The sequence below is a fragment of the Callorhinchus milii genome, unplaced genomic scaffold (genome assembly GCF_018977255.1).
Source record: "Callorhinchus milii isolate IMCB2004 unplaced genomic scaffold, IMCB_Cmil_1.0 Scaffold3, whole genome shotgun sequence".
Classification (NCBI taxonomy): Eukaryota; Metazoa; Chordata; class Chondrichthyes; order Chimaeriformes; family Callorhinchidae; genus Callorhinchus; species Callorhinchus milii.
The window spans coordinates 40547097-40691275 of NW_024704744.1; the positions used below are offsets into that span (position 1 = coordinate 40547097).

The 144179-nt window shown below is 40.3% G+C and overlaps 3 protein-coding genes across 6 annotated transcripts; 2 read left to right on the plus strand and 1 right to left on the minus strand.

Moving 5' to 3' along the window:
* Positions 1-4082: 4082 nt before the first annotated feature.
* On the plus strand, positions 4083-51142 carry LOC103178427 (cytochrome b5 reductase 4-like). 4 transcript variants are annotated; one of them, XM_042333197.1, is made up of 17 exons: positions 4083-4263; positions 8146-8299; positions 9292-9392; positions 10548-10632; positions 14531-14578; positions 14953-15007; positions 16327-16384; positions 18932-19025; positions 21510-21542; positions 21963-22085; positions 26565-26705; positions 27497-27646; positions 29862-30012; positions 32983-33069; positions 40877-41041; positions 47905-47965; positions 51118-51142. In XM_042333197.1, the coding sequence occupies exons 1-16, from the start codon at positions 4186-4188 to the stop codon at positions 47957-47959; spliced, it is 1578 nt and encodes a 525-aa protein (XP_042189131.1). In that variant the 5' UTR covers positions 4083-4185; the 3' UTR covers positions 47960-47965; positions 51118-51142. The 4 variants fall into 4 exon arrangements, with proteins under 4 accessions (XP_042189131.1, XP_042189132.1, XP_042189130.1 ...); XM_042333198.1 differs by lacking the exon at positions 51118-51142 and adding an exon at positions 49726-49745; XM_042333196.1 differs by lacking the exon at positions 51118-51142 and adding an exon at positions 48259-49034.
* Positions 51143-65932: 14790 nt separating this feature from the next.
* On the plus strand, positions 65933-75443 carry mrap2a (melanocortin 2 receptor accessory protein 2a). Its single transcript, XM_007908433.1, has 3 exons — positions 65933-66059; positions 72302-72401; positions 75044-75443. Exons 1-3 carry the CDS (start codon positions 65933-65935, stop codon positions 75441-75443), a joined length of 627 nt encoding a protein of 208 aa, XP_007906624.1.
* Positions 75444-80216: 4773 nt separating this feature from the next.
* Positions 80217-135673, minus strand: cep162 (centrosomal protein 162). Its single transcript, XM_042332857.1, has 29 exons — positions 135469-135673; positions 134672-134777; positions 132508-132643; positions 132076-132210; positions 128878-129027; positions 128055-128241; positions 126078-126138; positions 124874-124986; positions 124247-124277; positions 123817-123844; positions 122877-123014; positions 113647-113847; positions 112518-112599; positions 111479-111758; positions 111006-111231; positions 109237-109409; positions 107718-107957; positions 103901-104032; positions 102739-102851; positions 100767-100881; positions 98984-99110; positions 97701-97864; positions 96479-96583; positions 92850-93074; positions 86836-87494; positions 83679-83820; positions 82632-82730; positions 82016-82150; positions 80217-81395 (listed from the first exon to the last, which is right to left on the minus strand). The coding sequence occupies exons 2-29, from the start codon at positions 134729-134731 to the stop codon at positions 81177-81179; spliced, it is 4476 nt and encodes a 1491-aa protein (XP_042188791.1). The 5' UTR covers positions 134732-134777; positions 135469-135673; the 3' UTR covers positions 80217-81176.
* Positions 135674-144179: the final 8506 nt, after the last annotated feature.

Sequence of the window (144179 nt, forward strand, 5' to 3'; positions counted from 1 at the left end):
CTTTATTTATATATATATTTTTTGACTGTCAATCTTGTCTCTGAATCAGAGGGTTTTGAGTTCAAGATACATGTCAGTACTTCTGAGCCCATAGATTAAGTACATTGCACATTATAATGGGTCCATGATTCTCCAGTACAGTGCTGGGGGTGCTCTGCATTGTCAGAGGTGACGTCCTTCAGATAAAATGTTAAACCAAAGTCCCATCTGCCTGTTAAGGCGGATGTTAAAGTTCCTGTGGCACTATTTGAAAGAAAAAGTAAGTTCTCCTGGGCCCTGGCCAAAATCCCCTGGATAAAATTGGTCATTGGCTGTTTGTGGGATATCAGTATCCAAATTGGCTGCCATGCTTTGTTGACAAAATATGCAGTAATCACAAATACTGTAAAGCACCTTGGGACATGGAAAGGTTTATATCAAGTGCAAGTCATTATTATGATAGTTATCAATGGAATTGGTCAGCAGAGGTTTTGGTTGCATTTTGATATTTTTCCAAAATATAATTTTATCCTGGAAATACATCTTTGGCTATTTTCTAAATGATTGAGTGCGTTATTGAGTGTGTGGTAAAGTGTTTTTTGTCCAATGACTGTCCAATGTACCACCACACTTCCAGTAATTGCAGATCCACAGGACACCCTTGTTAAAAGTGTTACTTTTAACAAGGGTGTCTTGTGGATCTGCAGTTACCGGAAGTGTGGTGGAACATTGGACAGTCAGCTGTGACCACTCTTGCGAGTGTTTCTAGTGTGAGAGTAATTGAGCCTGACTGGTTTCTTGAGCACAGATGCAGGAAGCCAGTCAGTCTGTGCCAGAAGCTGGAAGTGAAGACAATGGTGACCTGGAAGCAGGACAGGTGGCCATTATTTTACACATACCCATTATAATGTGCCGTATTTTTGGGGGGATCAAAACATGTTGCCCTGAAGAATTTTACAGATCAGAAACAACTCAATCAGCTCATCACATCTATTTGAATTTCCCCCGCTCACTCCCCATACCCTTTAATATGGTTCTTTCTTGAGCATTTATATAATTCCCTTTTTAAAGAATTTATGGATTCTATCTCTATAAGGGTGTATATCATTATAAGCATACAACAAAAGATCTCTAATGTTAGCAATAGTTGAATGATAAACCTCATAATTCTGAAAGACTGTTAAAGATATTGAAGGTTTCAATTGGATGCATATGATGGCTAAAATTTATAGGCAGTGTATCACAGATAGCTTTTTAAGTTTGATAAACTATTGCCACACATGGAAAACATTTGTACAGCTGGATGAGAATAAAAACAAGATACAGTTAAATCTAGAGGATGATCAAACAGATGAGTGTGACTGCACAATGTAACTGGGACAATCTGTGATAATAAAAGCAACGTGAATGTTGTAACACAGTCATATAAAACAGGATTTTCAAAAACACATCTATATCGACTCTGATCCTTTGAAAATTCTGCAAACTATAAAAGATTATATTGACCTCAAATTTATCCTGGTACAAGAAAACAAATCTGAATTAAATAAAGTGACCGCTGAAGTATTTGAATTTTACATTTTCTTTTTTATTTTGGTTTGCACAAAATGTTTCAACCAAAATCGGTATTAAAAAGCTTCAAATAATAATGTACCTATTATGTTCCTTGTACATTGGGCACTTATGTAAAGATTTCTCACTCTGTACAGGGCATTTAGAAATGTTGCAACTCTTTAGTTGACCTCATTTTCATTCTTTTAGTTGGCCAAATTTAAAGTAAGACAGGATCAATATCTGGTTAGCAACAGCATTGAAGATTGATGGTTTACAGCATATAGACTGAGATGAACAAACATTCCAGGGAACATTGGTCCCTGTGCTTTGGGCAGGCCATGAACAAATAACTTTACAAAGATTGTGTTGAAGTTACTCTAAATCATGTTAAAAAAATACGTACGCCTTTTCATCATATAGCAAAAGTTCCAACATATTTCTTTCAACATATTCAACTCTTCCCTTCACAAGCTGCAGATCATCCAAAACTCTGCAGCTCGTGTACTCTCACGCACCAGGCTCCGTGACCCCATCACTCCCACTCTCACCCGACTCCACTGGCTCCCCATCCCCCAGAGGATTGAGTTCAAGATCCTTGTCCTCACCTTTAAGGCCTCCATTGCCTTGCCCCCTTCTACCTCTCTGACCTGCTGACTCCCTACCAACCCGCCCGCTCCCTTCGCCCTACCATCGGTGGCCAGGCTTTCAGCCTCTCTGCCCCCCATCCCATGGTCCCTTTGCCTCGCTTCCTCCCTTGCCTCCTTCAAGGCCGGTCTCAAGACCCTTCTCTTCGACCGTGCCTTTGGTCTCCCTCCCACCTCTCTGCCTTCCCCCACGCTCGGGCCCTGACACCTGACTGTTCAGCACTTTGGGACGTCCTCCTGACGTGGAAGGCGCTCTATAAATGTAATTTTGTTGTTGTTGTTGTATTTCCCTGATTATGGACAGCTCTTGCAGTGTCCAGATTGCCCTTAGGATTGGTTCAAGCATTTTAATTTAGACCTCAAATAGAGAGGGCAAAGGGGATTTTCCTGTATCAAGTAGTTTCATTCAGTCACAGGTGACAGCCTGTTATTTTGCCTTTGGAGCATCTTCTGCACAGTCACTGCTTTCTATTCATCTTTGGCTAATGCCTGAGTTCTCACATCAACTTGTTCCAACACTTTCAATATGGAGCAGGATATCTGACTGTGTGTTTGAGCAGTTGCAGTTTTCTTTGCAATGTGTTCCTGAAGTATATTGAGTAACTTACCCGCAAATTTAAGATGGAACTGGTTAGAGATTTGGCTAAAGAAGCAATTAACGAGTACAAGAAAGATGCCAGAGAAAGGGTAGAGAGAAGATTTACTGGGATGATACCAGGCATGAGCGGTTTGACCTGTGAACAAAAACTAGAGGAATGCAGTCTATTTTGAGAACAGAGCAGCTTGAGGGGAAACCAATGGGGTATAGGTGTTTAAAATCTTAAGGGTTGAAGTAGATGGGGAGAAATTATTTCCACTAGTCAATGAGCCGATGACTGGTGGGCATCAGTTTAAGATTTATAGGAAGAGAGGAAGGGGGGGGATTAGGAGAATCTCTTCTCGTGTTAGGTTGTGGAACACCCTCTCTGCTGGGTTGGTGGTGGTTGAGGCAGGATCCATTACAAGCTCTGAAGAATGAACGACAACAGCTTGGACCTTCGTGCAGAATAACATCTCAGAACATTGTCCTCGGGGATGGGGGCCAAGAACCGGAAAAGAGGGAGGGGAGGGGAGGGGAGGGGAGGGGCGGTGACAAAGCTGCGCTCAAAGAGGTACAACAACAACAACAACAAGATTCCATTTATTAGACTGGATACCTACAAAGGAATAAGTTGCAGGGCTGTAAGGAAAAAATTTTAAAAGGCAAATGGGACTGAATGGATTCAGGCCAACCCACTCAACCGCACGGCCAACCCACTCAACCGCACGGCCAACCCACTCAACCGCACGGCCAACCCACTCAACCGCACGGCCAACCCACTCAACCGCACGGCCAACCCACTCAACCGCCCCAATCAGGTGCAACAGGAAGAGACCAGAACTCCAACTCCCAGAAACCCAATCGCCCCCGCGCATGTGCACTAACCCAACCGGAAGCTCCAGAGGAAGAGAAGCAACAGAGTGAGATAGTGTTTACACAATAGTGACAGAGAGAGAGAGAGAGGCCATACACAGAGAGAGAGAGAGAGGCCATACAGAGAGAGAGAGGCCATACACACACAGCGAGAGAGAGAGGCCATACACACAGAGAGAGAGAGAGAGGCCATACACACAGAGAGAGAGAGAGAGAGAGGCCATACACACAGAGAGAGAGAGAGAGGCCATACACACAGAGAGAGAGAGACAGGCCATACACACAGAGAGAGAGAGAGGCCATACACAGAGAGAGAGAGAGGCCATACACACAGAGAGAGAGAGAGGCCATACACACACAGAGAGAGAGAGAGAGGCCATACACACACAGAGAGAGAGAGAGAGAGAGGCCATACACACACAGAGAGAGAGAGAGAGGCCATACACACACACACACACAGACAGACAGACAGTGGTTACCAGTACCCGGTGTCGGGAGGACCTGACCCGGTGCCTGTGATGAGCCTCCGGGGGCGCTGACAGGAAACACCCGAAGATGCTGAGGCCCCCGACACAGGCCTTCCCCGCGGCCTCCTCTCAGCAGCGGCTGTCGGGGGGCACTGACCGCAACAAGGTGAGACCCCCCCCACCCCAGCCCTGCCCCCCCCCCAGCCCTGACACTGACCCCCCCCAGCCCTGCCCCCCCCCCAGCCCTGACCCCCCCAGCCCTGCCCCCCCCCCCCAGCCCTGCCCCCCCCCAGCCCTGCCCCCCCCCGCCCTGCCCCCCCCCCCAGCCCTGCCCCCCCCCCCCAGCCCTGCCCCCCCCCCAGCCCTGCCCCCCCCAGCCCTGCCCCCCCCCCAGCCCTGCCCCCCCCCAGCCCTGCCCCCCCCCCCAGCCCTGCACCCCCCCCCAGCCCTGCCCCCCCCCAGCCCTGCCCCCCCCCAGCCCTGACACTGACCCCCCCAGCCCTGCACCTCCCCCAGCCCTGCCCCCCCCCCCAGCCCTGACCCCCCCCAGCCCTGCCCCCCCCCCCAGCCCTGACCCCCCCCCCAGCCCTGACCCCCCCCCAGCCCGGCCCCCCCCAGCCCTGACCCCCCCAGCCCTGACCCCCCCCAGCCCTGACCCCCCCCCAGCCCTGACACTGCCCCCCCCCCAGCCCTGACACTGACCCCCCCCCAGCCCTGACACTGACCCCCCCCCCCCAGCCCTGACACTGACCCCCCCCCAGCCCTGACACTGACCCCCCCCCCAGCCCTGACACTGACCCCCCCCCCCCCCAGCCCTGACACTGACCCCCCCCCCCCAGCCCTGACACTGACCCCCCCCCAGCCCTGACACTGCCCCCCCCCCCCAGCCCTGACACTGCCCCCCCCCCCAGCCCTGACACTGCCCCCCCCCCCCAGCCCTGACACTGCCCCCCCCCGCCCTGACACTGCCCCCCCCCCCAGCCCTGACACTGCCCCCCCCCCACCCTGCCCCCCCCCCCAGCCCTGACACTGACCTCCCATCCATCAGTCCTAACACTGAAATCCCAACCCTCAGCCATAACACTGACCCTCAGCCCTGACATTGCCCCTCAGCCCTGACTGACTGACCCACTGGGGCTGACACTGCAGTAATTCCATCCCTTGTCAAACTCAGATCTGAGGATGTGGACCCTCTTGAATCTGCTTGACTGTCCTGTTTGTTTACCCAGTTTTCTGAAACCTTCCTGTGACTCTGGATAAAGTGGGTGAAATGCGGCAGCCAATTGCGCACAGCAGTGTCCCACAAACAGTCGTGGTTTGAAGTGACCAATTTATTATTGTTTTATTTTCTTGAGGGATTATTATCACGTGTGTGGAGTAAGGAAACTTGCCCAGGGTTTGACCCTGCTGGGAATCAAACCCAGGTCTCCCATTTGCAAAGCGGGTGCTCTAACCACTGAACTACAGGACACCACCTATGCCTTTGGGAGAGAAAGAGAGAAAATTGACTTAAGGGGTCGATCGTAAAGCTCACACAAGTTCACTCCTGTTACTAGTTCTGCAAAATTTTTTGAGTTGTGGAAGGTAAAATGTTGAGATTTATGTTTTTCTAGAGCAAGGCTGAACTACGAAGCTGTTAGAACACATGGAGTAATGCTTGTTTTTAAGAATGAGAAGAATGCGTCAACAATAACAACTTGCATTTATCATAGCATCCTTCACATGACTAGTAACATGGAGCGTTTAACCAACGCATGACTTGATACCGAGCCGAAAAGGGAGGCTGCAGCAACCAATGACAACAAAATTATTTTGTAAACATGAATGAGTGTGTATCATGCCACGTGACTACGACTTGATGTGGCGTGGTCAAGCAACAACCCGGTTCATTTGTATCTACAGTATCTTGGTTGCCACCATTTCAGGTTTGGTAACGTGCAACTTGTGTTGTGAATGGGTTGTCTGGAAACGTTTGGAATAAAACCTGAATAGCAAAAGTCTTTATTTGAAATACAATAATTCTATTTCTATTCACATGTGTGTAAAAATGAAACATTACATGTTAAGCTATTTGTGTTTAATCATTTAGAAAACAATCAGAACTCCATATGATTCCGTGCACTGTTTATTTTTATTGGGGTGGATTTGTTATTCTGATTAACGTTGTGGTTAAGATGTTTTTTGGTATATTTGTAACAATTGTTTTGTGGTGCAATAGCTTCTTGTTGCTCAGTTCGGTCAATGAATCCACGACTGTTTGTGTTATCTTACGATGCAGTAGCTAAGAGGTCCAATCATTCTAGTTAACTGTAACACTGAATTATAAGGAAGAAGTTCTCCTGTTAAGGCAGAGGCCATAAATTCTTTAAAGGGAATTAGATTGTTGTTTGTAAAGGAGGAATATTAAATGATTATGTGAAGTGGGTAAGAGAGGAAATGGATTAGGTAATTCATGTGGCGAAAAACACTAGTGTATATTTGATGGCCGGATGTCCTGTGTCTGCGTTATAAAGTTTGATGATGTTAGTATTTGTTGAATTCTCCTTTAAATGTTGCTTGTGGCATAAATTATAGAATAAGTACTGTTTGAGTGCCATTGTACATTTTAGGAAAACGGGGCTCTATCCTATTTTAAAATTGCTGAGGGCGGATGTCACAGGCTCAAGCTTTGGACTGGGATCACATGCAGGAGTGCTGGAAGGCACAAGTTTTTCCTCATGATTTGGTTTAGAAGCTCTTTAATTCAAAATCTGTACTTGCAAAATACAACTCATTATACCCTATCACATTGACCTGGTGAGAGGAATTAGATTAATACTCGATATAATGGGAAATCCTATTATAAACACGTAATGAAAGGTTTGCTGGTATCAGCAATTGGTTGGCGATGCACTTGTGCTCTCTTTTTCCAGTAAACATTATAAGGTGGACTAAAGTCTGTTTAACCTGCAGACATGTCATTGAGGATCTGAGGAAGTAATTCACACTGGTTCTCTGTCTCTAGACTGAGCTCAGTGACCTATTGTAGTGTGGCCAGTATTAGGGAAATTTAAGTAAAATAAAGCTCTGTTGAGGAGGAGAGAAGGGAAAAGTAGGTTATTTACTGTTACATTTTATTTTTACACTTGTATTTACCATTAACTACAAAATATAGTCGCTACACTTCGTAGTAAATCCTGTGAAGCACTTTGGTCCTCCCGAAGCTGAAATCTTTCTTGATGCAATGCAGTGATCATATAAAGGTATTAATCATTGTACTCGTTGCCCCACATACCAATACATGTTTTTTAAAAAGATATTTTAATAAATAACATTCTGCCTTTACTGTCTTAAAGCGAATATATGGTATACTCGTTTATCTGAAAATCCCTGAGTGATATGAGGGATGATTTCTGCATACTTAATGATCACCTGACATCCACACATGCATTTTTCATCCAAGTTCACTGACAGTATTCAGAGTGGGAATTTTTGCCGATTCTTTTATTCTCTCCCCCCCACCCCATTTTCTACTTTAAGGGAACTGTGATGAATAAATACACTCAACTGCTGACTTGGCTGATAAAAGAATAAATTAAATGAGTGAAAACATCTCACCAATATTTTTATATGTATGTGATGTGGAGTGAGTAATCTTCAACTTGCTTGGAACATCATTACAGCAAGTTTCTTTGGAAACTGAGGACCAAAGTGCTTCACAGGATTTACTACGAAGTGTAGCGACTATATTTTGTAGTTAATGGTAAATACAAGTGTAAAAATAAATTGTAACAGTAAATAACCTACTTTTCCCTTCTCTTCTCCCCAACAGAGCTTTATTTTACTTAAATTTTCCTAATGCTGGCCACACTGCAATAGGTCACTGAGCTCAGTCTAGAGACAGAGAACCAGTGTTACAGGCAATTGTAACCCAGGATACATTACTGAAACTAACCATTTGTGCATATTTTTGATCTACTCTGTTAAATCTGATAAATAGTTATCAAGTTTTTATGTGAAAGCACTGTTTCGAGATTGCTTCATTGCTACTTCTTTTCACTACCTAAAGGTGCAATTGAAGCCTGGCCGAAGTTTAATGGACTGGATCCGGCTGACAAAGAGCGGCAAGGACCTGACGGGGCTGAAGGGAAGGCTTATTGAGGTTCCAGAAGAAGAACTTGCTAAACACAATAAGAAAGATGACTGCTGGATATGTATACGAGGTGGGACAGTTGTTTTTGTTTCTTTGTGTATTGTAGGTTCATTTTCCTGACTTATGACATTGTTTGGATGTTTTGATTTGAGGTATACTTTAGGGGATGTGGGAATCTGACTTTTGTTAGGTTGACAGATGCAAAGTAACACTCACAACATCTTATTTCAAGAATGTAATACTTTGTGAATGTTTATTTTTCAGCCTTGCTGCATAATTTTTTATTCTTGACGGAAAATTCATACTTTTTTAGTATTCATCGGCTGCATGAAAATAGGTCTTTATTGTCTGGCTTTATCTTTGTTGATTTCTTTCTTTGATTGCAGATTGTGGCATTGTCACAATTTCAAATCTGGATAGTTACATCTAACTGTAATTATAGTAGGTGTTTATGTGGAAATATCAACCTCTTGACGTTGCCTGCACTATATAAATACAAGTTGTTGTTCAGGACTTTGAGGAACTTCCTCTATTACAAAATAATTGTCACTGTTTTTCAAGTGTTTATTTAACAAAAAAACTCGCTTCAGATCAGCTGTACTTTCCAGTTGCTCTTAACAAAGCCTTATATTGAGTTTTTTTGGATTGAGTCCACACTTTTACAAGTAACTTGACAAATTAACCAAAAGTTTGAGTTGAGTGCTCTAATTATGCATGTTTTATTGATCTGTATCTGCACTCTGTTGTGGACACAAGGGGGCATGTATGATGTTCTGAACTGTAGTATGTCATACTTTTGAATTATATTTGATTCTGTAGGAATTGCTTAACACGGGCAATATTGAGAGAGTATTTACTATCTGATCATTTTATTCTCTTGTGTCTCCTAAAAACTGAATTTTGCAAAGCTACATGGGGATTGGCCAAAACACAATATCAAACTATCTTTCAATTGTTGCATTAGAAACTGTCTGTGCTCATGGATTACTAGTGTCAGATGTCCTGATGAAGTTCTCCATTTTATATGAACTTCCTAATGGTTTGTGCTGTTTGCCTTTGAAGGTATGGTTTACAATCTGACCCCTTATTTGGAATATCACCCTGGAGGAGAGGAGGAGCTCATGAGAGGAGCTGGAATTGATGGAACTGAGTTATTTGATCAGGTAAACTTAAGTGGCGCATCATTTGAATAAACTCAGTTTTTTTCTCTCTGATTGAGTTTCTCTGAAAGGTAGCCTAGTAGGTTGAGCAGCAGACTTGAAATCAGAGGTTTTTGTATTTAAATCCCCCTGAACCTTTTCCCATTTCATGGTTGAAGTGAATATCACACATAAATATAGAGTTCTTTTGGAGGTAGGTGCGGAGTGTCCCCCTTACATTGACTAGTTCTGAGTTGATGCTATTTCACCTCAGATGAAACTAACTTCTCGCTTTCCAAGGTTCACATCTGCAAACAATTACATCCTCAATGTAATCTTGCCATAAAATGCGACGTGCCACAGGAGGGAGCCACTGAACTACGATAGTTCAGTCATCAAATAGGTTTTCACATCTCTGTTAGGCACTGCAGAATTAAATAAGTAAATGTACAAAGCTTTGATTAGCTAAACGTTTTTTGTCATTCGATTTTCGATCCATGTCCCAAAATGTGTATGAAAGGTAAATTGAGTAGACAGATTAAGTAGGGGATGGTGGTAGATTGATGCAAATTGGATGTACTGATTGAAAGATGTTTTGAAAATAGTAACTGAAATTACAGTCCACTACATGCAAAGATTTCAAAATCCTCTGCCTTGCATTTCAAAACGAATTAGCCAACCTTCTGAATAATGAGGGAATAAGATGTTAGTTTGATGATGGAGCAGGATTGCAGCTAGATGTTTTTTATGAAGTCTTGTCCTGACAGAAGACTTTGGATAACGACAAATGGAGCAATTGGTTGCTTCTCATGTTACATTGCATTCCTAAACATGATTTATCCTGAGTAAGATTTCTCACAGAGGATTGAGTAATAAAGTGGGTTTCAAAGATAACTATGTTAACTGAGTCAAGTCCCTGGGTAAGAGGCTGGCCAATCCTGTAAAGTGTGCTATATGGATTACTCTAGGATGAAGTAGTTTACAGATGTTTTGTGGAAAATTGCATTTAATGCATTGTAAATAAACTGGTTGATATTGTAAAATATATCCAGTGTTATAGTGCTGTGTTAAAACAAGGTATTTTTTGAGAGGGGATGAGATATTTAAAAATCATAGGTACAAATTTCTGTCAATCTAACTGGATCGGTTGATTTGACCATCATTGCCTTCACATTTCAGATTCATCGTTGGGTCAACTATGAATCCATGTTAAAGGAGTGCCTTATAGGGAGGATGGCCTTGAAGCCTGCCTCTATCAATAAAGGTAAATCTCCCTTTTTTTTGCTTAAGAAATGGAAACATCCTCCCAGCAGAACTGTGGCAAATGAGTTGGTGGAGGGAGTGTAGAGAATGAAAACAGTAGAGGGGTTAAAAGCTATTTATTGCTAGTGTTGATGTCAGGGCCTCACTTATCTACAGTGAGAAGCTCTGTGATAGACTCTGTCTTCAATTACTTTTTTCTTTTAAAAATAAAAATGAAGACGTTTTGAATTTATCTTGAACAAATGTATATCCGTATGATCTCCATAATAATGTAATAACAACAGTGATGTATTTCTTTAAAAAATGCTTTTAATATGCACAGTCATCAATTCTACATCTCAGGCAGGTTCAGTGAAGGATAGTTTTCAGGAAAGAAGGTAAGTCACAGCTGGAAAAAGGTGGTATAGGCTAAAATGCTAGTCATGTAACAAATGCCCTAAAGCTGTATAGGTGGGTATTGTAATAATAATAATAATCCTTGCATTTGATATAGCGCTTTTCACGTCGGGAGGACGTCCCAAAGCACTTCACAGAACACACAGTAAAGTGAATTGACTGTATATCTGTGGGCGAACGCAGCAGCCAATTGCGCAAAGCAATGTCCCACAAACAGTCGTAGATTGAAAATGACCAATTTATTATTGTTTTTTGTTTTGGAGGGATTATTATTAGGCGTGTGGAGTAAGGAAACTTGCCCAAGGTTTCGCCCTGCCTGGAATTGAACTCAGTTCTCTCGCTTGCTAAGCGAGCGCTCTAACCACTGAGCTACAGGACTCCTCATGATCCAAGAGTCTTCTTTGTCTGTGATGTGTGTTTGCCAAATACTTTGCACAGTATTGTACAGGAGGTTCTGTTATCATAGCAGCTATCACTGATATAAAATGATCTGTCAAGTTCAGTTTTTCCAAACTATATCACTCAAAGTAGAAGGTGGTAATCCAATGTAAATTAAATAAAGAATTTATTTCATGTACCAAAATACTTTCCCTTTGGACAAATTGCAAAATACTGTAGACGCTGCAAATCTGAAACAAAAACATAAGTCACTGGGAACAGTGACTTCTGCTCTACTTTCCCTTTGAATTCTGGCAGTTTCAAAATTACCATTGTGTGAAGGCCAGACCAGGAATTAAACCTGCAACATTTAGTTTATAGCTTAGTATGGGTGAAAAAAAACAGGATTGTTGAGGCAAATTGCGGCCTTAGCTGAAATAAAGCAACTCAACATAGTCAGAAATCAAATCAATGACCTTTTTGTAAGTGCTTTACATGTTGGGCCATTGGGGAAGTTTACATCTGGTTTTATGATCCATTTTCTGTTCTGCCACTTCGTCAAGGGACAGTAAGATAGATCAGTATCCCTTTTATTTATAAACAGGATAGTCCTGTGATGATACAAAAACAGAAGTCGCTGGGAACACTCAGCATGTCAGACAGCATCTATGGAGAAAGGAAAGTGAATCAACGTTTTGGGTCCATGACCCTTTGTAAGAACCCAGGCATGTTGGGAGGGAGAGGCTTTTAAGGCTTTTAACAGAGAGGGCAGAGGCACAGCAAGAAAGACAAAGGAGAAACTGGGATAGGACAGGATGATAGGTTAAAGAGATATTAATGATGCAAAACAAGTGGGGATTGCAACAAAATAGGCAGATCAGCGAGAGAAATGGTGTGTCTGGGACCCAGATGATGTGGTAATGGTCACAGAAGAGGGGGAAGGTGAGCCGTTAAGTCTGAAATTGTTTAAATCAATATTGAGGCTGTAAGACCCCTAGCAGATAAATGGCATGCTGTTCCTCGTGCTGTGTCTCATTGGAACAGTGTAGGAGACCGTGGATGGAGAGGTCAGAGTGCGAGTGGGAGGGAGAGTTGAAATGGCAAGAAACCGGAAGCTCAGCATTGTGTTTGCGGACAAATCGGTCACCTAATCTGTGTTTGGTCTCCCCAATGTAGAGGAGACCACATCGTGAGCAGCGAATACAGTAAACTACATTGGTGGTAGTACACATAAATCACTGTCTCACTTGAAATCTGTGTTTGGGGCCCTGGACAGTGGTATGGGAGGAGGTGAATGGGCAGGTATTGCATCTCCTGGGCTGGCATGGGAAGGTGTCGGTGGGGAGAAGAGCAACTGTTTGTTGGTGGTAATGGAGAAATGAACCAGGGAGTCATGGAGTCCCTTTGGAATGCTGAGAGGGGAGGGAAAGATATGTTCGGTGGTTGGATCTCAGAATTATTTGTTGGATGTTGAAGCTGGTGGGGTAGAAGGTGAGGACTAAAGGGATCCTATCACGGTTCTGGGAAGAAGGAGAATGGGTGAGGACAGAGGTCCGGCAAATAAGGCAGACACGGTCAAGGGCCCTGTCTACTACAGTGGATGGGAATCCTCGTTCAAGGACAAAGGAGGACATTTCAGTTGCTCTGGTGTGAAAGGTGGCATCGTCAGGGCGGAGGCGGAGGAACTGGGTAAAGGGAATGGAGTCTCTACAGGAGGCGGGGTGGGAAGAGGTGTAGTCCAGGTAGCTGATGATGCTTTCCTAGCTGGATGAGCAAGGCTTTGTTTAGATGTCACTTATATACTGTACATGCTTGAAACACAAGAAATGTCAGCAGCGATCTGGCAACCTGAAAGTCAGCCATTTTTTACGTTTGCATTGTAGTTGAGGCCAGAGATATTGGTTCCCAGATGACTGTGTTATAACAGGTTGCCCCGCTTGTGTGTTTGCATAAAAGTGTGTGTGTGTCCATATAGTGTAATGCACTCCATAATTATAATCTTTTGTTTATTGCCTTTCCGTGAAGATTGGAAAACATTTTTGTCAAATGTAGATTTTGGGACAGTTTACACAAAAAATGAATTTAAAATGTTATACTTACCATCCAATTTGAACATTGGCAGTCTGCAATCCATTTCCACATAACGCATGCCTGGAGAAATAACTGTAAATAGGAGTCTTGTTTCCATTACTGTATGCTTATTACTGTGTAGTTCTAGTTGATTTTCTCAGGCTATCAATAATTCATTTATCTTTCTTCCCATTGGAGAGCTACAGGGTTTTTATATGCCTGGCCATGACTTAGTCCTTTTCATGATCTGATAATCATCTCTCTGTTCATGAGGTGGTGATGCAGACATATTTATGACTTTGTCATCTGTTTTTCTTACTTATCATTTCTTAATTTATTGAAGTGGTGTTTCACATTGCTGGCTATGATGCAGTCTCTGTTCCCTTATGGCATTCTTGGTTCCTGTTGTGACTATAATTTTGATAGCGAGCAATACCTTTTCTTAATCTACATTTATAGGATCTATAAATTTACCGGTATAAACCATTGTTTGCATAGTTGAAACTAGATTGCTATTTCATTGACAATTATTTTGACATTGTGACAATTGCTATGTGCAATTGGCTGCCATGTTTTGCCCACAAAATATAGTCAATTAACTTTACAGTGTAATAATAATAATCCCTCCAAAAAACCAAAAACAATAATTAAATTGGTCATTTTCAATCTACGACTGTTTGTGGGACATTGCTGTGCGCAATTGGCTGCCGCGTTCGCCCACAAATATACAGTCAATTCACTTTACAGTGTGTTCTGTGAAGCGCTTTGGGACGTCCTCCCGACGTGAAAAGCGCTATATCAAATGCAAGGATTATTATTATTATTATATTATATATTCTGTGGAGCGCTTTGAGACATCTTGAAGACATGATAGGGCACAATATCAAATGCAAGGATTGTTGTTTATGTGCATTTTTGTAGAAGTCAGAAATAGATTACTGAAAACTATAAATGGTGTCATTTTACAGAGGTAATAAACTGTGGAACATTTTTTTATTTGTTGGTCCACGTGGTCTCGCTGTGTTAATTATGACTTCTATTTTCATCCTTAACAGTTTCTGATCGATCTCGTGTCAAAATGTCAACGCGGACATTACTAAACGGTATGTCATTAAAAAATAAAATAAACCCCTTTAAAATGGATATGATTTAGCCCTAAATTAACTTCAAGAAGCTAAACCAGCTATCACCACATATTTTATTATCAGCCTTAATCCTTTGGGTGCTGCAGGCCTATGCATACTACTGTCTGGCTGCTGACTAGTTCTGGACTTGGTCACTTCATGCACTGCGAAATTGAGAAAATCCAATAAAATATTGAATTTAAAAGGTATTGGTTTAAAGAGTGCTTAAAAATTAAGCTGAATTCTAGAGGACTGTTATTTAGAGAAAGTGACTATAGGATGTTCATTTACTTCTCTTCAAAGTCTGTTTCACTTGAATGGACTACGTCATAATATTTAAATGTCTTTTATAGGTGCAAGTGTTCCAGGTGCTGGGTTTGAGAAAACATTAAGAGATGTTTCACTGAGGTAGGCATTGTATTTGTTTTCATTGTGACTCAGTCTGTGAGGATACTGTTCTCTAAAGATCTAATGTTGCAGAAGCAATTTCTGGGCTTCTGATATTATCCACAATAGAGATGAGATATTTGCAGAGCAAAGTTCAAATTATTTAAGCCTTATCTCTTGTTCCTGTATGGCAATGTGTTAGCATTCCATACAGTAATACATAAGCTTAATCCTGTGCACAGAAAATATCTTGCATCTTATAAGATATTAGGGGTTACTTTGAACCATGTAAAAATTGTGCACAGATGGTTTGCACAAAGCGCCCAATACATTTGTACAGAGGGAATTATATATGTTATTAAAAAAAATTGTATTATCCACAATAGAGAAAAATTACGTAATGAACTAAAGATTGGATGTAAATGTTCCAGCTCAGCTATCTGGCTTTTTCCATGGTTTTAAGCTGGTGGTGGGCATGTATCTGCTAGTTCTATTGAGGGTCAGTAACTAGGAAGGGTATTTATTATAATAATAATAATAATTTCATTTATTATAAAAATTTGCCTTATGGAGAAACCTTTGTAGCCCTCTTTGATGTCTCCATTAGAAACATAGTTCGGAGGTAATAACACATTTCAATATCTTTTAAATTCAATATTTATCTCTTGCTTGCTTTACTAATGCACACATATTTGTGCTACTCTTGTAGTCCTTGATCTGCAATATGAACATTAGGAATGAAGTATTAATATTATTTGTGAATCAGTTACTTTCATTTGTAAAATTTTTCCTGATATTTATTTACTATTTGGAAAAATCCTGATTCTTTCCATGCCAGGCTAATGTTGGAAAGGGCCAAAAAGGGCCTTGTTTTGTTTTGTTTTGAACTTACTTACCACACTATTCTTTAGTTCTTCTGATTCTCAGTTCATGGAAATTTTCCATTTCTGGCAAAGCTTCCCCTTCATTGACTCTTTTTGTTAGACTTTCAACAGTTGTGTTAACATGCCCCCCCCCCCCCAAAAAAAAATTGCCATCCACATGCCTCACTTAGATTAGAATATTTTGTAGGGCTATCTTGCCTTTCTTGCCATTATTTTCACCATCCCAGATTAGACAATTTTTTATACTATGATATCCTTATTTTCAAAGTTGAGTCATGCTTGTGTTTTTACTTAATTCTTATTTAACCTATGAATCTTCCACTTAAAGCCCTCCACTTCAATATTGCCTAACTTTGTACTTTTGAATCATTTGATTTTGGAAATGCAGCTTTAGGTTCAGAGTTGACAAAGAAACAAAATATTATCAATCCATCCCTATTTTTTAAATGTTACCAGGTATGAATGGTTTCAGACTGAAGATGCAGTCACAGTTGTTATATACACCAAACAAAAGGTATGTGTTTGATAATTAAACCACTTTTGATGCTTGATATGTTGTGTAATGCCGGCACACATTCTTATCGCAGAGTAGATAAAACTAGTAATCGTCAAAAAAGAGGCATTTATGTTTTGGGTGGGGAAGAAGCGAAGGAAAGAGGCTCAGACTATATTAAATATTTCTTAAGTCAAATTAAACTTGGTAAATAATGAGTGACGATTATCTTATTGAGTATAATAATAATGCATTTGCTATGCTGCCTTCTATGCAGGAGGATATCTCAAAGTGCTTCACAGAATATATTGTAAAGTATTGTGACTGTATTTTGTAGGAGAATTACTTAGCGGGTAGGATGAAAAGCGGTTGAAGTGATGGTAAACTAAGTCTTGCAAGGCACTTCAGCAAACTATTATCTGATATGTATCACAAGTGAATACGTAAGGATGGTGTACTGTTACTTTTAGAGGGCTTGTCGTGGTTGTACAGTGCTCGTCTGTGTATGAATCGCTCGAAAATCTAAATAAATTCCAAATGCTTTCTTGATAGAATGAGTGACAGAATGAATGAAATCCCTGTTACAAGAACCAAAGATGCTGTATATTTTTATTTGAGTATTTCTGCAGAATGGGCAATGAATTACAAAGGAAAATTAATGTTATGGAAATGAAAACTCACATTTCTTATTTCTCTGTGATTTAAATTATTTGCCAGCAATACACAAGGTATCCAAAATCAAGTGTTAAGGATGTAAATTGTAATCTCGTTTTATTATTAATGTTGTAAATAGGTACCGTGCTGAATATAAAAATCCTTTGTATAAAAAAGGAGACATTGCCTAGAAACTTTGCATGATTAATCAGTATTAGGCACATTTTGATTTGTGTACTGGTGAATTAAACCATTTATTTGTGAATGTCTTACATTCATATGGTGGCAATCTTAGTATCACGTATACTACATCATAGTATTTCATTCTACAAATGTCAAAAGCAGCTACTTTTACCTGGGCTTGCAGCCACCGGTTAATGGTTCTTCCAGACAGCACATCTTGTATTGACACTCAATATATGGGAATCAACAACAACAACAAGATTACATTTGTATAGCGCCTTTCACGTCGGGAGGACGTCCCAAGGCGCAGGACAGAGTACAGCATTTCAGACCCGAGCTGCGGTCAGGGGGGAGAAGGGAGGGGAACGGGGGTGGCCGATGGCATGGTCGAAGAGGAGGGTCTTGAGGCAGGACTTGAAGGAGGCTAAGGAGGGGGTGAGGCGGAGTGACTGGGGAATGGAATTCCAGAGGTTGGGAGCAGAGTGGCTGAAGGCTCTCCTGCCAATGGTGGGGCGGGTGAGTCGGGGGATGTAGAGCCGGCTGAGCGGAGGGAACGGGCGAGTTGGTAGGGAGTTAGGAGATCGCAGAGCTAGGGTGGGGCGAGGCCATGGAGGGCTTTGTATGTGAGGACCAGGATCTTGAACTGGATCCTCTGAAGGATAGGGAGCCAATGGAGTCATTGGATTAATCCCACTTTTGCAATCACTTCATAGTACATTGCATAGTTCCACAAAGGTACTGTGCCACCAAGCTGAAACATCAACACTAGAGGCCTAAAGTAGAATCTCAACTGCAGCCAAACTGAAAGGAGTACTTAATGTTCTAATTTTATGCTTAAAAATGTACATAATATCATATTTTGGGGAGAAATAGCACTAAACAATTAATGATTACCTGTTCACAAATGTCTGTTTTCCCCAGCAAAATTTTAGTCTCTAACTTCTGATGATAAAATGGGAGCAATTGTCAGCCTGGCTCAGTGGTAGCACACTCACCTCTGACTCAGAAGGTTGTGGGTTCAAATCTCACATTGGGACTTGAACTCAAAACAGTGCTGGGGGGGGACTGTTACATTGTTGGGAGTGCCGTCTGTCAGATGAGATAAAAGTAGTTTCTCCTGGCCAATTATCTCCCAAATAAAAGCGGTCATTCATTTCATGGCTGTTTATGATATTGCAGTGCGCAACTATGCTGTTGCGCTTGACTACAAGTGCACAGTCATTCCATTTCCCGGTAATTCCTTTGAAGCGTTTGAGACATCTTTCCAAAGTGATAAGGTGCTTTACTAAATGCAAAGATTATTATTATTATAGTATCAGTACTGTAGCAGTCCATTCGCTTTATTAATCCTAAACTGTATATCTAAATCCCATTTCCCTGCTTTTCCCCTAGAGCCTTTTCGATTGCTTTTTTTCGAAAGCTATTCTAATTCCCTTATATGAGAAGTACTGTACTCATTAGTTCTCAGTAACCATAAATATTTAAAGTTCTTTACATTCACCTGAACCTGTTGACCTCTCTTCCTACTTTCAGGTCCCTTCTGAAGACCTTTCTTTTCGACCGCGCCTTTGGTCACCTTCCTCCCCCTCCCCCTGGCTCGGCCCCAGGATTCGTTACTGTGAAGCGCTCTGAGACGCCATCCGGTGTGGAGGGCGCTATATAATCCAAGTTGTTGTTGTTGTTGACCTGTTAATTATGGAAGCTTTTGATTTGTGAAATCCTCTTTCACAGGATATTAATTCAGATTCCGTGATCATAGATCTAGCGGAGGGTGTGCTAAGAACAGAGGTTCGCCTCGAAGAATCTTCTTATGTCTTTCACATGAGTAAGTATTCTCTTCCTTGATACTAATGGTCAACTGGAACAGAAAGTGAGTGACAAAGCAGTCTTAACCTGGATTTATTATTTGCTATTGATTCATTCCAGTTTTTAAGAACTGTGATTGTGTATTGCCTAAAATACATTTATTAAATCAAGAGTGAAATTGTTTAGAGACATGTTTTTGTGCAGTTTATTCTTCTTTCCCTTTTTTTCCTTTTGTTCTCTCACTCCCTCTCTGCTTCTCCAAGAAATGTTCAACTTATTATTTTAAGCAGTCCATTTGTTCTCCGTCTTTCTCTCTCCCTCCTCTGTGACCCCTCTTCCAAGACACATTATTAAACCTTTTCTAATTAATCTAGCCATTTATTATTTCTATGAAATGTGATTTAAATTTGGTTAGAGTATAAACATGATTTATCCTGGGAATAATACAGCTCTTGAAATCATCTCTTAAGGTATTTTCAGGAGCAGGACTCTGAATCAGATACACACAGTACCCTTGACCAGTGATTTGTTGTATTATTCTAGGGTTGAATCAACACTAATAGTTTATTGGGGAAAGGTTATTGAGATGTGTTCAATGAAAGAGGCTTGGCACTAATTGCATTTGACTAAAGTCAAAATGTTTTTTGGTATTCATCAAAAGGAAGTGGCCTCAAATATAGCAGAAGTGAAATAATAACTGGTACATAGAAGCTCCAAGAATAGTATTTACAATTGTTCAACTGTCTTTGAATGAAAACTGAAGAACAAGGTTGCAGGACCTCTGCCCAACATAGGCAGAGGCAGCAGTTTGTTGAATAATCGAACAGCAAACTCCAAGGTTTCGGGACAACAGCTGCTGAATACAATGCAAAATTAAATTTGTAAAGCACCTTTTGTGTCGTCGGGAGGACATTCCAAGGCACTAAACAGTCAGGGAATAGCGTTACCTAGAGTCTGGGTTTGTCTCTCTGTCTCTTTGTCCTTCTTGATTTCTCTTCCGCCTTCGGCAGTGTTGGTCACTCTTCTTCTCCAGCGCCTCACCTCTACTGTCAGCTCCACCTTCACAGCTCTGTCCTTGCCTTGTTTCATTCTTACCTTTCCATCGTCTCCACTTTGTACCCACTAACAGCTTCTCCTCCAGCCCTCGCATTGTTACATGTAGCGTTCCTCAGGGCTTATCCTTGGTCCTCTCTTTAATATTTACGTACTCCCACTCATGATGTGGTCCAAAGGCATGAAGTTAACTTCCACATATGTACGGATGATACCCAACTCTATCTACCTGTCTCCATCCTCGACTCCCGATGGACTGTCCATCAGACATCAAGTCGTTGATGAGAGTTAACTTTCTACAGTTTAATGTTGATAAGATGGAGCCCTTCTGCTTGGCTCCTGTCAACATCCACACCTGTCATTTAAGCCCTACATCTGTGCCATGACTTGGTCTGCCTTCTCCCACCTCCGCAACATTGCTCACCTACGCCACTGCCTCTCCCCTCAGGATGTTGAGACCCTCATCCATGTTTTCATAACATCCAGGCTTGACAATGCTAACTCCCTGTTCGCTGGACTTCCCAATTCTTTCCTCCACAAGCTGCTGATTATTCAGAACTCTGCAGCTCGTGTCCTCTCCCACACCAAGCTCCGTGAGCCAATCATCCCATCCTCTTCACTAGCTTCCCATCCTCCAGAGGATCGAGTTTAAGATCCTCATCCTCACCTTTAAAGCCCTCCTCGGTCTTGCTCCTCCCTACCTCTGAATTATTAAAACTTTACTAATCCTGCCCTCTCCTTCCGCTCAGCATGTCCCCTGCCAAACCATCGGTGGTTAGGCCTTCAGCCTTTCTGCCCCACCCTCTGAAACTCCACCCCAGAATCCCTTCACCTCTGCCCCTGCCTTGTCTCCTTCAAGGGGTGTCTCAAGATCTTCCTATTTGATTTGGTCATCCTCCCAACCCACCTCCTTGTAATCCACCCTTCTTGATTTTAACCCACAATTTAGGTGCAAACCTTTGACTGTCCAGTGGTTTGGGACACCCTCTTGACACGAAAGGCACTATATAAATGCAATTTGATGTTGTGAACACACTCACATTTCCTTAGTATCCACCCTGATTGGAATGTCCTGGGAAACAATCCTCCATATACAATTGATCATAGCTGTTTTAGGAATATTGCTATGCACAAATTGCCTGCCATGTTTGCCTACAAAATATAGTCACTACCCTGACTGCAACTGCAAATGCTTCTAATCAATCAATTAATGAGCTGCTCTAGAAAGTTGAAAACATTTTATCGGTCCTAAAAAAGCGACTGTTTTTGTGCTCAAGGTTTAAAAAAACAGGTTCTCCCCTGACTCAGTTGTCTGTCAGTTGAAAGTGACTCACCTGAGTAAAAAGCAGAACCTTATTTTGTGTATCTTGAAAAGAAAAATCTCAAAGTTGAGACCTCTTGAATAAATATAGATCAGTCAGTGTCTTCACATCCATTTTCTTTCTTACAGAGTTGAGTCATGAAGTGCAAGAAGTGGTTTCTGGTATGTAGAATATTTAAATAGTTGCTAATAGAAATTATTTAAATTGATTATTCAGTGGCCAAGCAATTTTTATATTTGTCTCAGACTCTTCAGTGGCTCTTCTAAAATTGTTACGTGACATAAATCGATATCTGAAAGGAAATTTGCTAAAATCCTACACAATAACCTAGCGAAAATTCATCAGCTTTAAAAGACTTCTTTCTACTAATCATCTGCGATGTATTTTATTGTTGGAGGTGTTTATATTATAAAGACATAGACATTGGCTGCACTAAAAAAATGTAGAAACTGTTTGTACGTTTCACAGCATAAGTGAATTCTATAGTTTTACAATTCTTTATATGAAAAAGTGTTTTCTGAATTCACTCTTAATTGGTTCAACTTCATCATAAATGTGTTTCTTTTTTTTATTTTGGCTAGTGCATTATGCAAACACGGTTGGAAAAATAGAATTATGCATGAAAAAAGCAGACAATACAATGTGGAGTGATCTTGGACTACCTCTAGAAAATCATGACTCACGGAAAAAGAACTCAGATCGAGGTACAAATATGGATTTATTTATTTAAAAATAAATAATATTCTTTGCATTTAGTATAGCGCCTGATCACGTTTTCGAGACGTCTCAAAGCGCTTCACAGAATATACTGTAAAGTGAATTGACAATATATTTTGTGGGTGAAACACGACAGCCAGTTGCTTTTCTTCAATCTGTCATTGATTTTTACCCGTTTCAAGTCAAGTTAACTACATTGCTACCACAAAACATTCCTATGATCCATGTATGCTGTTTTGTCTCACCTTTCTAGATTTGTGTTGGAAATCCAGATTGCTGCCACTCATTTTCTATCATTCCTGCCAACGCTACATTTTTTTGCTCCCATTTCTCTCCCGAAGATGATAAGTTGGAGGACGGTTCTACAGGCACCAGCAGACTTCTAGTAACTTGATGAAATAGCACTGTTCATATGTGATCCCATACTTGAGTGTGACCCGGTTATCCATTTTGGGGTGAGATGTCTCTAACCGAGTCGTGTACCAGCTTCGCTCCTTTCTCTCTCGCCATTCCCTCTTTGAATCCCTCCAATCCGGCTTCCGCGCGGCCCACAGCACGGAAACAGCCCTGGTTAAAGTCACAAGCGATATTCTGAACACCTGTGATCAGGGCTCCCTCTGCCTCCTTGTCCTCCTCGACCTCTCTGCCACCTTCGACACTGTCGACCACTCCATCCTCATACACCGCCTCTTCGCTTTACTTAATCTTTGCGGACCTGCCCTTGCCTGGTTCGATTCCTCTCTTTCTCACCATCTCCACTTTGTTGCCTCTAACGGTTTCTCCTTCAGCCCCCGCACTGTCATGTCTGGCGTCCCCCAGGGCTCTGTCCTAGGCCCTCTCTTTAATATCTAATAATATATAATAATCCTTGCATTTCATATCAGCGCTTTTCATGTCTTCTTGACGTCTCAAAGCGCATCACAGAATAGACTTCAAGTGAATTGACCGTATATTTGTGGGCGAAACGCGGCAGCCAGTTGAGCAAAGCAGTGTCCCACAAACAGTCATGGATTGAATATGACCAATTTATTATTGTTTTGTTTTTTTGGAGGGATTCTAATTAGGCGTGTGGAGTAAGGAAACTTGCCCAAGGTTTTGCCCTGCCTGGAATTGAACCCAGGTGTCTCACTTACAAAGCAAGTGCTCTAACCACTGAGCTACAGGTGACATCACCCGCAGACATGGGGTCAACTTCCACATGTATGCGGATGAGACCCAACTCTATCTTTCTGCCTCCACCCTCAACTCCAGGACCACTGCTGTCCTGACAGACTGCCTGTCGGACATCAAGTCCTGGATGAGGGCAAATTTCCTACAGTTGAATGTGAACAAGACTGAGGCCCTCCTGATTAGCTCCCACCAGCGCCTCAGCACCTCAGGCTCTGGCAACATCAACCTCCATGGTTACTCACTACAACTCACCAGCCAGTCAGGAACCTGGGTGTCTTGTTCGAGCCTCAACTATCTTTTCTTCCCCACATCCAAGCCATGACCCGCTCTGCCTTCCCTCACCTCCATAACATCGTCCGACTCCACCACTACTTAACCCCTCAGCCACTGAAACTCTTGTTCATGCCTTCATCACCTCCAGGCTCGACTATGCAAACTCCCTGCTTGTCGGCCTTCCCAACTCCTCCCTCCACAGGCTGCAGATAATCCAGAACTCTGCAGTCCGTGTCCTCTCCCGCACCAAATTCCGTGACCCCATCTCCCCCACTCTCGCCCGACTCCATTGACTCCCTATCCTTCAATCCAAAATTCAATCCTTGAATCCAAAATCAAGGGAATTCGCTCCGCGGTCACTTCCCCTCCAACATCCACCCACCCCCCCACCCCCTCCCTCCCACACTCCGACTCCTACCCATCCTCCCCTACACACTTTCGTACCCGTTTCCCCACCCTCTGTCACCAAACTCATCCTATCCCTGAAACCCACCACCTGCTCCCTTGACCCCATCCCCACTCCACTCCTTATCTCCCAGCTCCACCTCCTTGCCCCACATATCACAGACATCGTCAACCTGTCCCTCTCCTCTGGCTCTGTTCCCATTCCCTTAAAAACTGCCACCATCACTCCCACCTTGAAAAAACCCTCCCTTGATGCGTTGCAGCTATCAAGCTACCGGCCCATCTCCAACCTCCCCTTCCTGTCCAAGGTCCTGGAACGAGTTGTCGCCTCCCAGCTGCGCTCTTTCCTCTCCACCCATTCATTATTCGAACCCCTTCAGTCGGGTTTCCGTGCTGCCCATAGCACAGAAACTGCCCTGGTCAAGGTCACCAATGACATCCTGACCATCTGTGACCAGGGCTCCCTCTGCCTCCTCGTCCTCCTCGACCTATCGGCAGCATTCGATACGGTCGACCACGCTATCCTCCTCCACCGCTTGTCCTCCCACCTCAACCTTCAAGGCCCTGTCCTTGAGTGGTTTAGGTCGTACCTCTCCCACTGTCTTCACTTTGTTTCCACGAATGGCTTTTCCTCCACCCCCCGCACTGTCTCGTGCGGTGTCCCTCAGGGCTCTGTCCTCGGTCCCCTCCTCTTCACCCTCTATATGCTCCCCCTTGGTGACATCATCCGCAGACATGGGGTTAACTTCCACATGTATGCGGATGACACCCAACTCTACCTTTCCTCCTCTACCCTCAACTCCACGACCACCGATGTCCTGACAGCTGCCTGTCCGACATCGAGTCCTGGACGAGAGACAACTTTCTTCAGCTCAACGTGCGCAAAACTGAGGCCCTCCTGATTGGCTCACGTCAGCGCCTCCGCACCTCAGGCGCTGACAGCATCAGCATCCAAGGCTGCACTCTCCACCTCTCAAAGCCAGTCAGGAACCTCGGGTTCTGTTCGACCCTGAGCTGTCCTTTCTCCCTCATATCCGCGCCACAACTGGCACCGCCTTCCATCACCTCCGGAATATCGCCAGACTACGGCACTACCTCACCCCTCACGCTGCTGAAACTCTGGTCCACGCCTTTATCACCTCAAGGCTGGACTATGGGAACTCTCTCCTCGCCGGCCTTCCCGGCACCTCCCTCCACAAGCTGCAGGTCATTCAGAACTCTGCAGCTCGTGTACTGTCCCGCACCAGGCTTCGGGACCACATCACTCCCACCCTCGCTCGCCTCCACTGGCTCCCCATCCCCCAGAGGATCGAATTCAAGATCCTCATCCTCACCTACAAGGCCATTCACGGCCTTGCTCCCTCCTACCTCTCCGACCTACTATCCCCCTACCTACCTGCCCGTACCCTCCGTTCCTCTGGCTCCGGTCTGCTCCACATCCCCCGCCCCAACCGCCCTACCATCGGTGGCCGGGCCTTCAGCCTCTCAGCCCCGAGGCTCTGGAACTCTATCCCCCAGTGCCTTCGCCGCTTCCTCCCTTTCCTCCTTCAAGGCCGGTCTCAAGACCTTTCTCTTTGACCGTGCCTTCAGCTCCCCTCTCGACTCTCTACCCCCTCCTCGCTCCCTCCCATCCCTCCCCTCACCCTGACCATTTCCCCCCTGCTCGGGTCCTGACCCAACTGTACAGCGCCTTGGGACGTCCTCCCGACGTGAAAGGCGCTATATAAATGGAATCTTGTTGTTCAGAGGATCCAGTTCAAGATCCTGGTCCTCACCTACAAAGCCCTCCATGGCCTCGCCCCAGCCTACCTCTGCGACCTCCTAACCCCCTACAAACCCGCCCGTTCCCTCTGCTCTGGCCTGCTCCCCAACCCACCTGCCCCACCATTGGCAGGAGAGCCTTCAGCCACTCTACCCCCAACCTCTGGAATTTCATACCACAGTCACTCCGCCTCGCCCCCTCCTTAGCCTCCTTCAAGTCCCGCCTCAAAACTCTCCTCTTTGACCATGCCATCGGCCACCCCACTTCTCCTCCCCCCCCCCTCCCCAACCCCAGCTCTAATCTGAAATGCTGTACTCTGTCCAGCGCCTTGGGACGTTCTCCCGATGTGAAAGGCGCTATACAAATGTAATCTTGTTGTTGTTGAAGCCTGAGCTGTACATATTGCAGCTGAGGGCAATGGATCAGAATCAAACAGGAATCAAGTATTGTTCACGTATTGAAAGAATCTGTGCTATGACTATTGTATTGCATTTGCATTTGACTATTGTAGCTTCCACACATGTTCATCTCTTGTAATTCTTGCTGTTTTAATGCAAGCTGTTTTCTCAATACATTTAAAAATAACGGCTTTGTAAAATCAAATGTGGCGGTATTATATAATGTGTTCCAAAAAAGATACTTGGCGCTATATTTTCTGAACAGTAGAACTAGTGCCACTTAATGTAATAGGTGCACATAATCTAGAAAAAAAGTGTGTACTCTGTAAAAACAATGACAGTTTGGTTAAAAGCCTTTGCAGGCTGGGGAGGAGGTTGAAAAATAAAAGATGGGATATTTCAATTTTCTATTGAATGTTTATATTAAAATGGTGACTTTTCTCTCCTCTCCTGCAAAGGTCTTTTTTACCGGAAATGCAAGCTACTTTCAAAGACAGATGTCACGCACGACACCAGACTGCTTTGTTTTCAGCTACCTCTTGGATGTCATCTAACAGTACCTATTGGACAACACATTTACCTCAAAAATAGTATTCATGGTAAGTTAAAAGCACAAAAATCATGTAAATATACAACACTATTTTAATTTAGAATTAAGTAGATAGGGATAGCTATTAGTCAAGATAGTTTCTCATGCTGATTAGGTCAATATCGTTTGACTCTTTTGGCTGTCTACATCCCCATGCCTTTCATTAAAGTGGCACTTTCTTCACCCAGAGAGGTTTTGTTTGTTCATAAACGCATCATGCAATGGTGTAGAATGCTTCACCAAAGTGGTGCATGGCAAGTGAGAGGACCCGGGTTTGATTCACGGGCAGGGGAGGCGAAACTTTAGGCAAGTTTCCTTACACCACACGCTTTTCTTTACCTAGCAGTTACTAGAAACCTGATTGTTAGACGATTGCAGATCGCTAACCTGGGTTAATAATGCCTCCAAAACAAAATGTCACTCAATCCACCACTGTTTGTGGGCAAAGCACAGCAGCCAATTGCGCACAGCAGTGTCCCACAAACAGTCGTGGATTGAGTGACCAAATTATTATTTATTTTTTTTTTTACGGATTATTATCCCCGGAAAAGCAATCCACCAATCGACTAACAACCAAGGTTCCTACTTGTAGGTAAACAGAGGCGTGTGGAGTAAGGAAACTTGCCCAACATTTCGCCTGCCGGGAATAGAACCCAGGTCTCTCGCTTGCGAGGCGAGTGCTCTAACTACTGAGCTGCAGGACTCCATACTTTTAACTCATTTTAAATAAACAAGTATGGTATCTTCAGTTTATCAGAAAGCATGGTTTTTACTCTTATTTTCCTTTCTTTCCTCACATAGATACAGAAGTAGTTAGGCCTTATACTGCTGCACTGCCATCCTTGTATCCAGAACCAGAGGACAACAGTCATTTCCTTACAAATATATATTTAATGATAAAAATCTACCCCCATGGCGTATTCACACCATTCATTGACAGTCTTCAAATTGGTAAGAATTTTCAAAAACAAGTTCTCCAATCCTAATGTTCTAACTATGTGTGATAACCATAACAGCAACAGTTTTCATGCAGAAATGGAGAGATGCACATGCTCAGAGAAACAGAGACACACACACACTCACAGACAGAGAAACATACATACACAGAGAGACGCAGCACTCTCAGAGAGAGAGAGACACGCAAACACTCATAGACGCAAAGAGACACATTCTCAGAGAGAGATATACCCAAACTCATAGAGAACAACAATAAGATTACATTTGTATAGCGCCTTTCACGTCGGGAGGACTTTGCAAGGCGCTGGACAGTGTACAGCATTTCAGACCCAAGCTGGGGTCGGGGGGAGAGGGGAGGGGAAGGAGGGTGACCGATGGCATGGTCGAAGAGGAGGGTCTTGAGGTGGGTGTTGAACGAGGCTAAAGAGGGGGCGAGGCGGAGTGACTGGGGGATGGAATTCCAGAGGTTGTGGGGCAGAGTGGCTGAAGGCTCTCCCGCCAATGGTATATGACACAAAGACATACAGACAGAGAGACACACATTCACACACACACAAACAATCACCACAGCGGGGCCTCCAAGTATAGCCCATTTGCTGCTTGCCCCACACTGCACATGCGTGTCCAGAGCCGCTCTGCCCACAGTGACATCAGGTAAACAGTGAGTGGTCCATGGGCCAGAAACTGCATTTATGGAAGGTATGTAGCAGATTGGGGACGTTGTAATGGAAAAGATGCACCAGGACTTTTCTATTGACCCAGGCTATAAGTGTAAAAATACTGTTGTTACAGTAGAAAGATTAAGATCCAAAGGCAAAATTTATCAAAGGAAAATGAATATTTCTCAAACTATATAACTATAGATCATATATGAATTTGAGAGTATTTATATGATGATCAATGCTTTTTAAATAATAATACTTGCATTCGATATAGTGCCTATCTTATTGTCAATGTCTCAAAGTGCTTCACAAGATTTTATTGTGATGTGTAATGATTGTGTATTGTAGGCAAATGTGGCAGCCAATTTGCACACAGCAATGTCCCACAAATAGCAATGAAATGAATGACCAATTTTATCTGCAGAATTGTTGGTCAGGACATTGATGTTTTGTTTTCCTCTGTCTGGTTACCTTGGTTTTTTACCTGGATCTTTCTTTGAAATTTTTACAAGTGATTCATTTTCAGCATTCAACCTTTATAGCCTAACCTGTCCACTGCAGTTAATATTATCATATTAAACTCATATAAGTCTTATCTTTATAAATTCATATAATCGCCCAAGTCATACATGCACCAGAGTCCCATTCAGTTTCCTCTCAAAACCACTTTGATTTCTTTGCACTCATCCGTATTTTATAAACAAATCATCCCCTAACTCGTAATCCCATTGGTAAATGCACATGCAGGGATGGGTCAAGATAAATTGAAATGCAGGAAATGTAGTCTTGACCTGTCACCACATTCGTATTTACCAACAGCAGTGACAAAGTATCACATGCACACTGACCAGCTGAATTGAATTACCCATGTGCGGTGTAGATTATTGATTAAATTGTTTTTTGTATGATTTATACAATTTGACTGTAACTCAGACTTAAGCGTAAGCCATAGAAATGTTATGGTCCCATCTGATACGCCTTATGTTAGTTTTACTGTAATGCCGATTAAGAGGTTTTATTAAAAAAATATCGTCTGTTACAGAAATACAGCATCTGTTATAACTATAGTATTATTAATGGTCTCCATGGTAGGAGCGCAGGAGCACTGTGACTTGTAGAACCAGGGTGTGAGTGATGTGAATACAGCAACTTGCATTTAGATAATTGGTATATGTTGGATAATGTAATGAGCGAATTGATTCACAAGAACATTTTGTTTGTCAATTTAGTTAAATTGCCTGTTATTGAAGTTGAAGATTAAGTTGGTTGGGGAAGTCTCATTCTGTATTGTGTAAGAGCCCAGCTTGTTCTTTTTCTATATCATGTGGAAGAAAATTAATTTTTGCTGAGCAGCTTAATATATTAATGCAACTTACCCTTAGCACATCTGCCCTTTCACTTCTCTCCTTGCACATCTCTCCTTAATACTGAAATAAACGTTGCAATTACCTGATATTTCCAGAAGTATTGCAGTATATTGACCCATTTTAGAACAAATATAAACTTTAACATAGAGAATCTCACTGTTTTTTTTATTTTACGCAAAGGAGACTCTGTGTCTGTGAGTAACCCAGAAGGCAGTTTCAGATGTTCACAAATGAAAGGCAAGGCTGAACTTCTCCTGTTGGCTGCTGGCACAGGCTTCACCCCAATGATCAATGTTATTAGATTTGCCTTGAAAGAAAGTTGTTGTCTCAGGTGAGTTTCTTTGATCAATGTGATTTCTAATTCTCAATTCTTGGAAACTTTTAATTTAGTCAGAAATAGTCATATGCCTGTGATCCTCAAAGCATTATAATGTTTTAATTGTATTCAGTCCCATGTGTCAATGCTTATTTTTTGGTTCATTGGAAACATGGTAACCAAAATCCCAAACTCACTATAAGCCTATAAGGGGCAAAATAGGCTATTGGCTGACCTTGATAATGGGTTTCCACTCTATTTAGTCAGTCATTGAATACAAAATATTTTGATTATTTCAATCAATATTTCCCTCAGGAACTCCCTTCATTCTACCCTTCTGGCTCACCACCTCTCTATCTGTCTTTAAACCCTATCCAAAAACCTACCTCTTCAACCATACCAATGGTCACTTCCCCCTTCTCGGCACCTGACCTAGTCATTTTGAATTCCTCTGACCTATTATCTTGCGTGAAGGGTGCTATATAAAGGCAAGTTGTTGTTCAAGGTGCAGTAATTAAGCATTTCAAGAGATTATTCTACATTGAGGATACTTTATAAGTACAGGTTATTATTGTACTCCGTTTTATTACAGGCTAATTTCATTCACAAGGTACAAAAGAAAAGAAAATGTTTGAACCCAGGATTCTGATGACACTTTAGAATTTGTAAAAAAGAATGTTCCTTGGATTAAATAAGGATAAGGAAGTTTCAGTGCACTAGGTTGGCAGCTTGCAATAGACAAGAATGATTTGATCATAGTGCTAAATAAACACTCCATTAGCATTTGAGTAGAACAAAACCTGCAAAACCTGCCACTATCTGTAAGAAATACAATTGGGGGCGTGTAACTGTATTATCGCTGTAATCATTTATTCTAAAGGATAGAGGGATTAAGGGATGGGGAGGGTAAATGGAATTAGGCTAGAAGATCAGCCATGATCTTATTAAATGGCGGGGCAGGCTCGAGGAGCCGAATGGCCTACTCCTCCTACGTCTTATGGTTCTTTGGTCTTATTTGCTTCACATATGATTTTTCCGACTTTCTGTGGCTGAATTGCATTTCAAGGAACTTTTTTTTCAGTAACAATTAATCCATTTTATCTTCATTGAAAATATTAAACTTTATATCAAGCTTCTCAGAATTCAGTATTCAGAATTGCACATATATCTCTCTTGCTGATTCAAAGATTCTGGAACAAAACATCTTTCAGAGGAAATATATTTAAGATGTCAATTGTTCATATGTAGCATTAAATGTCAGCACAGCTTGCCTGGAGCTTTTTTTATTACCATTAGTTCATTGTCAAGATGGTTATTAACCTCCAGCAGGGCGAAACCTTGGGCAAGTTTCCTTGCTCCACACGCCTGATGATAATCCCTCAAGAAAAAAAAATGGTCACTTAATCCACGATTGTTAGTGGGACACTGCTGTGTGCAATTGGCTGCCGCATTTCGCCCACAAATATACAGTCAATTCACTTTACAGTATATTCTATGAAGCGCCTTGAGATGTCTGGAAGACGTGATAAGGCACTATATCAAATGCAAGGATTATTATTATTATATAGTTCTCATCTATAGGATTGAGGCATTTATTTCACATTATAACAATCTAATTCTGAACATGAATTTTAAAACCAATTGTAACATTAAGTAGTGGAGGCACGCAGACAGATATAGATATTCTCCGTGTTATTGCACAAGACCCAGAATTTTCCACATGAGGAAATTCTATTATCCAGCACATTTAGAACTAGAGGGTATAGTTTTAAAATCAGAACTGGGAATTCCAGAATGGAGATTAAGTAAAACCTTTTTACTCAGAGAGTGGTGGGATTGTGGAATTCAGTGCCGCAATTAGTTGTTGGGGCGGCAACCATGTGAACTTACAAAAAAAGATTTGGCCACCTGGTTAAAAGTGAATAAACTTGAATATAGGGAAAAATCTGGGATATGGACCATGGATAGGATCTCAAATGGACACTCGTGTGGAGTATAAAAAAAACACCTGGACTGGGTGGGCTGAATGGCTTTTTTCCTGAACTGTACCATCTAGGAATCTCATTAATCAAAATACTGAAGATTAGGTTTACATAAAGATTAACAACAATGAAATTACATTTGTATAGCGCCTTCCACGTCGGAGGGCAGGCGGGGAAAAAGGGTGATCGAAGGCCTGCCCGCCAATGGTGGAGCAGGTGAGGCGGGGGATGTGATGCAGGCGGACTCCGCTGAGTGGATGGAATGGGCAGGTTGGTAGTGGGTTAGGAGGCCGCAGAGGTAGTGGGGAGGAAGGCCATGGAGGGCTTTGAAGGTGACGACCAGGATCTTGAACTGTATCATCTGTGTGATGAGAAGCCAGTGGAGTCAGGTGAGGATGGGGGTGATTGGGTCACGGAGCCTGGTGCGGGAGAGGGCATGGGCTGCAGAGTTCTGGATTATCTGCAGCCTATGGAGGGAGGAGTTGGGGAGGCCGACAAGCAGGGCGTTATTAACTTATTATGTTATGATTGCGTATATGAGGATCTGGGCGGCCTGCGGTGTGAGACAGTGGTGGATCCGGGCAATGTTGCAGAGGTGGGGGAAGGCAGAGAAAGTCATGGCATGGATGTAGGGTAGAAAGGGTAGTTGAGGGTCAAATTAGATGCCTTGGTTCCGGACTGGCTCAGTGAGGTGGAGTGTACATCCTTGGATGGTGATGCTATCAGCATCTGAGGTGTGGAGGCGCTGACGGGAGCCAATCAGGAGAGCCTCAGTCTTGTTGACATTCAGCCGTAGAAAGTTAGCTCTCATCCAGGACTTGATGTCTGACAGACATTCTGTCAGGACAGCAGTGGTCCTGGAGTCGAGGGTGGAGGCAGAGAGATAGAGTTGGAAGTTGACCCCATGTTTGCGGATGATGTCACCAAGAGGGATCAAATAGATATTGAAGAGGAAGTTGACCCAAGGACAGAGCTATCACATTCTTTCTTTGTTTTATTTTAGGAAAATACGGTTGATCTTCTTCAACAAGAAAGAAGAGGATATCTTGTGGAGGGATCAATTGGATCAATTGTCTTCCAAAGACAATAGGTAATACATGTTTACAGTAAAGCAACTCAGGGTCTTGTTTCTCAAGATGAAGTCACTACTGTACTCCCACATGCATTAGATGAAATGAATGATGGGGTCGCCACAATTTATAATACTCGGGACCAACTTTTTTCAGTGCTTAAGAAAGTGCCTCACAAAGAAATTGTTAAAATGCACTTATGTTTCTTGTCATGTGGACTATAATCACTTTAGCATTCTGGCTAATAGCCGGTTAATGTGACTTAGGCTCTGAAATGAAATGAATGCCCTCTATCTTTTTTTAGAATGTAAAGAATAGTGTTAGTGTTCTTGTCAGAAAACTGTTTTATAATTACAGGAATTGATTTTGTAGTTTTAAAAAAAAGTATCTGGTTATAATTTGAAAATTATTTCATAATCCAAAGAATATTCTATCTAATTGTACTTGTGCTCTAGTGTTAAAATAGTCCTTAAAGTTTTAATCTGAGGTCTCTAAACCTTGGCTCTCGCCAACCTGTGGTCATTGCTCTCCTGAATTATGTAATTGGAGTGTGTCCCTCCAGGGAGAGAGTGCGCATTCCATTCCACACATGGGGAAATTTATGTGTGTATGTGGTTTGGATAGATACTCTTTGGTAAGTATTGGTTTCCTCATATGCCGAATATCCAACTGACCGAAAAAAAAGTATTATATGACTACTATATCTTCTCCGGTAACTTTCATATTTCAATTAATACAATTCATTGTTTTTTAAGTGTTCACATAATGAAAACAGTTTAAAATCCATGTAGAGCCAATATACGTTAATATACTCTATTAACATGTATACTGCTAATAGAGTACATTTTCAGGAAAGCATTGGGATATGTTGCAAAGGTGAATTTGGAGCAGTTTCAAACTTTTTTTTAAATGGGACATGTTTAATTTTAGTTAGAGAAATTGGAGAAATTCAGACGCCTCGAAAATGTAATTGGATCCCAATATAGTGATTGGATTTTACGATTAAACGTAAATGTGTCAAACTGAACAGCTTCATCAGAAAAAATCATACCATCTAGATTCCCTTCATCTCTGTACAAAGCGCCTTTGACTAAGTGACCCAATTTCGGGTAACATTGTCTCAAAATAAAATAATTTCCTAAGACAGGAAACTAAACGGGGAGGATTTTTTATACAAAGGATAGTTAGAATATAAAATGCTTTTGAATTCAGGCATGGATCTAGGATTGAAGGATTTTTTTGGGGGGCGGTGAGGATTTACTTGACTTGGCTCCACCACTCTGGCTCTGATTGTGGGACTGGGATGTGGACAGTTGAAAACTGCACTGAATCGCGAAAATGTATAGGTAAGTGAGTCAGGTTTGGCTGACTATTGCCGACCTCAAAGTGAGGACCAGCATAGACATGATGGTCTGAATGGGCTCTTCTACAACAGAACGAGGATCTTAGTTCACTGGAGGATACGGGCATTATCACATCAAAATGTCAACATTTTTACAATAATTACTGTTAAGTGTAAGACATTAACTATATCAGAATCTTTTTCAGTCATCAGTTTATGTATTGCAGTTTACTAAATTACTTAAACATTATGGCAGCTTGGCAGCACTCTTGCCTCAGAATCAGAAGATTGTGAGTTCATGCCCCTTTATTTTTGTAAAGAGTGTTGTCTAGCACATGGGGAGAAATTACCTTCTCTAATTGAATAGTGTCATGAGATCTTTAACATTTCCCTGAAAAACAGACAGATGAGACCTTGGTTTAACGTTTCAACTGAAGAATGGCATCTCTGATAATGAAGTGCTTTCCTAATACTGCAGTGGAGAGTCAGCCCAGACAATGAACTTAAGACCAACATAGTACTCACAAACTTCTGAGGCTGAGGCGAGAGTGCTGCCAAGCTAACATAGTGTTTAAGTAGTATAGAAAATCACAGCACTGTATATTAGCTGGTCAGAACAAAGTGCTTGTTCCATTCCAGTGAATTAAGTGATGACTGAAAAAGCTACTCTTGAGATAGTTAATGCCTCATTAAATGTGATTAAAAGTCCCTAGTAGGAAAAAGACTGCGAGTGATTTCTAAATTGAAACTAAAGAGCCTCAGCATAAAGCAATTATTATTTAATTATGGTAACTCATCATCCAAACTATTAGTTCTGCTTTAAAAACCTTTTGTTGTTGAATAAAAGTGATAACGTCATTTTGAAGTTAGAGCTAAAATGAATAGAAGATTAGAAACCGGGTAGTGAAAATGTGCAATGCTTTGCCCTAGAAGGTCGTACAGGCAGAATCAATTTAGCTATTTAAAAGGGAGGTGGATATTTGGGATGTACGAATATTGTGGGGTATGGGGAAAAGGTAGAGAAATGAGATGAACAGATTGTCATGAACTGGTGAACCATGCCCAGTTAGCTGATTGGCCTTCTCCTGTTCCTATACTCCTATACACTCTTATTCTCAGATGATATTCCACAAATGATAGAGCAGACACATCTATTATCCAGCCCTCCAGTCTGAAACTCCCTCATTCATCCTGCCTTACCTGCTTTTTATCCATCTTTAAATCCCACTTCAAGATTCTTCGATCCCTCTTTGATCGTACCATTGATCACCTTCCTCTTGCCTACCATCCAACCCTGCCACTATGCAGCACTCTGGGTTACTATCCTGCGTGAAGGGTGCTATTATAATGCAAGTTGCTGTTGTTTTGCATCTCCAGTGCTGTTCTGGAGTAACCATGAGGAATTGTGGTGATGGTGAGGTTAATCCTTTTCATCAATCCAACATGGCTTTGCCTCCATTCTTTTGAGCCTTTTGGGAAACTTACTAAAATAAGCAACTGACTATCTCAAATAAGCCAGGCTAAGCAAGTCAGCAGAGGTTGGTATCTTAACACTATCTGGAGAACATCAGTATGCTGCAATACTGAATAAACTGTGTGGATACAAAGACATACATATGTGATCCACGGAGAATGGCACATTGCATAGGAATAACCTAAAATCAGAGAGAAAATAAAATTAAAATTTGTGAGTGAGAATCAGTGTTCAATTTTCTCTCCTCCTTTAGGTTCCCTAGGATTACTTGCCCTCTGATTTTTCTCCAGCACCCTTTGGGAACTAGCTTGGTGCTTCCTCTAACAGCTGAACAAAGATCAGTAACCAGTGAAAAGAATCATGAGTACAAAGCAGTGTTCCACAATTTAATATTTCTCCACTTTGGTAGGTTAGAGTCCCTTGTCAGCAGATCTCCGAGTCAGCTGTGTATCATTTCTCGTTTTTAAAGTTTTTTTGTCAAACATTAGTCCAAGGAAAACCTGTAACTTGCATTTCTTAAATAAGCATAAAACATTTTACTTCCAACCTGTTATTTGGCGAGCAATCCTGGGACTGCACAACTATGTCTGGATTGAATAATATAAAAGAAGTAAACTGTTTAGTTTGGGCTCAAATCGGGAGAGTGTTTACCTTTCCCGTCTGGATTATCCTCTGTAGTTTCTAAATTAGTTTGTAGTTTTTAACATGTACCTCTTTGACTGCTTTTTCTTTCAGTTATCTTTCCACAGTTCGTCCTCTTTGGCTCCCATCACCCCAATTCTGCTGCCCAGCCAGCAGTGTGGAGCACTTGGGAGACATCCTCCTGATGTGAAAAGCATTTTATAAATGTAAATTGGATTGAAAATTAGGTGTCACTACTTTCATTCATATAGAATCTACTCAAATTGTTTTTTGTAGAGACAATTTCATGAATACTAAAGAGCAAACGTAACTCCCTTTGGACTGACAGTGGTCTAATGAAAAATGGCCTGTGCACAAATATTTAATGAAGCGTTGATATACGAAATTTGGCCAATGACTTAATTGGCCTTCTGTTCCTATATTCCTATACACTCCCATTCTCAGATGATATTCCACAAATGATAGGCAGACACATCTGTTATCCAGACCTCCAGTCTGGAACTCCCTCATTCATTCTGCCTTACCTGCTTTTTATCCATCTTTAAATCCCACTTCAAGATTCTTCGATTCTAAGGCCAATATGGACACTGCAAGAGCTGCCATAACCAGGGAAATACAACAACAACAAAATTACATTTATAGAGAGCGTTTCACATCGGGAGGACGTCCCAAAGCGCTGAACAGTCAGATGTCGGGGCCTGAGCATGGGGGAGGGGTGGTGTAGGGGTGAGGGAAGGCAGAGAGGTGGGAGGGAGACCAAAGGCACGTTCGAAGAGAAGGGTCTTGAGACCGGCCTTGAAGGAGGCAAGGGAGGAAGCGAGGCGAAGGGACCGTGGGATGGACTTCCAGAGTGTGGGGCAGAGAGGCTGAAAGCCCGGCCACTAATGGTAGGGTGGGTCGGGCGGGAGACATGGAGCAGGCCGGAGCCTGGTGAGCGGAGGGAGCGGGCAGGCTGGGAGTGATGGGGTTACGGAGCCTGGTGCGTGAGAGTTTTGGATGATCTGCAGCTTGTGAAGGGAGGAATTGGGAAGACCAATGAGGAGGGAGTTCCCGTAATTGAGCCTTGAGGTGATGAATGCGTAGGTGAGGGTCTCGGCAGCCTGAGGGGTGAGGCAGTAGCGGAGTCTGGCAATGTTGCAGAGATGGTGGTAGGCAGTGCGGTCATGGTGCGGATGTGGGGGAGAAAGGACAGTTCAGGGTCGAACAAGATACCCAGGTTCCTGACCGGCTTAGTGAGGTTGAGTGTGCAGCCATGGAGGCTGATGCTGCCAGCGCCTAAGGTGCAGAGGCTCTGGCTCGAGCCAATCAAGAAGGCCTCAATCTTGCTGACGTTGAGTTGGAGAAGTTGGCCCTTGTCCAGGACTTGATGTTAAACAGCCAGTCGGTCAGGACGCTAGTAGACCTGGAGTTCAGGGTGGAGGCAGAGAGAGAGAGTTGGGTGTCATCCGCATACATGTGGAAATTACCCCATATCTGCGGATGATGTCACTAAGGGGGAGCATTAAGAGGGTGAAGAAGAGGGGACCGAGGACAGAGCCCTGAGGAACACCGCACGAGATGGTGGAGGCTGGAGGAAAAGACGTTTGCCATAATGAAGTGGAGGCAGTGAGAAAGGTAGGACCTGAACCAGTCAAGGACAGAACCTTGAAGGTTGAGGTGGGAGAAGAGGCGGTGGAGGAGAATTGAGTGGTCCACAGTGTCAAAGGCGGCGGAGAGGTCAAGGAGGACGAGGAGGCAGAGGGAGCCCTGGTCACACATGGTCAGGATGTCGTTTGTGACCTTGACCAGAGCTGTGGGCAGCACGGAAACCTGATTGGAGGGGTTCATGGAGGGAGTGAGAGGAGAGGAAAGAGCGAAACTGGGAGACAACTGCTCTCTCAAGGACCTTGGATATGAAGGGGAGATTTGAGATGGGCCAGTAGCTAGATAGCTGTGATTGGTCGAGGGAAGGTTTCTTCAATGTGGGGGTGATAGTGGCTGTTTTGAGGGGGGAAGGAACAGTGCCAGATGATAGGGAGAGGTTAATGATGTCGGCGAGTAGTGGGGCAAGGAGGTGGAGCTGGAATTTGAGGAGAGAGATGGGGATCAGGGAGGAGGTGGTGGGCTTCATGGAGGTTACCGTGTTGAAGACAAAGGAGGGGGTGACAGGTTCAAAGGTGTGGAAGGAGGGATGGGTAATTGTCAGGGGTGAGGGTAGGGAAGGGGTGAAAACAGGGTTTCTTCTAACTCAGCTCCTATTAACTGCAAGGCAAAATAATAATAATCCTTGTATTTGATTTTGCACCTTATCATGTCTTCTAGATTTTCTCAGAGCACTTCACAGGATAAACTGCAAAGTGAATTGACTGTATATTTTGTGCCTGACCTGCTGAGTGTTCCCAGAGATTTCTGTTTTTATGCCTGATTTATCTCTCTTGGTGATTACATTAATGCTGCAGCTATCTGGAACACCCAACTTGTTTGACAGTCTGTCTGCAGCAGAAGGAGCATTCCTGCCTGAGCGTGATCCTATAGCAACAGTTTGGATCAGTTAGGCAGAGGGTCTTGATAAAGGATCCCTACACACTTTTTGTTTTCTCAACATGACTGATGATGGACAAATAGCCATATCAATACCATAAATAAGTTTTCTGCCAATTCCTAAAGTAAGCTGTATGTGTACGGTCCTACCCCGGGTTTAACATGTATAGCACATTCAAAATGGAAACCTTATTAGCTGCTTAATAATAGCATCTACTGTATTACCACTTCCTCGCAGTGCTAGTGCAGAACCTGAATGTCTTCTTTTGACTCCCAACTGTCCTTTACATCCCACACCCTCTGACATGCTCAACTTTCACCCGCTTCCACCAGTTGCCATCTCCAGCACTACCTCACCCATCGGGCCGCTGAGACCCTCATCCTTGCATTTATCACATTCATTACTGTACCAAACTGAGCAAGGACATTAGGTAAGGAAAAGACAGCATCTAGCAAGGTTACAAAAATTACACAAGTACATTCATCAACAAAATTTCACTTAAATGGACAGCAATTTAGTAATTTTCCATTATAAGCAAAATACATAGCATTACAACAGCATAATGATTAACTTTACAGTTTCATTGGTCTACAGGAGCATATAGAAGATTGCCAAGTCAGCCTTCTGAACAGAACGGAAAGATAATTGCAACTTATTAGATGAAAAAACACCCTTGCTGTGGGTTCAGGCGTATCATTTCAGTTCAGCTGTTCTTTGAGGGCACTTTCCTTTGGAAGATATGATGAATTATTCATTTTACTGCACATCTGATTTCTTTTTTTCTCACTACCAATTTACTGACCTACTTCCCCAGGTCCCCGGTTTTATTGGTCTAAAGTTCCACGGGTCCCAATTTACCCCTAACGGTTATTCATGTGTGATCCTTGACCAGTATTATTAGTAGGTTATTGCACCACAGCTGAGCCCTATCCTATGCTCACCCAAAATCATGCTTTCCATTGGGGAGTCAGGACAGGAATTCGGAGTTTTCACTTTAATCTAGGGCAGTGATTCTGAACCTTTTGGAGCTCGGGACACGTTTGTAAATTTGACGACTTGTCGTGTCCCAGTAAATAGTTTAAGTGCAAAACAAATCTGGCTAATTAAATATTTCTTGTCCACAATATACAACATAAATATTAATGTACTAAGTGCAGCGAATATTAAAATTTAGTTTGTAGTACTTGTTGTTAATGAGAAACCTGAGCTTGCTTCTCTTTGATGAGTTTATCAGAGCTTCGACCACAAGAAACCAGGTTCTAAACTCATCGATAGACAAAAATAGACAAAAGCAAAAAATAACAATAGTTCTGCACTCACTACTGGCACGATGCAGCTCTTTTGATGCCCTTCATTACCTAAATCAATTGTTGTCAAACTGTGGTCATCACATGAGCTGGTGGAAGGTTGATTTTTATAATAATAATAATAATAATAATAATAATAATTGTCCTTGATTTGATATAGTGCCTTATCATGTCATCGAGATGTCTCCAAGCACTTCACAGGGTATATTGTAAAGTGAATTTTGTGGCCTAAACACAGCAGACATTTTGCGTACAGCAGTGTCCCTCAAACAAACCTGGAGTGAATGACCAATTTTATTTGAGTGATTTGTTGGTCAGGACAGTGGGAGAAACTCCCTTCTCTTTTTGAATAGTGCCAAGGGATCTTTAACATCGGTTTAGAGACACTTGATCGTGCTTAACTCAGGATTGTGATCTAAAGCAGCACATTGTGTAGAAATCATAGCGGAAGCTAATTGTTGAGAAGGAAAAATAGAGAAAATTGTTAAACACACTTATCCCTGTGAGATCTTACCATTCAAATATTTGTGGTTCTATTTAGGTTTGAAGTCGACTACATTCTATCAGATCCTCACCCTGAATGGACAGGGAAACGGGGAAGGATTGAAATGTCTCATTGTTCAGAATTGAGAAGTAAATGCACTGAAGAATCTAAGACGCTTGTGTGTGTTTGTGGTCCAGCCTCCTTTACTGAACTAGCTTTTGGGTATGTACAATGTATTCCAATCATGCATCACAACACTTTTTTTCAAGTGCATTTTTATCTTTCTGCATTTGTTTTTTTTCACCCACAAAATATGCTGTCAATTCACTTTACAGTATATTCTGTGAAGCGCTTTGAGACGTCTTGAAGATATGATAAGACGCTATATCAAATGAAGGATTATTATTATATTACTTTCCAATTTGTTTAAATAAAGCTTTTAGTAGTGTATGGCAATTAAAGTTGGAAGAAAAAATATTTTGGGAGTGAAAATTGTGAGGTGCGGTGCCTGCAAGTACATTCAATATAGTGTACAGTGAAATCCTGTGATATGCATTGAGACATTTTTACAGAGTGATAAGGCTCTAAGTCAAATGCAAAGATTATTATAATTATTGTATTATTTTGTGTAACGAAACAGGGCTAGATGGCAGTGTAGGTATTAGGAATCCTCTGGGGCAGAGTGATCACAATATGATTGAATTCTGCATTAAGTTAGAGAGGGATATAGTTAAATCTGAGGCAAGTATTCTGAATTTAAATAGGGCTAATTTTGTAGGTATGAGGAAAGATTTAGGTAAAATAGACTGGAGAATAAGATTAAGAGGTAAAAATGTAGACCAACAGTGGCAAATATTTAAAGATGTAGTTCAAAATTCTCAGCGGTCGCATATTCCCTTGCGGAATAAGAGTACCACAGGGAAAACAATTCATCCGTGGCTAACTAGAGCAGTTAGGGAAAGCATCAAATTAAAAGAAAAGGCTTATAAAACTGCCAAGAAAAGCGGCAAATCTGAAGATTGGGAGAGTTTTAGAAACCAGCAAAATAAAACTAAATAACTCATTAAGAGCGAGAAAAAGGAGTATGAGGGTAAGCCAGCTAGGAACATTAACATCTTTACAAATATATTAAGAGGAATAGGCTAGTGAGGGTAAATGTAGGTCTACTTCAGTCAGAGACGGGAGAAGTTGCAATGGGGGATAAGGACATGGCAGAGTCCATAAATGGGTACTTTGCATCTGTCTTCATCATAGAAGACACAACAAGTCTGCCAACAATGGATATGCACCAAAGGGATAAGGACAGAGAGCAACTTAGGGAAATTTTCATTAGTAGAGAATTGGTGCTAGGGAAACTGTTACCACTAAAAAGTGACAAATCCCCTGGTCCGGATGGCTTGCATCCCAGGGTTTTAAAAGAGGTAGCTTATGAGATAGTGGAGGCCTTATGTCTGATCTTCCAAAATTCCTTGGATTCTGGAACAGTCCCCATGGATTGGAAGATCGCAAATGTCACACCACTATTTAAAAAAGGTGGAAAGGAAAAGATGGGGAACTATAGGCCAGTTAGTCTCACATCAGTGATAGGAAAAATTTTAGAATCATTGATTAAGGATGTGGTAGTGCGGTATTTAGGGGAGCACAATATAATTAGGCCAAGTCAACATGGCTTTACAAAAGGGAAGTCATGTTTGACAAATCTCATAAGAGTTTTTTGAGGATATTTCCTGTAAACTAGATAAGGGTGTATCAGTGGATATGGTCTATTTGGACTTCCAGAAGGCATTCGATAAGGTGCCGCATAAAAGGTTAGATAAGGGCCCATGGAATTGGGGGGAGCATATTAACGTGGATTGGGGAATGGTTAACGGGTAGGAAACAAAGAGTAGGGATAAACGGGTCCTTTTCGGATTGGCGGGATGTGACTAGTGGAGTGCCACAAGGATCAGTCCTTGGGCCTCAGCTATTTACCATCTACATCAACGATCTAGATGAGGACATCGAAGTTAATATATCTAAATTCGCGGATGACACAAAACTAGGAGGAAGTGTCAACACAGAGGACGACATTAAAAAAATGCAGCGAGACATAGATAGGTTAGGTGATTGGGCAGGTAGGTGGCAGATGAAGTATAATGTAGGGAAGTGCAAAGTCATCCACCTAGGTAGCAAAAACAGTAGAGCGGGTTATTTTTTAGAAGGGGAGAGATTGGAATGTGTTAGCGTCCAGAGGGACTTGGGTGTCCTTGTACACCAATCACAGAAAGTTAGTCTGCAGGTGCAGCAGCAATTAGGAAGGCGAACGGTATGTTAGCATTCATTATGAAAGGATTAGAGTATAAGAGTAGGGAAGTCTTGCTGCAACTGTATAGGGCCCTGTTGAGACCACACCTGGAATACTGTGTCCAGTTTTGGTCTCCTCATTTAAGGGAGGACGTACTTGCCTTGGAGGAGGTGCAGCGTAGATTTACTAGGTTAGTACCAGGGATGAAGGGGTTCCGTTACGAGGATAGGCTGACCAATTTGGGCCTATATTCTCTAGAATATAGAAGAATTAGAGGGGATCTTATAGAAACGTATAAGATCATCAAAGGGCATGATAGAGTAGATAGTGGGAGATTGTTTCCCCTGGTTGGAGAAACTAAAACCAGGGGTCACAACCTTAAAATCAGAGGCCAGCCCTTTCACACTGAGTTGAGGAAGAACTTCTTCACTCAAAGGGTAGTGAATGTATGGAACTCACTACCCCAAAGGGCTGTTGACGCTCAGTCCTTGAACATATTCAAGACTGAGATAGATAGATTTCTTATTGCAAAAGGGATAAAAGGATATGGGGGTAAGGCAGGTTCAGGTTATCAGATGGAGTTAGATTAGAAGATCAGCCATGATTGAATGGCGGGGCAGGCTCGAAGGGCCCACTGGCCTACTCCTGCTCCTACATGTTATGTTATGTCAAGTGCAGCCTTGTGCAGACCACATTTCCACCTGTGTCTAGGGGATAACCTATAAACCAATCGGGATGCTGTCAGGTTTCTCCAGCTTAAATTCTGCAATATTTTGAGTTAACCAAACTGGATTCCCCACCCCCCCAAAAAAAACATTTTACAGCTACGACCAAAAAATCAGAACATGACAAAATCAAATGAAACCTTTGTAGGTGCTACAAAAATATTTAAATCTGATCACCTCTCTAAATCTCCTTTGTGACCTGTACTTCTCTTTTTTCCACCATGCTGCCATCATATGAGATTAGTGATAGATAGTTGCAAAGTGTAGCAAGAGTTGAATGTTGCATACTGCATTACATGGCAATCCAGAGGTAAATCAATCTTTAAATATAAGAACAATCCAAAACCTGATTAGGGAAGAGACTGAAATACAGCTATATAGACAAGGAGAAGATGTATATTGAGTGTCCTGAGCCACAGTATTCAGCGAAGTGATAACCAGAAACTAGATCCGATTCAAGCCTGTTCCTTCTAAAATAACCTTTGCATCTACTGTGAGTCAAAACAATCTACACATCAGAAGCTAGAAAGCATGTAATCATCGAATGTCACAAACTTTCCCTGCGTGATGTCTTTTGAAAATGCTTGCAGGCATAGTTACATACTGTACTACAGCTGAGATGGCATTGGAGAAAATGATTGTCATTACACAGAGCTAAGTCATTGCACAAAGCTTCAAAGCTGGGACATTGCAAATGCAGCTTCTCTAAATAAAGTTTTAAAATTCTTAACCATATATTAAAGTTATTGTTAAGCTGATCATTAGTCTCTGTTGATCATAATTTGTCTTGGGGTTTTATTCGCTGGTCCCCAAGTTCAATTTATCAGTATATACACTGTACACACTGACTATTAATTTATCAACTGGCAGAAAATCATATGTGCTCAGTACCAAAGATGCTGGCATGTTCATCCTTTCAACATTATGTTAACAAGGAATAGGGTAGCTATTAAAAATAATCCTTGCATTTGATATGACACCTTTCGTGTCATGAGGATACCTCAAAGTGCTTCGCAGGATATATGTAAAGTTTAATGACTCTTGTATAGGCAAAAGTGGTAGCCAATTTGCGCACAGCAGTGTCCCACAAAACATCCATGAAATGAATGATCAATTTTATCTGAGGGTTTTTGGTCAGGTCACCAGGAGAAACTACCTTCTCTTTTCAAATAGTGATGAAGGCTGTTTGACATCTGCCTAAACCTTGGTTTAATACATCTGAAGGATAACTCCTCCAACAACACAAATCTCCCCCAAGACTATTGGAGTGTCAGCCAAGACTATATGAGTTCAAAGTCACAATGTGGTGCATCATTCCAAAGCTTTCTGACTCAGCATAAACTGAGTCAGGCTGACACTTCTTGATATATTGTTAAATCACACAGAATGCATAATACTTGCATTCTTTGTATAGAATTGTACAGTAGAATCGCTGTAAACACTACAGCTTTGTTTATAGAATTGAAGTCCTGTCTTCTTCCTTCAAGTCTACTTTGTATTTTTTCGGACATGTCACTCAGTCACTTCAACCCAAGGGGACCTTGCTTATTTTCTCCACAACCTCACAGGAGAGGTTATGTACCTATAAAAGGGTTGAAGTAGGCCTCATAAACCCAACACAAATAAGTATGCTAAGTGGCCTCCCACTGTGTCGTACATTCCTCTGATTCTTAAACAACATGTGATCATAATTCTGGCAGGATGGACTGAATGATCATCCTGTCCTTGGGACACAACATTTTTAATGCAAAATTGGCATTGCTTACAGAGCCAAGGTTCCTCAATCAACTCAAATGATCTTCTCTGGCAATTTGGTACTCAAGTCCCATACAATTCATGAGATTTGCTAAGATCAATAAAGCTATATCAATCTTAAAGGGAGGATGAATTTTATTCTCCACTGTTTAATAGAATTAGAAAATTGGCCTTTCTATGCTCTCATTAACTACCAGAATCACTGATGAGACATCTGCTCTGACATTTCTCCACCTGAACGTCCTCATCTTGAAGCCTTTTTTTCCTTCAAAAATTAGTGTTGTAGTTATTTTGGTGGTAACAGGAGCAGTAAATAGTTAGGAAATCCGCTAGCTTCATTTGAATTAAATACAAGTAATGTTTGTTTAATTGTTAATCTCCATCCTTCAGTTACAGCTGTAGCACAGCAATATTCATTTTTTCACATGGTATATTGACAGCTCATGACGGATTTTAGTTTGATTGAGGTATCTTTTATTCTGTCTTTTCCTTTTATTTAGAAAAATGTTTTATCTTGATTTTACCTTTGATTTTTGCTGCTTCTTGAATTGGCTATTCGTGTTTTATTCCCATCCACCTTTCTCCACTTTCATCTTTGCATTTTATTGTTTTGTCTGTTTTTTGATTCCCATGTTCATATTATTCCCTTTCTGCAACTCTTGATTTTTACTGATAAATGGTCAAGTACACCAATAACACTTGCATTTATATAGTGCCCTTCAAACAAGGTAGGGTCTCAGAGCGCTTGAACTATACAAAAATTACAGAAAATTAATTAGTCGGTCAATTTGTCTTGTGTTCCCAACAGACTAATATGTGTATTGTACCTCAGTAGGTCTAGCACTATAGATTCAATGCTTTACAAGCCTGTTAACGTAACCGATTTAAACAACTCATACATATTTTAGTATTTAGTTCATACATAAGCATTTAACGTATGAGCTATTTGAAAAGTGTAATTGCAATAAACCAAGGTTTGTTTAGTTTATGTCTGCATGATACCATTCAAGATGTTCAATATATATTTAGCCACAAATTTTACCATGCTTAAATATAATATGAGTATTTGATTCATTATTTCAGAATATTTTATTACAGAAATCTGTTGATTTTCAACTTGCCTATTTGTTTCTGGCTTTTTTTTCCTGGCCCCCAGCACCCAGAACACTTTCACTGCTGGCATTTTGTATTCATTCTTTGTGTGGTTACAGCCCGACTCTGTACAAAATTGAGATCCAGGTCCAAGGAGAAAGCGTGAAAATGGAAAATAAAAACACATGATGATACGATCTAGAATGCACTGCTTGAAAGAGTGACAGAACCAGTTTCAATAATAACTTTCAAAAGGGAATTGGCTACTTACCTATAAAGAAAAAAATTGCAATGCTGTAGGGAAAGAGCAGGGAGTGGGCTAATAGGATAGCACTATCAAAGAGCTAACACAGACACGATGGGCCGAATGTTCTCTTTCTGTGCTGGAAGATTCCATGATTCTATGAATTCAGAAAACTTCAGCTGGTACTTGAGGAAATAAGTGGTTGGAACAAAATATTGGAAAGAAGGGAATTGGTCTGTGATTGGAAGGAATTACATAACATGACGGAATCAAAACTATTGAAAAAGAGGGTGCATAAAATCACTGTAGTAATCGAGAATGGGACCCTTGTCTAATTGCCTGCCCTCCTTAACCCAAGGGTTGTGGCATCTTGGTTGAGAATAGCTAATTCAGCAAAGAACCTAAATTCTGATTTTGTTCGTTTTCTGTAGTTCAATTCCACAGTCTCTTATTATTTTTCCATTTCATTTTCTTTACCAAACTTTGTAGGTTTAACATTTTATTTGTTTAAATTAGGTACAGTGAAATTCTGATAACTCGTCACCTAAGGGAAATAGCTCAAATGGTAACTTATCAGAGTTGATTAGTTATCCAAAGCACAGTATCTCGAAAGTACAAAACACTCAAATAGCCAGGATATTGAGTGTGACTAATTATGTGGGGATGACTAGTTATCCCATGGGCTAGTTGTCAGTTTCGCTGTATTCCTTTTTCTCTTGCTCATGCCAGAATTTCAAGTATAATGCTATTAAAGCGGTATTTTGATAATGTTGTTAGTTTTTTTTTAACTTTATTAGAAAGATAGATTTAGTGTTTTTAGTGTTATTACAAATTTTTATTACAATTTTTTTAAAAATAAAACAAGTCCATTAAGCATTCTTGTTCCACCCATTACAATACGTTGAAATGATATAAACCCAAAATTAATGATGAGCTTTTTTGCAGGACATTGTTTCTAACTCTATTTTGTTTCTTCTCTCTACAGCTTCTTCAAACAAATAGGATTTAGTGATGAAGAGATTCATGCTTTCAATGGATAGCGAACAGTAAGGATCATAAGCATTGTTGCAATGACAGAAGACATTTTGAACTGCGCAAAATAAAATATTTTTTTTAGAATGACCCCCTGCGATTGATTTTGTTTCTCTCGTTGGTTTAGTTTTGTATATCTATAAGCAACTATAATTCATGCGAATATTCTAAATGCAGTCATTTTTTAAAAAAAAGTTCACTTTATGCTCAATAAAATGACGCTTTATGTGAAGTCTTTTTCTGACTTTTAATTTGTTTATTTACTGAATTAAATGTTTGGCTAATCTTTAAAATTCTAATCTTTCAGTAATATGATGCAATGTGGAGATATAAAGTTCCATACCTCAGATGGAATTTAACTAGAAATCCTGCCTATGGTAGAGTATATTGTGTGACTGTCCTACAGCAGTAAAATTCACTTGTTGGTAAGCCACACTGGAGTGTGTACTGGTAGCTGTAACCTCTGACCTCTTAAAATGGATTATGTCTTTAAAATTATGAATCCAGTTTTTTTAAAAGTGCAGTAAAATATTTATGCAAACCTGATCTGATAAGTTTCATTTATTGTGTCCAATAATTCCACAGATAATGCACAGCTTACCCCATTGTCCTAGCGATTACCAGTGTGGTGCAGGACGAGGCCATGGACTGTGGAAAGCTGCAAGCTCCAACCTCGCGTTGTGCTAAATTAGCTCAGTTCACCAGGTCAACCTGCTGCTGCATTTTGGCTGTAGTACCCCTGAATTATAAAGGAAAACTGTCCAGAATTGCTGCTCCTGATTGCTATCCAGACCAGAGTTTATCTGTCCCTGACCAGATATGTACATTTGGTATAGATGCCAACATTCACTGTCAAAGCTCACAAATGAATAATGGATGAGGTGACAGAGAATTACTTTTGCCATGGAACTGTGAAAGGAAAAAATAGTTCAATAGCTTTAAGAGTGAAAAGGGAGAGAGAAAAAATGTGACCATTCATACAGTCACTATATAAAATGATTAAGCAATAATTTGCCTTCCCGTAAAACACTGGACTTTACAATAAATTCTGTGAAGCATTTGGAGACTTCCTCCCATCGTGAAAGGTGCAACGCCAAATATGAGGATTATACTAAATATTCCTGCAAAGCAGGCCTATGAAATTTGGCTAGAATTTTAAAATGCGCTTGTGTTTAATTTTCCACCCAAATTCTACTAGTAACACTACAAATGTTGTTGGAATTTTGGACCCTAATGCCAAAATAGGACTGAGAACAAATAATTTATGCTTAACTCACTCGTACCCCTTTGACACCTAAACCAAGAAGAGAAAACTCATCTGTGGCAATCCAAATTTGACATAATTTATATATAAATACATAACATCAGTGGAAAGAGTAGTTATTAATCTCAATGGGAAGTTAATTAACTTTAGTCAATACAGTCATTTATTCAATTGCAAATGTATCATTTTGACAATAGTCATAAATTCAGCTTCAACATAATGTCTGTCTCACAATTCTCCTTTGTGGAAGGGGATGTTTTCAAATCTCTTCATGCTCTTACATCTACCTATCCCACCTGCTTACGCCCACTCCACCACCCGCTGCCTCTTCTCGGCTGGCTCCTGCCTCCTGTTTGTCCCTCGTGCCTTCTGTTCTACCATCTGTGGCAATGCCTTCAGCCACTACGCCCCGAAACTTTGGAATTCTCTCCCTCGGTCCCATCGCCTTGCCCCCTCCCTCCCCACTTTCAAATCCCACCTAAAGACCTTCCTTTTTGATTGTGCTTACAGTCACCTCCCCTCTTCCCCTGGCTCGGAGTCGGCCATTGTCAAGTGCTCTGGGACGCTACCCCATGTGAAGGGCGTTATATCAATCCCGAGTTTTTGTTGAATGCAGAAATTTGAAGGATGTAGAGAAGTTACATGGCCTTATTAAGTAAGGCATCTGATATATTGAAAAGAGAAAGTATTCTCCTGGTGTCCAGACCAACAATCCTCCAAATAAAATCCCCCAAAACTTTTGGAGCTCTTTTCCTCAAACCCTCCTGCTTGCCTCCTCATTCCCCATCTTCAAATCACATCTGAAGATCTTCCTCTTCAACTGTGCTTACGGTTACCTCCCCACTCTTCATGGCCGTTTGTGGGGCATTGCTGTGCACAGATTGGCTGCCGTAGTCTCTTACTGAATACGTAGTCACGACCCTTTACCGCAAATCCTGTGAGTGCTCAGAGACATCCTTCTGATGTTACCGGCGAAATAGCAATACGCTCTTGTTTTCCCTAAAATTAAAGACAGCTATTCTGTTGTATTTACAATAGAAATACACAATCTTACATTTAGAATAACAAAAAAATGTTCAGGCTAACATTATAAAAATGGATTGGGTAAAAGTAAAGGTGTAGGTTAAGGTCATTTTAATTTTGTACACCAGTGAGCAAGTTGTGCACACTATTTGAAGAGCAACCTCAACCTACTGTGATATGAGACTGTTTAAGGCAGCAGCAGAATTTACATTCCAACATTGCTGCTCTGTCAGAGTTGGGTTTGAAGGACGCCACCATGCTACATTTTTAATGTACATTCTAAAAAGTGTCTTTCCATTGATCTTAAAAAAAAGCTTCTAAATTCACATTGAGATTAAGAATTTTTCTGCACAATCTTATATTGTCTGCCTAGGTGTCAGTCTGGCTCAGTTAGTAATAATAATCCTTGCATTTGATATAGCGCTTTTCACGTCGGGAGGACGTCCCAAAGCGCTTCACAGAACACACTGCAAAGTGAATTGACTGTATATTTGTGGGCGAACGCGGCAGCCAATAGCGCACAGCAATGTCCCACAAACAGTCGTAGATTGAAAATGACCAATTTATTATTGTTTTTGGTTTTGGAGGGATTATTATCAGGCGTGTGGAGTAAGGAAACTTGCCCAAGGTTTCGCCCTGCCTGGAATTGAACTCAGGTCTCTCGCTTGCAAAGCGAGTGCTCTAACCACTGAGCTACAGGACTCCACAAATAATAGCACTATTGCCTCAGAGTCACAAAGCTGTCAGTTCAAGACCTGCCTAGCATAGTGGCTATATGAACTCGCATAGTGTAGGCTAACACCCCAGTGGAGCGCTGCATTGTTAGAGGTGCCATCCTTTAGATGAGGCATTAAACCGATGTTCTATCTGTCTATTCAGGTGCACATTAAAGATCCTATGGCACTATTCAGAAAGAGAAAGATGTTTCTCAGTGTATCCTGGCCAACAATGCCACAGGTAAGATTTATCATTCAATTCATGGAAACTGCAAATTTCCTGCCATGTTTGTCAACAAAAATCCAGTCACTATAATTTATAATAAATCTTGTGAAGCGCTTTGAGATGTCATCCCAAAGTGAAAATGCTATATCAAAAGCAAGAATTATTATTGTTACTGATAATTCTTTTGGACTAAGATTGTGAGTAATTTCAGGCCTCTTAATTCAATAAATTTTAAATAAAGTGAGCTTCTGGCATATGTCTGATGTCTCTCTCTGGTTTCATTTTAATAAACTCACCTATCCCAGTCGTTTACCATGTGGGTTCACTTTATAAGGATTTATTTTCTGAATGCTAAGTAACTGAAGCCAAAATCACTTCCAAAGCCAAAAGAATTAAACAAGAAGAGTCCACAAATATTTATTCTATCGATGAATACCTATGCAATGAAAAATATTTATTAATAATAATAAAAATGGAATAGACAAAAATTATGGAATAACAAAACAGCAGCAGGAACAAAGCCTAATATTTCTCCCAAATACTTATTTTTAGATATAAAATAATAAAATGCAATACCTGCTGTATAAATTCATCCAAGTCCCCTGAGAATTAACCTTTTGCTAAAATCCAATAGATAAATTATGAGAGGCAGGAATGAACACAGGGCAGTAATCTAATTGAAGTGTTTGGATGAACAAATCAATTTCTAACTGTCATCTGAACCCTGGGATTTGAATCCAATCTGTAATCACTGTTATATTTATTATTTTATAACATAATGCAGAAATAGTAGTTTCATTCAGCTTTTGATTTGTCTTGCACTGTCAGTGACTGCCAATCTGTATTCCAATGGCCTGTACATGTATGTACATTGGTACTTATCCTAAAGGATAAATGTGTATTGTGCCTTTTCATATCGTCAAACTGTCTCAAAGCATTTCATGATATTGTATAGTGTAGTGACTGTATTTGCAGCCAACTTTCACACAGCAATGTTCTACCAGCAGCCATGACATGAATGAGAACAACCTGTATTTTATAGCACCCTTCATATAGGATAATGTCTTGGAATACTTCAAGTGGCAATTGCGGATGCCGAGTAAGGAAAAGGGAGAGGGGACCAAAAGACATGGTCAAAGAGGTAGATTTTAAGGTGAAATATTAAGGCATGGGGTTAAATTACCACAAGCCATATTCCCATCCACTGTTACAATTGATGGCTTTATAAAACAGTTGTCTTTGAAGGAAGTATAATGACGTTCAGCATATTTCTGAGCTGTCTTACATTTGATATAGTGCCTTATCACATTTACAGGATATACTGTAAAGTGGATTGACTGTGTAATTTGTCTGAAAAACAAACTAAATAGACTTTGATCCAGCATGTAGCATGTTCGAAGAGACTCAGGAAGGCGAATTCTAACATGGGTTGAATTCACTTTTAATCATAAGCCTCAGCTTCAACATTTGAGGCACTACATATTTTTTGAATGTGAAATCTAAAAGATTCTATAATCAGACACTTTAATGTCAATCAATACCTTTTTTTAAATAAATCTTGCTTTTCTCTAGAATTTACCTGAGAAAAAAAAAGGAAATCTACTTCAATTGCTTCTTTCAATAGCAGATTAATGTAATCAAAATGTCAGCAAAAAATTCTAACATATATCTCCTACCGTTTCATCATTTTCAAGTGTAAGCTTCAGAGCCATTGTATTCCAACAATTCCCAATATATTCTATTTGAAAGAATCCTAAAAGGTGAAAGAATTCTGAGAATTTTTGAATCCTGACAGTCCTAAATTCAGTATTGCTTTATTTTGCTGGTTCAGTTACCTCTGAATCAGAAGGCATTGAGATCAAGCAACACATCGGACCTTTGAGCTCATAACCCATTCCCTCCCCTCTTTTAAAGCCTTTGAAAGACCTCTTTCACCAATATTTTGCTCATCTTTCCCCTTCCTAGGATATTCAGCTCCTTACTCCCCACCCCCCCACCCCTGACCACCCCCAGTTCGGATACCAGCCTGTACTGTGAAGTGCTTTGATGTATCTTCCCGACATGAAAGGTGCTATATAAATGTCATTTGTATTGTATAATTTAGGCTGACACACAAATGCAATATGGGGTGGGGAGGGGAGGGGGGTACTGCAAATCAGTGGTGTCATTGAGCCATTGAACCGAGATCCCATTTCCCATGAAGTTAAGGATCCTATGGTACCACTTCAAAAGATGAGTTTCTCCCAGTGCCCTGGCAAACAATCCTTCAAAATAAAATCCAGTCACTTCATAGTTGTTTGCTAGGCATCGTTATATGCAAATAATTTGCTGTGTTTGCCTGCAAAATATATAGTAATTACAGTAAATCCTATGAAGCGCTTTGAGATGACCTCCTGATGTGACAGGTACTATATCAAATGCAAGGATGATTATTATTATTATAATTTAGATAAACATTGACAAGAAACAAAACTCATAGATCCTCAGAGTGTGCACGTGACACTGCTGAGCTTTGACCAATTAACAACATGCAGCTTAACATTACAAACACTAACAATCTTGCCGCCTCTTATTCAGCTAGGACTACCCGAGGTTGATTTGCAGGATTAACAGGAGCTGAATGAGAAGAATCCCAGCCTCCAGAAACTGGTTGGTTCCTACAAGTCTTGGCAGTCAAGGACCAGACCACGAGACATCCAGAGAATTGAGGATCGCCAGAATTCTGACCTTCCACAGCCCGGCAATGATGCCTTGGAGCCAACTCAGCCCCAAAGAGATCCCACTGACCTCCTTCCCCAGGTTTATCAGGGGAGAATTAATGCATCAAAAACTGGCAACTTTCTTATTTTAGGGATTATTCATACTATTGCACCAACAGATCATATCTGTCATATAACTTTAAATCCTGTAAGTGTGGCAAATGCACCTCAATTTCCAATAAAATAACAATTTATCAATGTTAAAAGGTGTGATTCTTTGCTTATATTTCATTGTTCAAACACCCTGTGACAGAATAACACATTCTATAATGTTTTATACTTAATGCCATTGAGGAGTGTTAACCGTTTCAACCTCCAATGTTTGTAATGTACAGTAGTGTGCAGCACTCTTAACGCTAATTCCTCTAACCAGATATCAGACTGTTTTATTATTATTCGTTCGTTGTTTCCCAATATCCCGATGGGTCAGACCAAAGGCCGGTACAATCAACAGATCTTACAACAGAATAACACCACTATAGATATCTCGAGTTCAAGAGTTCAACACTGTGTCTTTCCAGCACACAAGCTTGATTCTTCATGCTTTCAGTCTTGCTTACAGCTTCCAATCTTCCATCTGATATCCTCAGTCTTAGTGTTCCCAGCTCTCAGTCTTCCATCTCCGTACCCTTGTCTCCGCAGCCCGGGACGGCTCCATCTCTCTTATCCTTGTCTCTGCGACCCGGGACGGCTCCATCTCCCGTATCCTTGTCTCTACGACCCGGGACGGCTCCATCTCTCTTATCCTTGTCTCCACGACCCGGGACAACCCCGTACACAAAGTTAACAGAACTCTTATACCAATGTTCATCCAATCATGGTGCGGACATTAGATCACCCGGTCGAAATCATGCTGGGTTCACGTGAACACCTCATGGGGTGTACGTGCCTCAGCCCACATACACATTGTCCTTAAGACCCCTGTTATCTGATCTAATTGTCTAAGATAGAGGATTGATCAGTTTAGGGCTGTATCTGGTGCTCATTATTTTGTGGTGTGTGATCATTCCTTTTAAGTGACTGGTTATTTCTTATCAGTATCCCTGGATGGTACCAAGGCCCTCTAGTTTAAACAACTTGCTCATTAATTGCTATTCTTGAGGGTTGCCTTCTGTCGGTTGGCAGGCCCTGTCAGAATCTAGCGACTTATTGCTCAGTCGAGATCTTGTGTCGACTGGTACCTTGGACCGTTACCTCTGTGGGCTTGTTGTCATTTACTGATAAGAGGTGACCCCCTGCCCCTGTCTGTTATTCTTTCAAAAACAGAGAAAACCAGATGAGTCCTATACCATGACTGTCAGTCCAGTTGTCCCCCCACACTTAACTTAAAAGTTAACCCATTCACAGCATCTATTATGATTCTAGCAGTATACAAAAAGTGTATATTCTAACATAATTCATCTCCATTGATACTGGATATCCTTTAAGCATGGTAGCATTCTCTCACATCTCTGACAGAAGGTTGTGGGTTCAAGTACCACTTTGGGACTTGAGATCATCTTCTAGGTTGTCAACTAGTGCAGGACTGAGTGAATAATTCATTGTCAGCTTTGAAATAGGATTTTGAACTGGGGTCCCGTGTGTCTGTTCAAATGGATATGAAAGGAATCATATTTCTCATTTCAAGTTTGAAGAGACAAAGGAATTTATTCTTGTATTCTTGAAACAAACTAATTAGATTTTGATCCTGCATGTAGCATGTTAGAAGTGACTCTAAAGTTGAATCCTAAGATGGGTTGAATTAACTTTTAATGTGAGTTATGCAGCAACAATTCGAGGATGGACAATTCATTAAACATTTTCAGTGTTTTTTAAAGAGCTTCAGGGTATTATCATTTAAAAAGCAGCATGATGCTGTGATGAGTGCACAGCATGGTGGGTATTCTGGAAGAATGCGATCATATGGGTCAAAGGATCCTCTTCATCTGAATTAATATCGTGATATTGTGACAGCGTTTTTCAACACTTGAATTGTTTTTAAGTTCTGGAATGCCAATTCTGGCAAGAAACTGACGCTCCGCTATGTCATCTTGTCCCTGGAGTTCATCAGATTTGTCTGCCATCCATGAATAATCCGAAGATTTAGCAAACAGGAGTGCACACTGCCACAATTCTGCTTTGCATTAATTGTGCCACTAGGTCGATTGGATGGCAGGAGAAAGAGGTTGAACATCCTTCCCTGAAAAGAAACCAGATGCAAACAGCAGGAACACTATAGGAAACCAGAATTAAATTTGTATATCAGTAAATGAGTCAGCCACACCATTCTGTCTCTAGGTTGGCGAGTAAATAGATTCCCTACTTTGCATTGTGTGGTATAAATGGAAAAGATACAGTATTGCAGACATGAAAGGTTTCTGGTGCCAATACGCGTTTTAGCAACGTTTGTGACTCAATTTCTAACTTCAGTGTAATTTAAAATAGATTTTGGTACATTTAGGCTGTCTGCAGTTGATATAAATTGGTCCCATCCTTTTTGTCATCAATATGAAAACTATACGTGTTTTGTAGTGATGACCTTCATTTCGTTATATCATACCCCTGAGACACAACATAGACAATCCATTAGTCTGAAAATAGGCTTATTCTGTTCCGATGTGCTATGAGATCTGAAGGATTTTATTTAACAATACTTCCACACATCTTGTCTGACCCCACCTTGTATGTAATTGAACTGCTTCCATTTCTGCATCATTTGTTATTGAGATTAATAGCTTGCTCTGCAGATTCTGATTAGGATAAAGGCTAGAACAGACAAATTATACATCACAGTTTGTATATGAGGAGAAAGAGGTTACATCTCCAATTGAGTTTTCACTTGACAGCCCATAGACACCGCAGAACATTTGTCATCAACAATGATTTTGCTGTCCGGCAAGCTTTCCCGTTGCTTGTCCAGCTCAGTCCACTCTAGCTGTTAGGGCTTCAGCTTGCAGGGTTAACAGGAGCTGAGTGGGTTCACTCCCTGCCCTAATGACTGGTCTGCCCTTCCAGGTACTGCTGATGCGCCAGGCTGGCTGTGCTGTCATTAGCAGTGCCCTGGAATATTACGGACCCGCCTGGCTCAGAAACCGGATTACTGGGACTGCCACAGAGGGCTGGCTCGATTCTGGGATTCCATTGCTAGGCAAGTCACCTTGGAGCCAGTTCAGCTCCAAAGAGACCTTGTTTACCTCACCTCAAGGAGGAAAGTCACTAGTTGGTCATTCGACATCCGACAAGTGTGGGTTTGAGCCCTCACTAGGTGGATGGTAGGTACAAAGAACTACCTGTGAGCTTCTCGGTGGGCAATGCATCTCAGCGTGAAATACATGAGAACATTGCCACCACCTTCCGGTCTGCGGCTCGGGCACACATCCTATTGAGCGATGGTTCCACCAATTGGAGGTGCAGAAGTTGCCTTTCTACAGACGAATCAAGGTGGATTCCAGGCACTAGATGTAGTGCCAACAGAGCCAACAATTTGGACTAATGCCTCATGTATCTTATAATCTATTCTCTCGATGTCTTTCCTCGTCATGCAGAGCCATGATTGTCCAAAATGAAAGATGCAGTCAAGGCTGGAGGAAAAATTGTGAGTTTAGATTTTCATTCTGATATCATATCTGTCCTCCTTCAGAGTGGTACACATACAATACAAAATTGCATTTGTATAGCGCCTTTCATGCTGGGAGGACGTCCCAAGGCACTGGACAGTCAGGGATTTGGAACTGATTTGGACATGATCCTTCAATAACATTTCCAGCCAGACTAATGTCTATTTTAACCTCTGTCATGTAGATTCACCACCAGTTGCATTTAAGTGAGTCTGGTGGGTTCTTTACAATTGTTAAATTGTACGTTGACACATCTGGTTGATTTCCAGATAAGCTAAATTAAGGCATTAGCAATTTGAGGCCTGAAATTCCACTTTTCTTAGCCTTGGACCACTTTGTCTTAAAATTTAAGATTATTCGGCACTGAAAAATTCTTAAATTAACTTATTTGAAAGCCGGTTTCCTTAAAAAGAACTGGTTCCCAAATTAAGGCTAAATTTAAGAAATTTCCACAATTCTTCGGACTCAAAAGGCAAGAATACTATCAACTGAAGCAGGTTGACAACATCATATTCAAAAATGAAATGAGATTAACTGCACATTGAAATCTTTACTGAATGTTTGGTGACAGCTGGTATAAAAAAACAGCAAGTCATTTACATATTTAATTAATGTATTCAAGTCTGTGGATCTCCCAAGAGTCTATGGTACATAATGCCGGTATTGTAGTTTTCCTTTGAACATTGATTTCTCCTCTTCTTTCCTCCCCCACTCCCCTCCCTCCCCATTAGCAATCCCAGTATTCTGGGCTTTCTTAAGTGAACCAAAGAAAACCATAAAATCTTATGGAGTTGTTTACTTCATAAAGGCTGACTATGTGACATATGAATGCCAAGGACAATGGAGGAGCGAAAGGCTGTTTACAGAACAAAGATTTTCTGCAGCGTCTTAAAAGATAAGGATGTCTTTGGTTAGCAGCTGCTTTTTAACCCCATGATGAGCGGTGAAAAAAAAGTGTAAAGGAACAGGTATTTGGGGAAACATCTGGAAGAGCAGAGTTTGGGAATGAAGTATCCAACTTGAGGAAAAGGGATATACAAACATTGATCGACGCACATTATCAAGTCGATTCCTCCATCAAAGCTTCTGTATTGGTTTGATCAACTCATTACTGTGAATTGTACCACCCAGTCTTAAACATTAATTTGATTATATGATATGTATAACCTTGATATGTATAACCTTGCTAACCTTTATTAAAAATGTACTAAATGAAGCGAATTAAGAGTTTCTGTCAGTTCAAACTTCACTGCAGGATTATGGATTTGAGAAACCTTACACCCCCAGTTTGTTTTTTCTATGGCAGGATTCAGAACACTGTGACATTTTTTCTTCACATTGTGATCATAGGGCTGGATTTTACTCTGGTGTCAATCAATATTATGGATGGTTGTTTACTGCAGTTGCATTTAGATGATAATAACTTTACTCACTTGTCAAAGTCAATTCAAGTGACATTTCAAAAAAAAATTATCTTAGTTACGATACCGTTTGGGACTTAATTTTCACCTTTTTTATCCATGGAGATGAGGTTTCTGAAGTTTCCAATAATACATCCACCGTAACCTGTTTGCCTAGCCACACAATGACCCAACTTTATGTTATTCGCCCTGCCAGCTCCTGATCCTCTCAGCCCACTAACACTCTTCCATTCCAGTCTTTGTATCCTGAGTTCAAAGTTGAATGGAGTTCCCTTTGGAATCTTGCTATCCATAGCTTTATCCCACACAAATATATGCAGCATCTGGGAGTCTTCATGCACATTTGAGTTGATTTGTCACTGTTTTGTTCATTGCAATCTGTGAAAATTAACTAAAATTAACTAATGCTGAACTTTAATAAAGAATTCCTTCCTTTTTTATATGTTAATGGGTAATATGTCCTTTCTTACAACAATAATATAAATAGATATAATGCACACAATGCTTTTGTGTTGAAAAGGTATTTTGGCTCTTTACTGAATGAATAATAATAAAACAAACTTTGCCCATTCAACTTTAATGGCTACTATTTCCTGTTGAAAGCACATGAAGAGCACCGAGGCAGCACATACTCACAGTGAACTGTCTTTACAGTATTTTGATGCAATTAAGTGATGTTTTTCTTACAGTCATGAAAAATGTATTCAAATAAGTACAGTTAGGCAAAGTTTTATTTGGAAAAAATTATGGTATTTTGCAATTACTACTGAGAGTTGCTATTATTGCTAAGAATCAAAGAAATTCACAGTGTATAATGAGGCTATTTGCCCATCAAGTCTGCATCAGTGTACAGAGCAAGTTGTACTTCCAATCCTGCTGCCCTGCTCTATCCCCATCCCCATAACCCTTCAAGACTCTAACTATCATATACCATCTACTTCCTTCTTGAAAGCCACAATGGGCTCGCCTCTTACTTAACAGGGCATTGCACAACCCAACAACTCTGTGTAAAAAAGTTCTCCTAAGTTCTCTTTTCCCTCTTCTAATCGCTATTTTCCCATATTCCCTAGTCACTGACTCACCTTTCTATTTAATCTCAAATAGCTTTTCCATATTCCCTTCCTTTTACTCTACTGTGGGATACCCATCAACTCAATGAGAACAGAGGTTTTACACTGAAGATGTTAGCCTGAATCAGTTGGTAGCATTCTGGCCTTTGAGTCAGAAGATTCAATCCCCAGCCCAATGTTAGGACTTTGAACTCATGGTCTAGGTTGACATTACAAATGTAATAAAAATAATAATCCTTCAATTTGGTAAAGCACCTTCCACATCAAGAGGATATCTCAAAGCGATTTAGTGCAATGTTTGTGTTTTGTGGGTGAATGCAGCCTCCAATAATTTTGCATACAGAAATGTCCCACAAAGAGCCGTGAAGTGAGTGACCAATTTTATTTGGGAGATTGTTGGCCAGGCCTGGAGAAACTCCCTTCTCTTTTCGAACAGTGACATTAATTCTTTAACATTCATTGAAAGAAGCAGACAAGAACTCTGTTTAACATCTATTCGAAGGATAGTCATGCAGTTTTGGGGAATTGCTGCATTGTCAGAGGCGTCGACCTTTAGATGAAATATTAACCCATGGTTCCATCCATCTCTTCAGATGGTGGTTGTTAAAGATCCCATTGGCACTATTGAAGGGAAATATCTCTTGGTGACCTGGCCAACATGCCCCAAATAAAATTGGTCATTCACTTAAATCTGGTTGTGGGATATTGCTGTGTGTACATTGGCTACTATATTTGTCTACAAGTACGCAGTCACTACAATTCACGGTAAAATCCTATGAAACATTTTGAGATGTCTCTATGACACGATTAAAGCGCTATATAAAATGCAAGGATTATTATAAATATTAACAAAGGCATACAGACACTCACAGTGATGGTGAGTGTTTGGGAATTTTTTTATACTGTACAACTAAATCAGGTTCAGTCCATCTCTTCCACCTATAATGATCAAATAATGTTCATTCCATCACTTCCTTTCATGGCAACCATCCAACAGATGTTTGAAGTTTATTTAATCTCTAATGAAATCTCCAGGGGCATAGATTTAACTGCAGTTCTGGATTTTGCAGAAGGTTACTGCGGTCCGGAACCGTCCCCGATTCACGTAAGTCACCTTGGTACACCAGCCACCTCCGCTACCTTAAAGCGCAGGTGCGTGCCGCTGAACACACCTGGTTTAAATTCGAACTTAACAGTCCATTGGCAGATCTGGCTGGACCTTATCAAATCTTATCTCTCCACCCTCGCCTCCTCTAAATCGTTGGCCAGGGACAATCCCAGGCTCCTCTTCTCCATCATCAACCAGCTCCTCTGCCCACACTCTCACCCCTTGCCCATCCTCACCTCCAATGCCAACTGTGAGTCGATGCTGGACTTCCTCAAATCCAAAGTCGAGGGGATCCGCTCAGCTGCCTTCGGTCCTACCGGTTCTATGATTCTATGATATCCTGTGAAGCCCTTCCAGAAGCGAAAGATGCCACGTCAACCGCAAAGGTGATACTTATTCCTATCAAACCTTTCAAACTGGTGTTTGAATCAAGTTCGTCGTGTGAAAGTGAGAAGCTTGTTCTCGCCCATTCTCGGTCTCCGCCAATCGATTGCTGGTGGGGGAAAAAGTTCAGATCTCAGAAATCGATAAGAAATTCGTGTGCCAGAGCCACAGCAGTGACAGTGCAGTGAAGTGCAGAGCCTGACACCAGGTTGGCAGCAGTAGTTCAGGTTGAGCAGAGCAGGGCTGCTCACAAGGCACAGCCACAGAGCAGCCGATGTAGAAGGACAAGCTTGGGGAGTGCTGGTCCATCTCACAGGGAAGGGCACAAGCTGGAGTGTGCTGGTTGCCCAGAGCTCACCACTCACTGACCAGTGGTAAGTCACTTGAGCACCGTTTGTAAGGGCTGTTGTTTGACACCAGGGCACTGATCTGGTGACACAGTGCACGATATGTGCTGTACTCCTGAAGCCTTTTTCTTATACCCTGGGAAAGAAAAACTGAAAGGTTGTTTACCGGCAAAGCAAAGGGACCTTCGAGATTATGAGTTGGAAGTAATCTGTAATCAGGTTGTGGGGAAATAACTTATGTACATATATGTAGATATATATATGTATATATATGACACAATTGGGTTTTGTTGGGGGGACACCGCACTGCTGTAATGCCGTTGTCTGTTCAACGTGAGGATCAAAGCTGCTGTTATGTAAAATGCTGTAGAAAATAGTTACTGTTTAAAAGTGTGTTTTGTTGAAAGAAAACGCGAGGAAATGGTTGATTCGGTGCGACTGACGCAGAGGGGCGAAGTTTCCTTACAAACCATTGCAATGGGGGTGGGGTGGGGGTGGGGGGGTGGGGGGGGGGGGGCTGCTTGGGATGCGGGGAGGACCTGTGGGGACTCAGCAGATAGGCAGAGGGGTCAGGATGCAGTGCTCACTGTGTTCACAGGGTACAGAGGTGTTGTGGAAACGCACTCGGTTGAGCACTCCATCACCTGTCCGTGTGTTTCTGGAGCTTCAACTTTTAAAATATTGCCCTTTGAAAAGAATGCATCGTCTGTCTCAACAATATCTGCGAGATCAGTAAACATTAGGGGAAAATTGCAGCCTAACATCTGGCGAGAAAGCAGAGTAAAATGCTGCAGCCTCTGCTAAAATCTGAGCAACAATAGCAACTTGCACTTATATGCTTCCTCGCTGCTTTAATAATAATAATAATAATAATAATAATCCTTGCATTTGATATAGCGCTTTTCAGGTCGGGAGGACGTCCCAAAGCGCTTCACAGAACACACTGTAAAGTGAATTGACTGTATATTTGTGGGCGAACGCGGCAGCCAATTGCGCACAGTAATGTCCCACAAACAGTCGTAGATTGAAAATGACCAATTTATTATTGTTTTTGGTTTTGGAGGGATTATTATTAGGTGTGTGGAGTAAGGAAACTTGCCCAAGGTTTCACCCTCTGCCTGGAATTGAACTCAGGTCTCTCGCTTGCAAAGCGAGTGCTCTAACCACTGAGCTACAGGACTCCACTTTCTCATATACCAGAGTTGCAATTGCCTTCATTCACAATTCAGCAAATTCTGACCGCCGACTTGGATATGGCTTGATGACCCTGATGGATAAAAGATGCTGTGCTTTTATCATTGTGTGTTACAGAATGGGATTTCTATCTCACTGAACTACTGTATATTTAGGAGTCTAGTGGTTGGAGCACTCGTCTCACAAGCGAAAGACCTGGGTTTGATTCCCAGCAGAGCAAAACCTTGTTTCCTTACTCCACACGCCTGATAATAATCCCTCAAGAAAAAAAACAATAATAATTTGGTCACTTCAATCCACGACTGTTTGTGGGATGCTGCTGTGCATAATTGGCTGCCGCGTTTTGCCCACAAATATACAGTCAATTCACTTTACAGTATATTCTGTGAAGCACTTTGAGACGTCTAGAAGATGTGAAAAGCACTATATCAAATGCAAGGATTATTATTATTATTATTATTTCACCTTTGTTGTGTTAACCTAGTCATCCTACCATGCGCCTATGATTATATAGATGCAAAAAAAAATTATATTCCATATAGTTTATCCCACACTAAACACCATACTCCCATCACACCAATCCTCGCCAGGCTCCACTGGCTCCCTATCACAGAAAAGATCCTTGCAATTGTCTTCAAATCCTTTTACACCCTGGCACTTCCCTATCTTTCTGACCTGTTTTCTCCCCACTTTACTACCTGTTGCCTCCACTCGGCTGGCTCTGGCCTAATGCTTGTCCCTCATCCCCTCCACTCCTTCATCCATGGCTACACTTTCAGGCACTATGCCCTGAGGCTTTGGAACTGTCTCTCCCAATCTCTCTACCTTTCTCCCTCCTTCCTCTCTTTTAGACCATGACTAAAGACCTTCCTCTTCTACCGTGCTTATGGTCACCCCTTCCCTCTCCCAGTTCAGCATCTGGCACCGCCACTGATAAGCACTCCAACACGCTGCTCCACAGGAAGGGCGCTGTATAAATACAAGTTGTTGTTGTTATTGGGGAATGTTTATATCTATTTAATATCCTCACTTTGTATGGTTTGTAGTTCAAAAAGGAATGTGATTGAACATGGTTTTGCTGATAGAAAGCAGTGTGCAGTTTTTAACACTATTACCTATCATTTTTCCTGGTCTTCCTTACAGGAGGATAATTGTTATATTTTATCTTTATTTCTATATTGATGCATGCAAGCTCTACAAAACCTGATGGTCCATTAAGCTCATTATTCGCTGTTACAATTCCCAGTATATATTGTGTTTTGGAGTCCCGCTCCTGAGGCCCTACATCCAATAAGTCTAATTGCCTGATGGAGATGGTGTCTGAGAGTGTGAAATTAAACAGGAGCAGTGCATGCCCACATGCTTATCCAATGCCAGTTGTTGGCTGGACTGATAAATCTATGCTCTAGCTTTGAGAAGCTTCTTCTATCTGTGTGGTTGCAAGCTTTGTTGACCACCCTTATTGCACTTTCGGAGGGCCTCTTGCACACAGGCTGTGATGAGCTACAGGTTTTCTTACTTGCTTGATGGTACTTTGTCCCTGGAATATCCCAATGTAAAAAAAATGTTAGCTGTGATTAACCCTTCCATCATTTGTCCATCAGAATTTCAATATTATTATCAAAAAGCAAAATAGAAGCACTTTGGGATAATTTAGATGCAGAGATCGATTGCCTGTCAGACATGTTACCCTGGATGAGCTCTAATTGTCTGCAGCTCAATATTGACAAGACTGACACTTCTGTCAGCACTTCCTCACATCAGGTGCTGACCAGGCATGGTTACTCACTCCACTTCACAGAGCAGTGTAAAAATTCAGTGTCTTGTCCTAAAAAAAGCAAGTAGGAGGAGCAATGGCAAGCTATGAAGTTTTAATTGGTTGAGGATCCTCAAGTTTTGGCTCTTGCCATTTTGCACCTAATACTCTCCGAATTAGGCAAACAGGATGCATCCAATACACCAATACATGGGAACTTCCATATGTAGGTGGAATGCATGGAACTCTCAGTTTGGTTTGAATGTTCTTAAACATGGTGATGAATTTTCGCATGTGTAAGACATCCGACTGTCCAAAAATAAAATGTAGAACTGGTTTCAAAATGAACAATTGTGTCTAACAATTTGACAAATTCTGAAATGTTATGTTAACAGAGTAAATCTAGATCCAGATAAAATATTCCCCCTCTCTTATCTTCACTTTATTTCCAAATTCCTTAATATTTTTTACTTTGGAAGTTTCTATCTGTTTGCTTTTAAACATCTACTGATTTTGCATATAGGCCTTCTATGGCAGTCCACATTCTCATGAAGAAAAGACTTCTATTCTCACGTCCAACGAGCTTAGCTGAGATCTTTTAGCTCTACCATGTCACTTGTTTTAGATCACTTTATAAGAGTGAAAAGTTATCTCAAATAATTGGTCAAATTCCTGTTTTAGAAGATTTAATGTCCTGTTGAACTTATTTTGAAATGTCTAAACCAGCACTACCACAGACTGCATCATGATAGATCAAGATAAATATAGTGTAGTGTGAGAGAACACATTTGTATAACAGTCTGAAGCCCTTATAGTGTTATGGCTGATAAGCATATCAGTTTCTTTCTGGATCTGATCAAAAGAGAGTCAAATGGAAAAGAAGGTGCAGGCGAAAGAATCCTGGAGGTCTTCAAATCAAAGATTTGGTGCTCACGAGAATTTAAATAGATTATTATCAGTAGATGAATAATTTGATTTGTTAATACACCACACCATGTTTTACAAAGTGTGTTTCCTAAATGAATCATTCTGGGAGTGCAAATCTCTGACTTTGCTTTGGACATTTGATTACTTTTACAAAACAATATTTAATTTTATTATTATCTACAGGTCCAAAATGTCTGAAAATAACCCTGTTGTAAACAAGACCACTCACCATCCAGGGTTTAACAATGATTACACCTGGGGCTATGAATACTATGATTATGGACCTGTTTCGTTTGAAGGACTGAAGGCACACAGATGTAAGTTATTATTATAGAGGACATTAACCTATCATCAATACAGTAATGGTTAACAACAGTGAGATTATAACAACTGATATTCAGGGAAATTGTGATATAATCTCATTGCACTCTTCTTTCCATACAGTTATTAGTTGCAAATTTCTACTGATAGAAAAATCAAAAGAACAGGGATTGACAATTACTCACTTACTTTGCTTTTTCAGCCAACTATAACTCAGTGTTGTTCACAACCAAGATTTCTGAAAACATATGGAAAAATCTTAAAATCCAATTTAGAAAAATATAATTCCAGTTCAACAGCAACTCGCATTTATATAGCGGCCTACACACGAGGTAGCATCCTGTTCAAGTTCAACCAGATCAGTCATGTCTTTTTTTAAATATAACCACTTAGCAATAGATTATTGGCCTCATTGAAGCCTTTTTTTTATATAAAGATCAATTAGACAAGAGTTGGACAAAATCAGGTATAAAATATAATGCTCAAATTGATTGTATTACAACCTCCAAGTTAGTATCTCATGATGTTAATAATAATAATAATAATAATTCTTGCATTTGGTACAGTGGCCTTCATGTCAAACACCTCAATGGGCTTCACATTATATACTGAAAAGTGTAGTGACTGTTTTTGTGGGCAAATGTGACAGCCAATTAGCACATAATAATAATAATGATAATGATAATGATAATCCTTGCATTTTCACGTCGGGAGGACGTCCGAAAGCGCTTCACAGAACACACTGAATTGACTGTATATTTGTGGGCGAACGCAGCAGCCAATTGCGCGCAGCAATGTCCCACAAACAGTCGCAGATTGAAAATGACCAATTTTATTATTGTTTTTGAAGGGATTATTATTAGGTGTGTGGAGTAAGGAAACTTGCCCAAGGTTTCGCCCTGCCTGGAATTGAACTCAGGTCTCTCGCTTGCAAAGCGAGTGCTCTAACCACTGAGCTACAGGACTCCACATAACATTGTCCCACAAACAGCCATGAAATGAATGAACAATTTTATTTGGGGGGTTGTTGGCCAGGTGTTACAAATATTATATTATCTATGGAAAGGTTTCAAATCCTTTAATAAACTTTTTAAATTGGACGCTATCAAGTCTTTTGATCTGTAAAATATTAATCTTTGTCAAGTGCTCCAACTCTTGTAGCGCCAGTCTCAACATCATTCTGATCAGGAAGGTTAGTTAATAAAAGGTGAATGGTTAAAAAACATCTTGCAATTTTAACAGGAGAAGTTTAAGATTTCTATACTGGAAATATTATAAGCACAAGGTCATTTTCAAATGTTTATGTAAGAAGTATGATACATAACAAAACTCAGATTTGTTATACTGACAAAGAGAAGTAAATACTGCAGGTTTCTGCAGTTTCTGCTTTGCAGCACTACAGAGAGAACTCAGAGATGTCAAAAAGGTATCTGGTGTTCACAGTTGCCCTGTGATAAATGCATGTAATATCCTTCAATTACATTCATGCTAAGGCCAACAAGTTAACCCTAGGCAATGCGGATCTGAAACTTTAACTGTTCTGAATTTGACATTTGATTTGTGACGATCAAGAATAAAAATGCTCTGTGGGTTTTAACTGTCACACTTGTGTAGCAGAGGATGCTCACCAAAGACTGGAGTCAAAGCCACTCTCTCAACAATAATCCAACCAGACACAATTATATAGCACTGACCAGATTCATATCCAATTTAAACACGCTCACTACATTCACCAAATGGAAAGTAGGTATACTGTTTGTAATCTGCCTCAGAGCAATTAATCTATCTTTTTCACTGGGACTCACATTACATTCAATTTGCCACACATGCTTTTAAAAGTTCAAATTCTAACAATGTGAAACTGATGTTGTATTTTTCACCCCACTGATTGTACAATTGTTTGAATGGAATTTATTGCTGAAAAAGGGCTTCAGTTTTAAGCGACTCAAAGTGTAATTTTACAGTCATTTTTCAAGTTTTTATGAGCTATTATGAGTTGTTCTCTCTACACGTTTATTTCAGCAAGAACAGTGTTTTATCATTGCTATTACACTAATTTGAGTATATTTACCAAATAGCACCCAATTCACGTGATGGACGTAATCAATGGTCAGTTCTATTACCTAGTTCAGTAAAACTGATTGCTCCTCTTTTTTTTAATGATAGGCATCAAATAGCCTACTCTGAAAGCTGTCAGCCTGGTTCAGTTGGTTGCACTCTTGATTCTGAAACAGAAGGTTGTGATAGATCAAACCATGTCAGGACTTTGAGCTCACGTCTATGCTGACACTCCAGTGCAACACTGGGGGAGCATCGCATTGTCAGTGGTGCCATCCTTCAAATGACACATAAACAGTCTGTTCAGGCAGACATTAAGGATCCCATGGCTCTACTTGAAGAGGGAAGGAAATTTCTCCCTCTGTCCGAGCCAACAATTTCCCAGATAAAATTGGTCAATTACTTCATGGGTGTTTGGAAGATATAGCTAGATGCAAATTTGCTGCAATGTTTGTCTACAAATACACAGTCACTACACTTTACTGTGAAAGTAACTCCTGTGAAGTCCTGAACAATGTGTTAACGTGCTATATCAAATGTAATGATAGTTATTATTATATTATCAATAGAATTTGTCTAAAACAGAAGAACCGGAAATGAAAATGGCAGCAGATGCTGGGAATTTGTTTATCAGTTCTAAACAGTGTAACTTTCCCCATGGATATTACTTACTGAGGTTTATTGATAATGAGATCTGTCACGGTTACCCTACTCTTGCAGGCTTTTGTGATGTGTAAATATTATGTATAATAACTATATAATATTATTTAAGGGAAATGGGGAAGCCTGGCCCCTGAAATGGGGTCTATAAAATCCCAAGTTGTGGAAGCTGCTTGCAGCACAGAATTAGCAACCAGCCTACACACCAGTTTGCATCAAAGTATAGATCCAGGGCTGCTTGATTGACAGTCAGTTAACAAGTAACCTGCAGAGTAAAATAACACTTGGGCGCGAGCGCAGGAATAAACCCTAACATTCACATCATACGGTGGATAGATCCACACCCCTTCTTAAAGCAATGCTTGTCGCTCCTCGTGATCACTAACTAATGGTCACCATCCGATATGTACTGACCTGTACAGGACTACTGTTGGTCAGGGTTGGTTTCATTTTCCTTTAGTAATGTAGTATTGTGTTGCTAGTTGTTATGTGGGAATGTTATGTTTGATCCCATTGTTGTATATTGTCCATTGCTGTGTTCCTTTACATGCAAGGTAGCCCAGGGTTGTTAGGTTTAATAAAGAGCTGTTGTTTCTACCGAATGTTTCCTCAGGTCTCTGTAATATTCTAAACAAGGAAAAGAGTAAGCACTTCGCAGGGTAGTTGTCAACATCGGAGGTCTACTAGCAGACTCCGATTAGACATTCCAGTTACCGGGCATTGGGGTTAATTGGGAATACCTGTCTGTGTGTGACTAGGTTTAGTCACCTTTGAAATAGGGATTCACACCGATGGGGTTAGGAGAGAAGCAGAGGCCACTTAGTACAAAAGCGTCAATAAAATTTGCACATACATCATGAGTGAGAACCATTGCAGATCCTATCCACTAAATGCTAGTACATTCCCAGAGAGAAAAGCAATGACTTGGAAGATTGTTGTGAAATTGTGGTTTCTAACAGAATTTCTTGGACTGAGCACTGCAGTGCAATACAGTATTTCTGTTTGAACAGTTAGCTGCTATTTATTAAAAAGCTCCTTCTCCTGTGGAATATAATCACTGGCTCTGGAGTGACATTTGCAATTCCTCCAAGACATAGGCTGCTCTAACAATGTGAGGTGTCCAAAGAACAAAGAACTTAGGTCTGGGCACTACACATTTACAGATGATGAAAAAAGTCAATGTTTTTATATAAATAGCCACATTCATTCATAAACCTCTTAAAGCCAGTATCAGGGAAGTACTTACTTGCAGTTAAGGAGCACAAAGTCAGCAATTTTTTATATTTATAGGCAACTGTGGGTATATAAAGAATTCTGAACAGAGTTCCTCTTTGGTGAATGTGATCTCAAATAATAATCCTTAGTATTGGTATAGCTTTCACATTAGGAGGACATCTCAAAGCACATTACAGGATTTACTACGAAGTGCAGTGATAGTGCAGATTCTGAAGGCAAACACCGCAGGCCATTTGTGCACAGCAATAATAATAAATATATTAATAATCCTTGTATTTGATATAGCCCCTTATCACGTCTTCGAGACGTCTCAAAGCATTTCACAGAATATATTGTAAAGTGAATTGACTGTATATTTTGTGGGTGAAACGTGGCAGCCAATCGTGCACAGCAATGTTTCACAAATAGCCATGGATTGAGTGACCAAATTATTATTTTTATTTATTTATTTTTGAAAGGATTATTGCCCCTGGAAAAACGATCTGCCAATCGACTAACAACCAGGTTCCTATTTACTGCTAGGTAAACAGAGGCATGTGGAGTAAGGAAACTTGCCCAAGGTTTCACCCTGCCCTGGAATCGAACCCAGGTCCTCTCGTTTGCGAAGCAAGTGCTCTAACACTGAGTTCCAGGAATCCACATGATTTGGATGCAGACTTGAATCCTGCTTCATTTAACTATTGATCTTGACTGTACCTTGTGGTAGTTGTACCTTGCAATAGATCACATAAATGTTTTGCAAAGTCACAAAAAATATAAAATGGGTACATGTGTGCTTTTAATGTACGTATTTATACATTTATATACAGCAGGATACTTGTGTGCATGCCTACACAAAACAATGCACACATTTAGTTGAAACTGTTATAATATGTGATACGTAATGTCTCACAAACAACCATGATGTGAATGGATAATTTTTTGAATCAGTTTGTTTTTAAAATAAGTTAATAAGCTGTGAGGAAAGTACCTGTAGAATAATTGTTAGAAGTTATGAGATTACCAGCTAATTGAATCATTTGATTACTGGTCATGGAAGAGTCATGTGGTAGCTCATAAATAATACAAGCAGAGGGAATAACTGACTCCTGCACAGATTACAAACACAACAATGAGCTGTCTAATAGTGTCAGCGATTTGCATTGAATGTGATTAATATTAACTTGAAGCCCAAAATGAATGGAGTGTCTCATTCACAACCATCTACTGTTACTTAGAATTTGGTGTCTAAGGTGCTAAGATACTTTGGCAATGTTCACACTGAAGAAGAGAAGGTTAATCATATTTTATGTAGTTAAACTCAAAAGAGGGAAGGCATACAACTGTAATTATTTTAAGAATAATAAATATCTGGAATGAGCTATCTAAGGAGGTGGTGAAAGCAGATTTTGGCAACAAATTCAGAAGAAAATCACATAGCTCCTTGGCATACAGACTTTCCAGTCCTGTATATTCTCATAATCCTACCATTAGGAGGAAAAGGTTTGAGCTCCTTATCTTGAGCCCTTTTTAACTACTAAAACTGTGACAATCAACTGCTGCAATCCACAGAATAGTTTGAAATCAACCAAAACCAATGGGCAGCAGTGGAATATTTCTCTTCTCTCTGGGAAAGATTGCATGATCTTTGGACAGCAGAATCTCAAGTGCCTTAAGATTTGATTTGACTGCATCATTATTATCAATGCTACAATGATTGTTGCTGTAAGTGTGAGGGTTCACCTAGTATGGGTAAATGGGACCTTAGTCTGGAGGCAGCTTCTCCCCCATTGCCTTTTTAAAGCAATTTCAGTGCAATTGGAATATCCCCTGAGTTCTTCATATGGCTAGATACACATGCCATGAAATTTTTTGAAAGTTACCTAGAAATTCCTGAGATAGGGCAAATAAACTTACTTTTGAAAACAGTACAAGAAAAAAGTGTTTTCTCACATTGAAACAAATCATAGCACTTCACAAGTCATGTAGTGGGGAATTTTGTTAACAAACTCTATATTGGTCTGCACCTACAAAATGCATAGTTTGCGCCAACAAAATACATAGTCACCACACTTAACAGTAAATCTCGTGGAGCACTTTAATCATCTCCCTGATGTAAAAAGTGCTATATCATATGCAAGGATTAAAATTATTAATAAGGCTCCACAAACAGCCAGGAGCTGTTGAAGAAGTTAAAAGCTACAAGGTTTCTGTTCTGGAACAAATGTGCCATTTGAGTGAGTAATTCTGCTTTGTAGATTGCATTTTGATTGAAATAACTTAAAAGTCCCATTCTGTTTTTCAGACTCCATTGTGATTGGATTTTGGGTTGGTCTGGTAGTCTTTGTCATTTTCATGTTTTTCGTGTTGACTTTACTGACAAAGACGGGAGCACCTCATCAAGAGTACGTTGTTTCTCCCTATTTTATAACTTTGTATTATGCAGATTTTTGTTTGAAAATAAGTTGACATATTTGTTTAATAATAAGTACGGTATATTGACTGACGAGCAGGTAATTACAGGACAACCTTGTGGTATTGTGTTCCTCTGGGTTCAATATCTCAGCAACGTTTTCCAAGCAAAGTGCACGAAAACTGCTGACTTCTGGGTTGTCAGTTTTACATTCATATTTTTCCTGCACACTGCAATAGTATAAAAAACCTCACTGCTGCCCTTGTTTCACAAAGTGATGCCTGAGGTGCTTCCTACGCATATCTTTCAAAAAAGAATAGGATATTCACTTGAAAAGAAAAATATTGCATGTCTATGGGGAAAGAGCAGAGGAATGAAACTAATTGAATAGCTCTTTCAAAGAGCCAGCACTGGCACAAAGTGCCGAATGACCTCTCTCTATGCTATAGGATTCTATGATATCATGCCTGCATGCACGATTGATGTCAGTGGTGACCTGACAACTGAGAAGTCAGCCATATTTTAGTGCAGGAAAACGTGCATTTGCCGTGTGCCTTTCTGTAAAGATTTTTATGAAGAATTTGATTTTTTTTGTTCTTTGGTACTGTATTATACACAAGACCTCAGATAACTTAAGTAAAGAAACCCTAAGCATTTCTCCCTTTCTTTGCATGTAACATCTATTAACCAAAATAATAGAATTCCTCTCGGATATCTTCAGTCTCTATATTTGATATAAACAGGGAATGTTTGTTTTTCAATGCTCTACTTATTGAAGAATTAACATGTGTAAATCTGCTTTGGTTATTATAGCCCTCTAGTAACCATGCCAACTAATGGATATACTGTCTGAAAGCACAGCCCTGTTCCTCATCATAAGTGACCATATTTTCCAAGCCTCATATGTAGGGTTAAAATAAATTCAGATTCTATATTTAAAATATACTTATAATATTCTCAATTTGCTTGTAAGGATGAAAGGTGGAAGCCCGTAATAATGGGCTTTGTTATAATGCTGGATTGCTTACAGATGCAGTGTGTCAATCCTGTAATTTACTTATCAAAATATGCAAAACGATGCTTGTGAACTGCAATGGCGCTTCGTACGCTGGCCGGCACACAGGAGGTCAAAGTGGCTGAATTCTTGGCTCTCAGCTCACTGCTGACCTCGTTTCCTGGTCCTGCATGCCGACTGGCATTTTGAAACACTGATGAAATACATCAACCTTCTACTTGTATTTGCAGTGAATGCAGAAGTGCTGCCCGGCGATCACCTTCTGTTGGAATGCTGGTTGGGATTTCATAGACCCCAACTACTATGTTATAATGGGGCTTTACCATAAGCAATGACCTAGTGTACAATGGTAAATTAAAATGTGTTTCACTGATTTTGTGCCATCCAAGAAAGATCAGTCTTAAAACCCAGTGAAAAGAATAAGCTTCAACTAGAAACATTTAAACTGCGCTATTTTATTCTGGCAATACTTGACTCACAAATTTTGTGAATGTTTTTCTTACATATACTCAATGTAGGAAATTATTCCAGGATCTATCATCTGGGGAATGTTGCTCACTGTGTTTGTAGTGCGATTTTAATTAGCATGACAAAAAGAGGTTTCAAGGCAATTATAAAGGAATTGTCAGCTGCCTATAAAACTGTTGGAATTTGTGTGGGATAATCATATTATTACATTATAGGAAAAAGAATATCCTCTAACCCTTTATTAACTTTATTTGTTAACCCTTAATAAATGTAATGGATTTAAATATAAACAGTTGTTAACGTTTTATCTTCTTTGTGTTGGTGCAGGATGCAGACCAGGAATCAATTCTTGTTAATTTTAGATGTCAGCCTTATTCAGTTGCCAGCACTCTCACCTCTGAATTTGAAGATTGTGGGTTTAAGCCCCACAATGGGACTTTGAACTCATAGTCCAGGATGACACTCCAGTGCAGTGCTGGGGGTGTACTGCGTTGTGGGAGATGCCATGTTTCATATGAGATGTTAAACTGAAGTCCCATTTGCATTTTCGGGTGGACATTAAAGATCCCGTTTCAATATTTGAAAAGGGAACAGTTTTTCCTGGTGTCTTGACCCAAAGCCCCCAGATAAAATTGGTCAATTACTTCATGGCTATGTTTGAAACATTGCTGTGCACAAATTGGCTGCCAAGTTTGCTTAAAAATACACAGTCACTACACTTAACAGTAAATCCAGCACTTTGAGATATCTTGATGACATGATAAGGTAGGATAGCAAATGAAACAATTATTATCATGAATCTGAACATTGGCTCAGTTCAGAAGTTTTGAATGGGATGGGTTCAGTGAACTACTTAATGCACTTTGCTGCATGTTTGCTGTAAACCATATTAATTTAAAGAGGTTAAGGAAGTTAAGAGATTAAGAAAGTTAAGCATGAAACCACATGAGAAGCACTGCCTGATCTTCTATCCATTTAAATGGTAGCCTTCTGTGCTGAAAATGTATATGGTTCAATTGTTCTATCATATTTCAATTCCTCCATAACTTTAAGAAATTGAAGTAATTTTTAGTTAAGTTGAATCTGTGCTTTGATCCAGATTTTGAAAATTCATCCATCCTAAATGTGTGACGTTTCTTTTTTTATAGCAGAAACGTGGATCTTCCTGCTAAGCAACATAGGATGAATGGCTTTTCTGTGGGTTATCCCATGCTACAGAAACCAGACAAAGCTTTCGTCCATCGAGTGAGCGAAGAATCTCGGTCCCTCTTTCATTGCTATGTAAATGAGGTTGGACACTTTGAGAGGCAACAATCAGGAAGCAGGATATCTGGACCAAAGAATGAAGACTTGGTCACACATGAAAAAGAAGGGGAAAGTGACATCCTTGTGGAGCCATGGAACTGTCTGGCCAAATTTGATATCCCGAACTTTGTAAACTCAGATCAAAGCTCCTCACTGGCTGAAGATGATCTGCTGATGTGCGACCAGCCAATTGTTCTTGAAAATAAACCCATTAGTGCCCACAACATCCATCAGAATTCTGACTAATCCTCCAGGATTAGTGTTGTTATACTCACAGATGGGAATTACTTCACCCAAACAATTTCACAACAGGTTGCCTTTATATTCCAGTTTAGCAGCTCACATAATCCATGTAGACAATCTGAATATCAATTATAACCATTGCTGGACAAATCAAACAAGGTACAGCACATTCCATCTATAATACAGCCTTATAAAACGAATAATTGAAGGGCATGGTGTGAACAGAACATTCTGTCTGTTTTCTCTGCTAATGGGGAACTGTGAAGACTGTGCAAAAACACAGAAGCATTAGTGAGTAATGCAGTGAGGAGTTCTTGTTTATACAAAGCTTCATTGTAACTTGCACTTCAAAGCATGTGCCTCAAAATCATATCACAGTTTTAAATGTCAGGGTTGCTCAAGAGTGTCCTGTATTGATTAGTAGAAACATAGATATGTTATATGCACATACGTTGAATGGGACTATTTTAATTTAAGTATAAGGGCGGAGGTTGTTCTGGAGAGGAATTCTAGAAATTCACAGAGGAGAACAGAAAAAAAATTACGAGATCATCTCAGCTCAAAATACAGCACTCTGCGCAACTGACTTCCAGAGACTGATTGGGTTTTAGCTCTATGATCCAACTGTAAGGTTGAAATATATATTTTTAAAATGTCAAAAACACAGATTAGAATGTACTACTACTGCATTCATTCTAAATGATATTGAAACAAAGGTGAAGATTTTCCTCCTGTCAGGTACTATGGCTTTCGGTTATATTGCTTTTTGAGTTTGATGATGAATTTCACACAAAATCAAACTTCAGTTTGTAACTCTGTATAATTACTGAATAAGACACTATTTTCCTCTGAGCAGGTTGGTGGTTCCAGTAAAGTTAAGACATCCCTTTTGGTTCCAACCCCCAGCTCAGGTACCCAGCCAGCAATATCAAGCACTTTGAGACATCTTCATGATGTGAAAGGTGCTATATACATGTTAATTGGGTTGTATTGCATGTTAAAGCATTCTGATAGAATAGAATAGAATAAAGCTCTAATAAATAGTAATAATATGTCTTCTAGACATCTCAAAGCGCTTCACAGAATATACTGTAAGGGGATTGACTGTATATTTGTTGGTGAAAAGTGGCAACCAATTGCGCACAGCAGTGTCCCACAAAGAGTCGTGGATTGAAGTGACCAATTTATTATTTTTTTTTCTTGAGGGATTATTATCAGGCATGTGGAGTAAGGAAACTTGCCCAAGGTTTCATCCCGCAGGGAACTGAACCCACATCTCTCAATTGTGAGGCAAGTGCTCCAACACTGAGCTACAGGACTCCGTCCCTGAGCTACAGGTATCCTTACAATATCAAATTACTACATAAGTTTACACTTTTATTTTAAAGAATCCCACATGTGGGTTCAAGCCAAATTAACCAAATGGTATATTGTTAAAGAAAATTGTTATTTTACTTAATTGCTGTTCGTGGGTGTTGTATTTCTGCATGCAAATGGCTACCGGGTTTGCCTACAAATACAGTCACTACATTTTACAGGAATTTTCCTGATGTTCTAGGCACTATATCGAATGATAGGATTATTATTGTGTGAACTATAGACCTATGTTTCTGACATAAAATAATGTGGAACATTCCCTCTTAAATTGAGCCACTGTGAAGTGAATTGACTGTATATTTTTTGGACAAAACTTGGCAGCCAATTGCACACAGCAGCGTCTCACCAACAGTTGTGGATTGAGTGACCAAATTATTTATTTTTATTATTTATATATTTTTTGAAGGGATTATTAGACCGGGAAAAGTGATCTGCCAATTGACTAACTACTGGGTTCCTACTTACTGCTAGGTGTGTGGAGTAAAGAAACATGCCTAAGGTTTCGTCCTGCCCGGGAATCGAACCAAGGTCCTCTCGCTTGCGACGCGAAAGGCGCAATATTAGATGCAAAGATTATTTATTCTTTTAAATCTCTCCCCCTGACCGTCTGTTTACCTGATAATGTAACGGACTCTGACTGCCGAACTAAAACCTATGTCGAGTTCAGCACTGCTGAGTCTTTCAGTGTTCTGTTAGTAAACATTAGTGCAGGATCAGTGCTTTGGAACGTCCTCCTGAGGTGAAAGGCGTTATACAAATGTAATTTGTTGTTGTTATTGTTGTGAGCGCTCTAACCACAAAGCTACAAGACTCCACTTGAAACAAAGCTACAACTGGTTGACTAATGGCATCTGAGAGTCAAAACTGAAGCTCTCATGATATAAGCACAATACGGTAATAAGATCTTAAAGAGAAACATTGATCTCAAATGCCGAATATGTCATCAGGCCCAGTAACAGTTGACCACATATTGTCATCATGTCCAGCTGTAGCTCAATCAGAGTATCCGATTCAACATAACAATGTAGTTAAATATATGCACTGGATAATTTGCAAACACTTTGATATTGATATAAAGATCAACTGGTATGAAAATCAACCAGCAAAAATGACATAGAAAAATAACATCCCATAATCTGGGAGTCACAAGTATATTCAGATAGAACAGTAATCTAACAAGATGGATATTATCATAAACAAATACAAACAAATAGATTTGGAGTGTATATATAGTATTATTGATATGGCTATCCCAAGTGACTACAACGTAAGAAATAAGGAACTGGAGAAGATCAGGAAATATACCAATCCCTGTTTGTGCTTTCACTCATTTCCCTGCTCCTCATATCCCCGCCTCCACCCACCCCCTCAACTTGGGCTCCCGGTCAGTTAGCTGTGAAGCCCTTTGTAACACATTCCTGACTTGAAAAGTTCTATTGAAATGTGAATTGTTGTCATTGAATGTGCTAGTGTTTCTGAAATAAAATGTCATAATTTTCCCTCTAACATATTATCTGTTTTCTGAATCAGACACCTACACACCCCCATTGCACCATTCATGATTTAGTGATATTTCTTTCCTCAGTGTCATCTCACTCGATCCCTTATCCTGAGTGATGGAAGCCTCAGCATTCTAAATACACAAAAAAACAGATGGGATTTGATGAAAGTAACATCAAATAAATTCGTATCCGGGTAGTGTTGGTGTTTCATTGGGCAGATACAGACCTGTGTCAAATGCTGAAAATCCATCCAGTTGCATGCCCTGTGGTTCTGTTAAAAATTTGACTTTCAAATAGCTATGGCTCCTGCTGCTCAGTGGTCCCCAGTGTTTTCAGATACATTTAGAATGCAGATAGCAGTGAGGATGTTACAAGATAGGAATACAATCAAGCACCAGGGGATGCAGATAATATCGAGCTTTAGTCATTTGTGCAAGGCACCACAGCTCTGAAATTGTTTTTTAACTGTTATTTTTGCCCTCACTTTGGCCTTAATACTTTCAAATGACACAAGACAGCAGAACAAGATGGTACAATTTATTTTAGAGTTGCAAAGGGTAATTTAGACAGACATCAGGTCCAAATACCTGACTGTCCAGCGCCTTGGGACGCCCTCTCAACATGAAAGGCGTTATACAAATGTAATTTTGTATTGTATTTCTTTACACACAGAATAATTAAGGGCTGGAATGTGTTGTCTAGAAGAGTGATTGAGGCAGGACACTCGATTCATTTTAAAATAAACTTGATATTGTGATCGGAAGCCAGTACGGTGGATATTCTGAAAGAATCAGATCAAATGGCCTTCTTCATCCAAACCAATCTTGTAATCTTATATTTTAAAACAAATACAGGAATAAGAGCTTTGATTTGCAGAAGTTCAAGGTGCTTTGCAATAGTAAGAGCAGCTTTATTTATTAGAGTTGTAAAATGCCAATCTCTAACTCAGACAAATGTTGTCAACTTGGCTCAGTTCTGAGTCAGAAAGTTGTTCTCAGTATGGTTTGGATACTCCTAAGCATGGTGATGGGTTTCTGCATGTGTCAGACAACCTGCTGATCAAAATAAAGTCAGAAAAATTGGGGTTCACCTGGCTCAGTTGGTGACAATCTTCCTTGGAATCAGAAAGCTGCTGGTCCAAACCTCACATTTTGACTTTATGCTCATAGACTAGGCTGACGCTCCAAAGGAGATAGCCATCCTTTGGATGAAACTTTAAACTGGGCCCGTCTGCCAGTTCAGGTGGGTTTTAAAGATTGCATTACTATTTGAAAAGAGAGGGATCCTGGTATCCTGGCCAACAGATAAAATTGGTCATTCACTTCATAGTGATTTTTGGGATATTGCGTTTTTCAAATTGGCTGCATCATTTGTCCACAAATTACAGGAAATCCTGTGAAGCTCTTTGAGATAAGGCATTATCAAGAAAGATAATTTGCTCATTTATTCATGTATATTTTATAACACAAACATAAAAAAACATTTGTAAACCATCTACGAATTACATACATAGTACATATACAAAGGCATTTGAAATTTAACAACATCTTTTATGCTACATTTATATTTCTGAATGTGAATGTCTGCTACTGGCAGGAAAATGGTGTGAAACGGAAGCCCAATTGAGTCCTGTACCTCAGTGGTTAGAGCACTCGCTTTGCAAGCGGGAGACCTGAGTTCAATTCCAGGCAGTGCGAAACCTTGGGCACGTTTCCTTACTCCACACGCCTAATAATAATCCCTCTAAAACCCAAACCAATAATGAATTGGTCATTTTCAATCTACGACTGTTTGTGGGACATTGCTGTGCGCAATTGGCTGTCGTGTTCGCCCACAAACATATAGTCAATTCACTTTATAGTGTGTTCAGTGAAGCGCTTTGGGACGTCCTCCCGACGTGAAAAGCGCTATATCAAATGCAAGGATTATTATTATTATATTTCCTGATCTACATCACATTGAATTAGGTCTAAAAAAAATTCCAAGCACCTAAACTTGGAATTCAGTTTTTATGAACCTTATTAAAGAGTGAGTACACAATCTGATTAAAGTTCATAGGCTCTCCCGAGATCTTCAAATGCAGCAGAGGGAGCAAGGCCAGGGCAATTCACGCAATGAGTTGTGTTTATGCGGTGCTGGTACATAATTTCTGCATGATTCATCCTGCCTGAGCTCCTCATTTATACTGCAATTTATACACAACCCAAACACAATACAATACACTCACCTCTAAAAACAAGACATTTCATAGAAACGATTTAAGATTTGTATGTCAAAACAGCCATTTACAGATTTGGTTTTACAAAGAGAATAATAAATATACCTGAGTTACATACAAGGTTACAACATAGTTGAGGGGACGCTTTGAAGTCAAATTACTGGAGCAAAGCTGAAACAGTTAGAAATGTCATTTAGACTTTTATTGCCTGAAACTCATTCTCTATATACACTCTACATAGTTTTGTTTAAAGCTGTGTTAGCACAGCTGTTGCTGCAATCCATGTGCTGTCATGATCAAATGCAATGGGTCATCACATAAAACATTTGACTGAGGTTTATTGCAGTGTTGTTTCGCAATTCACTGTACTCTGTGTGTTTCATTAAGTTCTACAACAGAAAGCAAATCAAATGTCCTGTATCAAATAAGCCCCTCTTAACAGGTTTAGTCAATGTGCAGTCATAAAGGTTTTTTAAAGATCAGTTAAAGTTCTAACATTGTTTTTTCAAAATGTTTAGCAATCACATCTGAAAAAAGAAACAAACCATTTATGATCAAATGCTGCCACATCCAATATTTTTGGTTGTACATCTCAGTCACACTTTCCTCTATGTAACATAATAAGCTGTTTGCACAATATTACAATTGCCTGGGAAATGTTGAGAGGTTAGTTCTTGTGGAACTGGGAGCTGGAATAACAACACCTTGTCTCTGAAGCTCACGAAGAACATCCAGTATGGAGTCCAATTCTGCTCGGAAATTTTCTAGTTCTTGATTTTTAAGCTGTGCAAGCTTCTTCCATTTTTCTACCTCTTGAAGTTGTTCAGTGTCAGCATTGAGTCGAGCTTGCTGAATTATCTGTTAAGATATTACACAAAGGAAGTAGTTAACCAAAGTCACCACATGTTGAAACCACTTATTTGTCGCAATTAGCAGACTCAGAAAAGTTAATTGTTTCAATAGCATTAAATGAAGGCTTAAACCATTGAAGCAATGAAATTTTTACTGACGTAAAAGACCAGAAACTGTAAGGAAATACAGGAAAATCACACATCTACTCAGCCTTCTTTTATCAGCTCATGTAGGGGTAAGGTTTAATTTTGACGCTTGTGAATATTTATGAAGAATTCCACTACCTTTAATAGCAGTGAAAGATACGACTGATGTTATGAATGAATATAGACTTCAACCAGTAAAAAAAATTTTACTCAAATGTTTGTACACATGACCACTGCAATAATGACTCTGTCTGGCACACCAGAGTTTGAATAGCCATTCACATCTCAAGTTAGATCATTAATTTTGTTTCTTCAACAAATGATACATTGTTAGATGTGGTTGAAAAATAGAAAGCTATTATTTTATTAATAAACCAACATGAATTTAGTTTATGGAGAAAGACAATGTCAAACTGGCTTCTGTAATTACTCCTCTCTGCTGCATTTGTACTTAGTTTCCATAAGGGGATGGTACGGTACCTCCTGGAACTCTTGTTCTCTCTGGGCGTGCTTGAGTTCCATCTTCTTAATTTTTCTCTCCAAGGCCACGAAGTGCCTCATCTCTGGGGTATGACTCTCTTTGGCTTCTCTGAGTTCTACCAGGAGCTTAGTCACCTATGAAATTAAATTAGAAATATTCAGTATTGCGTTACATTTGGAAATATCCGATTAATAAAAAAAAGTACACCATAGTGCATTATTAGGCACTGGCTTGAGTCCTGGTACAGCAAACGTTAAGAGTAGGTTTGATCAGTTTCATGCACAAGTTGAAGGCTCCACCTGCACACTTCATAAAATCAATAGTCAAGAAGTTGAACAAGGTCACCGAAGAAAATTATTCACAAATGGAACAGGTGAGATTGAATTTAATTCACATTTACCAAAAATATAAGGATCATTTCTGAAACATCTAAACATTTGCCGTTTTCACTCTTTCCATATAAAAGTTTAAATTCTTCTTCACGATTCATCTTTGTGTCAAATTATTTGCATAATAGCTTTCCCCTTTTTTTTCGCCATGTAACTTTAAAAACTTAGGATACATCTAACCAAGGATGAAAACAAAAGGACGCTTAAAGTTTGTAATTCTAATTACCTGCGTCTGCAAGCTTTCTTCTCGATGTCTTGAAACAGAAAGAGCCTCCCGGTCTTGCTGGAGCTCATTAACCTGCTCTCGAAGGTGCTTGAGCATAACCTGTAATTAAAGTGATGATGAGTAGAGATGCATTCTCATGTGTTTTCATGGAAGGGAGAAAGTTTCGGAGTGATCCACTGAGAAACCTTCATCGGCTCAGGTTTAAAATCACTGAAATAGAAACAGGTGCTACATTTTGTTTAATATAATTCATTAATTTTATCAGGGGAAAAAAAGAGTTTGTTTTCATCCAATTTGCATTTTTATTAGACACCACATTAAGTGCTACTGGAATGTGTGCGTCATCCAATTGAAGTGGAGTAAATATATAAAGAAATATTATAGTTAAAAGCAAAAAATTAAAAAGCAAAACAATCACATGTTAGCACTCAGAATTTTACTAAGGTATACACAAAACTCTGCCTTTATCCAAAACCTGGTCTTTGGGGGACCTGTGACAAAGCTCAGAGTCTAGGACATCACCAAAGTCAAAGAGTTTGAGAGGGGGCAGTAATAATAATAATTCTTGCACAATGCTTGGCAATAGTGGCCAAGTGATACCAAACATGAATATTAACTTGTGGATCGCAGCAAGAAGGTAAGACTGAAAGGGCTAAGGAGCCACTGTCTTGAGGTCCTGCTAAAGCTAAGAATAGGTGAAAGTTTGATCAGTTTTAATAGTCAGGATTGTAAGGAAGAGAATATTTTTATTAATAATTAATAATGGTCATTATGAAATAAAAAATGAAACTTCTAACAATAGACAAGAAATATTGATAATCAAAAATTAAATAGTTACAATAAGATTGAAATCATTTCAAATAATAATACTTGCATTTGTTATAGTGCCTTATTACGTCGCTGAGACGTCTCAAAGCACTTCACAGGATATACTGTAGTGTATTGACTGTGTATTTGTAGTCAAACAGGGCAGTTAATCCTTGTACAGTATTGTCCCACAAAACAGCTATGAAATAAATGAGTATCTTAGATGCATATTGCTTGTACCTCTTGGGTGGAGATTTTATTTAACATTTCAGCCACTTTGGTGGATGAGTGTTCCAATGCATGTTGAGTCAATATCCTTTCCAGTTCTCGTTGATGAGATGCTTTTAAGGCTGCAACATGTTCAGAAGCACTTTCCCGTGTTCTGCAAGATGGTGAAAGTGTTGCTTCCTATAAATGGCTCATATAATCATGCAACAATAAACGAAGAACAATACACTCTGTATTCAACCCAAAACTTTCTAATCTATTTCCATTCAGAAATTTATAGTACAGAAGGAGGCCATTGGGCCCATTGTTTCCATTTAAACCCCCATGTCTTAATTCAGTATTATTATAATCAATTATACCACTGCAGCTTAATTGTCAAAACATAATATTCTCACCATCATGAAGCTCCTCCAAAACTGGCTGCTCCAATATCATATTTGAATTAGCAGCAATGATAATACTAGGTTGTTTTAAATGTTTTGGTGCATTTTTTATCTTCAGTAACAGTCAGAGCCCCCCAAATTCTTACCTTAAAGTTTCAATTTGGGGAAATTTTAAACTTAGACTTAATTCGTAGATAATTTCCACAACCGTTTTCAAAATTATGCCAACAGAATGTTATAGAATATGTGTTACGGCTAAATGATCAGAAAATAAGATGCACAAAATTTGAAATATTGAGATAGTTATAATCGACTCTGAGTTAAATGCAGTTTGTGTTATTGTGGTTATTTGGTGCAAAATACCAACTGTGTGCTGCATTGATCCTTTGTGTAAAGTTCAGCATTGAACAGTAGGGATATACAACTAAGATGAAACTGCATTTGTTATTCATATATTACAGATATATTTATATATATAATATATACCTATATATGGAAGGATTATTATTATTTTTATTATTACATTTGCTGTTAGACCTTGGGAATATGAAAGTCTAAAAGCATATTCACAATGCGTTTCACTAAAACCCTTGGTACCAAAACAACATGATGAATTCAGCACTCGTACTCCTTTATCACATCCAGGCTTGACTGTGCTAAATTTTGGCTGGCTTCCCAACTCTTACATTAACAAGCCACAGATTATACAGAACGCTACATCTTGTGTCCTCCCCCACATCAGGCTCTATGAGTCCATTATCCCCATCCTCACCCGGCTCCACTGGCTTCTTTAACACTGTTTCAATCATGGTTCCTGCCGCTGCAGATAGTGATCCGCGGCTGATTGGGAGAGGGAGGGAGAGGGAGAGAGAGAGAGGGGGGGAGGGAGGAGAGGGAAAGGGAGAGGAGAGGGAGGGGAACAAAGAGGGAGGAGAGGGGGATTGAAAGAGTAGGGGAGAGGGGAAGAGAGAGGGGGAATAATAATAATAATCCTTGCATTTGATATAGCACTTTTCACATCTTCTAGACGTCTCAAAGCGCTTTGCAGAATATACTGTAAAGTGAATTGAATGTATATTTGTGGGCAAAACGGGGCAGCCATTGGCACACAGGAGGGATGGGGGGAGGGAGAGGAGGGATGGAGGAGGGAGAGTGGAGAGAGGGGGAGAGAGATGGGGGAGAGGGGGAGAGCGTGGGGGAGAGAGGAAGAGGGAGAGGGAGGGGGAGTGGGAGGGGGAGAGAGCTGGACAGAGAGGGGGAGATAGAGAGCAGAGATGGAGGGATTGAGAGAGAAGAGATGGGGAGAGAGAGTGATTGAATGAGAGAGAGAGAGAGAGAGACTGTGTGAGAGAGGGGGAGAGAGAGAAGTGGGGGCAGCGTTTCATGATTCACTGTCAGGACAGGTGCTCAGCCTCGGCCACCGGGGGAGGGGTTAAGGCAGACACTGAGAGGCATGCTGTGCAGGTTCCTCACAGAAAGCTCCCTCTTTTACCATTGAAAGATCTTTGTACTTCCTTCATTCCTCCTCCCCCAACCCCAACCCCTATCTCTGCGACCTCCCGACCCTTTGCCCAACAAACACCAGCTTGCTTCATGCCCCCCACACCCCATCTGCCCCACAATCGCCATTTTCCCCTGCTCCCTGGAGTCCCTCTAACTCCCTCCCTCCCTCCTCTCTTTCAAAACACATCAAGTGGAGTCCTGTAGCTCAGTGGTTAGAGCTCTCGCTTTGCAAGCGAGAGACCTGAGTTCAATTCCAGGCAGGGTGAAACATTGGGCAAGTTTCCTTACTCCACACGCCTAATAATAATCCCTTCAAAACAAAAAACAATAAAAATTGGTCATTTTCAATCCACGACTGTTTGTGGGACATTGCTGTGCGCAATTGGCTGCCGCGTTCGCCCACAAATATACAGTCAATTCACTTTACAGTGTGTTCTGTGAAGCGCTTTGGGACGTCCTCCCGACGTGAAAAGCGCTATATCAAATGCAAGGATTATTATTATTAATATTATCAAGACCTAACTGTGACCACACTTTCAGTCATCTTTTCCCCTTCCCATCCCACCTCCCTCGACTCCCACCCCCAGCTCAGGTGCCCAGCCAAGTGTCAAAATGTCCTTCCAACATGAAAAAGGTGCTGTGTAAAAGTTGTGTTTCTGGAAGGGAAACACAAAATATTGCTTACGCAGCCTTCTCAAAGAGGCAGTACGGCCCTCGGCAGTCAAACTGTTGGACCACCCTGACCTAGACAGCTTAAGTTGCAGACAACTTACCCACAGGAGCAGTGGAGAAATAACAGCTCAAATGTGATCCTGTTCTCACCTACCTGACCACGCCCCACTCCCTACACTCCTCTGCCCAAATTACTCCCACCACCTGCTACCTCAATCCCCTCCCCACCCAATCTTTACATACAGTTTGCAGAAGATGTCACCATTAATTTGTAACTTAAAACCTGACTGTTTTTTCTTTGTATTTTAGAGACACTAGCCAAGAGCAGTGCTCACAATGCCATCTTAATTCAGGATGACCTAATTTAGTACGGATCAGGGTATTGATCTAGGATCTGTCTCAGTAGTACACTGCAGGGGCATTCACCCAGAGGGAAACAATAAGCATAATGTTTAATCCAGCAATCACAACTGGATGAGTTGCACAACCCATCTTCAATTGTTTTTTTCCATTGCCAGTTAGTTAATTCCCAAAGCAATCAATATTCTGAATTTGAATGTACCCATTTCAAGAAATAATCGTTTAAAAATCCCATTAAAACCAGGCTTCACCTCCTCACTTCACTCTCAGCCTGTGCTGCAGCAGATTGGAGTTTTGCTCTTTGCTGGTCCATTTCCAAAGAGAACCTTTCCAACTTGCTCTTCAACATTTCATTTTCTTGCAAAACCTCGGATATGTGAGAACCAGCAAAGTCGTTTGGCCGATAAATCTTTTCATCTAACGTTGCTGGAAAAGGTTCTTTGAAGTCAGTTGTAAACTTATTGGATTCTTTATCCTTCTTGGACTTCTTGGCTGACTTTGGCCTGGTTTCACATTTATCACTCAACGTTACTCCATGAAGGAGCATCCTCCTCTCTCGCTGGAGCCGTTCTAAAGTCTTTGAAAGCTCTTGTATTTCTCGGTTTTTAGAAGCCAATTCTAGGTTGAGTTTCTCTATCTTAGCTTGATCATGTATGTGTTGGTCATTTGTTCGAAGAGATTTGTCCTCTCTTTCCATTAACTTCAGCTCTGCATGGTAGAGTTGATTCTTCAACATCTCAATGTCACTCCTGAGACGATTTTCTTTGGACTTGTGGATCTCTTTTAACTTGTGAATTTCTTCTTCTAGTAATTTCATTTTGGGGTCAGGGACACATGGGTTTTCTCTTTCATGGGCCAGTTTTTGGGCTAAAAATTGTTCCAGCTCTGAGATTCTCATTTCATACTGAATCTGGAAAACATAGGCAAACATAACTGTTCAATACTATGCCACAATATATTCTATTCTCCAGTTATGTCATAGGTCCCCTTTGTTTACAACAACAACAACAACAAGATTCCATTTATAAAGCGCCTTTCACGTCAGGAGGACGTCCCAAGGCGCTGCACAGTTGGGTCATGACCCGAGCAGGGGGGAAATGGTCAGGGTGAGGGAAGGGAGGGAGCGAGGAGGGGGAAATGGTCAGGGTGAGGGGAGGGAAGGGAGGGAGCGAGGAGGGGGAAGAGAGTCGAGAGGGGAGCTGAAGGCACGGTCAAAGAGAAAAATTACCATCTGGTTCTGGCAACATCTCTCATCAGTATTATTATCTACCTTTGGCTTTTAGAGTGTGTGATCAAACTGCAGTTCTCTTCCATAGCTCTGGATATATTAGTCAACAACAACAACTTGCACGTATATAGCACCCTCTACGCAGGGTAGCGCCTCAGAGCGCTTAACAATGGCGGAGCCTGAATCCGAGCTGGTGGGGGGGACGGCTGTGGCTGTAAGCACGGTCGAAGACGAAGGTTTTCAGGCGGGACTTGAAAAAGGGGAGAGGGGGCAAGACGGAGGCATTGAGGGAGAGTGTTCCAGAGTTTTGGGGGGCAGTGGCTGAAAGCACACCCTCCAATGGTGGGGTGGAGGGTGCGAGGGATGAGCAGGAGGCCGGTCCCAGTCGAGCAGAAGCACCGGCTGGTGGATTGGGAAGTGAGGAGGTTGGAGATGTAGGGAGGTGCCAGAGAGTGAAGGGATTTGAACACAAATGTGAGGATCTTGAAGTCGAACATGGAGGTGAACATGAAGGTGTGAATATGTGAGCTAAAGATCAAATGTGTTTAAGACTTTCCATTGGTGAAATATACAATACAGCCAACATTATTCAGAATGCCCAGCTCCAAATCATAGAACAGACAAGCTAACATCTTACTTACAGAATTCTAGCAGAGACACGTCAATACAAAGCAGGGATAAATCAGTATCTTATCCATGTTTGCTTTGGCTATTTTGTTAGATAATTATAAAAGGATTAATAACTCAGTATGTGCCAACAAATAACAGACAAAAATAATTCCTTTTGATTTTTCTGAAAGGATCCTCTAAGCTGCACACTTTGATGGTCAAAGAAGGCAGGCTGGCATCCTCCATCTAGCTTCACACAACAGGTACACAAGAGGGCTGGTAATGAGTCACCTTCTGATTTTAATCCCTTCTAGGCAGATTTGCCTGGTGTCTGCTTTATACTTACCCTTAGCAGTGGACTTCAGATGATCTGTTCAGTAGACTGACAGAATGAGGGTGAACCCACATCTCACTACTCCTCTGCTGGTTAGATTATAACTGTTTCTTTAAACTCAGTTTTTTGAAGTTACATATCCTCGATTACTATTCTGTATTAATGCCAAGTTTCAAACATTACAAAAGTCTTTCCCAATAAATACCTTTTGTTTTCAGAATTCATAATCCACGATTCCTTTCTCTAGAGTTATTAAATAAACACTAGAGCCTCAGCTATCTCCTGCTTGGTTTCCTTAAGGATTCTTGGGTTTAATCCATCTGAACCAGCTGCCTTGTGCTCTTTGAGCTTGTATAATTTATTTAATATTTCCCTTCTCCCCATCTTAAATTGTTGGGATTTTACACCCTGTCCCTTCTGTTCTTACTAAATTTTCTTTATCAGTTTTCTTCATGAAAATAGAGGTAAAGTATTCATTAAGTTTTCCGCCATATGCTGTGATCTTATCCCCTTAATGGCACTATACCTACTTTAACCATTCTTTAATTGCTAACATGCCAACAGAACACTTTGCTGTTTCTTTTTATATGTATTCCTACGTTCTCCTCATGGTTCCTCTTTGCCTTCTAGTTATTTCAATTAGAGATTTGATTAGCTAATTATATATTAATCTATGCTAAATGCCCACTTTCTCAAGGTACTCATTTGAACATCTCCACAGGTGACACCACACTAGATGTTTGCAACAGCACCTCAAAGAAAGATAGATATTATTATATTATTATTATTATAAAAAGTGTACTGCATACTGAGAAAGCAGCTTGTTATTGTTAGATGTTAAAGACAAATGCACACTACCAAAGTTGGTAAATTAAACAAGTGGAAAAGAATAGACGCTGTTTGCTAAAGTCAATAAATTTACTGAAGGGCAGAATATAAACCACCATAGTTGTGGTTACAGTTAATGCAGCCATGAGGGATGATTTAGGGAACATAAAAAATAAAACTGGGAAAAGACAGAATCTCAACCCCCACTTTCCTGGCTGCCTTTGGCTCCTATTTAGGTGCAATAGATGATTTATTCTCAACAGATTCTGTGGATTTACAATGATGTAAACAGACAGATGAGGTGCTCTATTTTAATCTACCAGTAATTACAGACATCATAAACCTTTCCCTGTCCACTAGTAGTACCATTCCCACCCCTTCAAAAACGCCGTGATCACTCCTATCCTTAAAAAATCCTCCCCATCAAAACCTCCTTTTCCTTTCCAAGGTCCTGGAATAAGTTGTTGCCTCCCAGCTTCGCTCCTTCCTCTCCCGCCACTCCCTTCACGAACCCCTCCAATCAGGTTTCCATGTCGCCTACAATGAATCAGAAATAGCTTGGTCAAAGTGACAAATGACATTCCGTCTAACTGTGACCAGGGCTCTCTCTGCCTCCTCGTCCTCCTTGACCTCTCTGCTGCCTTCGAAAACGTTGACCACTCTATCCTCATGCACAGCCTCTCCTATTACCTCAACCTTTATGGTTCTGTCCTTGACTAGTTCAGATCGTACCTTTCACACCGCCTCAACTTCATCTCCACAAACAGTTTCTCCTCTATAGCCCCCGCACCATCTCGTGTGGCGTTCCTCAGGGCTCTGTCCTTGGTCCCCTCCTCTTCAATATCTATATGCTCCCTCTTGGTGACATCATCCGCAGACATAGGGTCAACTTCCAGATGTATGCGGGTGACACCCAACTGTATGCCTCTGCCTCCATCCTTGACTCTGGACCACTGCTGTGCTGACAGAATGTCTGTCAGACATCAAGTCCTGGATGAGAGCTAACTTTCTTCAATTGAACGTCAACAAGACTGAGACTCTCCTGATTGGCTCCCGTCAGCGCCTCCACACTTCAGGGACTAACAGTATCACTATCCAGGGTTGCACACTCACTAAGCCAATCTGGAACCTTAGCGTCTTATTTGACTCTCAACTGTCTTTTCTTCCCCACATCCATGTAATTACCCGCTCTGCCTTCCCCCACCTCTGCAACATTGCCCGGCTCCGCCACTGACTCACCCTTCAGGCCGCTAAAACCCTCATCCACACATTCATCACATCTTGGCTCAACTACACCAACTCCCTGCTTGTCGGCCTTCCCAACTCTTCTCTCCACCAAAACACCCAGAACTCTGCAACTCGTGTCTTCTCCCGCACCAGGCTCTGTGACCCCATCTGTGATCCCATCCACGACCACACACTCGCCCGGCTCCACTGGCTCCCCATCCCCCAGAGGATAGAGTTCAAAATCCTTGTTCTCGCCTTCAAGGCCCTCCATGGCATTGTCTCTCCCTGCCTCTGCAACCTGCTAACCCCATATCAACCTGTCCGCTCCCTCCGCTCAGCAGGCTGTAACCTGCTCCAAGTCCCTCGGCAGTCAGGCCTTCAGCTTTTCTGCCTCCACCCATGGAACTCCACCCCACATTCCCTTCACCTTGCTCCCTCCCTTGCCTCCTTCAAGACGTGTCTCAAAATCTTCCTCTTCGACCGAGGCTTCGGCCACCCTCCTGCCCTCCAGCCTCCCAGTCCAACCCCCAACTCGGGTCCAGGTCCCTGACTGTCCAGTCCAGCGCCTTGGGACATCCTCCCGATGTGAAAGGCGCTATACAAATGTAATTTTGTATTGTATGTGACAGTCTGTCACAATGTAATAAATGTAATATGTTACTTTACATAAGATTCCCATGTGGAATGAAGTTTAATACTGCAAGTTCAATATTTTAGAAATATTCTCCAAAGACATTTGTGAAAGAGAAAACTTCTTTCAATGAAAGAATAGTTCAGTGTTTTTTCTGTTTTCTGGACTTTTGTCAAGCAAATAAAATTGGGGCAAAAATAAAAAGTATTAAAAAGAAAAGGTCATTCTTTTGGAACTTAACTGAAGTTTGTTCAATTTTCCTAGACATACAGAACATCAATAACAAAGACTAAAATTAAATATAGAAACAGAGAAAATAGTCGGACAGCAGAAACAACTTTAAATTTAGATTCAGTTTTCATTGACCTGTATATTATTCTCTTTAGCTATGTAATAAGGCGCTTATCACATCTGCACTAAAAGCAGAAAGCACTAAAACAGCATTATTCTCTTTATCTCACTATAAACAGTGTTCAATTACAGCAGTGGTCATCGTAACCAGATTCCATTCTAATGAAGATCCCATACTTTATAACAAGGGCAGAAACAACTAAAGCAAACCTTCAAAATCATTTCATTTGGCAGCACTACAATTGCAAGTTTCGCTTTTAAAATGTAACTTTTTTGATAATGCAATAAAATACCATTCCTAAGGAAAGGTTTCAAACATGTCAATTTACTTACATGGTAGCTGAGAAGACCTGTGCCATCCTGCAGGGGTGACAGGCTACTGAATTACAGTAAATCCCTGGAATAAATCCAGTTACCATAGTGATTGCACCTTTGTGATATCATCCGAGATGTCATTGGGTTTGACACAAGTTACACAGAAAAGCAGGATGTTCCAAGGACGTTCAAAACATTGAGAGACTCAACGTCTGGACAAGTGAATTGTAAATGCTATTTTGCTCTGAGAAATCTATTTGTATCTATTAGAGCTAATCAGCATAGCAAATATGGTTGCATAATCAGTGCTAGATCATTAAACAAAGGGCAGCAGGACATATTTAAGTTTGCTATTTGACCAGATATTAATTGTTATATAATTTGAGGCAGCAATAGCAATCTGACTATATTAGAGTAAAAAAATGATAAATACGATAAAGCACAATATAATACAACTGACATTTGTATAGTTCCTTTCATGTTGGGAGGATGTCTCAAAAAGCTTCACATAAGTGCCTCGGCAACTGAGCTGAAGAATGGGAACCGAAGAGTGTGGGGAGGGGAAAGCTTACCAAAAGCGTGATCAAAGAGATATACTTTAGGCGGTCCTTGAACATAGGAAAGAGGGAGGGAGGGACTCAGAGATTGGGGGCAGAAACCTCATATTGTTAAAATGATCATCATGTCAACCTACCAATATTCATAACAGTAAAGAGTTCTCTTTTAAATAATAAAAACATACCTTAATTTTTTGAAATTGCTGCTCCATTGCTCTTAAACTTGTCTTTGCTTCTTCATCTTTTCCTTCTAGATCAGATTCCAACTTCTTTATTCTTTTTTCCAGAAAAGCAACTGAATATTCACTTGAAGATTTACAATCTGCTCCAGATACAGAGGCAGCTGCATAAATAAGGGCAGGCAAGGAATTTGGATATCGCCTCCGTATTATTTCTTCCATTTCCTTCACCTGTCATAATCATCAACAAGAGATAAGTTGCTTTTGCACGTATACTTTCATCATGTAATGGACTACAATTAGTCTTTCGAATGAATTCAGTAAAACATGATTCATCCCTTAGGGATTTGCAGTCACTATGGTAATGAAGCCACATTAGATAGCAGTTAACTTACTGGTCTTCCATAGTTACAGTGTGCACTGGTACCAGTGAATGGCACTGAATGACTTAGAACAAAGATAGGAGAAGTAGTGAATCATGGCAACTAGAGGACTGGCTCATTCGCATAGGATATTAGCCAACATTAGCTGGGAGGGAAAGTAAGATAGAGGAGGAAATACCCTCAAACTTCAGGCACAACTGCTGTGAGAAAGCAAGAGCACCTATATAAATTCCTTACCTCAAACAGGAACCTCTTTTACCAAGGCCTATTGTGCAGCAATGTGACACACATCCTTTAAATGTATAACACTGTTGCCTCCTTTTATCATGAAAGTGGTAAAATAAGCACGGCTTTACTTGGCATGGACCAGTATCCATTCCTTAGCTATAATCACTGTCTAACTGGAGTTTGGTTCTCTGAGTCTCAATTGTGAGAGTGATAAGTACCATAGAGTTAAAATAAGTTTTTACTTATTCAAACAGTAAAGGAATTTCAGATAACAATGCACAAAATGGCCATTTTATGTATTGTCATTTAAAAANTATATATATTAAATTATACAGCTGTAATTTGGTCAAACAATAAAACAGTCAGAAAAAAAGTTCCCTCAATTGGAGACAGGGATTTGAATCCTGATAATATTTTGTGTCAAAGTAAGAAAAAGATACAATTAGAGTAGATTTCTCTAGTTGGGGAGCCAGTAACAGCACAGGCATAAGAAGCCAAATAGCATTCTCTGTGCTATATATATTGTTTGATTCTGGCATCCTCTATCCTATATATTGTTTGATTCATATATTCATGAAGAGCAACATCTCCTCTTCCCAATCCAAGAAAACACTATTGATACCAGCCGTTTTTTTGTTTTGTGAGTATATTTGTAGTGGTATATTTGTATTAGTTAGTAAACGAGCAAATGGGGAGGTTAAGAGAAATTTTTTCATGCACAGAGTAGTGGGATATGGAATGCCAGGAATAATTGTTGAGGCAAAATTTATATTGGCCACCATGAGGAGCCTAGAAAAAAAAGTCAGCAACAGGATGATAATAATAATCCTTGAATTTGATATAGTTCCATATTACATCTTTGAGATGTCTCAAAGTGCTTCACAGAATATACTGTAAAGCGAATTGACTATTTCGTGAGAAAAACGCAGCAGCCAATTGCACACAGTAGTGTCCCACAAAGAGACGTGAATTGAAGTGACCAACTTATTATTAGAATTTTTTTTGAACAAATTATTACTCCTGGAAAAGCGATCTGTCAATCAACTGGGTTCCTACTTCCTGCTAGGTAAACAAAGACCTGTGGAATAAGGAAACTTGCCCAACATTTCGGCCTTTCCAGGAATCGGACTCAGGTCTAATCATTGAGCTGCAGGACTCCAAGAATGTCAAATTTATGGAAACACTTTCAAATTACCCTTGCATATGTGCAAATCAAATAGCGAAATACAGAAAAAAAGATATTTTAAAACCCTATTACTGTGATGAATATATTAACAAAGGGTTTAACAAAGCATTGAGTGCTGTTCATTCAATGAAAAAGATTCACTCTAACTCCAATGGGACAAAACCCTTACTCAAAATTTTACTCAATCTGATTTTGCTCATCTGTCTGAACAAGAGTTTTAAAAACTTATTACACTATTTTTATAGGTCATACAATATGTTTGGGCTTGTTTTGCAGCTTTGGAATAAACAGATGGAGTGATCCACAACCTAGAATGTCTCGCCATCCTATTTGGGGAGGAAGAGAAAATACTGAATATTTCAGCAATAATGTAAAATAAGATAAGTTTCCCAGAATTGTGAATTCCCACATAGATGGATATCTAGATCTGGAAACAAAATCAAGTGTTCAGTTCCTCCAAAAAAAAGGCAATGAAGTAAAGATAGATCATCCCAAATTACCATTCCTGTCAAACTTCGAAGTCAGAGTACTTAGAGTAATCAGAATTGCTCATCATTCTCAATTGCACTGTAATACAAATAATAATTTATTTCATGCCCCCGATTACGCTTTCTAACACCACTGCTTTAGCTTTGTTCAAGCAAACATATCTCAAGAAAACTGAAAAATTAAAATAATACAATACAAATTTACATTTGTATAACACCTTTCACGTCGGGAGAATGTGAATCTGTGTTTAGTTAGTACAAAAATTTATGTGGTCCAGCAAGTTCTGGTGTTGGCCGGTGGGATACTGGGCTTTGCACTTAGGACATTCCAAAAAAACTTTCACTGGGAAGATTGCTGGATTCAGGAAGCTCGCAAGTTCATGTAGCTACCATCGACTTAGTGAAGCCTCCACAACTACTTGCATTTATATAGCATTGTTCACATAGTGTTGACACCTGATATCAGTGCTTGTCGGATGTCAAATGACCAACTAGTGACAATCTTCAACTATCTGCAACTATCGCCTCTCCCTCTCAAAAGTCCAAACTGCCTTTTACTCCAAAACCATTTTGGAGGCCAAAAACAACCAATAGCACTGTTCTCCACCATCCATCATCTCTGTGCGCACCCCCTCACCCCACCACCCAAGCTGTCTCCATCCTCACTACAAATGCCAAGTGCAAACAGGCATGTCAAGACTTCTTCATGTCAAAGACGGAAAATATCCACTTGGATGTATTCCCCTCCCCTACATCCCCTTCTGCATCCCCCAGACCGTACACCACTCCTTCCTTCTGCCACAGTCACTACCAATCCTCCCTTCCTACATTCCTTTGCCCAAATTACTCCCACCTCCCTCTCAACCACCATCTTCCAGATGAAGCCCACCACCTGCTGCCTCAACCCCCCACCACCCAATTGCTGGTCACCCAACTCCCCCTCCTCTCCCTACTACTGGCCGACACAGTTAACCAGTCGCTCTCCTCAGGTTCTGTTCTTCTCCCCCATAAAACTGCTGTCATCACCTCCCTCCTCAAAAAAACACCCTTGACCCCTCCAACCTTCTAAAGTACCGTCCCATTTCCAACCTGCCTTTCCTTGTCAAAGCTCTGGAATGCATTGTCGCTAACCAGCTTTGCTCTCACCTCCCTCCTCAAGCACCTCCAGTCTGGTTTTCGCCGTATAGGATATGGGTAAAAAGGCAAGTAAGCAAGACTGAAAGGAATGCTCTTGAGGGAGCTGCCACAGAGATAATGGCCCAAATGGCCCTTTGTTCTATGGTTGACTTTGATTTCACTGATATGTAAGCAGTTATACTGCTTAGATTATTGACTGAAGGAAACACATACCTGCCGTTCAAGGTCTTGAATTCGTTTGGCTTCCAAACCTCTTTCTTTTGCTCTCTTCGGGAGTGGATCACTTTTGTCTCTTGTTTCAGTTCTAAGTTTTTCAACCTGTCACATTTAAAGAAATGTTAGGAAGCACATAAATTCACTTCACTAGAAATAAAAGCTCTAAGATAAAAATGCTCAAGTGACGTAGATTATAATTCAATTAGTCTTTTTTTACTATTACAAATAAAATATGAAAGATAATTACAAATAGTTATCCTTACATGCTCAGCACCAAATGAGACTCATTTATTGGTCTAACCTAAGAATGTTGAAACTGGCTGTAAAACCAATATTGTTACCTCTCTTAAGTCAGTTAATGGGCGCAATTCAGGGTGAAACCAGGAACCTTGTGGATCTGTGTAGGTATCTCACTCCAGGAAAAAAGCAATGAGACTTGCTTTTCCAGTGATCATTGTTGGAAGTGCGTGTGCATTGCCATTGGGAGGAACACAACTGAGCTCAGCCTCAGCTGGTATGCACAACTGAGCTCAGCCTCAACTAAGATCCAATAGATATTAATGATTCATCAAAAAGCACCCAAACAGCTTGATGTCAAATGATTAGCAAGTGACTCAAACAAAAGGATTGAAATCTAGTGGATTTCTTAACCAACAACATTTATTTGTAAAAGAAGTGATACATCGGTGGAAGTTCAATGTCCCTTGAGCAATCCAGCCTGGTGCAGCAGTATGATCAGAGAATCAATTGCTATTTGTGTTAAGTCAACGCATCGAGCTTACGTGCTCTAATTTGTCTCACTACCCCATGCAAGGGAAACAACAAAAATGATTAGCCAGGAGCTTGTATTGCTCCTGATCACTATCCAATGTGCTCTGCTTAAAAGATGTGCACATAAGGATGTCTGGAGAGAACAGGTTCAGGCTCAGATGTTATGTCTCCTGTCAACTATTCACTGTCAGGGCTACAAATGAATAATGTGATCCCGGGAAAGATAATGCGGCCCATGAATTAAAAATAATAATTCTTGCATTTGACACAGCACTTTCACGTCGGGAGGAAATCTCAAAACTCTTCATAGAATTTTACTGTATAGTGACTATTTTGTAGGCAAATCAGTAGAAGGAAAATGTCATCAAAAATTACTTCAGAAGGTTAATAGGAGAGAATATAGGAAGATAAACTTTAACAGAAATAAATATGAATTATAGTTATGTACCTGTTCCTTCAATGCCTCAATGTTTACATTTGCTGCTTTAAGCCTCGCTGTATCCTTATCCAGCATTTCCTGGTTTTCTGCATACCACTGCAACCTCTTGTTGAGACGATGGATTTCTTGCTTGTTCTGTTCTTGCATCATTTTCATCTCAAATTCTTTATCACCTGAACATAGTGATTTTACAAAATAAATACAATTTAAGTGATAAAAAAAGTAAAGTGGGGAATCCTAATCGTGCACTTATAAGGTGTCACAAGGTGTCTGTAAAAGTCCTCCCACCACTCTGAAAGCAGACGTCTATCAGATAGCTGATAAGGAAACTCTGAGATTGTGGCCTGGAGTTTGTGTTCGTACATCAATCCAGCACCTGTAATCCACCTTGATTAGTTTGCAGAGAGGTAAGATCAATGGGAAGGGTTGTGTGTCCAAGCTGTGGACAGGAAGATGGTGGCAATACTCTCATGCATTTCATGCTGAGCTGTGTTGCCCACCAGGAAGCTAACGGGAAGTCCACCTAGTGAGAGCTCCAAACCTGTGCTTGTCGAATGTCTAATGACCAACCAGTGAGTAAGTGGGGTAACCCTGGAGCTAAAGTAGCTCCAAAGTGACATGCTTGGCAAAGGAATGTCAGAATTGAGCCTATTCTCCCTGGCAGTCTTGGTAATCCAGTTTCTGAACCAAGAAGGTCCACAATACTCCAGGGCACTGCTGATGACAGCCCATAGACTCATTGGCAGGACTAGAAGGGCAGACCAGTCACTGGGGTTAACTCCTGTTAACCCTGCAAGCCAAAACCCTAACAGGTAGGGTGGTCCTAGTTGAACAGGGCAGCAGGAAAGCTTGCCAGACTGTGCTTTCTATGCTGTTTTAGCCAGAGTGTGCGTTGGGTTACTGCTGTAGACTACAGCAGTAGACCAAAAAAGACCAAAAAAGATTCCAAGATTGCAACCTTAACAATGAAGATAAGCATCTCTTTGTACTGTATTAACGTATTGTAGAATGCTAAGAGTCAATTATTCAGCCCTTCACTAGAAGATAGTCATTGTTTAGATTTGAACAAATTTCACTCAGGATTGTATCAAACTTAGTTTGAAAAATCCCATTTTGTTTAAAGAAATAATCACAAAAAAACAACTTAAGAACCACCAGCAATCAGCAGGATAATGAAAGCTTCCATGTGATTTGAACTACAACAATTTGCAGTTATAAACTAGTTTCATGTGGGGTAGCACCTCGGAGTGCTTAACTCCAAGACGTTTTAGACTTTAGTACTGGTGACATACCTGAAATATAACTAACATGCGCCTTTGCCATATCACGCTCCTTCTTCATTTGTTCTAGATCCACCTCTAATGCCTGCTTTTCTTGCTTAAGTTTTTTTAACTCCTCCATAAATTTTACTCCTTCCTTCTGAAATGTCAAAAATGAAAGAAAAATAAGACAATGCTCATACAATACAAAATTACATTTGTATAGCGCCTTTGACGTCAGAAGGATGTCCCAAGGTGCTGGACAGTCATGGATTTGGACCCGACCTGTGGGGAGAAAGGAGGGTGGAGGGCAAGGAGCGTGGCCAAAAGCATGGTCAAAGAAGAGGGTCTTGAGAGGCGTACTAAAGGTAGATGCTAGGAACAGGGATGAATTCCTATTGACTGTTAAAGATACCAACCTTGCCAGTGAGTGCTTAATAATGGAAAATAGATAACTTTACCACCCAGAGACATTTCACCCTATATATTCATATTCTTGAAGCTAAGGTCGAGCCATCTTAATGAATTTGCTTGCCCCCTGCTACAGTATGATATGAACACACTTGGGGGAAGTGCTTCATCTTAGAGGGAAGTACTCCACTCGACGGGAGTCTTACCAATACGGGCATTTACCAATGAAGACAGGCATTTCCAATAGGTAAACATTAATCTAATTATTAATGTCAATTTGTTTCTCCTTAGTGACCTATTTATTTATATCATTATATTAATTAACATTTATCTCAATATTGTGCCGTGAATCTGGAAGCCCAACATGTACTTCCCATTCTGAATTGGGGGCACTTTTGGCATTCTTAGTGAAGGCACTTTGCCAGAAGTACAGAACAGCAAAATCTAGCTTTTATTGTATAGTGTTATTAAAGTGCCAGTTGTTTGATCAGCTCCATCAAGTTTTAAAAATAATTTGTTTACATTTTATAGACTATTCAAACAGAGCTTTGAATGCAACACTGAGGATGTGATTCAGATTTGCTGGGTTAATATTGCTCCATGTGCTATTAGAACAAGGAATCCACAGCAATTTGGACTGTCTTAGCCTCATTTATACTACCTTGTTTAATGTGCAGTTATTGTCAGAATCACAGGAATTTGCCAGCAAACCATGAGAAATAAAGACAGTATAAATTATTATGAGCAAAAGTGGTACATCGACAATAATAAGTTGGTCAGCAGAAGGCTAAGACCTTCCATTTGTCATGTACCACTGCCTCAGTGGGTACCAATGAAGGCTCAACCTTGTTATTTGAGTTTTGCATTCAATTACATTTTTAAAAACGAAGTGGTTTTATATTCTCACAATTAATTTTTAACATTTAACAAGTTGAGACAATTTTTTATGAAAGGCAGAGGAACAGGACTTAAAGTTCCCCATTAATGTCTCACAACTGCCATTTCAAAAATGCAGAAATATAATTGCAAATATTCTCCAAAAGTGGACAACAAGTTTGCATTTATGTAGCCCTCTTCACATAGGCAGCATCTTGGGAGTACTCAACAGCACTTTGATGCTGAGCTGGACCAAAGAGGAAAGTCTTTAGGGACAGTGAAAGATGGGTCAAGACAGAGGTATTGAGGCCAGCAGTTCCAAGCAGTAGACCAAGCAATAATAAATATAAAAGAATCAACAGATGAATCTTGGTAATTGTCACTCTGGCAATCTCCTAAATAACATCTTCCTGGCTGGGTGGAAGCATTAGTACAAATGGATGCATTGGCTCAGGTTTGAAGTATATATGAAACATCAAGCGTTAACATTTTTCTTGTGGAAATGAAGGGAACATTTACTTTTACTTGCCTGTGTTATTCTCAGCTGTGAAAGCATTTCAGTAAAATTCTGATTTCTAATTTGATCAGGTAAATGTACATCTTGTACCGCAAGTTGTTGCTGATTACTCTTGTTCAACTGCTCCCTAATAAGAAAGGTAACAGCAAATTATAAAGGACCTGTTTATTTTCTCCCTCCCTAACACAACACACACTAATGCATTGTTTAGGCCACATTTTAAACATCATAATAAACCAAATGTTTCACCTGGTTACCCTTGGCTTAAGAAATGTTTTGACATTGTGAAGTAAAGAAGGAGATAGGTTTCCTTATTCCTCTTAAGTGATAAACTATTACAAATTGCTCACATTTTTGCTAAGATTAGGGTCCATATTTAACATTGGAATCCTCTAAATGCACATGCCAGAAATCTGCAAGTTCGATTCCTAATCTGTGATGAATTAGCTGATTTGAGCTTGGAAACCAGAGGAAACATTACTGCGAAACATTTTTACAGTTAATGACGGAATTTGGAAAGCAAAACACCACAAATGGTGCTAAACACCAAGCGAAACTCCATGGGTCTTTTTTTGCTGTGATAAAATTTTTAGATTACCATTGCAAAAGTCTTAAATAGACCTCATTCACAGGTGAACTAGTGTTCTTTTACTCCACGAATTCCCTTGCTTTAAACTATTTTAAGACTATCTTTGATTTCCGACTGTTGTGGAAGAGCCCAACATGTAGGATTAGAAAGTGGGTAAACTGGACAACACATTCTTTTAACTTAAACATCCATTCTTTTCAGCTACTCCTGCATTCCACGATTCCACTGATTTGCCTTATTCAAACATTAGTTATGTGTTGAGATATTTAATAGAAATTATTTGTGTCCAATGATTCATATCCCACATTTTTGCACTTTTGCCTTGAGCGTGTATACTAAAGGAGAATAGACGGAAGAGGGTTAGGAAAGAGGCAATTCTAGGACTGATAACATTTGTGGATTAGAAAAAATGTCCAATATTAATAAGGAGAAAACAACCTGTGGAAAATTTGTAGCTGACTAAGAATATAAAACTACCTCAAGTGACACTCTCTCCTCACTCATGACTAATGTCTCATCTATTTGATTTACAGCCACCTTTACAGTTCAACAACTTCAGAGAGACTCAGACATTACTTTAAGACTTTGGTGGAAAAGAAGTTACACCTAATACTATTTATCAGCATTTGGACAAGAAAATGGACTTCAACCTTCAATGAACTGTTGCACTGAATTGCTGTCGCTTATTAGACTGATGGTCACACCAATTGTCGTAAGCCTAACATTATTTCGATTGCACAAAAATGTACATAAATCTGTGTCAATTTATGTAACATCTTCACTTGGTGTGCTTTGTAGTGGCAAAGAACTGTGAAGGTTTTATTCTCATTATTTACTGTTAATGTGCCTAAATTTTCTGTCTCTGTTAACGCCTTTTAATTTCCTCTATCTTTCCTAACAGGAAGAGCTCTTGTATGTTAAATGATATTTATGCATCCCCTTAACTCTTTCTATTTCAAAGTTTAGCTCCCCAGGCAATTGAGTTCTGCAAATGGGCTTGGTGATCCTGTACTAAAGGGGAAAAAAATCAACAGGAATCAATAGCCTGTTTACTATCTAGGGAACACTGTTTCCAATTGCTTATGTGTGCACATTGGGTAAGCAAAGGTTGGTATGATGACCTCCACAGCCAAATAGCCTGCCGACACTCTTAGCCTAGCCTTGCACATGAGGAATGGTCATTGGATGAGATACTTTGGAGTGTGGGTTCCAATTAAGTGCAAGAGTTAGCAGAAGGGGACAAGAGGAAAAGCTGAACAAATAGAATGTGTGCTGTAACCGATCAATTGCCTATGAAGAACATGTAAATGTATTAGTAGCATTGCTTCACACAAAATATATTTAATAATCAGTGTATATTTCAACTTTCAAAAATATCAAGTTCTGTGTCCTTACTTCAGACGGCCCACTTCAGCCATCAAAAGCTGATTTTCTGCAGACATTTTCTCTTTGTTCACTTTATTGAGGAGCTGAAGTTCTTTCACCCGTTTGTAAAGCTTTTCATTTTCCTAAAACAAAAGGTTTTAAATATGTGTACAAAGACAGACAAGTTGCGTCATTTACAAAATCCCAAAGAAAACAAGATTCATAAAATAAAGTTCTTTAGTTTCTCCAAGAAATTAAAGTACTTTGAGAAATAAAAAGCAGAATTGTAATGTGGTAAATCTGAAATAAAAAGAAAGTCATAGAAGTTCAACAGAATCTCTGGAAGAGAAAGCTGGATTAACATTTTGGGTAAAATTCTCTAGGACGTTGGAATTTTTGCCCATCACTTTCCTCCTGCTCACATACATGGTTGCTTCTCTCCTCTCTTCTACTGTGAAGTTATATTCAGTACCTGCTTGTTTTGATGAATGGGTAATTCCTGAAACTTTTTCCTTTCAGATGCTGATTGACAAGACTTGCAAAGAATGTACAGCATAGAAACAGGCCGCTTAACTTAACCAATCTGAGTCAGTGTTTATACTCCACACTTGTCTCTACCCATTCCTTACTCACTCCAATACCCTTCTATTCCCTTCTCCCTCATGTAAAGGTCTAGCTTCTTCTTGAATGCATCTATAGTCTGCAATAAAACCAGCAGTGCACAATTCAATATTGTTGTTTCCCCACGTCAGCATATTATATTGTATTTCAATCTGTTTCAACAATTTTTCTTCCATTAGTGTACAAAGCCATAATGACAGAAAAATTTTACATGTATATAGTGCTTTTCATTTTAGGAGAAGATCTCAAAGTACTTCACAGGACTGATTGGTAACCCAAGATCGGAACAACTAAAAACATGTGATTCGTTTGCATTCTCATAAAATCTCAGAACTTTCCTCAAATAACTTCTTTCTGGTTGGAGGTGGGGGGATCTGGGGTAAATGCAATATGAGATTAAAACTAATGGTCTGTTTTACATTCCCAACATTCAGTATCAGAAAACCCAAATGACTTTCACAAACCAAAACAATTAAAAATATTTTATCCAATTTTCCACCTTATAAGCAAACCATTAAACCATCTATTGCAATAGCATACACACTGGAAAACAACAACCGTGTTTCAATACCTGATGGTAGCCTTGAATAAGGGTTTCTTGCTCCTGAATATCTTTTTCAATTAACTTAAGCTTTTCTTCAGTAACAGGCTCCATGGCTTCCCCGAACTCCCATTTTTTCTTACTGGTCTCCAGAGTGTTCAGCTTTGGAAAGAAGAGTGAAGGTTATTACAAATCACAATACAGATCATTAAAAAAAATCTTGAAACAAAAGCCTTGAATACAGCAGATGAGGGTACCACGTGAAATGGAACTGAGCCATGTAGTCTATTCTGTACCTATGGTCTACGTCTGATATTTGGTCTATTTGATCCTTTCCTACTTAATAATAATAATCCTTGCATTTGATGTAGCGCTTTTCACGTGAGGAGGACGTCCCAAAGCGCTTCACAGAACACACTGTAAAGTGAATTGACTGTATATTTGTAGGCGAACGCGGCAGCCAATTGCGCACAGCAATGTCCCACAAACAGTCGTAGATTGAAAATGACCAATTTATTATTGTTTTTGGTTTTGGAGGGATTATTATTAAGCGTGTGGAGTAAGGAAACTTGCCCAAGGTTTCACCCTGCCTGGAATTGAACTCAGGTCTCTCGCTTGCAAAGAGAGTGCTCTAGCCACTGAGCTACAGGACTCCACATCTTCAGGGTAAATGGGAGGGGGGTGGGTGGTGAAGGAGCAGATGGTATAACAGACGAGACAGATAAAACATGTGCTAATATCTGGTGTCCTAGAATAGGATAGGGAGTGGGAAGATGCACACAAACACACACAATTGTCAGAATTCCTAGTCCTGATCATTCTTGCCCGAAGCCCATGCGGACACTAGGATGAGGACTAGTTTAGACTTGCCTTTAAGGAGCCCGATAATCGAATGGCCCACCAACACTCTGTCTCCTGGCTCATAGGAGAAGAATCACCAAGATGACAAGGCACCAGAAGGCCACTACTGCAGTGAATGTGCACCTCATTAACATTTACTGCCTTTGAGGTGGGTGCGAGGAGGTGTGGGGGGCAGGGAACATATTCGGAGATGGTGGGAGTGAAAAACACATGGTAAGTAAGTTTTTAATCAATTGTGTAATTGATTTTCTTTTAGTTTTATTTTAAGCATCTCCCATTCTGATCTTTCTTCGGCTTCCTAAACTGGTTCATACAAGCTCAATGGAAACTTCAGAAGCAGCATCTCATCTTTGTGCCAGGAATTCACAGTTCTCTGGTATGAAGGATAACTTCAACAGCTTTTAGCTTTAGTGGTCTAATACTGCTTTCATAACTCGCTAATCGAATAGTGGCCTGCATTCTTGCCAGCTTATTTTGCAGGACTCAAACCAAGCCACTGACAGCAGCACGGAAACCACATATGTTGTCTGCATCTGTTTCCAAATCATGAATTATTTCTTTCTGAGTAGGCCTGTACATCTCAGCAATCCTGATATATTTCAGACCGATCTGGACCATCTCACCCAGAGTCAGAATAGCATGCCAGCCAGTGCAATTGGCGGGCAACCAAATACCTGCCCATTTACCTTGTTGCATAGGACAATGCCTTCTCCAAGAATTGGGATGAAGAACCACCTCAAAAAGTGATGGGAGCGTCCTTTAGAGTGAGCTGTATTTATCACTCATATTGTATTGTATCATCAAAGGTAAGGCTTTCACTAAACTCAGCGTAAAACAAGTTCAAGGCCGTGATTCACCATCTGCTGCACTTTTTATGTTTCTTTTTATTCTGTTTCCTGTATTGCTACTCTGCAAGTTATAATCTAGGCTATATAAAACCATTCTTCTGATATAATACTAAATGAAGATCAATGAAGTAATGTGCCCCAATTGTACAGATCACTAAACACATAACTAAAATGGTGATATTTAAATATTCCCCCAAAAAGAGACAACAATCAGATATCCTGAGATCTGCAATAAGAAGTAGCTTTAAGATTAAAACATATAGATGAGGATCTTACTAGACCAAAGTGGACCATGATTTGTCACTCTGATGCATAACAGGATAATACTCTACTATAAGCATTAAAGTTATACCAGCAAGTTTGTACCAAGCCATCAGAAAACATTAAATCACTGTGACAGGGATGTTTTAATCTTTCATAAACGGCTTGCACTTCCGATTCGAATACCCTTTTTTAAACCAATTTTGCTGGTGACAGGGCATTAACATAAACATAAGCACAAATGGGACTTGGGCCTCTCAGCATAACTTTGGTGGTAAACTTGTTCAACAACTGAACAAACAAATTAATTTAAAACAACTGTAATTTACACTCTCAAATATAAACAATGTGAACCACATAAACCACGTTCAGGTCTGTGGTGTTTGGGAGCCACCTGCAGGTCAATCACAGTGAGAAACAGTACTGGACACATTCTCTGGAACTCTGCACCTTGGAATTTACTGCTGAACCACACTTCCTTCTTCCAACAAGTTGCAAATCAGCTTTTTTTTTAAAAAACTTTTGTAGTAAATACTATATTAGCATACTTTTTGACAATGTTCTTTGTAATTTGTCGCTCTGGATTTTATATATTGTAAATTGTTTGACGAACAGCATCGCTGGTTCTCATTGAAGCCTCTCCACAGCCATTTTCCACATGGACAAAGGCAAAATGAAGTCTATAAAGTACTCAAACAGCATCACTGCTGTGTGACTGCTGACAAAAGGGGCAAAAAACGTAATTTTCTTCAGGTATTCAGGATTCTCGAGACAAGTTCTAATCAGATATATGAGGTTATATAAGATTTTATGATGCAGAATTCCATCTGCAAGGCACCCCAAATAGCAGGACAAATATGTGCAACACATTTATAAGCAGCAACGATTTTAAACTAGAAGCTATCTTATCACTTACAACTTCACTTAATTTAGAAGAGACCTGAAGTGGCAGAGCAATCCTTCATAAAGTGATTCAGTAGCACGAAAGTAAACTAAACTAAGAAAATAATCCTCTCTCTCGATCAGCATCTTTTGATCTTAAAAAGTATTTTAAAAAAATACAATTTCAACCATTTTGATGGCTATATTTTGTAATTTTCAGCTATCAATGCTTTGTACCAAATAAGTCATTCGCTAAAGGAATTTGTAAAATGTCTTTTTAAACAAAATGTTTCCTTGGACAAAAAATGATAAAAGATAACAATTCAATCAGTAGGTTCCAATCACATTTATCTGATGCAAACATCACATTTTTTTTACAATTTATAACAAATCCTTGAATATTCTCTCAGAGATGATAGATTATTGAAAAAAGATTAATGTATATTGACATATCTTCCAGTTCAAAAAGTTATACTTTCACAATTTCTGATCTGAAAAAGAGAGATACAATAAATGACTTTCCATAGATCTCCATTACCTACTATTAGATTCTGGCATTAGACATCAGATCTAAGTGAGGTGACTTGTACATAAGGATCAAATATTAAGAGTGCAAGACTGAAATAATGTATTTTTATGTGCTCATCAGCTGTTAAGACAATGCCTATGCTCTTTCTGCTGATTGGGATCTCTTTTAAAAATGACAGGTCTTCCTGGCACAGTTGCACCTTATGGTATATTACACTTTAACAAAACTGCGTTATTTGCATTTTACCATGTCAAAAATTAAACTGATTCACTCTTTGGATAACTCTTTGGATAGCTTGTATTGTACCCATGTTAATAAATTCTCCAGAGCAACAAAGTAGAGGAAAGATGACAGAAAATAGTAAAGATAGGAGAGAGAACAAAGTTGAAAAGAGGAGAGTATAAAAGAAAATGGAACGGAAAAGAGGGATGAGAGGATGAATAAAAGTAGAGGGGAATAAATTTACCTTTGTTTGTAGTATATACATCTGCTCCTTTAGTTGAGGAAGTTGCTGTACTTCTTGATCTTTCCTGAGAAGTTCCTGTTCTTTCAGTTCCAATTCTGCCTTTAACTTCTCAACCAGGTTGTGCTCAGTATTCCATCTTTGATATGTTTCCTCCAGTCTTTGAAGCAGGAGGATTTCCCTGGTTACACTGCTAGCCTGCAGTAAGCTTTTGGATACCTCTAAATCATCTCTGGCAGAGAACTATTAAAATAGGTTACAAGAATTACTGAACGTTTGTTTTTGTTTTAAAAAAAATCAGTTATCAAAGAACATGGATATAACAATGAACACATATTTTGACCTAAATTATGAAGATTCTCAAAAAGGATTCTGAAATAAATAAAACACCATTATTGAACCGGATGATAGAGAATACCAGAATCCGTGAATAGGTTTCAAGGCTTTAACACAACTGAGAGCTTCAGGTGACATTTGAATCAATCAATAAAAAAAATCTACTTTCATCTCTGAAGGCAATTCCAGACATTTTCGATTTTTAACTAAGCCATTATTTAAGTCTTGCCATTGAAATCTGTATTTTATTTTGCTGCTGCATTAGAACTACAGGGCACTTCCTGCACATGGCAAGGCCAAGAAATACACAAATCCAGCAACGCTCTCTAGAATAGTGAAAGAAGTGATAATAATCATAAATAATTAATATAGGGCTTGCCTTTGATATAGCGCTTTTCACGTCTTCTAGATGTCTCAAAGCGCTTTACAGAGTTTACTGTAAAGTGAGTTGACTGTATATTTGTGGGCGAAATGCAGCAACCAATTGCGCACAGCAGTGTCCCACAAACAGTCGTGGATTGACCAAATTATTGTTTTTTTTTCTTGAGGGATTATTATCAGGCGTGTGGAGAAACTTGCCCAAGGTTTCTCCACATAATAATAGTGACCTGACAACTTGGAAGTCAGACATGTCTTAGGTATGGAAAGCCAGCTAGTTAGTTAAGACACTGGATGTACCAAGTTTCCAGTTAGCACAGGTCCACAGGCTAACAGTGTTATAAGTGAGGCAGTGCTAGGCGGGGTGCTGGGGTGGGGAGGGGTTGCACTGTAGTTGCAAGATTTGATGTGATTGAAGTATTTTGGTAATAACTAAAAACTTTTGAGATCAAAAACGAAAATGTATTATAAACAATTAATTGATCCACACGCTGAAACAACAAGCACCTGATCTCCAAGCTGCTCCCAACACAGACACAGTTTAGGCACAAAACCATGGCCAATTTATAAGGCAACCCATCTGAAATCACGTAACTCACCACAGAACAAGATTGAAACTGCAATTGCTTGGTCTGTCTAACATCATGCTACACTGGGTTACTCCTTTAATCTGCCAAGCTGTTGATCAACTGTACTTTTTAAGAAATTTGATATGCTAACAAGTCTTTCACCTGGGAGAGCTGTATAAAAAAACAGCTCAAAAGGTGATGTTTATACACTGGTGACACTGAAGAGCTTGACATTTTACCTGTTCTTTGCTTTGGCCATGGTGTAATTCCGTATGCTGTAGTGTACTGTTGCTCATCTGTTGTTCATGGCAAGTTGTAAATAACTGCGCTGAGGCAATCAATTGTTTTTCAAGGTAATTCCTGTCAAATTTACTCTTTCCAGTTCTGATTGTCTGGGTTGCAAATAACTGCTCTGTTAGCACAAGAAGGAAAACCTTGGAAGAATTTATTTATATTTAGCGTAAAGATCACGAATCAAGTTCTGAATAATAGTGTTGGTAAACCGGAGGGGAAAAATCAACAAAACTTCATTAGGCAAAAAAAATCTAATTGTAAACTGTAGTATGAATAAAACAGTAGGAACAAAATAGCATAATCAGATAGAAACATTCGGATGTATAATAATAATAATAATAATAATCCTTGCATTTGATATAGCGCTTTTCACGTCAGGAGGACGTCCCAAAGCGCTTCACAGAACAGTGTAAAGTGAATTGACTGTATATTTGTGGGCGAACGCGGCAGCCAATTGCGCACAGCAATGTCCCACAAACAGTCGTAGATTGAAAATGACCAATTTAATTATTGTTTTTGGTTTTTTGGAGGGATTATTATTAGGCGTGTGGAGTAAGGAAACTTGCCCAAGGTTTCGCCCTGCCTGGAATTGAGTATAACACAGTGGTATCATTTAAATTGGGTACAATATCCTAGGAATTCAAAAATCTATAATTTCTGCAAAGGCCAACTACGAGCTTTTAAAAGCCAGGCTACCACAGTGTTTAACTTAATAATAATCGCTGGATTTGATATAGCACCTTCCAGATCAGGAGGACATCCCAAAGTGCTTCACAAGATTTACTGTGAAGTAGATTGACTGTGTATTTTGTTGACAAACATGGTGGCCCAATTGCACACTGCAATAATAATAATAATCCTTGCATTTGATATAGCGCTTTTCACGTCGAGAGGACGTCCCAAAGTGCTTCACAGAACATACTGCAAAGTGAATTGACTGTATATTTGTGGGCGAACGCGGCAGCCAATTGCGCACAGCAATGTCCTACAAACAGCCGTGACAGGAATGACCAATTTTATTTTGGGGATTATTGGCCAGGAAAGCAATAAAAAATCCTTTTTACATTAGAATACATTAGAATATACAGCACAGAAACAGGCCATTCAGTCCAAGTAGTCTGTGCCAGTGTTTATGCTCCACATGAGCCTCCTCCTGCCCTTCCTCAACTAAGCCTTCAAGCATAACCTTCTATTCCTTTCTCCCTCATGTATTTATCTAGCTTTCCCTTAAATACATCTATGCTATTTGCCTCAACAACTCCTTGTGGTAGCAAGGTTTTCTTTTCAATTAGTGCCAGAGATCTTAAACATCCACCTCAACAGATAGACACGACCTCGGTTTAACATCTGATCTGAAAGACAACTAAAGGACACCTCTGACAATGCAACACCCCCAGCATTACATTGGAGTGTCACCTTAGACTTAGCAAGTTCAAGTCCCAACATGAGACTTGAACCCATAACCTTCCAACTAAGAAGTGAAAATGCATCCAACTGAGCTAGACTGACAAACAAAATAGCTTGATTCTAGTTGCTATTTCTTCTTACCACATTAAATATTTATTTTGGGTTATCATGCAACAATTCTGGTTTGCGAAATATTTTTTTTAAAAGAAGCTTTACAAGTTTAAATTGCATCTGGATTTTTTGTCCTCAGATTATGTATATTCAAACTCGTATTAAACTTCTTTGAAACCATAAAAAAGAACCTTACCTTTTGGTTTGTCTTTTGTAATATCAGACTTGGATCGACCTTTAGTACCCATCTTTATGGCAGGTTGTTTTGGTGGAGTCACAGGAATACCTTTATTACCAATACTGAAGGATTCTCTCTTTGAAGGACTGACTTTGCCATACCCTGAACTTTTCACACATGGATACTTCATATTGTACATTTTTTTGAAACTACCTTGTGTGGTTTTGGGCTTCTTGGAAGAATTCTGTAGATTGATAAATATCATCTCATTATTCTAGGAACAGCGAAAAATACCCAGTCATCTAATTCGAAAATATAGTTGTCCACTTTCCATTTATGAGCAAGAATAGCAAGAATACATTTTCTTCATGCTAGGAAAATCTTAGCTAATAAGGACCATAGCTACCAATCAGGTGGAGAATAAACACAGCATGCAGGACAAAAGGTTATGTTAAAGTATCTATGTAATATACATAGAAATCTAAATGTACCTGGAGATCTCTGCAAATCACTGAGGAAACAGCAGGTGTGAGGTTGTGTTTGGTCACAGAATTGTACAGCTTGCTATTAACATCTACTTTGTCAGGATAAATTATTTTCGTGCCATCGGTCCTTTCACCCAAAGAACGTTGAGATAATTCTTTGGCCCTGTTTTCTCTTTCAGAATAATAAGAGTCAGGCTGTGCTTCAGAAAGAAGAGTGTTACTGGGATCTTTTAATGTCTGTTGCCTGAACATTTCTACTGCTTCAATCCCCTGCTGTGCATTTGTACTGTAGAGGGAAAGATAAATATTCACATTTTATTTTTTATTTTGGAAACAAAAAACAAACCATTTATCCAAACTTAAGTAAAACATCTTCAAAAAGATTTTTAAGTAAAACAATACATTTTGTTTTTCAATTATATAAGCAGTTATTGTGTCTCCAAAACAAGATACCTCTCGTAGAAAAAAAAATCCTAGCATTTGGTATAGTGTTTTCATGTTAGGAGTACAACCCAAAGTCACTTCACTTGATGTTCTGTGAAGTGGAGTGACTGTAATTGTTGGCGAACACTGTAGCCAGATGTTATCCTATATGAAAGGTGCTATATAAATTTAGGTTGTTGTATCATAGTTTCATCCTACATAGTATGACTCATTATTGAAAGATAAAGCTAACTCTTTCAATTCTATGAATGCTTTGGCCAGGTTCACTCATCTTGTCACTGTTGAACCTGTGGGTCACTGAGTACCCACTAGGCATATTTTATGTGGATCTCAAATTGCACAGAACTGTTTCCATCAAGTGCCCAACCAACAATGCTTTGAGACATCCTCCCGAAGTGAAAGGCGCTATATTAATGTAGATTGTACTGTATTGTATTCCCTAAACCTCCTGTCAGTTTAAAGATTGATCAAACATTTTGCATTCCAGGGTAGTGTTTCAGTATAACAAGGTGCTATATAAATTACCTAGATGACTGCTGCAGTAAAAATAAAATGTCACTGTGTTCAATACTGTCCAAATGATTAATCAAAAACGAATTACCTCACTGTGTGGGAGTCAAATCCTCTTGCAAATGCAGATTTTTCATTAATATGCTTCATTAGTTCTTCCACCGTGGGCAGATCTGAAAAAAAGAATATGCGAAACATAAACAATGTGCAGGAGCACAGCAGACCAGTATTGTCGTTTGTCTGGTTTCATTTTCAAAACCGTTAAGAAAATAATTTGTCATTTTAACTGATAACAAGGGCAATAAAACATCATGTTTATATGTGCAGTACTTTCTTTGATCTTCTAGTTTATTTTCACATTTGGTCGTATTGTTCAGATTTCAATACTGTAACAAGATTTGAATGTATATTTCGCCCACAAAATATACATTCAATTCACTTTATATTCCGTGAAGCGCTTTGAGACGCCTCAACGACACGTTAAGATGCTAATTCAAAAGCAAGGATTATTATTACTTATATCTTATTTCATATAAACACACCAACAGGCAAGTTGCAACAAACCAGATACTATTGGGTTAACTTCTTTGGACATATGTCTGCTAATGCTGAGTTTAAACTTATGGTTTTTGCTCCATAAGGAGTGATACTGAAGTGGAGTTACTGACACTTATAAGTGTCCTCTTCGTAGTCTCCGCTTTTATCTGTAAAACTCCTGGGTTTGGTTTTGCATACCCTTATGCAATTAATAGGTTTGAAATCTCCAACACGGAAGAGGCCATTTGGCCCAAAACGGCTGTGCTTTTAAAGTGTGGTCACATTTATAAAGATGTGATCCCCAACTGTTCAGCGCCTTGGGACATCCCCCCGACGTGAAAAGCGCTTTACAAATGTAATTTTGTTGTTGTTGTTGTCATCATCAGTATCTCACACTAGTGTCTACAGTCTAGTGTTTGCTTGTGGTACATATTGTATCTTTAACATTCAGCACTTTTGTGGTATGCACACGCTGAGACAAGTCCTTATTCGAGACCCTACACTCAAGAATATTAAATTAAATCATTATGCTGAATGTTAAAAGAGAAACCAACCAATTTGTTGCAATGCATTCTTGTATATTTGTTGGTGGCGAATCAATTCACAATGTACATTACTATTCTTATATAACAATGTTATAACCTAAGTAAGGGATTGAGACATTCAACCCATTCTGTGCTTACCAGATTCTGCAGTAGAAACATTCTTTGATAGCCCTTTAAAATAGTCCACACTGTCTAGAATTGAATCTCTACTATTTTCATTTTCATGCAGCAATGTTCCGTGTCCTAGGTCTGTGTCTTCCAACAACTGATCGATGTTGTGGTATGCTTGATGTAAGGCTTCCATGTCACTGTTGGTGTTGGTTTGTACGCAGGAAATACCTGAAAACAGTAAGGATTATTACACTGTACTTAGCTTCAAGAGACAATATGCAGGCTACTCCACTTAAGGGTAGTTTAAAAGAGTAAATTTTAATCCATGTCAATTTCTTCCGAATTATATTCCACAGCACAAAATTTCTGATCGCAGGAAGCATTTCCATATTGAAAGAAGACATTCTGAACAATACTCCATATGTTTGTCCTCATTAAGCTCGTCATCATGAAAAGTTTCTGTGAATCAACAACAAAACACCTCTTACTGCAACCGGATAAGGTGGTGGCAACAAGACACTGCTCCGAGCTAATTAAAACGTTTAATGGGATTAAATATATAAGCATAATGTGTATTAATTACTTATTATTTCCATTCTATGGTCCAAACCTGAAATTTGGTTATTTCAACAACAACAACATATTACATTGTAAAGTGCCTTTCATGTCGGGAGGACCTCCCAAGGCACTGGACAATCAATGTTTTGGACCCAAGCTGGGGGTCAGGATTGGAAAGGGTGGAGGGTAGGAGGGAAGGGAGGGTGACTAAAGGCATGGTCGAAGAGGAGGGTCTTGAGACAGGTCTTGAAGGAGGCAAGGGAGGGGTCAAGGCAGAGGGAGCGAGCAGGTTGGTAGGGGATTAGTAGGTCACAGAGGTAGGGGGGAGCAATGCCATGGATGGCTTTGAAAGTGACAACCAGGTTCTTGAACTGTACCCTGTGTAATGGGAAGCCAGTGGAGTCGGGTGAGGGTGATTGGGTCACGGACCCTGATGCGGAAGAGGACACAGGCTGCAGAGTTCTAGATAATCTGCAGCCCATGGAGGAAGGAGTTGGGGAGGCGACAAGCAGGGAGTTTGCGTAGTCGAGTCTGGATGTCATGAATGCGTGTATGAGGGTCTCGGCGGCCTGTGGTGTGAGACAGTGGCGGAGCCAGACAATGTTGCGGAGGTGAAGGTAGGCAGAGCGGGATATGGCACGGATGCGGGGTAGGAAGGATAGTTGAGGGTGAAACAAGACCCCAAGGTTCCGGACTGGCTTAGTAAGGTGGAGTATGCAACCATGGATGGTGATACTGTCAGTGCCTGAGGTGAGAAGGCGCTGACGGGAGCCAATGAGGAGAGCCTCAGTCTTGTTGATGTTCAACTGAAGAAAGTTAGTTCTCATTTGGGAATTTATGTCTGACAGACATTCTGTCAGGACAGCAGTGGTCCTGGAGTCGAGGGTGAAGGCAGAGAGATAGAGTTAGGTGTCATCCGTGTACATGTGGAAGTTGACCCCATGTCTGAAGATGATGTCACAAGAGGGAGCATATGGATATTGAAGAGGGGACCAAGGACAGAGCCCTGAGGAACGCCGCACGAGACAGTGCGGGGGCTACCGGAGAAGCCATTTGTGGAGATGAAGTGGTGACGATGTGAGAGATAGGATCTGAACCATTCAAGGACAGAGCCATGAAGCTTGAGGTGAGAGGCGAGGCGATGGAGGAGGATTGAGTGGTCAACAATATCGAAGGCAGCAGAGAGGTCAAGGAGGACGAGGAAGCAGAGGGAGCCCTGGTCACAGATGGCCAAATTTTATTTATCACTTTGATCAAAGCTGTTTCTGTGCTGTGGGCAGCAATGAAAGTGACGACCAGGATCTTGAACTGTATCCTCTGTGTGAAGGGAAGCCAGTGGAGTTGGGCAAGGATGGCGATGATAGGGGCACGGAGCCTGGTGCGGGAGAGGACACAGGCTGCAGAGTTCTGGATGATCTGCAGCCTATGGAGGGAGGAGTTGGGGAGGCCGACAAGCAGGGAGTTTGCGTAGTCCGTGAAGGGAGTGGAGAGAGAGGAAGGAGCGAAGCTGGGAAGCAACAACTCATTCCAGGACTTTGGAAAGGAAGGTTGGAGATGGGGCGGTAATTTGAGAGCAGTGATAGGTACAGGGGTTTTTTCGGAATAGGAGTGATGACGGATGTTTTTAAAGGGGTGAGAACGGTGCCATTGCACAGGGAGATATTTATGATCTCTGCGAGTAGGGGCCAAGGAGGTGGAGCTGGGAGGTATGGAGAGGGGTAGGGATGGGGTCTAGGGAGCAGGGGTCAGTTTCATATAGGTTATAGCGGTGGTGAGAGAGGAGGGGGAAGACAGGTTCGAAGGTGTGGAAGGAGCGATAGATAGGGGACGGGGTGTGAGGGGAGACGGGGAGTGTGTGATAGTCGGAAGGGCAGAGGCAGCTGAGCGTATCCCCTTGATTTTGGTTTCGAGGAAGTCCAGCATTTCCTCGTAGTTGGCGTTGGAGAGAGGATGGGCGAGGAGTGAGAGGGTGGCCGGAGGAGCCAGTTGGTGATGGAGAAGAGGAGCCTGGGGTTAACCTTGGCCTCCAAGATTGTCTTAGGAGTAGAAAGACGATTTAGCGGAGGCGAGGGTGGAGAGGTGCGTTTTGATAAGGTCCAGCCAGATCTGCCGATGGACTGTTAACTTAGATTTGAGCCAGATGCATTCGGCGGCACGCACCTGTGCCTTGAGGGAGAGGAGGTGACTGATGTAGCAGGATGACTTCCGTGAGTAGGAGGCGGTTCGGGAAGTGAGGGGAGCAAGGGCATTGAGAGTGCTGGAAAGGGAGTTGTGGAGGAGATTGATCGAGGAGGTTAGGTCATTGTGGGAGGAAACCCAGAGTGGGAGGAGTTCAGATTTCAGATGAATCCAAGGCATTGTAGGGGGGGGAGGGGGAAAGGGGGGTGGAGATGTTTTTTCCAGGGGCAATAGGAGACAGAAGTGGGTTGGGTGGCGTTGGAGAGAGGGATTGAGGAGTTGAGGGAGCTCAAGTAATAATCTGAGATGGCTTTGTCGGTGATGGTGAGGTCCGAGATACTGAGGCCCAGGGTAATCACCAAGTTAAGTGGGTGGCCATGGACGTGGCTGGCAAGGTTGATGTGGAGGGAGAGGTTGTGACAGGAGACAGAAGAGTCAGTGGAGATGGAGCAGGAGGGGGGTGAAGTGCAGGTTGAAGTCACCTAGGATGAGGGGGCGTTTGGAGCAGAGGGAGAGGGAAGATAGGAGAGTGGTACCTTTCCATAATGATATAATTGAAATCACAAACTCAGGATGTGCATAATCAGAGAAGTCAATATACATCTTCATACTTTGTAGCATTGTACAATGATCACCAACATGATCTGTTCCACCAGTGGATTTTTAAATAAATGAAGGTAAACCTTATTTACAGGATTGCAAATTTATCAGCAACTCTGCCCTCCACCTCGCTGTATCTCACAGCAAACCCGTGAAGACCACTGTGGAGTCCTGTAGCTCAGTGGTTAAGAGCACTCGCTTTGCAAGTGAGAGACCTGAGTTCAATTCCAGGCAGGGCGAAACCTTGGGCAAGTTTCCTTACTCCACACGCCTAATAATAATCCCTCCAAAAACAAAAACAATAATAAATTGGTCATTTTCAATCTACGACTGTTTGTGGGACACTGCTGTGCGCAATTGGCTGTCGCGTTCGCCCACAAATATAGTCAATTCACTTTACAGTGTCTTCTGTGAAGCGCTTTGGGACGTCCTCCCGACGTGAAAAGCGCTATATCAAATGCAAGGATTATTATTATTATTATTATTACATATACTTTCTCTGACTTGCTGCCTATAAATGAATCTGTTTGAATCTGCAAGGACACGATTTGTCACAATTTGAACTCACAATCTATGAATAAATGTAAAGATTATAAACTCAAACATAACTGGTTACAAATTTAAACCACTCTGTAACAAATAATTCAACTGCAATGGTTAGGAGTGGCAGTTCAAGTAGAAGGTTAGTTTATCAATTAAACAGTTTTGTGTGAGAAAGGTTAATGGAGTTATAAAAGTATAGGAACAGGAGTAGGCCATTCAGCCCTTCGAGCCTGTTCTGACATTAGTTAGATCATGCACCTCCAACTAATCTTTTCAATTCCAATTTTCCGCTTTCTCCCCATATCCCTCAATACCCTGACCTACCCAAAATCTATCAACCTCACTCTTAAGGTGTGGATGGATCCAGCATCCACGGCCTTTTAGAGAAGAGAATTCCAGACTTCTACCACCTTTTCAATGAAAAAATTCTTCCTGATTTCACTCTTAAATGGCCTGATTCTATTTTAAGACTATGTCCCTTGTTTTGGATTCCCCACCAGAGGAAATAGCTTCACTGTGTCTATCCTATCAAATCCCTTTATCATCTTAAATACTTCATCAAATCACCTCTCAAACTTCTAAACTCAAGGGAATACAATCCAAGTTTACGCAGCCTTTCCTCTTAACCCTTTTAGTTAAATTAATCCATTATTGAAGCAGGCAATCTGTACTGAATCATGGATGAATATGTCATTAAAATACTGGACTTCTTAAATTCAGCATTAAAATACTGGTCTATTAGCAGTAAATTGATGCAAATTAAATTATATTTAAACATTTTTTGGTGAACAACAACAACAAGATTACATTTGTATAGCGCCTTTCATGTCGGGAGGACGACCCAGTGTACAGCATTTCAGACGTGAGCTGGGGTCAGTGGAGGGAGAAGGAAGGGGAAGGGGGGTGGCCGATGGCATGGTCAAAGAGGATGGTTTTGAGGCGGGACTTGAAAGAGGCTAAGGAGGGGGTGAGGTGGAGTGATTGGGGGATGGAATTCCAGAGGTTGGGGGCAGAGTGGCTGAAGGTTCTCCCGCCAATGGTGGGTCGGGGGATGTAGAACAGGCCAGAGCCGGCTGAGCGGAGGGAATGGGTGGGTTGATAGGGGGTTAGGAGCTCGCAGATGTAGGGTGAGGCGAGGCCAGGGCTTTGTAGATGAGGACCAGGATTTTGAACTGGATCCTCTGAAGGATAGGGAGCCAATGGAGTCGGGCGAGAATGGGGGAGATGGGGTCACGGAGTTTGGTGCGGGAGAGGACACGGGCTGCAGAGTTGTGGATTATCTGCAGCCTGTGGAGGGAGGAGTTGGGAAGGCTGACAAGCAGGGAGTTTGCATATAGTCGAGCCTGGAGGTGATGAAGGCATGAACAAGAGTTTCAGCGGCCTGAGGGGTGAGGTAGTGGCGGAGTCGGGCGATGTTACGGAGGTGAGGGAAGGCAGAGTGGGTCATGGCTTGGATTGGAGGAGAAAAGACAGTTGAGGGTTGAACAAGACACTCAGGTTCCTGACTGGCTGGTGAGTTGCAGTGAGCAACCATGAAGGTTGATGTTGCCAGAGCCTGAGGTGCTGAGGCGCTGGCGTGAGCTAATCAGGAGGGCCTCAGTCTTGTTGACATTCGACTGCAGGAAATTTGCCCTCATCCAGGACTTGATGTCCGACAGGCAGTCTGTCAGGACAGCAGTGGTCCTGGAGTTGAGGGTGAAGGCAGAAAGATAGAGTTGGGTGTCATCCGTATACATGTGGAAGTTGACCCCATGTCTGCGGATGATGTCACCAAAGGGGAGCATGTGGATAATAAAGGGGAGAGGGCCAAGGACAGAGCCCTGGGGGACCCCAGATGTGACAGTGCGGGGGCTGGAGGAGAAACCGTTAGAGGCAACAAAGTGGAGACGGTGAGAGAGATAGGAATCGAACCAGGCAAGGGCAGGTCTGCGAAGATTAAGTAAGGAGGAGAGTATTGCTAACATGTCTGTTCCAGTGGCTAGATTGCAAAATTTATATTAAATTCATATTATTAGCTGTCACTTCCTGAAGCAAATCATTAGTGGAAAACTGGATGCTAACAAAAAAGGTTTGGTGCTTAAGGCCTGATTACATTATTAAAATTATTACATTATTAAAAACTAATAAAATAGATGTTAGGTTATACTCAAAGTAGAGGGGGGTCAGCCGTCGTATTGGCATTTCCAATGCTTGGGCTGACCCATGCCTAGACTTCCACGTTTTACAGGGAGAAACAGAGTGGTCAAGACATATCCAGAAGCTGCATGTGATCAATTAAAGTACTTTAAAGATGATTAATACACATTACCAAGTTATCAGCACAAGATTGTAAGAGAGGTTCATATGAAGAATCCACTAGGCCCCATTTGATCTTATCCTTTCAGAATATCCACCATATAATCATCCCATTTTAACATTAAGATTTTTTTAAAAATGAGTCCAATGCACTGGCCTTCATCCCTTTCCTGCTAGCTGTTCCACTAGTTAATTACCCGGCAGATAAACAACAACAACAACAACAACAAGATTCCATTTATAAAGCGCCTTTCACGTCAGGAGGACGTCCCAAGGCGCTGCACAGTTGGGTCATAAAGAAATACTACCTGGTGTCTGTCCTGAAATTGTCCTTTGCACCCCTAAACCTGTGTCTTCTTGTTCTTCTGTCTCTGTGCATTCAAAAGTATTATTTACTTTATCATTCCCATTTATAAACTTATATCTTTGTGATGTCCCCTCTGAGACATCTCCTTTCTAGATAAGAACAAAATTACATTCATATAGCAACTTTCACCTCGATAGGACATCCCAAGGTGTTGAAAGACCAAAGAGCCCTCGCTTGTCCATTGTAAACGTTGTTCATAGCTCATCATCTAATACTGGAGATATCCTCATTGCTCTCCTCTGTACTCTCACCAGGACATGGGAAGCAGTATTCTAGGTGTGGCCTAAGCAGAGTACTATACAGCCCAAGCACGGTGGATGTGATGGAAGAATGGATCAGGATCTCGGTGGCCTAAAGGGAGAGGTAGCAATGGAGACAGGCAATGTTGCAGAGTTGGGGGAAGGCTGAATGGGTCAACACATGGATGTGGGATTCAAAGAGTTGAGGGTCGAACAAGGTACCTAGCTTCTGTACTGGCTCAGTGAAATGGAGAGTGCATCCATGAATAGTGATGCTGCCAGTGAATGAGGTGTAGAGGCACTGACGGGAGCCAAGCAGGAGGGCCTCAGTCTTGTTGACGTTCAGCTGTAGAAAGTTCGCTCTTATCCAGTACTTGATGTCTGACAGACACTCTGTCAGGACAGCAGTGATCCTGGAATTGAGCATGCAGGCAGAGATAGAGTTGGGTGTCATCTGCATACATATGGAAATTAACCCCATACCTGCAGATGCTATCACCAAGCAGGAGCATGTAGATATTAAAGAGGAGAGGACCAAGGACAGTGTTCTGAGGAATGCCGCATGGCGCGAGGGCTGGAGGAGAAGCTGTTAGTGGATACAATGTGAAGACGATGGGAAAGGTAAGAATGAAACCAGGAAAGGACAGAGCCGTGAAGGTGGAGCTGAGAGGAGAAGCAGTGGAGAAGAATAGAGTGGTCAACAGTGTTGAAGGCGGCAGAGAAATCAAGAAACATGAGGAGGCAGAGAGATCCCTGGTCACAGATGAACAGAATGTCATTTGTGACTGACGAAAACAGTCTGTATTGGTGAATGAGGAGTCTATTAATATCTCTACACTTTTCAGTTTCCCGTCTTGGCAATTTCTATTTTATCCATGTAGTACCTTGGATTTTTACCTGCATCACTTGCTTCCTGAGCATGCTGCTCCTCCAAAAAGAAAAGTGTGTTGGCCTCTTTTAGAAAGATAATAATAATAATCCTTGCATTTAATATTGCGCTTTTCACGATAATAATGACATGCATGAGAACAAGGAGAGCTAAGTACCTAATGACAAACATGCTTTTCATTTTTACCAACAAGAAGGCATTTGAGGATTTCTATGTGCTCTTAAAACTCCTTCCTCCTCTATTCCAAAAACAGAATATGTCCTATTTTTTGTCTGACATTAAGAACTCAAGTAGCTAAACCCAGTAGTACCTGTTGTATGTATGCCAGTGTGGCAGATGCTGTGAAAATTAGATATGAATTAGATACAATGTGGATTAGATATGAACTGCGTTACTGCTGTGAGTGCTCTACAATACACGAATACAACAGAGAATAAAAGTCAGAAAATAAAAAAAAGAGTAATTCATGAATGTAAAAGTAGGAAATGAGAAAAGTTTTTTTTAATGCGGGAGAGGAATCCCAAGTGCAAACAACTGTTGCGTACTCTATTATACAACATTTATTAGTTTTATCATGATATAGAAAACTATTTCCGTTCTTCTTCCAAGCTGCAGTCTTTCTATCTTAAGCATGCACACATAATGGAAGATTAAATTAGATCCATTAACTAAATTAAAATTTCTTTTCAAACCAAACACTAATACAAGCCAAATGCCACATACATAACTCGGAAAGCATAACTGTGGCATTATTTGAGGTTTCCGAATATTTCAGTTATGATCTATGTTTAGACCTCATGTTTTATTTCCAACTGCCATAAAAACCGTTCCATCAAACACTAAAAAACAGCCGATTTTGTTCACAAAATGTACTTGGTTTTATAATTTAAACAGAAATTGCACTTAATAACCTTCAGTCAGCTTGCAGCAATTTATTTGTCGGAACCCATGTTGGCAATTTGTTGATTTGGTACAAGACTCCAGATGTAAACAAAATCCTCTCACCAATTATTTTAAAAGTTTGCAATTATCCACAACTGATGTATATCTCAATTCAGAAAGTGATACTCAGCAGGCCAAAAGCTGTTCAATGTTCCAAGTTCAGATAAAAAATAAGTGGGAGAATTGTTTTTTAATAAATACACTGCAAATTTGTCTGAAACTGGTATCCAGGTTGATGGATTTGATTAATGATTTTTTTGCATAAATGAATTTGCAATAGGCTTTTAAAAAGAGCCGTGCTCCTAAATTATCAGCATTTTACCAATAATTCCATAACTTTTAAAAATATATATTTTGCAGTTAAAATTGCAGAAACCCCCAAATTATCAGGGAAGCTTTTTATTTCTGATCTAATACCAAATTTCCCCAGCCAAAAAATGTGCTCAGGCATGAAACTGTGGAAAAATTGAATAACATGTCACAGGAGTTACTTGAGCTAGAAATAACAATGCCTTTGAAATGTCACTACTCCAGTCTTCAGGAAAGAAGATAACAAGAGTAGGATATTGGAAGGAATGAAAAGACAAACACTCAAACATACTTGTAGTTGGACACTAAGGAAAGACCATTATCATTCATCACTTACCTGTGCCAGACATTTGCAAAGAAATGCCTTGCTGCGCCTGTTTTTCATCGTTTATAATTTTGTTTGCTGGTTTATCTTCCTCAAACTGCAATAACTTTTGTGTATCCAGGGTTGAATCTTGTGAGTCCAGTAGCACAACTGTAATTATAAATGTGGATATTTCAACTTTGCAGAAAAATCCCATTTAAACTTGATCCAAAAGCAATTTCAGTATATTGCACCTGCTCATTTCTTAGCGATACATTTTCACTACAATTCTTCTCTCGTCACAAAACACGCGAAAGTTTCAGAATAGCTGCCCTCTGATAATAATATTGGTCCTTACATTTAATATAACAACTTTTACATCAGGGGAGGGAGGTCTCAAAGCACTTCACAAGATATATTGTAAAGTGTAGCGATTATATTTTTCTTGCAAACTAAGTTATACAGACCAGAAGGCTGTTTGTTTGATTTTACTCACTATGTTAAGGTGGTATTTTGTTGATTATGTCACAAAGGGATTACTGGCTTGAAACATTTATGCTTTCATTTTGCATTCTACTAGGATAGAATTAATCTATTTAAATCCATGTAGCTCACGGTATTATCCAATAGTCAGCATTTGATGATAAAACATGGATTAGTAAATCAATGTACGGGTTTTAAACACCAAAAGCAATTTTATTTCTACTGCTTTGCACTAATGAACAAAACTGGTGATGTAGTAATAAAACAATGCTAAATTTATTTTTTTCCAAAACAATCTATTTGAAACACAAACCTGGATGACTAGATTCTGATACTAGAACTATAATTATAACAAAAATATTACGTTATCTAGAAGGGTGTCAATGTGTACAGTAATTTACTCAATGGTGTAATAAATAAAATTGCAAAACAGACAATAGTGTAATTAACTGATATGCACATATATAATTAACCGATAGAAATTAAATACCTTTGGCCAGCATTCCACATTCTGCTCCCTAAAAATAAAATCAGATGAATTTCAACAGATTATATAGGAGAATAAAATTCTGTAAGTATAGAGCAATATTATCTCTGAAAACCGTCCTTTAATTCTAGATTCATTTGTTAAAGATGAGCAATTAGGTTGTCTGCATTTCTTTTTGGTTAGGGAATGATCCTGTTCCAGGGAGGTGTATAAAATAATGGAGGGGGTGGAGGAGTGAATAAATAATAAAATGAAAAGACGTTAACCATGACCAGAAAAATAAATCTTAACTATGGCAAACCGGCGATTGGGAGCAGAGCAGCAAGGTCAGAGACTAAATGATTAATTGAGAATCTGGATTTGAAGACAGCATATAGGCAATAAACTGAACAACATGTAGCTGAATAGTCAATTCCTTTTAATAGTACTTTACATACAGGAATTCTTCCAAAGCGCCAAAGGAACTAAGTACAAGACAATTTATCATATAAACCCAGTAATCACGCGGACACTATTCCAGAGATTACATAATCTAATAATTAAGATAAATTAAAAATGGTCCACTGTACTCAGGAAACCAGTCATAAAAAGTACTTCCAGAAGATTATAAAAAAACTCAAATTATACCTACTCACCCTCGAAAGTATGTGCAATTACCTCCAAAACAGTGCTCAGTTATACCCTTACTTCGCCAGTTCGAAATTCTGGTCTGACCATATGCTTTTCTAACTTTTAACTGTTGCTTGCTCTGCACTCCACCATCAGTGGCAAGACTATTCACAAGTGTCCCCCTCACTTCCAAAACCACTTTGCCTTGCTCCCTGCCTTCAAGATTCTCCTAAATACATCTTTTTTAATAATGCCTTTGGTCAACATCTTTAAAACTCATTTCTCTGCTTAGTGTCCACCATTACATTTACCAAGTATTTTGAAACAGTCTTGTACATAAAAGATGCTTATGTAAATGCATGTTGTTATAATATTAGCACTGCGATGTAATGCACAACTTTATAGCTATTACCTCTTTATCAGACATCATTTCATTGGTATGAGATTTAACTTCATCCTTTTCCAGAATATGTTCAATGTTGGCTTCATTATCTGATCCAAACTCTTCATCTTCAATCTTGACACCATAATTATCTTCAAAATCATCACTGTAGTGTTTTGAAGCTGAAATCCAGAGTGTGATACATCATTAACTCTACACACATGTTTAAAATCAGTTTGGGTTACAACATCAGAGATTTACCAACAAGTAAGCTAACTTGGTAGCTGAGATTTGACTTGGTCATTTGCTCCCTGTACCCATCCTAAAAACAAGCATGTTTTCTAAAATTATTTCAATCCTACTATACCTAAAGTGATTGGGAGAACTAGAGTAATGGTAAACTTCCTAAACAGAACAAATAGACTTTACATACAGGAATTCTTCCAAAGCGCCAAAGGAACTAAGTACAAGACAATTTATCATATAAACCCAGTAATCACGCGGACACTATTCCAGAGAGACTAAAGACTAGGGGGACTGAGAGTGAAATATCACAATGACACAAATGGAAATGGCAAAATGACACCAAGCTCCTTTAAACTGGTGAATTGGTTGCCTTGGTGTTAAACTGTACTTCCAATCTCAACTCTACGATACTTGTCAAAAAATATAAAATATCATCTCATTAGCTTTTCCCCTGACCTCATGTCACCAACAGACATTTCTGCAACTTAGAATGTTGTTTTTCAGTGGACAATAAAGTCTGTTTGAATAAAATTTCAGTAAAACACAAAAGTAACCAATGCGTTGAAAGAGAGAAAAAAAAGTCATCTTTTTCATTAAAATCAACCCTCATTCACACTGCAAGATATTATTGTATATCCTCCTTGAAATTGATTAGAGTTTTGGTCTAATTTGACATTGCCGCTGAAGAGTCCAGGAGAAAGAAATATTAATTGGTACAAAGCTCTAAAATGATGACAGATCTGCAAATTGTTCAGAAAAATTACTAATGAAGCAAAATTGCTGTTTTTGACTAAGCTCCAAACATAATCATACGTGATCTGGTAGAAACATAGTGTAATGGATAATCAATCAATACCAGACTCAGAATGTACCTTTACCTGCATACCATTTAGAACTTAAAATTATTTTCTAACAATTTAAAAAAAATACCAGCTGAATCAAATTGTATGTCCCAAATTTTACCCAGGTGCGCTTCATGCTGTTACCGTATTCTATTATTTATCACAAAACTTGAGCAAAACTCTACCTGCTTTAGGTCTGGACTGCTCCTCCTTGAGGTCCTGATCTGCTGAACATTGTGTTCCTTTCTAGAAGAGACGGCAAAAGGTAAACTTCATAACTGAAACATCTATCAGAGAATCAGTACTGTACCCACTGTTCTCTATCAGTAGATGTTTCACTGGACATACTTATAAAGCAACAATTTTACATCATACAGCACGCTTCATGTCCAGAGGATGTCTCAAAGCGCTTGATAGAGCTGACTGGGCGTGTGGGAGGTGAGGAAGCTGGCGGGAAGAAAGTTACCTAAAAGCTCAGTTGAAAAGAAAGATCTGCACTCTGTATGTTTCAACACAACATCTTCAATTCTAAAAGGAAACAGCAAGATTCTGAAATCATACAAAGTTATTTTTGAACTGGAGCTTTGCAATCATCTCATTGAACTGGTTCAGTTGATTTAATCCTCAATCTGTGTAACATAGAATTTCATATTCTGAATTACATCATCACAATATCATGTTACAATATCACAATATCCTTCAAATAAATAGGTCACAATCCTTGCTGAATGGAAAGCTCTCGAATTGGAGCTGAATAAAAAAAATTTCAAACCAGATGGAAGTCTAGGACTGCAAAATGATATGTGCTATATAGAAAAACATTAACTAAATCTATAGATTCAAACCAAGTCAAGTTGTTTTCGGAAGCACGGAAAGTTGCAAAAATTACATCGAGTACAAATAGGTAAGAGATTTCCAATCTCCTGATGCATATAGTACAAAATCAAATTACAGTTTACTCCGATGTGAACAAGGGAGAGAGCTGTAAGGGGCTAACCGTGTTTAAAATAACTGCTCTACAAACAAGAGATATGTGATGTTCACTGCTGGTATTGCGTGCAGATAGATTTAATTGAAAGTGAATAATAAGGTAAAAGTACTGTTCTTATGTTTTAAATTGAGATTTGGTTGAAAACCTTGTAATTCTGATGGTCCTGCTCCAGGCATAGTTTTGAAGTAGCCAGAAAACTTATCACATTTCTTTTGATATTGAATAGGATGAACAACAACAACAACAATATTCCATTTATAGAGCGCCTTTCACATCGGGAGGACGTCCGAAGGCGCTGAACCAAAGCATGCAATAAATCAGTGCCATCAAGCTGAATAATTGTGCAGAACTGGACAGTACAGAAACTAGAAGCCAGCAGTGGGTTTTATTTGCAGCTGTCAAAGATGCAATGCAGCATTCCACCAATAGGCAGACAATACTTGTTAGTATCATATGCTGTATGAAAGAAGATGAATTCAAATGAAATGTACATAGAAAATTATACAATAACAAAAAGATGATACTAAAACTTTTATTTTATATTTAGGAGAGTAAATATATTAATGTCATATTTCCTTAATTTCTTCATCCTCAATCTGTGTAACTATTGTGGTTACCAAATAACCACATCATTGAAAGGACAGATCCAATTGATCTATAAGCCGGGGCATGAAAACCTGTTCAATAATAAGAGAAGGAATTTCAAACATCCCTGTAAGATTTAGCATATCTCACATCTTTATGTACCTCTTTACGTCTTCTACTTATGTTCATTATCAAGTCAGCGCCAATGCAAGTGACACCGGTGACAAATGGAAGATTTTTTTAAGTGTATGAAAACATGGTGAATGTTTTAATGAGGTATATTATACAATACAATAGTTAAATTGGCATTAAAGTGCCTTTCACATCAGAAGGACCCAAAGCACTTAACAGTAATATCTACCCCCTGAGCTGGGTAACCAAGGGGGAAAAGGAGGAGAATAATAAACAAAAGTGTGGTCCAACAGTGCTATATACCAAACACAAGGATTATTATGATTATTTTAGAAGTTAATTTGCATCTATAGCAAAGCAAGCAATAGACTAGAGCAAATTCAATATTTTTTTAAACTTTTTAGATTTTTCTAAACCAAAATTGCCATTGATGAGGAAAAAATATTTATCTTACTGATTTAAAGCAGACAATGGTGTTGTATTGGTTTGTTCAAGTTCTTGATTAAGCCTCGAGTAGTCAATAGTGGAAGAAACTCCCCTCTCAAGATTAGCAAAGAACTGTTCTTTCTGCTCTTGTTCTTCCAATGTATCCAGCCCAAGTCCATGAGTATTTTGCTCAGGTCCTGATGCCACAATAGACTCTAAGGACAAAGAATATAATTTCCTTTCAACTTTGATAACATATAAACATTTACAAGGCTATCAGACAGCAGATACAATATATTATAGACACAATAATAACTGTATTTTATAAATACATTAGAAAGGGGTAAATTATAACTGATGAGATTTAAGACAAAATATTGTTAAACCTTGATAAAAGGCTGAAAAACTGTTTCAATCCATTTTGAATAGTTACTGAATTTGAATCACAGATTTTACACCAGGCTAAAATAGGGATCGAATACATTTGGAGGAAATAATGACAATAACTTGTCACATAATTAGACAAACTAATTTTATAGCAGGTTGTTTTTCTCTTACAAATTTGGTAGCAGCTAGGCACAACAATATTGTAAAATGTACAGTGCAGGATAATGTCTTTCTATATTGCCACATTTTTCCCACAAAATACAGTCAGTTCACTTTACAACATATTTTGTGAAGAGCTTTGAGACATCGCAACGATGTATTAAGGATCTATATCAAATGCAAGGATTATTATTATATTAATTACCTCTTGGGAAAGGTATTTAAATAAAAGCATTCTCATTTCCTTCTCCTCATTTCCAAATTATTTTCTTATAACAAACATTTGTACCAAAAACATTTCTCACCATTCGGCTCAAGACTGTCTTTGCTGATGGACACAGATGTCCTCTTGCCTTCCTTATCCAGAGTTATCTTCTCGTGTTCTTCTTCAACCTCTGCAATAGGTTGGGAGGTCTTACTGGATTTGAGAAAGCTCCTATTGGATTCCAGCAAACCTATAATTTACACATAAACACAGTAATAAAGCATATATGGTTTAGGAATACAATTGGGAAATGGTAAAACACGTATTTTTACTTGTGTCACCTTTAAATGATGCTGATCATTTACACTCCTATATGATTCTTAAATAGTCCCCCTGAATGATGGTTTAGAAGGTTCAACTTCTCTTATCAGACACATATGGGAAATCTGTTTGTGGCGTGTTGTATTTAAAACAATAGTTGCTCTCGACAAATGAAAACAAGCTGGGGAGTGGGGGGTAGTGGAGTGTTAATCATTACATACAGAAAAAANCGAACAAAACAATCAGTAGTTAACATTGGCTGTTACACCTCCTGCCTCCACTCACCCGATTTCAGCAAATTATTGGGTCTGAAGCCAGCTCAACAATTTCTAACCATTTTTATTTGATTGAGGTTCAAGACCACCATTATTGTCAATCACAGAACACATTGTTGCTTCACGAGATCATGGCTTGGCATGAAGGAGCAGTACAATACAGGCCCAGTCACAAAAATGGTATGTTTTTCTCCATAGCAGCACACCCTTCACAAAGTTCACGAACAGACCAAATGCCAAAAGTTACTTTCAATCCAGAAAGGTACTTGCTGATCCTAAAACTACTGATAAAAACTGCCTTCTCAGTAATTGTATATGGCACCCGTCATTTTCTTCTTTCCATTATGCGCACTTGAATATTTACTAACTTAGTCTAAAATCTGATGCTGTCATCCTTTAGGGAACCCTCAAGCAGAATTTGAGCTATTGGTCCAATCTTCTCAAACATAAAATTGTATCGAATCGATCAAAACTGTAAACTAGACACATATCAAAACATATTAAAATGATTAAAAGTATATCCTAATCAATCAATCTTTACATTGACAGTATATTTTAAGAAAAGGAATGTCATGTTAAACAAGAAATAAATAATTATACTTAGTCACTCAAAAGCAATTACTCTGTTACAAAGCAATCCTGAGAAACGGAAAGTAAACAACAGAGATTGCTAAGCAATAAATTGCAAAAGCAGCAAAACCAGTTCATCTTCTTCATAACAGTACCATCACCACCACCGTTTGGTGGTTTAATTGAGATATCACTGGCCAGAAAATGGTTCAGCATTGCATCGGCACACATTTGAGGTGCAGTGTGGGTCACATGTAACAGGGAATGGAAGTTATTAAGATAGGCCACAATAATACATTCAAAGTGATTCATTTGTTTTACTTCCTAACTGATATTTTTAATATTGAACATTACTTGAGAGAATAGTTTTCAATGAAATCTCACTCTCTAACAATTGCAATCATTTAATGTTCCAAACATTTATAACCTACAGAATAATCAATGTCACAAAATGCCTACAAAGCAATAATCTAATTAAGAGTACCGTTGCCAAGATTAGACCACAGTGGTAAGAATCCCTCATGCATATTTAGAAAGTAAACTCATTTTGATTTTACATAGTGGTGTTTTTACGTTTTTATTCTGTTTCTGGCCATTTTGGTGCCAGCACTGGGCTAATAATGTGATTTCCGTAAACATGTGTAAACATGTAGTGTAAATTTCAGGTGCCTGTAAGAGTTATCTGTTTGGAACCATTTCCCTGCCTTTCCCCTGTTATAATTTGTCTTATCAGATGTTTGAAACCTTTTAAAAGCTATTAAGGATTCTGCTTCAACCACTGTTATAGTAGGGTATTCCATGACCTAATCTCACTTTGTTTTTTGTGGTAATAATCTTAAATTTATGTCCACTAGTTATCAAATCACTAACTATATTTATCTTATGAGAGCCCATCATAATTTTGATTGTGGCAGGATTACTGAAATAATATGCAGTTTATTCCCAATGAATTCATCTTCCAGTCAACATCAAACAACATTAAGTCTCAATTACCATCAACACTCTTGTAGGTGCCTTCACCATCAGAAACATTGCTTTCCTCTTGCACATTCGCAGTCGTTTCTTTCCTAGTTTTGTAAAAATGTTCCAGTTCACTGAACCTTTCCAGTGCTTTGCTACGGGGTTTGGGGATAGGTTTGGGTGGAGTTACTTGTAGGTATTTGTGACGATAGGAACGAGAGAATGGTAAGGAAGGAAATTTTATAAAGAAATTTTTTTGAAAAATAAACAGAAATGTAAAAGTTAGAAAGCAAAAGATTTAATGATTTTAATGCAATAATAAAGAAAATAAACAGTAGAAAAGGACAAAATATGCAATATATCGTTGACCTATTAAGCATAATCCAGTATTCAAAGAGAACGCCATTATTAACTACGAAGAATAAATTAAAAGGATATCTATTTATGTCAGAGCTGTTGATTTAACAAGTGAAGATTTATCGCACATTTGGGGTGAAGACCAAACAAACCTGAAGCACGGTGAAATCAATTTTCCTTCCTCATCTTAAATAACCATTGTTTTATTAAATCGGTAACAAATCAATGTTGAATCCTAGAAAGGTTATGTACAATTAAGGTCCAACGTAGCAAGCTTCCTTTGTGCATCACCATTTTAAGAATCATTTGTGACTGACAGAGGGTGAAGCATTCCTCCAGTGGCCCATAAACCACACGTACATAAACATGAATCAAGTGCATACAACTGCACCCAATTACCATTTTTTTAAAAAAGTGGTTAAACAAGGATAACTTTGTCTGAATCTTGCTGCAAAATTTGTACTTATGTTCCTGGACATGTATTTTTTACTCACTGGAGCTTCAATAATTTATATCAATTGTTTCAATTGCTGAACACTAATGGGGAGAAATTCTACATGGATCAAGATTCACTCTATGTAGTGAGAGAGTCCAGTATTTGGCAAATTGTTGAATTCAATCTCAACACAGAAATTAGTTTTCTGTAATTCTTAAAATAATTTACTAGAAAACCCACTTCAACATTAAGCCTGTGTTTAAGAATCTGCCAAATTTTGGATACTCTGGAATCCTACGTTAATAGATCTAGGAAGAATTTCTTCCCATGTAGCCAGATGAATCTGAATCTGATTATATTTAAAAAATTATATAAATACCCTCCTGTGACCCAGGATTTTCAGACAATAAATTCCCATCACTCTCTTCAACAATTTCTTCCCTCGTTGTTTCAATCCCAGGATCAACAACTGCTGCCTGCTTTTTCAATTTGGAGAATTTCCGGGGCTGGGGCTCTTAGATAAAGAAGATAAAAAGCATGCTTAGAAGTGTGAAGAGTGGAAAGGGAAAGCAAACCAATGAGAGTAAACGCTAAGAATCAAAGCAACAGCCAAGCAGAAAAGCCAAGGTTTTAATGGTCTCTGTTCACAGAAATGGAAGCAAAATGAAAAATATACAACTATTTGAATGGATTAATGCATTTGCACCAAAGCACTTTGAAACCTAAGCACTGACACTATGCTACCCACTTGTGGTCAATAAATCAGGAAACAAATGCCACCTTGAATTGGGTAAGGAAAGCAGCAACTTACGCCCTTCATCGCCATCACTGATCCACCATAGATTTGCATCCTTTTTGATTTCCTTCTTCTTCTTAGGCTGCCCAAGACAACTCAGAACACTAGATTTCGTCGAACTCCCTAAATCAACAGACTCATCTGAAATAGACTAGAATATGTTCATGGTACAGTCAGTAATCAGAATAAAAACGGACTTTATTCTTCAACAAAAGGTTTTGATTTCTTAGCTTTCTTGAGATTTTGATTTCTTTAAAAATGAAAATTGTGGTTTGGGTGGAAAGGACAAGAATTGGGGATTGGCTTAACAAATATTTTTCAGCATCCAAAAGTATGTCACACATTCCAAAAGGAAACAACAACAACGAAATTACATTTGCAAAGCTCCTTTCATGTTGGGAGGACGTCCCAAGGCGCTGGACAGACAGAGTTATATACCCGAGCTGGGGGTTGGGGTCGGGGAGGGTGGAGGACAGAGGGGGAAGCAGGGAGATCGAAAGCACAGTCGAAGAGGAGGGTCTTGAAGGTGGCGAGGGAGGGGGCGAGACAGAGGGACTGCGGGATGGAGTTCCAGAGGGTGGGGGCAGACTGCTGGAAGGCCCGCCCGCCAATAGTGGGGCGAGCGAGGCAGGGGACATGAAGCAGGCCGGAGCCCGCTGAGCGGAAGGAGCGAGCAGGATGGTAGAGAGTTAGGAGGTCGCAGAGGTAGGCGGGAGCAAGACTGTGGAGAGCTTTAAAAGTGAGGACCAGGATCTTGAACTGTATCCTCTGTGTGATGGGAAGCCAGTAGAGTTGGGCGAGGATGGGAGTGATAGGATCGCGGAGCCTGGTGGGGGAGAGGACACAGGCTGCAGAGTTCTGGATGCTCTGCAGCCTGTGGAGGGAGGAGTTGGGGAGGCCAATAAGCAATGAGTTTGCATTGTCGAGCCTTGATATAATGAAAGCGTGTATGAGGGAAAGGACTGAAGTAACATTTGTACAAGGTTAGATTTTATGTGAACCTGGAAGGAAGGAGTATGTAGTCGATAGAGGGGCTGAAATATTGAAATGCGGCGGGGGTGGGGGTACTTAGTGGGATGCTTCAGAAGTCGATGCTAGAACTCCTCTTGTTCTTTGCATACATATACAAATGTGTACTGATCATTGGTAAGTGACATTTATTAAAGATATATACAAGATACTTTTCAAGTTAATTCTAAAAGAAGAAAACACGGTTTAAAAAACAGAATTTGACTGCTGTCCAGAATACAATCGTCAGTAATGACACCTTAACAACAACAACAAAATTACATTCATAGAGCACCTTTCACATCGGGAGGACGTCCCGAAGAGCTGAACAGTCAGGTTTCGGGGCCCGAGCATGGGGGAGGGGTGGTGTAGGGGTGAGGGAAGACAGAGAGGGGGGAGGGAGACCAAAGGCACGATCGAAGGGTCTTGAGACCGGCCTTGAACACTGTAAAAAGCCAAATCCCAATTTAGTTCAGTTCAGTATCTGAATTCGCTTCATACCCATGGCACAGTGCTGGATGGAGTCTTCTATTCTGAGCAGAGATTGTCTCATAGACATAATTCCTCATCTCTGCTATGAGGGTTTTCTGTAAGATAATCACTCACTTCTAGAGAGAGGCGAGAGTCACCTCATTTAACCAAAAACAATAAAGCATACTGTATCTGAACTATATACAATTATAACTAACTAATGATATTTAAATGCACATTTATGGGAAATGTCTGCTAAATAAACAAAATACTTAATGAACATCACTGTACTTATTCCATTCATGAGGAATGACCTAAGCAATTTCTCAGTCAATCATCTTTATCACTTATGGAATAAATTTATATTTCACCATTCTTTAAGTACCATATTATTTTGTGCCGCATTTGTGCCCACAAAATATACAGTCAATTCACTTTACAGTATATTCTGTGAAGCGCTTTGAGACATCTAGAAAACGTGATAAGGCGCCATACAAGTTCAAGTATTATTATTATGTACTAACTGCAGTCTATGAAATAGACTGTTTGTTGTTGTTATGAAATACAACAATAACAACAGCTTGCATTTAAGTGATTTTGCACTGTAACAAAGAGATGGATTGTACAAAATAGCACAAACATATTGCAGTAAAATTCATCTTGATCAAATCAGGGTTCTACTTGAGTAAACATACTGCACCTCTTTCAAGAACTGTTCAAACTGCTCATCTATCTCCTCATTGGTAAGCTTGTGAGACATGCTGCAAGACTTGTTACGAACTCTTAAGACCTTTTGGAGAAGAGATCTAGAACAAGAAAACAGAGTAAGAGCGTGGAAGTACAGTGGCTTGTTATACATATATCACAGGTTGAGAAGACGTAATTAGTCTGGCCAGTGTTGACTAAATAAATGTGTCTTCCAACCAATTAGAAACACCAAGCTGATTTCAGGTAGAGTGGTTGGACACAGGCTTTCCTCTTGGTAAAGCATGTGTCATACTTTTTTTAACTATAGTAATATTGTTATGAGGACAACCCGGTTGGAAGAGCCAGTATTTATTATCCATCAGTTTGTGTAACGTCCTTGTGTACCGGGACTTCTCCAAAAAGGCGATCAGGATGGAATCAGCGTTTCCATGACACTCTCAAACACCTCCTAACCAATGACCACCATCATAACAGCAGGTTGCCTTCTTGCCGTCAAGTCATCGAGATGTCTTTAAGCGCTTCACAGAATATATTAAAAACTGACTTTGTTTACGTGGGTGAAACACGGCAGCCAATTGCGCAGAGCAACGTCCCACAGTGCAAGGGATTATATTACCCCCTGAAAGCGATCAGGCAATTGACTAACGACCAGGTCCCTACTTACTGCTATGTAAACAGGCGCGTGGAGTAAGCAAACTTGTCTTGAGGTTTCTCCGAAACCTCCGGGTGTGTTCTGGCTTGCGAGGCGAGCACGCTAACTAACACGCTACATCGTCGGCGCAATATTACCTTTCTGAAATAAAACATATGAAGTCCACGCTGCGTTAAGCAGAGCAGCATCCAGAGAGGTGGAGGGCTTTTTTGGAAAAAAAGAAGTGGGGAAAAAAGGACAAGTTACGCACCGGGGCAGGAATGGATTGAACTGTACTGTGCGGGGTTAGAGGCACCCACTCCTCAGGCATGGCTTGTTGCTGTGGGGCTGTGCTGTGGCTGTGGGGGCTATTGCTGTGGGGTTGTGCTGTGGCTATGGCTGTGGGGCTGTGCTGTTGCTGTGGGGCTGTGCTGTGGGGTTGTGCTGTGGCTATGGCTGTGGGGCTGTGCTGTGGGGCTGTGCTATGGGGTTGTGCTGTGGCTATGGCTGTGGAGCTGTGCTGTGGGGTTGTGCTGTGGCTATGGCTGTGGAGCTGTGCTGTGGGGCTGTGCTATGGGGTTGTGCTGTGGCTATGGCTGTGGGGCTGTGCTGTTGCTGTGGAGCTGTGCTGTGGGGCTGATGCTGTGATGTGGCTATGGTTGTGGGGCTGTGCTGTGGCTATGGCTGTGCTGTGGGGTCTCCTCTCCCACAGCTCTCAGTGTGAGACGGTTCCGGCTCTCACACTGCCCACACCAGCCCCGCCCCCGGCGCCGCCCGCGCGCTCTCCCGCCACCTGCGTCACAGACGCACCTCGTCCCGACTGGCGGAGCGGAGGGGTCATGGGCGGGGTCTGATTCTTGACCGACGACCGCGTCCGGCCACTCAGGGCTCGCTCGCGCGCGCCCGTCAATCAGCCGCGCTTCGCGCCAATCGCCGCCCAGCGGAGGCGGGGCTTGGAAGAGCTTTGACGCGAGGCGCGCGGGGGGGCAGTCACCTGCTCTTACCTCCCACTGTAACATCTGAGGCCGTAAAGAGACGGCGTGAGGCCCCGGGGAGGGTGGCTCAGGGATGCCGGGATTAGAGAGGATCAGGCGGGGCGGGGCGGGGAGGCGGCTGCTCTGCCGCTTGCCCTGGTGGTAACGGTCGGGCCGGGCTCGTTGCGGGGCAACAGGACGCCGCGAACTCCCGTCTGGGAGGCGCGCGGGCGGACGGTGGCCGTGAGGTGCCTGAACACAGTGTCAGGAGGGGAAGCGATTCACTTCAGTCACCAACACCTCGAAACCTCTGCAGCCTTATCCCTCCTTGACACTGCCTCACCATCACACTGCAAACACTATCGCTTGGTGCCTCCCCCTGCCTTGCTCAGCATGGCAGCCTCAGCACTTTGAAATGGTGTAATAATAATAATAATAATAATAATAATCCTTCCATTTAATATAGCGCCTTATCACGGGCTTTGAGACGTCTCAGGAAAAAGCGCTTCACAGGAAGTTTTTTTTTTACCGTCGAGGGACTTGACTGTCAAGACGTTAACCGACTTGACGGGCGCTGTGTAATTGTTGTCGTCATCTCGAACCACTTTGCACAACTGGGCATCCAAGCCTGGGGCGGGGGAGGGGGGGGGCGGGGGAGGGGGAGGGGCGGGGGAGGGGGGGGGGCGGACGGGGAGGAAGGACTGAAAGTGCAGGCAAAAAGATACGGCTTTCGGTGGCGTTTAAAAGTGGGGAAGTGAGGGACAGAATGGAGTTCCAGATTACTGGGGACGAGCGGTTGATAAACCAATAGTATTAGGCCTGAGTGCTGTGTACAGTAATTTACAGCATTACATAAGTACAAATAACTAACTAACCGCAAGTGACTAGTTGGTAAATATGAGGAATTCTAATTTGTGAAACATAACCTTTTATTTTCTCTATTTTTTTGTGCAGTTTCTATTTTGTACTTTATTTGAAAAGACTGCGTTGATAAGGCATTGAATATGATCACGTTACTGCTATTCATATTGCGTACAATACAATATTAATTTACATTTATATAGTGCCTTTCACATCCCAAAGCACTTAACAATATTGGCTGGCACCCAAGCTGGGGGTGGGAGACGACACTGGTGGGAAGGGAAAATTTGACTGAAGGTACGGTCAAAGAAGTACGTCTTTAACTGGACCTTGAAGAAGGGAGTGAATTGGAAAGACTCCAGGATGGAGTTCAAAGGTGTGGAGGCAGTGAAGCTGAAAACCCGCATGGCGATGGTGGGGCAAATAGGGCGAAGGACATGAAGGCGACCAGTACTCACTGAGTGAAGGGAGCATATGGGTTGGTAGGGTTGGGGAATTCGCAGAGGTAGGATGGGGTGAAACAATGGAGGAACAACAAAGATCTTGAAATCTTAATATACGAGTATTTATCTGCTTTGTATTTATATATTTATGTATCTAGAGCAATACTTTGCTGTGGGCTGTGTTCCTGAAAGATGAGGGGCTTACAAACCAGCACAAAACAGTTATTTCAGATTTGAAAAACCAACGGTGACATTAATATGGCATACAACATTGAAAACTGAAGTTTGGAGATAATAAATTAGTATGTGATCAAACCTTTAATATTTAATATTAAATATTTAATATTTAATATCCCATTTAATATAAATGTTTTACTGAGCCACTCATAGCTGCATTACATTGAGTGGATACTGTTAAATCCAATCTGAGCTTGAGCCACTTTTATTCTAATTACAACTGAGTGGACATTAGTTTACGTGCTTCTATGATTTTGAAATTAGGAGGTGAAATTTATGGGATGTAACTTTCACGGGGAAATGTCACAAATGTTTTCCTGTTTTGTAGTTATCACCAGCAAACACTTACCTGTCAGTCATTGTATGACACAAATAGTAACTATTGACAGTAACTAAAATCGAATAATAGTGACTCAGGAGAACTGCTCTCAGACAAGACCAGCTTCCAGAGTGATAGATCAGGTTAATGCAACGTTCACAGTGGATGACGAAGATCTCATGGAACTATTCAAAAAGAGAAGAGAGTTTCTCCCAGTGTCCTGACCAACAATCTCCCGAATAAAATTGAAAACTCACTTCATGGCTTTGTGGGACACTGCTGTACACACATTGTGCAGAGCTACCAGGTTCACACACAACAAATACACAGTCACTTCACTTTATTGTATGTCTTATGAAGCATTTTAATGCGTCTTCCTGATATGAAAGGCACTGTACCAAATGCAAGGGTGATTATTATTTATTATTATTGAGTTTTCATCTGCAGTATCATGCTTTCAAATTTCACAAGTCCACAAACTGAAAGTAATAATAATCCTTGCATTTGATATAGCGCCTTATCACATCTTCGAGACGTCTCAAAGCACCTCACAGAATATACTGTAAAGTGAATTGACTGTATATTTTGTGGGTGAAATGAGGCAGCCAATTGCCCACAAACAGTCATGGATTGAATGACCAATTTATTATTAATTTTTTTTGAAGGAATTATTACCCCCGGAAAAGCAATCTGCCAATCGACTGTCTATTGGATTCCTACTTACTGCTAAGTGAACAGTGATGTGTGGAATAAGGAAACTTGCCCAAGGTTTCATCCAGCCAGGAATCGAACCCAGGTCTCTCGCTTGCAAGGCGAGTGCTCTAACCACTGAGCTACAGCACTCTAAAAGTGACAGCAAAATATAAAATCTCTTTGGTCTATAAATCATTTATGAAAAATAATCAAGACAGTGGAACTGGTATTCTGGAAGATGTAATAACAGTCAGAAGGGCCTTCTTTATGATGTGGTACAAATAAACTACAACTTCAAACTGCTACTTTGAAACTACTTTGAAACTCAACTGCTACCAACGCCTTGGGATGTCTTCCCGATGTGAAAGGCACTACCCAAATGTAATTTTGTTGTTGTTGTTGTTGTACTTTGAAGTCACCAGAGGGTGCTATGCACAAGCTGTTAGTTTCTGCAATGGTACTGCAAAACTCGTATCACATTTGACATATGCAAAGTTAGGTATGAGATGTATTTTATATGAGTGACACATAACAAATACAGTAAACAAGTACTAGGTCCTTGTCACTAACTTGCTTTAGTTGTAACTATTGCCTGATGCCACGATGACAGGTCAAGATCTCGTTTTCCAAGCTTGTTTCAACAGAGTACACTCAATTGTACTATGCATGTGGTACTTCACCACTACAATCGGTAAGTGCACATGCGGTGACAGGTCAAGACTTATTTTCCCGCTCTTGTTTCAAACGGTACACTGGCATGCGTACTTCAATGCAGCCGCTAAGTGTGATGACGATGTTACGAGTTAGGAGATCAATTGCATTGGATTTAGGATTATTTGGGACCAAGACACCATTATGATTTAGCCATTTATCTGACATAAAATCCAACTAGTGCAAAGAAATCTAAATGTTTTTTGGTAGGAAATTGAATAGGACTTAGGCGATTATATGATTTATAAAGATACTTGTGTGAGCTTTACCGTACACAGTCAACGACAACAACAACTTGAATTTATATAGCACCCCTCACACAGGGTAGCGTCCAGACTGCTTGACAGTGGAGGGATAGAACAAGGGTGTTTCAGAACGTCAGGGCGTAGTGGCTGAAAGCGCGGCCACCAATGATGAAACCGAGGGCACGAGGGACATGCAGAAGGCCGGAGCTAGTCAATCAGAGGCTGCGGGATGTGGGTTGGGGAGTTAGCAGGTTAGAGAGGTAGGGAGGTGCCAAGACATGAAAGGATTTGAAAACTAGTGTGAGGATCTTGAAATTCATCCATTTGGCAATAGGGAGCCAGCGAAGCCTGGCTAGAACTGCTGTGATGGAGTTATGGAATTTAGTGGGGGTGAGTATGTGGACAGCGGATTATTGGATCAGCTGGATCTTGTGCGTAGTGGAGCTGGGGACACCAGCAAACAGTATTTGAAAAGTCGAGTCAGTAGGTGATGAACGCATGGATGAGTATTTTGGTTGTGTCTGGGGTAAGGTATGATCAGAGGCAGGCAATGTGGTGGAGGTGGAGGAAGGCAGTCCTGGTCAGGGACTGGATGTGGGGAAGGAAGGTGTGGGTCGAACCTGACACCTAGGTCAGTGACTCTGAGGGACAGGCCGGGGAGGTTGAGGAGGTCAGAGTCGCAGGACAGAAGGCGTTGATGGTAGCAAAGGAGTATGGCTTCTGTCTTGTCAACATTTAGTTGCAAAAAGTTTGCACTCATCCAGGACCTGATATCTGCCGGACAAGCTGACAGAGCATCGGCAGACCTGGAGTCATAGCTGGAGGAGGAGAAGTAGATTTGTGTGTCATCTACATAAATGTGGAAGTTTACCCCATGTCTGCGGATGACATCGCCAAGATGGAGCATGTAGATGAGGAAGTGGAGGCATCTGAGGATGGAGCCCTGGGGGACGCCACAGGTGACCTGCCGGCGAGTGAGGAGAAACTGCTTGAAGAGACAAAGTGAAGATAGTTTGTTAGGTAGGACGGTCACACCACTTCAAAGTAGAATCCTTTGAAGCACTTTGAGACTTTTGACGACATGACAAGGCACTAAATCAACTGTATTAATAATAATAATCCTTGCATTTGATATCGCGCTTTTCACGTCGGGACACAGAACACACTGTAAAGTGAATTGACTATATATTTGTGGGCGAACGCGGCAGCCAATTGCGCACAGCAATGTCCCACAAACAGTCGTGGATTGAAAATGACCAATTTTTATTATTGTTTTTTGTTTTGAAGGGATTATTATTAGGCGTGTGGAGTAAGGAAACTTGCCCGAGGCTTCGCCCTGCCTGGAATTGAACTCAGGTCTCTCGCTTGCAAAGTGAGTGCTCTAATCACTGAGCTACAGGACTTACCAGTTAAGGCTTACCAGTTTTCTAAAACAGAATCCACAAGTACTATGGAGTGTGGAAACAACTGGACTTGTTGGATTTATTGTATTAAAGGCTGACGCCAGAAATAACAATAGAGAGGTGCTTGAATTTAATGACAAATTTTGTAGGACTATCCTCCCCAATGTCCGGGTGGCTAAAAGCATTGCGTGGTGGAGCACTAATGTTGCGATTATATTACACTGCTGAGACATGCTCAAGTGGTGGTGCTGACCCTAGAGTATCGCTCACAGTGCAGCTGCAATTTTACGTTTAAAACCCCAGGGTTTCCAGTTTTTCCTTTTGCAGAATAATACATTTTAAGGTATTGAATAGATTAAACAGGTTGCAGAATTAAAAATACAATAGCTGAATAAAAATTATTGCTTTAAAGATTATTCTGAAGGATTTAGAAATAAACATATCTCTCTGAGGTTATATTAACATGATCTAGTCCATAACAGGTACATAAGGGGATCAAAAGTGAGCTAAAAGTCAAACAGAAATTCTTAACAAATAATAGCGAGGCCTACCAGGTAATCAAAAATCCACTGAGGTTAATAAAAAAACTGTAAAAAAAAGTAAGAAGGCAATTGAAAATAAGATCAAGAGTGAACCAGATCAGGTAGATGTCATCAGAAAGAGTAGTGAACCTTTTTAAGGATAGATTATATAGCCTCAGAAAATGTCACAATTTGTAAATGTGTTATTCATTTGTGACATTTACTTTACTACTAAGTGTAGTGACTGATGATATATAGTTAAAATGGATATTACATGTTATAGTAAATACAGTTTAAACCTGCTGCATTTAATGGTACAGTATTTCCCTAAATAATAATAATCCTTGCATTTGGTATAGCACATTATTATGTCTTTGAGATCTTTCAGAACGCTTCACAGTGTATGCTGTGAAGTGAATTGATTGTATATTTTGTGGGCAAAATGCGGCAGCCAATTGCACACAGCAGTGTCCCACAAACAGTGATGGATTGAGTGACCAATTTATTATTATTATTATTATTATTATTTTTGAAGGAATTATTACCCCCAGAAAAGCAATCCGAAAATCGACTAACAACCAGGTTCCTACTTACTGCTAGGTAAACAGAGGCATGTGGAGTAATCAAACTTGCCTAACGTTTCGCCCTGCCGGGAATCAAACCCAGGTCTCTTGTTTACATCCCTGGGCCAGGTGGGATGTACTGAAACGAGGGAAGAAATAGATGAAACTTGAGCAAATAGTTTTAAGGGCTTCATAAATACAAGAGCTGAATCCTAGAACTTGAGGGTAGAAAATATTATCCTGTGTTTTTTAAAAAAACAATGAGACATGAGGCTGAAATTATATACCAGTTAGACTAACATCTGTAATGGGGTGACTGAGTATATTACCCGGATGCTGTCAGTGCTCATTTAGAGACTTTAGAGCTTATAAGGAGCAGCCAGAATGGATTTAGTAGCAATAGGTCATGCTTCACCAACCTGATGGAATTCTTCGAGTTGGTAACCTAATGAATAGATGTGAGTTTTCCAGTGGTGTAATGCCTCAGTGAATATACAGGCACCAATTCAACATGGTGCCTGTAGTAAAGTAAAGGAGCTGGCAGTTATACTGTCATCTCTATGTTACACTCTCATTGAGTTGAGCACAAGCAGAGCAATAAACTGGTTCCAGAATATGCCACCTAATTTTAAATGTTAGTAAAAGAGCCGGTTGTGCCATTGATTTTTTTTACTAACATTAAAGATCTTAATGTGGTCAACTTAATGGTATTTTACTTTGCACTAGCTGCAGGTTTTCTGTAGTTACACTTAAGCTGGTGCGATGTCCTGCAGGTTTGCTGTAGTTACACTTAAACTAGTGCAATGTCCCAGTGTTGCTCTCATGGTGCATGTTTAAACAGGTAAGGGCCTCATAAAAATATAATAATTGTACAGTGTATGCCAGCTTGACACAAAATTGTATCGAATCAGGGCAAACTGCAGTATAAATATTCCATAAATTTGGATTTCCAAAAGGTATTTCATAAAGGTCTACATGCGAAGTTCATAAAGAAAGGGAAAACTTGTGGAATCAGTAGTAAATTAATGAGCTGGATTGAACATTGAAAAATAGGAAGCAGAAAGTGATGATAAGTGGAACAAAAATGTTGTCTGGGAGCCAGTGACCATCTGTTCTAGATTCCTGCTGTTCACACTAAGCATCAACAACTTGGTCAAAGAACACTTTACAATGTGAAATTTGTTGATGAAACTCCACTATAGTGAAAATATAGGGTTTTCAAGTCCCAAGGAATTGCATACAAAAGGGATCTTTTGCTTTATTTTCACTGTTATAGCCTTGCATGAAAACAATTTCTACAGATATTCAAGTTCAATTCAAAACATGAAATGAGTACTATGTCTTTAAAATCCTGATTCTGTCAGCTCACTTCACAGCTATGTTTTTTACCCCACATATCTAAATATCTTTAAAGCTGCAGGTAGCCCTTTTGTTGGCCAGCAGAGTCCAGTTTGATATATAAACCTCTATGTTGTTTTTGTCAATTAGCCAATCCAGTTTGGTTGTGGCTGTAAAATTCCTGTAGAAGGGCTGAAGATTCTATATATTCCAAAGATTATAAATCCTCCACCTAAATCAGAGTTTATTTTATCGTCAGCCTTTGGAGATTTGTTGATGCCATCTTTTCCAAAAGTAGGATTGCTCTGTTATTGAATTAGTGGTATGTTTGGTCATTGAAAAGGACAAATTCCTAGCACTTCTGTGCTGCTTCACCCTACAAGAGATGCAATTTTCTTTTGAAAATATTTATTTTATATGAAAGTAATTTTTTAAATTTTATTTATTTTATTTTGCCACATTATTTATAAAATAATTCCTCTTTTGACAAATACAGAGAGCTCTGTTTCAGGGGTGACATAAAATCTTAAAAAGTATTCAGTGCAGAGGCTTAGAATGGAA

Bases quoted from the DNA above. Each gene is read 5' to 3' on its own strand.
- LOC103178427 (XM_042333197.1), top strand. From the start codon at position 4,186: ATGCTGAGGCCCCCGACACAGGCCTTCCCCGCGGCCTCCTCTCAGCAG. The intron at 8,300-9,291 runs GTGGGACAGTTG...TTGCCTTTGAAG, and splicing joins CTGCTGGATATGTATACGAG to GTATGGTTTACAATCTGACC. The intron at 33,070-40,876 runs GTAATACATGTT...GGTTCTATTTAG, and splicing joins TTGTCTTCCAAAGACAATAG to GTTTGAAGTCGACTACATTC.
- mrap2a (XM_007908433.1), top strand. From the start codon at position 65,933: ATGTCTGAAAATAACCCTGTTGTAAACAAGACCACTCACCATCCAGGG. The intron at 66,060-72,301 runs GTAAGTTATTAT...TCTGTTTTTCAG, and splicing joins AGGACTGAAGGCACACAGAT to ACTCCATTGTGATTGGATTT. The intron at 72,402-75,043 runs GTACGTTGTTTC...TTTTTATAGCAG, and splicing joins ACGGGAGCACCTCATCAAGA to AAACGTGGATCTTCCTGCTA.
- cep162 (XM_042332857.1), bottom strand. From the start codon at position 134,731: ATGTCTCACAAGCTTACCAATGAGGAGATAGATGAGCAGTTTGAACAG. The intron at 124,278-124,873 runs GTTAAATCTCAT...TCTTGTACTTAG, and splicing joins ATATTCTGGAAAAGGATGAA to TTCCTTTGGCGCTTTGGAAG. The intron at 83,821-86,835 runs GTGAAGCCTGGT...ACCATCTTGCAG, and splicing joins GCTGAGAGTGAAGTGAGGAG to AACACGGGAAAGTGCTTCTG.